The 144,179-nt window shown below is 44.5% G+C and overlaps 2 protein-coding genes across 2 annotated transcripts; both read left to right on the top strand.

The window, feature by feature from the left end:
* Positions 1-18,597: 18,597 nt before the first annotated feature.
* On the top strand, positions 18,598-20,487 carry LOC308526418 (baculoviral IAP repeat-containing protein 5-like; the record flags this gene model as incomplete). The annotated part of the gene is made up of 3 exons (XM_081101534.1): positions 18,598-18,633; positions 19,663-19,808; positions 20,415-20,487. The coding sequence occupies 3 exons, from the start codon at positions 18,598-18,600 to the stop codon at positions 20,485-20,487; spliced, it is 255 nt and encodes an 84-aa protein (XP_080957660.1).
* A 38,149-nt stretch (positions 20,488-58,636) lies between these two features.
* KCMF1 (potassium channel modulatory factor 1) lies at positions 58,637-130,079 on the top strand. The gene is made up of 7 exons (XM_081101146.1): positions 58,637-58,736; positions 99,471-99,638; positions 103,452-103,591; positions 117,999-118,114; positions 120,894-121,072; positions 122,908-123,190; positions 128,015-130,079. The coding sequence occupies exons 1-7, from the start codon at positions 58,721-58,723 to the stop codon at positions 128,274-128,276; spliced, it is 1,164 nt and encodes a 387-aa protein (XP_080957272.1). The 5' UTR covers positions 58,637-58,720; the 3' UTR covers positions 128,277-130,079.
* The last annotated feature ends 14,100 nt before the right edge of the window (positions 130,080-144,179 follow it).

Below are 144,179 nucleotides of genomic sequence, written 5' to 3'. Positions count from 1 at the left end.
TATGCCACAGGCTCAGGGTGCTGAAGGGGTCTTTCCAGAACCTCCTGGCCACACCCTGTGAAGGCTGTCAGCCTGGCCCACCCGGATGCCAGGCCTCGAGCATGACCTCCCCATGCCAGGAGGGCACAGGCGGATCTAGGGCAGGTCTTGGCAAGTGGGATGTACAGGACTGTACTGACAGCTTATGCATCATGAAAGGGTCTGATGACTCAGGTAGCAATTTCTTGAGCCAACATAGTCCATGTGGGAAGGATTTGTGGCTGAGGGTGGTCAGGGTCAGCTGTGGGCAGAATGGGAGAGAATGCATCTCAAGGCTGGCCTCTGGGCTCAGGCATGTGGAATAAAGAGACGCTTGAGATCCATGATCCGAGAGTGCCACAGCCAGCCCACCTGTGGATGGGGATCCCCAGAAGGGTGGAGGAGCGCCATCTGGTGGCCCCCCGTACGGATGTCCACAGAGAAGAGTGACCCGAGTAACATCACTTTCAGTGCCCACTCCGTGCCCTGGCGACAAGGTTCCACAACTCCCAGGACCACAGGGGGCGCCATTCTCACGGAATCCAAAGTGAAGCTGCCCCTTGGACTTAAGCGGTGTGTTGTTCCTGACTGTGTCAGCTTTTGAGGTACCCGCACCAGTGCAGGGGAGGGCCACGCTTGAAGGATGTGGGGGAGGGAGAAAGGGCCTCTGGACAAAGGTTGTGGAGGGGCCTGGCATGTAGGGAGGGCAGGAGTACTTGGAGGGAGGTGGGAGATGGGGATGAAAAAGGGGGGGCTGGAATAGCTGCGAAGGGGCCCCATGCCAGGAACTTTGGGCTTCACCCTGGACCAGGCATTTTAAATGTACGCAGCTGGCAGATGGGCACTGTTAGGCCAGCACAATGTTTTAAGAAACCCTGAGTTGGGACGCCTTCAAGAAGAGACTGGCTCACCAGACCTCACCACTGTCTGTGGTCTGCAATTACCCCAGCTTCGCCCATCGGCATCACTCCCCCAGCCCCTGACGCTATGACCCTGCAAGGTCATGGGGTGCTGTTCCAGATAGGGCACCAAGGACCTGGCAGAAAATAGAGGCACGCCTGCCAGCGGCAGGAGGCATGTGACATCGGCCTCCGTTCCTTCTCCCTGAAAGTGAGATTCCCCACCCCCCATAATCATCACCTATATCATGATATGAGGTGCCCAGGCGCCCAGGGAAACGCTCCTTCCATGGCCCTGGACATAGCACCGCAGGGTCCGCTTTCTTCTTCTTGCTTCTGATCAACACTGTCTGGGCTGCTCCTGTTTCAAGGATTGCCTTTTCCTCCCGAGCCCAGGACTCTGTTCTCTGAACGTCTGTCCTCTCTCAGAGAAGCACTGGATGTTTTAGAGAGAGAGCGGTATTTTCTCATGCGGCGTTACAGGCACACCAGGAAACTCAAACCACCAGCCTGCAGCCAGCCATAAGCAGGTTCTAGTAAACCAGGGCGCAGGTGGTGCCTACTGTGCCAAAGGCCAGACCTCAGGAAGCAGGAAAGCGCCATCTAGTGGCCATTTGGGAGTGGCAGCAGAGACCTGGAACACATTTTGCTAGTCTATTTGGCTCTGACTACATGGTCCGTTACATGACCTTAGTAGTGTAGTGCCTAAGGTCCACGCCAGACCGGGAACAAATTCAAGATATTTCCTCTTCTCTGGCCACAACCGCATCCCCCTGGCTCCCCAAACAGGGGGCACACTGCCCTCGAATGTTAGTCCTCTGTCTGACTTCCCCTCCCACCCTCCCTGCAGATGCTCATCCTTGAAGACAGGCTCAAAGGCAATCTCTTCTGTGTTCAATAGAGCTAATGCCTTCTTCCTGTGCTCTCCCTGCCTGAGCCCAACTAGTCCTGCAGTCCTGGCTACGTAGAGCATGCTTTATTTCCGTGACTATGCCCCACACCAGGTGTGTGCTGTTTGAGGAATTACTTCCTTCCTTCATTTGATATTGGAGTGACCCCTATGGGTCAAGTGCCACGAAAGACAATAGGAGGAATGAGATGCCAAGTTTTCATGGGTGTGCCCTTCTTGATTTAACCACTAGGGGACAGAGTGGGCCCAGGAATGCTGGGATCTGGTCTTACTCCTGAGTCCTGCAACCCCACCAGCGCTTTGAGGCCTGGGAGTGGAGGATCTTTTAAGAATTCTTGACGATGATACATTCACAGCTCTCGCAAAGCTTCTTCCTGCTTTGACTCCACTTCAGAGTTAGGTTTCGGGCTCTCAGAAGGGTCTTTGCTTTCCAGAGAGCTTCCCTACCAGCAGATCCCTGCACTCTGTTCTAATCATTCCAGTTCAGGGCTCCACAGCTTGCTTACAAAAGAACTGCCCTGGAAGCTTGAGGAGATACGATGTTCCGAGACAAGATGTTAAAAGGACTCTCAAAGGAGGCTGTCAGAGAAGCCCCAGGGCTTCAGCTCGGTCTCCTATGGGTCTGTTGTTCTCCTTTCCAAACTGCCTTCCCACCCACCCTCACATGCGTCCATTGGGCACCTCAACACACGCCTGATTTGAGCCGGTCAAGACTTAGTATGTGTCCTAAGCACAGGCACGTGGGTCCATTCTATCACCTTTACTGCTGACCACCACCAGGAGGAAGACAGGAGGACGGGTCTGAAGGCATGTCGGAAAGCAAAGTCCAAGGTCTGGGTCCCGTGATCACTCTCATGCTGTTTTAAGAGGAAAGATGCCAGGGGTCTCAGACATTTTCTTAACTAAGGAATCCTGTTCAAGGAATATAAAGTTTGTCTGGAATCTTTGTGTTTGCTGGTCCCTGCAATTCTTCCCTGGCCAACATTCTTTTTCTTTCTTTCTTTTTTACCTTGTTGCATTGCAGATATTTTTAAAAGTCACCTTAAATCTCGTATGATACAAGGCGGGGTATATGCAAGCCTATGTATGTGTGCTCAGAGGCTGGCAAATAAGAGGTCTGTGTAATTCATGAATGAGTGATTAGTGAGGGAATGAAACAGGAGAGAGGGGTGGGTGAGCAAGGAGAGTAGTGTTCAGGCCACTGAGGTGAACAGACAGAATCAGCACCGTCAGGACACGAGGCAGGTGCAGAAGTTCAAAAGGCACTTCAGCCAGGAGCTAATGGCAAGGTAGACAGGCATTGAGGAGGCGACAGAGGAAAGGGGGATACTGAGTCAGCCAAGAATACAGAACCTTAAGGGGGCAGCAAACTGCTGTAAATAATAATAATAATAATAATAATAATAATAATAGGAAAGGAGAGAAAAAGAAAAGAAAATATGCTGGTTGGTGCAAAGTCCAGGGTCAAGCATCTCTTCAACTCACACATATTAAAAAGTCTAAGTGCTGAAGCAATTGCCAGTATAATAATAGTGTTTTATGAATAAACATTTTTATAAATATTGTTTTGTATAGAAACTTGGTTTAGGCCATGGACTCAGGTCCAATTTAAAAATCTGAGATTTCATCAAAAGATATAGACGCTTCGATACCTTACTACCACTTCACTGGGGATCCTGAATAATAACAGTGGATTACAACTCAGACGGGTGCAATAGACTCTATTTAAGAAGAAATTCTTGGCCTTGGCCAGTGTGGCTCAGTTGGTTGGAATGTCGCCTGGTGCACTGAAGGTCACAGGTTCAATTACAGGTCAGGGCACATACCTAAGTTGCCGGTTCCATCTCTGGTCGGGCTAGTACAGGAGGCAACCAATTGATGTATCTCTCTTACATCGATGTTTCTCTTGCTCTCTCTCTCTCTCTCCTTTCCTCCCTCTCTTAAAAAGAAATCAATAAAAATATTTTAGAAACAAAAATATTAACCTTGCGGATGTAATGTTAAATGAAATACTAAGCCCATCACAAAATGACAAATACTGTGTGATTTGACTTATATGCAGTATCTATGAGTCAAACTCATAGAAACACAAAGCGAAATGGTGGTTGCCAGGGACTGGAGGGAATGGGAGGAAGTTGTTCAGTGGATGTAGAGTTTCAGTCCGTCAGGATGGGAGGTTCTGGCATCAGTTGCACACAATGTGCACGTGGTTGACAATATTGTACTGTACACTTGCAAATTGTACTGAAACTTGCAAACTGTTGGGAGGGTGAATTTTACATTATGTGGTTTTGTGCCCAATTTTTTTAAAAAAGAATTTTCAGGGGCCTGAGGCTTCAATTGTTTCTAGTTTTCTCATTTCCACCTTGTGAGACACGAAATGGCAAGCTCGGATTCTCCGTGTAGGTTCTTGTCTCAGGAAGCTGGAAGGATAAATTTATGGCCTAAAAGATTTTTAAGCAAAAGCCTGGAAGTTTATTGCAAGCGTATACAAACTCCCCCTGGGGAGGGGTCCCCACATGGAGAAAAATGGGGAAAAGCTAGTCCTCTGGGTCTCTCTGTCTGCAGGTTTATAAATGCAGGAAGCTCTTTGTCTGTGCGCGACACTTTCTAATTGGACCTTTCCGTATTTATGTCCTCTGTGCTTTCCTAAGTGGCTGTTTTCCCTTTCATCCCTGTATGGTATCAGTTCCCAACTTTTAAAGCTCACCCAGTGCCGCCCCCCCCCTCCCCCCCACACCCCCTCACACCCCCCCCCCCCCGCCCCGCTTCTTCTTCCCTTATCTTGTAACATTCCACCCTCTGTGTGTGTAACATAAACAATCTGTCGGCTTGGAGCTGTCTCTGCCCCTCACGTAGGCATTATTCCTCTCCCATGGGTCCCCTCCCCTTCCCTAAAACTGCCTTTTCTGTCTCTAAAAATCCTTTCACTTGGAGAAGCCTAAAGACAAGAGAGAAGGGGGAAATGAGAAAACTAGAAACAATTGAAGCTTCAGGCCCCTGAAGCGATAGTATACATTAAACACAGCCCAGCCTGACTGGCATGGCTCAGTGGTTGAGCGTCGACTTATGAACCAGGAGGTCCACAGTTTGATTCCTGGTCGGGGCGGGTTGCAGGCTCGATCCCCAGCGGAGCTGTGCAGGAGGCAGCCAATCAATGATTCTCTCTCATCATTGATGTTTCTATCTCTCTCTCCCTTTCTCTCTGAAATAAATAAAAGTATATTTTAAAAACACACACAGCCCCGCTACATCCCAGAATAACATAAAACCTTTCACTCACAACTTAATTATATCACTTTCTATCACCAATACATCATGCCCAACTTTCAACAAAAAGTATAAGGCATTGTCATTTAAGAAATGTCCAAATGTGCAGGCAGTTAGACAGACAAGATCAGAGCAAGAATAACAGGCCAGGCACAGGAGGTCACCGGGCGGAAAGCCCCAGTTGCCTAGAAACAGGCAAAACTGGGAAAACGAGGACCTGGCCCCAGGGTCACCTTTCCTCCCCGCGTGTATCCCTGGTCGTGCGATTTAGACCCCTGAGCTTTCATATTGCTGGCCACGTGGTTTGGACCTTCCCCTGACCTTTCTTCACCTGAAATGTCACTGGTCATGTGGTAGACCCCCTTAGAGGAGGAACAGAGGGGCCGGAGGATAGCCCTTAGGCATTAAAGCCCCAGGACAAGGAAGTTCTGACTCCCATGAAACACAATCTAGGCCTCAGGTGTGTTTCAGCTCCAGGCCCAGAAAAGCAGCAAAACCAGACAAGTGACACCACGGGCAGGCGGGCCTCAGGACCAGCTGCATCAACTAATGACCCCCCTGGCACCGACCAATCAGTGGAGACCATGACCTTGAAAGGACACACCTGGGAAGCTGATGCATCTGCTACTGAGATCCTCCCCCTGGGACCTCTCCTAAAATCCCTGCCCTTAAAAGCCCTTTAAGGTAGAGGATCCAGTGCACTCTCCCCAGGATCACACCTGTGCCTGTCCCCTCCTCCTCCCCTTCCTCCCAGGCAGGTTACCTTGATCTTCCTCACTCCTAAACTCCAAGGATCCTTCTCTTGCCTCTGTAACTTGTTTCTTACACCCATTTCTTCTACCTCTGCGACTTTCACACTAACCGCACTCATACAGTTGAGTCTTGGCTCTGAATTCTTTCCTAGCCAGAATTCAAGTACTGAGGTGGCTGATCCAACTCCAGTCTATAACACCTTGTGCTGTTGTCATCGCTGCCAACACAAACCTGTAAGAGTGTTCATAAGTTTATCTGAGCCAAATTGCTCCTGCCAGACAATTGCCAGGAAGCAAAATCTCAACGGATTCAGAAAATGCTCCAGAGAATGACAGTTTTGCACCTTATTTTATACATTAGAATGAAAGGGGAAGTCATAAAGGGGTTACATAAAATCACTGGTGATAGGTTTGGGAGGCGGGAGAAAGCAAAGCAGCGAAATCTCTGGGATTGCATAAAACATACAGACACTTCTTTACATTGGTGGGTATAGGATAGTTCACAGTCAACAATTAACACAATAACAATGAGGGGTTCTGTGGTCTCTGCTCTGGTACAGTGAGTGTGCCCTGAGGGGTCTAGAAAAAGGAAATGACCCTGACATTCCAAAGGTTTGTTATTTTAGATACAAACAGACAATAAACAGGTTCAGTTCAGGTGAAGATTGCCCTTTGTCCAGGGAGCCGGGCATGTGACTGTCTGCCATGACTCGCTTTTAGAAGGTTTTCATTTCAGACCACCCTGTGTGGTCACTTTAGGTCTCAGAGCCTGTAAGGCCCACCAGGCAGGCCTTCCCTGAGTTTGTCAGGTCTAGTCTGTGACCCCTTTTTCATATAAAGCATGTTAAAATAAATTGTATATACAGTCTAAAGAGATAAAGCAAGAACCAGATCCAGATATGACAGATTTTTGAAATTATTAGATAGGGAATTTAAAATAACTATCAGTAATATGTTAAGGGTTCTAATGGAAAAAGTAGACAACAGGCAAGAACAGAGGGATAATGTAAGCAGAGAGATGGAAACCCTGAGAAAGAATAAAAAAGAAATGCTAGAAATCAAAAACACTGTAACAGAAATAAAGAATGCCTTTGAATCCTAGCCAGTTTGGCTCAGTGGATAGAGCTTCGGCCTGCAGACTCAAGGGTCCCAGGTTCGGTTCTGGTCAAGGGTACATGCCCAGGTTGCAGTTGATCCCCAGTGAGGAGCATGCAGGAGGCAGCTAATCAGTGATTCTATCTCATCATTGATGTTTCCATATATCTCTTTCACTCTCCCTCTCCTTCTCCATATGTGTATGTATATATATATATATATATATATGTATATATATATGTGTATATATATATATATATATATATATATATCCTATATAATAAAAGGCTAATATGCAAATCAACCAAATGGCAGAACTACTAGTCGCTATGACACACACTGACCACCAGGGGGCAGACACTCAATGCTGGAGCTGCCCCCTGGTGGTCAGTGCCCTCCCACAGGGGGCGCTCCTCTTAGCCAGAAGCTGGACTCATGGCTGCCGAGCGCGCAGCAGCGGTGGCAGGAGCCTCTCCCACCTCTGCGGCAGCACTAAGGATGTCCGACTGATGGCTTAGAGCAGCCGTGGGCAAACTACGGCCCACAGGCCAGATCCGGCCTGTTTGAAATGAATAAAACTAAAAAAAAAAAAAAAAAAGACTGTACCCTTTTATGTAATGATGTTTACTTTGAATTTATATTAGTTCACACAAACACTTCATCCATGCTTTTGTTCCGGCCCTCCGGTCCAGTTTAAGAACCCATTGTGGCCCTCGAGTCAAAAAGTTTGCCCACCCCTGGCTTAGACCCACTTTCCCTGTGTCTAAGCAGGCCTAAGCTGTCAGTCGGACATCCCCCAAGGGCTTCCAGACTGCAAGAGGGCTCAGGCAGGGCTGAGGGACCCCTCCACCCCCACCCAAGTGCATGAATTTCATGCACCTGGCCTCTAGTATATATCTAAAAGAATGCCTTTGATAGCCATATCAGTAGATTGGACATGGCCGAATCAATGAGCTTCAAGATATAACAATAGAGACTGATACCGGACAAAACAGGTCTGAGGCTGCCTGTCAATACTTGAGCCAAATCAAGCAGAGACAGGGTTGAATCACATATGAGTGTTTATTGCAATAATGCCAGCTGTGTGGGGATAGCAGGCGGTCACCCTGAAATTCTGAGCTCCCTTTTTTCTGTCGACTTGCTGATTATGCACAAGGGAGAAGATAACTGTGTGCAGCTGCGAGCTGCAAGTGTAACAGGGAAAGGCGCTCCGAGGCCGCTAACACGGTGGCTAATCTATGATGTTACAAATAGCTCAGCTGTTCCTGGGACTGGAGAATGGTCAGCATTTCCGAGGCAGAACTCCCGGAAGGGGGTCAGGGTCCAGGCACAGCAAAGAGAGAGTCCTGTTCTTGGTCTGCTTTTCAAATGTATGTTCTTCTTGCAGCACATTCTCACTTCCCAGGGTCTGCAAGAAAACCTCTTGTCTATAGTTAGTAAGTGTTAGGGTTGCTGGAGGAGGAGCACATGAAGCCGAAGTTGTAAGGCAACCACTGGTCTAAAGGTCAGTTCCCAGGGGTGGGGGGTATGATTCAATTATTTGATTAAACTTAACAGTAAGGTGAATAATCATTAAACAACTGTGGCTCTATTCTTTTTTTAATATATTTGTATTGGTTTCAGAGAAGAAGGGAGAGGGAGAGAGAGAGAGAAACATCAATGATGAGAGAGAATCATGGATTGGCTGCCTCCTGCATGCCCACACTGGGTATGGAGCCCACAACCTGGGCATGTGCCCTGATAGGGAATCGAACCTGGGCCCTTTCAGTCTGCAGGCTGATGCTCTATCCACTGAGCCAAACCAGCCATGCAGCTCTATTCTTATTAAGTGCTCTTCCCCACATCAACACTTCCCAAACTGAAATGTAAAGAAAAAAAGAATAAAAAACAAAAACAGAATATCTGAGTGAGTAAGCCAGGACAAGTGGAATAGGGAAACTGAGACAGGTGTTTGTTTGTTTGTTTGTTTGTTTGTTTTGGGGGGTTAATCTCCACCTGAGAACATTTTTCATTAATTGGTTTTGTTTTCTTTAGAGAGAGGAAAGGAGCGGGAGAGAGACAGAGAGAGAGAAACATGGATGTGAGAGACACACTGACTGGTTGCTTGACCAGGGCCAGGGAGAAGCCTGCAACCAAGGTACGTGCCCTTGACCAAAATCAAACCCGGGATCCTTCAGTCCACAGGCCTACGCTCTATCCACTGAGACAAACCAGCTAGGGCACCAAGACACTTCAGAGTAAATAGTTTACACTCTTCTCCAACCAGATGGTAAATAGCTTAAATCACTCTACTCAAGAAGATAAATAGCAGAAATTCAATTACTGCCATTTGTGCCAACCACACCCAAGGACACAGGAAGTTAAGGGACTAAATCTCATTTTGGCCCATAAGTGTAAAACTGATGAGTATTCTACTGCAATCCTCCCCTTAGAACTCCCCTAAATTAGCAGCCTTTACTTTTTAAAAAATATGTATTTGTATTGATTACAGAGAGGAAGGGAGAGGGAGAGATGGAAACATCACTGATAGAGAATCATTGACCGGCCGCCTCCTGCACACTCCATGCTGGGACTGAGCCCGCTATCCAGGCATGTGCCCTTGACTGGAATCGAACCCGGACCCTTCAGTCCCCAGGCTGATGCTCTATCCACTGAGCCACACCGGTTAGGCTTTAAAACCCACTGGACGAAGGACCCAGGGCTTGCTCTCCATCCCAGGAGCACATCTTTCCTTCACTTTTCTCTCCTCAACTCCAAGGGTCCCCATGAGACCTGCAACCTGGTAGCAGTGGGAAGCAACAGCTTGTCCTGGGTGGTCTCCAGGGCCCCCTTTTCTCTGACTTTTTATTGAGCTGACAGCAGCCCCGCCTTGGCTCGCTTCTCTCCTATAACGCCTCTACAGAGCCAAAGCACAGGACCACCTACGCTCGCCCCTGTTGCTTCCTCCATCCTCTGACTTTCCAGCGAGCCACAGTAGTCCCACCTGGGCACATTTCTCTCCCGTATGTTTCCAGGGAACCACAGCAGCTGCTCTAGCCTGAGCTGCTGCTTCTATCCTAAGCCCTCCCCCCTCTCACTGTCCCCAGCTTTAATGAATGTGCTCTCAAAATCACCTGGACTCATGTTGTGACATCTTTCCTGCAGGAAGTCAAGGACCCATTCTTTATGGCTGCCCGAGGCAGACCTGACCTGGATTTGGTCCCCTTTCTGGTAGCATGAGGACTGTAGGACCATTTTAACAGATAAAATGCACATAATGGTAACACCAGAAGAACGAGAACAGAGTCGAGAAATATCTAAAGAACTTTCCAAAATTAATGACAGCACAAAACCAAAGATCCAGGAAGTTTTGAGAACATCCATCATAATACAAAAAAAAAAAAAAAATCTACACTGAAGGGTCAAGGGTTTGATTCCTGGTCTAGAGCATGTACCTGGGTTGCAGGTTCAATCCTGGGCCCAGTCAGGGCGCATGCAGGAGAGAACTAATTGACTTGTCTCTCTCAACATCGATATTTCTCTCTCTCTCCCCTCCCTCGCTTCCACTCTCTTAAAAATCAATGGAAAAAAATATCCTGGGGTGAGGATTAACAAAACAAACAAACAAAAGCAGAAAACAAAAGGCAAAAAGAAAATCCTGAAAGAAGCCAGAGGAGAAAAAACACCTACCTATAGGAGAAAGGGTAAAAGTATGTCTAACTTCTCATCAGAAACCAAGTGAACAGGAAGAAAATGGAGTAAAATATTTAGTGTTGGAGGCCCTGTCTGGGTAGCTCAATTGGTTAGAACATCATCTCAATACACCAATGTTGCTGGTTCAATCCGTGGTCAGGGCACATACAAGAATCAACCAATGAATGCATAAATAAGTGGAACAACAAATAGATGTCTCTCTTTTTCCCTCTCTTCCCCCTCCCCCACCCCTTCTCTCCCTTTCTCTCTAAAATAAAAACATTTTTTAAAAAGGAAATATTTAGTGTTGGAAGGGGAAAATAACACCAATCCAGAAGTCTGTGTAATTAAGTGAAAACCTCAGGCCCAAAATGTTATTACTCCTGCAAAAAGCTTATAATACCAAACCTAGGTATTATACCTGATCTATCTGTAGTTTCAATTTCTCCCAGAAACATTATCAACCCGTCTGGAACTTCTGGTCAAGCACCAGCAATGTTCCTTGGGCCCTCTCCATCCCCCACAAGGAGAAGAGACGATCTGCATGATAAAAACCCTTGCCGGTCAGTCCCTTCCCTCCAAAGAAGGTGTCCTGACCCAGAAGTAATATAGTCAAACCTCGGTTCTCGAAAGTCTGCCATCTCAAATAGTTTGGTTCTTGACCAAGTTGTTCACGGAAAGAATGTCTTCAGTTGTTGAACAAGCTTTGGTTTTCGGCCTAACAACCCTTTCATGCTGATGCATCCGCATGACAAAAGTGTCTCTCAGGCCACAAACAAAGGAGATAATGCGCCAATATGAGTCAGTTTACCCCTAATGCTTCAGGAAATTGTGCTGTGAATATTTTTGTGGGCTTTTTGCTTTTATTGCTGGCAAAATGGACAATTAGCACAATTTTTAACATAAAGAGGCAGTCTTAAGAGTACTAATGTTGAGATCAACCAAAGGACTCGTATGCATGCATATTAGCATAACCAATGGACATGGACATTGGGGTGGTGGGGGCTTGTCCTGGCGGTGGAAGTGGCCGGAAAGAGGTCGATGGAGGAAAAAGAAGACATATGTAATACTTTAAACAATAATAAATAAATAAATACATAAATAAATGAGTACTAATATTGCCCTAGCTGGTTTGGCTCAGTGAATAGAGTGTGTGCCTGTGGGCTGAAGGGTCTCGGGTTCAATTATGGTCAAGGGCACACACCCAGGTTGTGGGCTAGATCCCCAGTAGGGGGCGATCTGGCAGGAGGCAGCCAATCAATGATTCTCTCTCATCATTAATGTTTCTATCTCTTCCTCTCTGAAATCAATATATATATTCTATATAACAAAAGCCTAAAATGCAAATAGGTCGACCGGCAGAACGTCTGGTCACTATGATGTGCACTAACCAGCAGGGGGCAGACGCTCAATGCAGGAGCTGCCCCCAACACTCAGGCCCCAGGACAGCCAAGGCAGGTGCCAGCAGGGATCCCCCGGATCACCCCACCGGTTGTCCCACAGATCGGCTCTGATCTCTAGCCAGGCCTAGGGACCCTACCTGTGCCCCAATTTCTGAGTGTCCAGATTATTATGATCACCTGACATTTGTAGGCAAATTAGCTATAATTTCACGCTGAAGTTGCTAGAGGGCCAGACCATTATAAATAGGGAAGCAGGTTGTTTACCATGACAGTAGAAGTGATTTTTTTTTTGGAAGATATGGGTAAACAATGTGATTTAACAGCCTTTAAATGTGGGATATACGGTGTGTGTGTATATATACATATATATATATGTACATATATATATATATATATATGTGTGTGTGTGTGTATATATGTATATGTATATTTAAAAGAGTGCTAATGTTGCCAATGGTGTGAAAGATACAATGGTCACAGGCAATTGAAGAGGTAGAAAACTGTTGTTGATTGGATACACGAAAAATAGTTAGCCAGTGACAGCAAGCAAAGATGCCGCACGCTGACCTCCTGACAGACACCCTGGAAGTGATTCGGTTAAGGTTAGGAGGGGGTCGTAGTACAAATTTAAGAAAAGAAGTGTTTGTTTATAGATTAAACGGTATATTGGACATGCACTGTATATAAGAAAGGTTAAAATGGAATCATTCGTGAGTCTGGAACAAATTAATTCAATTTACATTCTTTCTAATGGGGAAAAAGGATTCAGTTTTCAAGCAATTCGCTTCCAGAACGAATTAAGTTCGAGAACCGATGTTCCATTGTACTTTTCTTTTGTTAGTAGGTCCCTTGCCCCACCCTTCTCTCCTTCTTTCTTTTTGTTTATTAATCCTCAACCGAGGATATTTTTTCCATTTATTTTTTTTAGACAGAATGGGAGGGAGAGACAGAGAGAGAGACATCAGTGTGAGAGAGACTCATAGATTGGTTGACTCCCACACACACCCCGACCAGAGCCAAGGATTGAGCCTTGCAACCCAGATATGTGCCCTTGACCGGAATCAAAACTGGGACCCTTCAGTCTGAGGGCTGACGCTCCAACCACTGAGCAAACCGGCCAGGGCCACCCTTCTTTCTATAAAACCTTAGAGCACCCTTCTAGCTGCTAGCTGGGATTCATGAATCGCTTCATAAAACCAATTAGATCTTTTAATTTGCAGGGTTGAATTTTGTATTTCAACAGTATCCAATGAAATTATTCTTTAAAAGTAAAAGAGAAATACAGGTTTCTCAGATAAAACCTGAGAGAATCTGTTATTCATATACCTGTTCCTCCTTTTAACAAGAAATGGTAGAGAAAGTTCTTCGGAGAGAAGAAAAATGATATAAATCCGAAAATCAACCCTAGATAAAGGAAAGAAGAGTGTTAGAGAAGGAATAAATGAAGGTAAAACAAAATATTTTATTTGGGGTGGGGGGGATGGAAAGAGATTAACCAAAAGAAGACGTTGGGGGTGGGGATAGTCAGTTAGGGGAGGTTGCCAGGAAACGCATACTAAACAAAGGTGAGATTGTTGTGCAGATTTAAGTTGCTTTCTGCCTTCATAAGCATTTCTGGAAACAAGGCCATCACCCTCTTCCTGGTACAGCAAGGAAAACGGTTTCACAAATAGAGGCTGCCCTTCCCAATGTGTCTCTTACAAAGGGGTTCTTCTTGGTGTCTTAAAACTGACCAGTCTGAAATCATTCATATGCCGAAGAGACACAGTTTGGTGTGACAAGTTCTGTCCCTGCAGCTCCTAAGCTACAAGCCTGTACAGCATGCTGCCGCCCTGAATGTTGTAGGTAATAGCAGCCCAATGGTTACAGTGCGTCTGTGCGTGATGCTGTAACTGCAGAACCAGCTCAAGATGGTCCTGTCCTCTTTAAGAAGATCCTGAGTTGCTTTTCAGAGACAACAGGCCAAAATCAAGTCATGCAGCTGGAGCATGTGGCGAGGAGAGAACTTTGACCTCCACCTGCACCCGGAACCAGTCTCCACACACAGGACATAACCAGAACTTGAACACTGGATCCTTTCAGAAGTGAAGGATCCATTGTCCAGGGAGACCTGGTGCTATTGCCCCTTACAATACATGGCCAAGATCCAAGGTCCTCCAAGTAAAACTTGCCCCACCAGCTCTAGCCAGTTTGGCTCAGTGGATAGAGTGTAGCCCGTGGACTGAAGGGTCCCAGGTTCGATTCTGGTCAAGGGCATCTACCTTGATTGTAGGCTCCCCTGCCCTGGTTGGGGTGTGCAGGAGGCAACCAATCTATGTGTCTCTCTCACATCAATGTTTCTTTCTGTCTCTTCCCTCCACTCTCTAAAAATCAATGGAAAATATCCTCAGGTGAGGATTAAAAATAAAAAAAATCAAATAAAACTTTTTAAAAACTTGCCCCACCAGTGCTTCCATATGCCTGCTTCCCCTAGCCCCTTAAGAACCCTTAACCTAGTCCAGTGGGCAAGATGGATTTGAGGCACTATTATATCTCCCATAGTCTTGGTTCACACCTCCTGGATCAATAAACCTTTCCTTACTCCAAACTCTGATGTTTTCAGGGTTGGCCTTTTGAAGCATCAGGCACACAAACTCGGGTTTGGTAAAGATGTGTTGTGCTACGAAGTCACTAGGTGACATGTAATCTATCACATAGATTAAGAAGGAAAACTATATGATCGAATCATATGCAGAAAAATGCATTGGACAAAATTCAATGCCAATTCATAATAAATTAACACCCAACCAACAAACTAGGAATAGAGGAAAACTTCCTCAAGTAATAAAGAATATCTGCAAAAAATATGTATCTACAGCTAACATCATACATAATGGTGAGAAACCAGATGCCTTCCACCTAAAATCAACAGCCAGGAAAGAACATCTGTTCTCATTACTTCTAATGAACATCAAACTGGAAATCCTAGGTGATGCAAAGAAAAGGGGGCAAAGGGTATATGGATTGGAAGGAAAAATTTAAACTGTCTTTGCTCACAGATGACAGCAGTGCCCAAAGAATCAACAAAACAATTCCTGAAACTAATAAGCATTATAGCAAGATTGCAAGATAGCCCTGACCGGTTTGGCTCAGGGGATAGAGCGTCAGTCTGCGGACTCAAGGGTCCCAGGTTCGATTCCAGTCAAGGGCATGTGCCTTGGTTGTGGGCACGTCCCCAGTGGGGGGCGTGCAAGAGGCAGCTGATCGATGTTTCTCTCTCATCGATGTTTCTAACTCTCTATTCCTCTCCCTTCCTCTCTGTAAAAAAACCAATAAAATATATTGAAAAAAAAAAAAGGTTGCAAGATAGAAAGTTAATATATGAACGCCAATTGCTTTCCTATATACTACCACGAACCACTGGAATTTTAAAGTAAAAGCACAATACAGTTTACATTAGCAGCCCCCAAAAGATAAGTACTTAGGAATAAATATACCAAAATATGTGCAGGACTTATACTTAAAAAAAACTAATGAAATAAATCAAAGAAGATCTAAATAAATGGAGAAGTAAGAAGAGTCAATATGTTAAGATGTCACTGGAAAGGAATCAGGCCCAGGGCGGGTCTGCCTCAGGCTGGTCAGTAGTGTGTGGGTTTTTTTACTTCATACAGAAAAGATTTCCAGCATGAGTCCAGGTGACGTTGAGAGTACATTTATTAAAGCTGGGGACAGTGAAACAAGGAAGGGCTTAGGATAGAAGAAGCATCAGGAGAGAGCCTAGGTGGTGCTCTGCTTTGGTTCTCTAGAAATCTATATATATAAAAGGCTAATATGCTAAGTGTCTGACCATCCAACCCGTCGCTATGAGACGCACTGCCAAGGGGCAGACACACAATGCAGGAGCTGCTGAGCTGCAGTGACTTGGCAGCAGTGGTTCTAGGGTGATGCACCCCAAAACCAGAGAGGAGGGAACCCGATTCCTCACAAGGCCATGCAATTCCACCTTCGGCCGTGGGTTATGTTGTTGCTGGGGCACTGTTGGCCCCGAATCTGGTTTACTGCACCTTTGCATTTGCCTTCCACACCCTATACAACAGCAAACTTGCAGAGTGCCCTCTCACACTCCGGGACCCCTTGGGGTATGTCTGAGAGCCGGTTTTGGCCCGATCCCCGCAGGCTGGCCGAGGGACCCTACCTGTCAGAGGGACCCTGCTCACTCCACAGATGCTGGGAATGGACCGGGGGAGGTTGGCTCCAGGGTATGTCCAGCCCGTCTCACCCAGTCCCACCCCATCAGCCACCTTCTAATTAACTTTCCTTTCAGTGTGCACGAATCTGTGCACCTGGTCACTAGTGTTATAGGAAAGGAGTGAGCCAAGGCAGGGCTGCTTTGACTCACTGAAAAGTCAGAGGAAAGGGGGCCTTGGAGATAGGTTCAGGGGTTTAGCCTGGGATGAGCTGCTGCTACTCATTGCTCCCCTGGATGCAAGTCTTATAGGGACCCTTAGAGTTTAGCAGCCCCCAAAAGATAAGTACTTAGGAATGAAACCAGACAACCAATGGGTCCGGGCTGCCTGTCACTAGTTGAGCTAAGTAAGCAGAGGCAGGGTTGAATCATATATGAGCGTTTATTCCAATACTGCTGACAGTATGGGAGAGCAGCAAGTCATGCATGAGAATCTGCTCTACCCCTCCCCATAAGCCTGATGCTTATGTTGGGTAGAAGGACAAAGGTTACGTGGGAAAGCAGGAATTACAGGCATGGGGAAGAAGGCCAGGTATAATGGTTACAGGTTACAGGCAATGCCAGCTGCGGGTGAGGGCTGGGGGGTCGCAAAGGGCGGGGAGCCTCTGGGATTGTTTCAGCAAGGAGGTTGTTAATCTTTCCATGATGATGGCAGTTCTCAGAAAAGGAGGATGGACTGCATTCCGATGTTAGCTCCCATGTCCCAGGGCGTACAATTCTCACCCAGGTTAGAATGTGCTTTCTCTAGTCAGAGCAGAACAATCACGGTCACCAGAGCAGGATTCATATTTCTTATAATTATAGCTTGTCCCCAATATTCTATTTCTGCCCTAACAGGAATAAATAAAACAAAATATGTACAGGATCTATATTTAAAAAAAAAAAAAACCTACAGAACTAATGAAAGAAATTAAAAAATATATCTAAATAAATGGAGATATTGATTAATTAATTAATGAAATAGAATATGCATCCCTGAGGGGGAAGAAAGGCGGGAATAGGCTTCAGAGAGAGCCCGCACTGGGTCTTTGTCTGGAGGATTCTTATCTATTTTCTAAAGGCGGGAATTTTAGGGGAGGTTTTAGGGGAGGATCAGTAGAATTTTCATCAGCTTTACGCTGATGTGCCTAAAATGAGATTTATTTCCCTGACCTCATCCTTCCTTGAGTGTGGCTGGCACAAATGTTACTAATTGTATTTCTGTTATCTATCTCGCTGAGTAAGGTGAGTTAAGAAAATGGAGTTGAGGTATATAGAACATTCTGGTGGGTATTAAACAATCCCATGGACCCAAGAGGGTGCAAAGTTGCTACTACCTTCTTGCGCTAGTCCCCCCTAACAGTTAAAAGAAAGAATTGACAGCCTTAGTGTCCCAATTCCTCAATGAGATATAACTTCTACTTTCATAATGCAACCAAGTAAAATGCAATCAATTAGTTGACATACATTCTTTTTTTTTTTTTTTAGCGTAAAGGTTGTTTAAAAAATTTTCATAATCTTATCAATCCTTGCATTTCATCCTCTTTTACCAGTTCATGAATTTCCATATCAAGGACTTCTGGAAATTTCCCTTTTCTGTCGCCTGGTAATGTTCCCACTCAAGTGAAAAGGCTCTGGGTTCCCAGCAAGAGTTAAGCCAAGGACCCTGCCCTGTTACCAATCTGAGCTTGGTTTAACCAGCCTGACTGCTACCCCAAGGAGTGGCTAGTCAGGTTTCTCATTGTGATTTCTTCTTTCCAGCCTCTCATTTATTTTTATTTATTCTTTATTTTGAGAGTAGGTTTTTTCAAGCTGGGGACAGTGAGACCAGGAAGGGCTTAGGACAGAAGCAGCAACAGGAGAGAGCCTAGGCAGGGCTGCTTCGGCTCACTAAGAAGTCAGAGGAAAGGGGGCCTCAGAGACAGGCTCAGGGGTTGGGCCCAGGATGAGCTGACACTGCCCATTGCTCCCCTGGTTGCAAGTCTCGTGGGCTCCCTGAGGGGTTAGGAGATGCACGCCCGAGAGCCCAGAAAGGCGTGGGCTTGCTCCTGGGAGGGAGAACGCACCTCTGATCTTTTAAATTTCTCCATACTGAGGTAAATACAGCAGACTTGTGTGGGGCCCTTTAATTTTGGGGGGACAGACAGAGGCTCAATTTGGCCCATCCAGCCTTTGGTAGTGCTGTACTAATCCCTTGTTTTAACCCCATTGATGTCTTTTTATTTATCTCATTTTTTTTCTCTAAGTGGAACATTCCTCATAATTGCCATTATAATTTCAGATTAGAATGTCCTTGAGGGCTCACAGAGGTTAAGCCTTTCTAGACATACGGCGTTGCAAGGTGACCTTGGTAGTGATGGGGGGAGTAGCGATGATGGTAGTGAAGGCAATGATGGCAGTGGCGGTGGTAAGGGTGGAGATAGCGATGGCGTTGGTGGGGGTAGTGCTGGGGATGGTGGTGATGATGGCAGGGGTGGTAGTGATGGTGGTGGTTTGTAGAATGTGAACAGGGGCTGGGGAGTAAAGCTACAGAGGATGTAGAATGCTGATGAATGTGGGCTGTGTAGAAGGGAGCACTGAGCCTAGGAATTCCAGGTAATGAGCAGCGGCCGAGGGAGACGCACAAAGGTGACCTACCTCCTCTCCGAGGCAGCAGCTGCTGGAAGGGCCAGGATTCTCCTCAGGAGACAGTTCCACATGATGCCTGCAGGCGCCCCGGCAAAGGAGGCTTCACAGGGCTGGCCAAACCCAGAGAACTTTACTCCAAAGCTGCTGAAGCCTGACCACTGCCTGGGCCGGAAACCTTTGTTCCGTCACTCGAGGAACCACTGCAAGCCCAGCTTGGCCCAATGCTGCCTCCTGGTGTCCCTCTCCACCCTTGCTGTGTTTGCAAAATGGCTCCTGGAAGGAGTGAAAAATGACTTGATTGGTTAGGTCCGGGCTCAGCAACCTTTCTCTGTAACCGGACAGACAGCGAACGGGCTCTGCAGCCAGGCCACCTCTGTCACAGCTGCTCAGCTCTGCTGTCCTAGGGCAGAGCAGCCGCAGACAGCCCTAAACCAGCACATGCTGTGTTCCCATAAAACTTTATTCATGAATACTGGTATTCAAAATGCATATAATTTTCTCATGCCCTGTAACACTATTCTTTTGATGGTTTTTCCCAACCATTTAAAAATGTAAAAACCATGCTCTGGTTTGGCTCAATGGACAGAGCGTCGGCCTGCAGACTGAAGGGTCCCAGGTTCGATTCCAGCCAAGGGCGCATGCCTGGGTTTCGACCTCAACCCCCAGTAGGGGGTGTGCAGGAGGCAGCCGATCAATGATTCTCTCTCATCATTGACGTTTCTGTCTCTCTCTCTCCCTCTCCCATCCTCTCCGAAATTAATTTTAAAAAATATTTTTTTTTAATGTAAAAACTATTCTAACCTTGCAGGTCCTAAAAAAGCAAGTGGCAGGCTGGATGGCCACGGCCGGCTTCATCCAGTGCCCCACTGAGAACGAGCCCAACTTGGCCCAGCGTTTCCTCTGCCTCAAGGAGCCAGAAGGCTGGGAGCCAGATGATGACCCCATAGAGCAGCGGTTCTCAACCTGTGGGTCGCGACCCCTTTGGGGGTCGAACGACTCTTTCACAGGGGTCACCTAAGACCATCGGAAAACACATATATAATTACATATTGTTTTTGTAATTAATCACTATGCTTTAATTATGTTCAATTTGTAACAATGAAAATACATCCTGCATATCAGTTATTTACATTACGATTCATAACAGTAGCAACATTACAGTTATGAAGTAGCAACGAAAATAATTTTATGCTTGGGTCACAACATGAGGAACTGTATTAAAGGGTCGCGGCATTAGGAAGGTTGAGAGCCACTGCCTTAGAGGAACATAAAAAGTGTCCATCTGGTCCCGCTTGCCTTTCTGTCATGAAGCAGTCTGAGCCCTGGCAGGTGTGGCTCAGTTGCTTGAGTGTCGTTCCATGCACCGAGGGGTCACAGGTTTGATTCCCAGTCAGGGCCATTCCCGGGTTGCAGGTTCGAGCCCCTGTGAGGGGAGGGGAGCACGCAGGAGGCAGCCTACCAATATCAGTGTTTGTCTCTCATCATTGATGTTTCTATCTCTCTCCCTCTCCCTTCCTCTCTGAAATCAATAAAAATATATTTTCTAAAAAAAGCCAACAGTAAACAGAAAGAATTTGAAGAAACTGCAAAGAAGGTCCCCTGTGCCATCGAGCAGCTGGCAGCCATGGACTGACGCCTCCCGTCACACTCCCTGGTCCCAGAGTGGACTGCGGCATTGCCAAGGCAGGGTCCCCAGGGTTCCCTGCCTCCCCGTGGGGCCCGTAACAGTGCCTTCAAAAAGAAGAACATCAACATTTTGAAGTGAGAATATTTAAACTGTATTTTTGTTTTCTCTTGAAGGTGGTGCCACGGGCTACTTCTGTCTTTGCACCTGGTGTTGCCGGGGACAGCCACCGATTCTTTTTCCTTTCGTCGTTTTTGCTGTATTGATCCTAGATTTGCCAGGGTGGGATGCTGAGAGGTTTGGTCACGTGGGCAGAGCCCTTCCACAGCGCGGCGTCTGGGCTGCCTGCCGACTGGCTTGGAGCCTGGGATGTGATGTGAATGCAATCACAGGTCCATGGTTGCTGGATGAATTAAAGATACCATTTTAAATTTTATTTTCATGATCTAAATTTACGGTATGCATTTCATGTTCCCAATACTCTATGCATTATCTCACTTGGACAAGTCCTGCGATGGTCCTTTTACCTGCCAGACCTCCGACTGCGCTGTGTGTACCAGTAAGGGGTTTCCTCACCTGGTTCATCATTTTGTATTTTTTTTTTTATGGTTATGTTTGTACTTTAACGACTCCATTGATCTACCATTACATTTTCACTTATGCTAATTTTTCCATGTTTTTAGGTTTGGTTTTGGTTTTTTGTTGTTAATCCTCAATCGAGGACAATTTCCCATTGAATTTTAGAGAGAGTGGAAGGGAGGGTGAGAGACAGAGAGAGAAACATCGTTGTGAGAGAGACACATAGATTGGTTGCCTCCCACAGGCACCTGGACCAGGGCCAAGGATGGTGCCTGCAAACGAGGTACATGCCCTTGGGCAGAACTGAACCTGCGGTCCTTCGACCCTTCAGTCCGTGGCCAACACTCTACCCACGGAGCCAGCGGGCGAGGGCCATTTAGTAACCTTCAAGGCCGCAGTGGGAGAACTGGAAGCACTGGGCCAGGCTGCCTCGAACTGTAGGTGGAGCCCCTCCCCTGACTGAGCCCTGAGCGGAGGGGAGGGAGGGAGGACTGGTGTCTTGAGCAAAGCTGGCCTCTTGCTGTGAGGTCAGCTGAAGATCCTCCACCAACAGTGAGCACAAGGCAAGGCCACAGCATCCTCTAAAACAGACAAGGAGGAGGTCTTAGTGCCAGACACGCACTTCCCAGGGCCCGGCTCGGTGCTCCCTGCGGGTCGGGCTCAGTGCTCCGCCCTCTCTAGTTGGGAGAGTGCAGAGCGGATTCTTCTGGGCATCCTGCCCCCGACAGGCTGTCATCCACAGGGCGGACAGGGGTGGGAGGAAACCGTGAAAGGAGCTCCCAGTCCACCAATACGCTGCAGATAGCTATTTCCCATTCGTGGTGTGGGCAAGGCGGCTGACAATTCACCTTTCTCTCTAATACCAATCCTCCTAACGTAGGACATAGAATAAATAAATTAAAAATCATTTGGGGGAGGGGGGACGAGAGAAAGAAGGGAGGGCAGGATCCAGCTCCCACGGGCCACTCTGGAGGTTCTGACCGCTTTGTTCTCCTGCCTGCTGGCTGTCGGGTGGGGGCGGGGGGGGGGGGTGGTTACTATGTGGCCAGAGGCAGGAACCAGGTTCTAACTTCTGGGGGGCAAGGTTGGGGAAGGGACTTGTCAAGGGATGGCTGTGGGAGCCAGCTCATAAAAACGCCAGCCCTAGCTTTGAGTTCACATTCTCTCTCTCACGTCTTTCATCATATTCTTAACAACTGTCATTAGAAATATAATGAAAAGTCGCCACCACCGGAGATGGTGGGGAGCTTCCAGTTAGTGCCTTGCCTTCGCTTCTGTAGTTCCCACCAGAGACAAGGCAGAGGAAATCTCAATAAAAGCCTTAAATTGGGTGGTGGTTTAATGTCCAAGGTCTGGAGTCAGACAGGTCTGCTAGTTACTAGCTCTGGGATCTCAGCCAACTTACTTAAAGCTGCAGTCCATACTCCAGCACCAGGGCTGCTGAGAGTTGTCTCGATTCGTCTGCCATCTTTGGGTCAGGCCTGTAAGATCCCTGTTCCTGAGGGACACTCTGGATTGGCTGAGCCTGGTGACATGGCAGCACCCTGGCTGCCAGGGGCAAAGTGTCCAGCCACCTTTCCGCTTCTACCCTGCGTCCTATCAAAGAACATACATTGGGAGATGCTCCCCAAATGTGAAGGGACACAGCTTAAAGTAGCACTTCACAAAGTTTCATTGTAGAATCATTACAGAAAATACTCAAAGACATAGAAAATACCACCTAGTGGTAAGTCAAATAAAAAGATTATAAAACATGCATACAGCATGACTATATACAGTATATTACTGGGGACCCAGTGCATGAATTCGTGCACCTTGAAAGGAACTGTGGGCCACGAGGCTAACGTAGGCACAGGGGCGGGTCTTGGCTCATCCTCCACTCCCCTGCCTGACTCCTCCCGCCACAACCCTCAGTTCCCTGTCTGCCGGCAGCCCCACTCCCGCTGTTGCCGCTCCCACATGCTGACGGTGCCGGCCCTGCTAGCACCCGCTGAAGGTGCAGAGCAATTGGGGCCAACGCCATCAGCGGATGTGAGTGGCAGGTGCTGCCCTGATCGCCCCTCAGGAACAGGGGGAGGTGGAGAAGCCCTCAGGGGCTATTGGGGCCAGCAGGCTCTGCTCACATCCACTTCTAGTGCTGAGCGATTGGAACCGGCATTGGGGACCAGCAGCGGGTGTGAGCAGGGGCTCTGGCACCGGCTGCAGGTGCAAGTGGGGCCGGTGCTGGCAGCAGGTGCAAGGGCTGGGCAGGACCCTGGCGAGCAGGAGCAAAGAATTTTCAGTAACCACCAGAGGCTCACCCCAATGACAGCGACTGGTGCCCTGCCTTTGTCTGGTGCCCCGCTCACCTGCTCTACCATCATGCCACAGCCGATGCCTGCCATGTTCCGCGCACGCCCCCGGTGGTCAGTGCACATCATAGAGACTGGTTGTTCAGTTGTTCAGTTGTTCCAGTTGTTCCACCATTTGGTCTATTTGCATATTAGCCTTTTATTATATAGGATAGAGAGTAATGAAGAAAGTTAGGATCCAGAAGTAAAACGTGAGCACCTCTAGTAGGATGATAGGATTATGGGTAGCTTTTATTTTCTGTTTATGACTTTCTATTTATCCCAAATGTTTACAAAAGTAAATAGAATACCCACAAGGACAGCTATAATTAAAAAAACACACACACACACAGATAAGCCCTAGTCAGTTTGGCTCAGTGGGTAGAGCGTCAGCCTGCGGACCGAAGGGTCCAGGGTTCAATTCTGATCAAGGGCACATACTTCAGTTGCAGGATCCTCACCCGCCTGGGCCCTGGTCAGGGTGCATGTAGGAGGCAACCAATCAACGTGTTTCTCTCACATCGATGTTTCTCTCTGTCTTTCCCTCTCTCTTCTACTGTCCATAGAAACAAACAAATGAGACAGATAATAACAAGCATTGGCAAGGATGTGGACAAAGTGAAACCCTCATGCACTGCTAATGAGAATGTAAAAGTGCAACCACTTTGGAAAACAGTCTAGCAGTTTCTCAGATGGTTAAACATAGTTACCGTATGACCACTCCTAGCTATATCCCCAAGCAATTCCACTCCTAGGAATAACCCCAAGAGAAATAAAAACATATGTCCACATAAAAACTTGTACATAAATGATTATTTCTCATCACTGATGTTTCAATCTCTCTTCCCTATCCCTTCTTTTCTGAAATCAATAAAAATACACTTAAAAGAAATGGAAATAAAACAAAAACAGTTCTATAACTTCAATTAAATTATTTTATACATTTAATAAAATATTCTACTATAACCGTGGTCAGCAAACTGCGGCTCGTGAGCCACATGCGGCTCTTTGGCCCCTTGAGTGTGGCTCTTCCTAAGCCTTAGGAGTACCCTAATTAAGTTAATAACAATGTACCTACCTATATAGTTTAAGTTTAAAAAATTTGGCTCTCAAAAGAAATTTCAATCATTATACTGTTGATATTTGGCTCTGTTGACTAATGAGTTTGCTGACCACTGTACTATAATAAAAATATTTTAAAATAGCAAATTTTATGTTATGTATATTTTTACCACACTAAAAAAATTTTGTACCTGAATTTCACAGTAGCACTATTCACAATAGCCAAAAAGTAGAAACAATCCAAATGTCTGGCCACTGATCAATAAACAAAATGTAGTATATCCATACAATAAAATGTTATTCAGCAATAAAAATAAATAACATACCGATGCATGCTACAAAATAGATGAACCTTAAAAACTTTGTGCTGCTTCTCCAACATGGCTTAGTGGTTGAGCATCGACCTATGAACCAGGAGGTCATGGTTCAATTTCCAGTCAGTACCATGCCTGGTTGCGGGCTCGATCCACAATGAACAGCATGCGGGAGGCAGCCAATCAATGATTCTCTCTCATCATTGATGTTTCTATCTCTCTCTCCCTCTCCCTTCCTCTCTGAAAATAAATAAATAAATAGATGATAGCCCTAGCCGGTTTAGCTCAATGGATAGAGCATCGACCTGCGGACTCAAGGGTCCTGGGTTCGATTCTGGTCAAGGGCATGTATCTTGGTTTCGGGCACATCCCCAGTGGGGAGTGTGCAGGAGGCGACTGATCGACGTTTCTCTCTCATCGATGTTTCTAACTCTCTATCCCTCTCCCTTCCTCTCTGTAAAAAATCAATAAAATATTTTTTAAATAAATAAATAAATGATAGATAGATAAGTAAATAAAAATAAAAAAGTAAATCCTGCACACCAATAGGGGCTGGAGCAGCGTAGCAGCTGCTTCCTGTGCAAGGGGATGGACCATGCAGCCCATACACCATGCAGTCCTCACCACCAGCCCCTATTACCTTACTCCTGGGTGGCTCCTCTCATTTGCTTGATCTGCCTGGCCCCTGAGGCACACCCAACCCTCAAACTTCCTATCCGCCCTCTCACCAACCCCCACCCTCCACCCCCTGCTTAAAGTTTCTAAGGAAAATGAGAGAGTCAGTTCCTAAACCCTCCTCTTTAGTTTGATAAGAGAAAGAGAGGGAATTACCCTGTGGCTTCTTTTCACCTTTAAAAAAATGTCTGCAATTCTTGGCTAAATTTGAAATGGGAATCATAAGGGCAAAGACATGGTGGGAGGGAGAGGCCGGGGACAAAGATCCCTCCCTGGAGGGAAAACCAATGTAGGTTTAGAAAGTCCCAGGAGATGGGCTCCTCCAGCCCCCTTGGCTCTGAACTTCCTCAGAAGGACATCAGCGAAGATGTAGGAGGTCCCGGAGACCCCGCCCTTGTGGTGGCCAAGGCCCTTTAAGCTTTGGTTTCAGTTTTCAGTGCTGGCTTTAAAGGGGACTTTCCCCACCCAAACCAGGAAGAGCCCAGAACAGGAGACGCCCCAGAGCAAGGCACAAACTGCGTGAATATAACTCTGCAGCAATAAAGACCAGATGCCGGAGTGTCCATACAGCTGCCAGCAGCTGGAACCAGCCAGGTGACCATCGAGTGGGAGACCGAGGGCCTCACCCAGACAAAGCCCTAAGGTTTGTGAAAGCACCAATCCTGCCGTAGGGGGTAGAAAAAGGAAATGAAAGCTAATGCTTAGCTATGGGGAAGACGAAGAGTCTGTGCCAAGTCAGTGTGAAGACAGAAGTGGCCCAAGGTGGGCTTTCTGATGGAAGATAAAGGGATCGTTGAAACAAAATCAGCCAGGCACCCCTGCCCCCCAAAATGAGAAGTATATCCCCCTCCCAGCCTCCACCTGAGGAGAGTGAGGAGAGGGATGCTTTTATATATCCTATATAATAAAAGCCTAATATGCAAATAGACCAAATGGCGGAACAACCAGTGGAATGACAGGTCGCTATGATGCACACTGACCACCTGGGGGCAGATGCTCAACACAGGAGCTGCCTCCAGCCCGCAGGCCTCGGGCCAGCCAAGGGACCTATCACCCCACCAGTCGCCCCACAGATCAGCCCTGATTGCCGGCCAGACCTAGGGACCCTACCTGTGCACAAATGTCATGCACCAGGTCTCTGAGAAACATCAACAGGAGAGACACATGCACACGCCTGGAAAGGGGCCAGGTATCAAGCCTGTAACCGAGGTATGTGCCCTTGACCAGGGACGACCCAGGACCCTTCAGTCCACGGGCCAATGCTCTATCCACTGAGTCAAATTGGCTAGGGCTTTTAAATATATTTTTATTGATTTCAGAGAGGAAAGGAGAGGGAGAGAGAAAAAGAAACACCGATGATGAGAGTCATTGATCAGCTACCTCCTACATGCCCCTCACTGGGGGTCGAGCCTGCAACCGAGGCATTTGTCCTGACCGGGAATCAAACCGTGACCTCCTGACTCATAGGTCAATGCTCGACCACTGAGCCACACTGGCCAGGCCGAGAGGGATGCTTTTAAAAAATAGATAATACATTAAATATTTAAATGGTAGAAAGTACACAGTGAAGTTTTCCTCTCATCATCCCTCAAACACCCAGTTTCTCTCCCTAAAGCAACTATCCATTTCTTTTTTATCTTCCAAAGCTAGTTTACATGAGCTTATGTATATGTTTAGTTTATATATACAAGCAAGATGTTTTCTCCTTTTTCCTAAAAAAGGCAGCACATTGTAACACAGTTCAGGCACTTGCGTTTTCACTGCTCAGCATATCTTGGAGAAGGTTTCAGGGCAACACAAAGTTTCCTCTTTGATTTTATGTGATGAATCCTCATTTAACGTTGTGGGTAGGTTCTGTGACTTTAAGTGAAACAACGTATAATGAAACCAATTTTTCAATAGGCTAAAGGTATAAACAGGCGTCTATCCACATGGGTTAAGTTCCTACGGCACCTAGGCACCTGCTATCAGAAAATGACATTGACGGAAACATTAGCTGAGGACCTGCTGGAGGGCTGCATTTCTTTGTGTGGTGGCACCGTCTTTTTTAAAAATATATTTTTTTATTGATTTCAGAGAGGAAGGTAGAGAGAGATAGAAACATCAATGATGAGACTCATTGATCGGCTGCCTCCTGCTCGCCCCCCACTGGGGATTAAGCCTGCACCCAGAATCGAACCCAGGACCCTTCAGTCCGCAGGCCAACGCTCTATCCACTGAGCCAAACCAGCTAGGGCCATCTTTTGAATTAACGTTGAGCATTAAGGTTATTTCCAATGATTGTTATTACCAATAGCACTGCAGTGTACAACCCTGTTCACATGGGCTTTCTTACATGTGCAAATAAAGGTATGTTCCTGGAAGAGAAAATTTAGCTAGTTATTATTTCCTTTATAAAACTCATGCCAACTTTACCCTCCTGTTTGCAATATAGAGCAGTGCTCCAGGCGTGAATTTAGATGATTTCAACCCTACTGTGCTGAGTAACCACCCACAGAGAGCACAGGTGAAACAGCCCTGGGGCGGGGAGGGCTGCTCTTTCCTTCCAAAGCTCTCCCATCATACTTTAGTTATTCACAGTTATTCAATTCAGGATGGTCATTTGTTTATTAGTTTCCCCACACCTCAAGAGCTAAGACTGGGCCCTGTTCACCTTTGTACCTCTAGGATCTGGCCCAGCGTAGGTGATCAATACATGCTTATTAGATGGGAGAACAAATAAATTGAGCTCCTAGGTTCCATCTAGGCAACTATAGCATAAGGACTAGGGCTATAATAACCGTAAAAGATTGCTTGACTCTGCAGCTTTCCCATGTTTGGGGTTTTTGTCTTCTTGCCTGAGAGAGATTAGCAATTAAGTATCAAAAATAAAAAGGGCCTGTGCCTGGCAGGCTAGAGCAGGGGTGGGCAAACTTTTTGACTCGAGGGCCACAATGGGTTCTTAAACTGGACCGGAGGGCCGGAACAAAAGCATGGATGGAGTGTTTGTGTGAACTAATATAAATTCAAAGTAAACATCATTACATAAAAGGGTACGGTCTTTTTTTTTTTTTTTTTTAGTTTTATTCATTTCAAACGGGCCATAGTTTGCCCACAGCTGGGCTAGAGTATCCTGACTCAGCCAGCAGGCACCCTCACCCTTCCGGCCCACACTGAGCATGAAGCCAGGACGTAGCTTCTGTCCCAGAGTGCCAGGTAGTGGCTCGGCATTGCAAGTTTTCATGCAACATGGAAGTATTTCCTGAGAGCTGCACGAGCACCAGGCACTGTGCCAAGGTGTCTGAGCTCCACCGTGGCAGGGTTGCAGAGCATTGCCCCCCACCCTCATGGGGAACGTCTGTTGCTTCCACGCCCTTTGGGGACCCATCCCTCCTTATCTGCCACAAGACCCTGCCGCTGGCCCCTGACCTCAGACAGCTTCAGGGGCCAGCAAACAGCCATACTGGCCTCCTCAGAGTGACTCTGGGGCTGTTGCAGGTCCTTCTAGGTCTAAATAAGAAGCATTCTCCTTCTGGCTGGAACTGAGCTGGAGAGCAACGGGCAGGAACTACTGTAGTCATTTGTTGCCACCCCCCAGGGTCAACGTGCTGAGAATGGAGTTTAGAGATGGGAAGTGAGATGAAGCATCAGGGAGTGAAATCAACCCCTGACATTTGTATCCAGCCTTGGCTAAAGGTAGATGAAGCCCCCTGGAATGTTCAGATCTGTGAGCCAATAAATCCCTTTTTTGCTTAATCTATGCATGCCAGGTTTTCGGTTATATGCAACTAGAAGCCTGGTGCACGAAATTCGTGTGGGGGGCGGGGGATCCCCCTCAGCCCAGCCTGCACCCTCTCCAATCCAGCACCCCTCGGGGGATGTCCAACTGCCGGCATCCCTCTCACAATCCTGGACCGCTGGCTCCTAATCACTCACCTGCCTGCCTGCCTGGTCGCCCCCAGCTGCGCCCCTTCTGCCAGCCTTATCACCCCACGCAACCTGCTGTTCAGTCGTTTGGTTGTCCCTCACTAACCCGCCTGCTGGCTTGGTCATAGGCAGCCATCTTGTGAGGGTGTGAGGGTTACTTTGCATACTACCTCTTTATTACATAGGATGGGGTTCAAAGAGCTTCTGGGTTGGTAAACACATTGAGGTGCTAGGTGCCCGGAGGATGGCACACCCAGAGAAGGCATGGAAGCTCTGCCTCCGATACTTGGCCCCAGGCGTCTTCCATCTGGTCGTTCCTTTATAATAAAACGGTAAATGCAAGTAAGGTATTTCCTTAATTTCTGTGAGTGGTTCTAACAAATCACTGAAAACGGAAGAGAGGGTTGTAGAAACCCCCAATTCACAGCCAGTTGGTCAGAAGTATAGGTGGGAACCTCTGGCTTGCAATGGGCATCTGACGTAGAGGCTGTCTTGTGGAACTGAGCTCCTAACCTGTGGGACCTGACGCTACTTCCAGGTAGATAGAGTGCGAATTGAATTGAATTGTTGGACGCTCAGTTGGTGTCCAGAGAGCTGGAGAATTGGTTGGTGTGAGGGGGAAAAAATCACACACATTGGATGTCAGAAGTATTGTGAGTAAAAACAGTTCAGATCTTCCCTCCTCTCAAACCAGACAACATGGAGTCATCCCAAATGTCAGCCTCTCTGCCCACCCTGCCCACCAGCCCTGCTCAATCGCTGGACAAGTTATCCTGACTTAACCTCCCAAGTATCTCTCATTTTCCCTCTTTGTTTTTTATTTTTTTTCTTTCATCCTTACCTGAGGATATATTTTCGTTGATTTTTAGAGAGAGAGAGAGAAAAACATCAATAAGTTGCCTCAGCCTGAGATGGAAAGTGATGGAACGCCCCAAACAGGGAGGGAACCCCTCCACCTAGGTATGTGCCCTGACCTGGATCAAACCCACAACCTTTTGGTGCATGGGACGACATTTCAATCAACTGAGTCACCGGCCAGGGCTTCCCTCTTTACCTCTCATTCATCCATTTCCTCATTTAGTCACAGATATTTATCTACCTTCTCAGGTCAGGTTTTGTGCCAGGCATTGGAGACTCAAAGATGAATGAGACCTTGCCCGTGCCCTAGGAAAATTATGGTCTACTTCAGGAACCAACATGCAATCATAGAGCAATGGGATTCGTGCAGAGACAGAGAAATGCACGGAGCCTCATAGAGCCCAGATTAGGGGTTCCCGTGTTACCAGGAAGGGACTGGGCCCGGAGAGGGTCCGCCTCGGGCCTGTAGTGTGTGGACTCCTGACTTCCTGCAGGAAAGATTTCACAACACGAGTCCAGGTGACACTGAGAGTACGTTTATTAAAGCTGGGGACAGTGACACAAGGAAGGGCTCGGGATAGAAGAAGCAGCAGGAGAGAGACTGGGCAGGGCTGCTCCGGTTCTCTAGAAATGTTCTGGGAAAGAAGTGAGCCAGGGCGGGGCTGCTGTCAGCTCCCGGGAGAGTCGGAGAAAAGGGGGTGTTGGGGATGGGTTCAGTGGACTGGCTGGGGACAAGCTGCTGCTGCCCATGGCTCCCCCGGTTGTAAGTCTGGTGGGGACTCTTCGAGTTTAGGAGATGCCTGTGGGGGAAAAAGAGGGGAAAGGGAAAGGCCAGGGCATGCTTCCGGGAGGGAGAGCATACCCTGCATCCTTTGTCTTGAGGGTTTTAAGGGTTGGGGTTTTGGGGAGATCTTAGGGGAGGCTCTCAATAGAATATTCATCAGCTTTATGCTAATGAACCAAAATGAGATTTACTCCTTAAAAAAAAATTTTTTTAATATGTTTTTATTGATTTCAGAGGAAGGAAGGGAAAGGGAGAGAAGGATAGAAACATCAGTCTTGAAAGAGAATCATTGATTGGCTGCCTCCTGCGTGCCCCCTACTAGGGATTGAGCCGGACACTCAACCACTGGGCCACACTGGCCAGGCTCCACTGATTTTTAGAGAGAGCGGAAAGGAGGGGGAGAGACAGAGAAAGAGAAACATCCATGTGTGAGAGATTCACTGATGGGTTGCCTCCCGCACACACCCTGACTGGGGCCAGGGATGGAGCCTGCAAGGGAGGTACATGCCTTTGACCAGGAATCTGACTCTTGACCCTTCAGTCCACTGAGCCAAACCAGATAGAGGGTGACTTACTCCCTTAACTTCATCTGTCCTTGGATGTGCATGCCAAATGGAACTTTTATTTTTTAATATATTTTTATTGATTTTAGAGAGGAAGGAAGAGGGAGAGAGAGAGAGAGAAACATCAATGATGAGAGAGAATCATTGATCAGCTGCCTCCTGCAAGCCCCCAACTGGAGATCAAGCCCACAACCCGGGCATGTGCTCTTGACTGGAATCAAACCTGGGACCTTTCAGTTTGCAGGCCGGCGCTCTACCCACTGAGCCAAACCAGCTAGGGCAGAACTTTTTTAAAAGTTGGATTTCTGTTATGTATCTCCCTGAGTAGCGTGATTAAGCTAGTAATACTTTGATTAGGGAGGAGAAGTGCAAACCATTTACTCTTAAGTGTCCTTGGTTAGTGAAGATAGGATTTTGCGATTTATTAGATGGCTGTAAACCTCTTGGCCCTTTAACCAGCTGTCTCAGTTTCCCTGTTCCACTTGTCCCGGCTGGCTAGCCCAGTGATGGCGAACCTATGACATGCGTGTCAGAGGTGACACGCGAACTCATTTTTTTGGTTGACTTTTCTTTGTTAAATGGCATTTAAATATATAAAATAAATATCAAAAATGTAGGTCTTTGTTTTACTATGGTTGCAAATATCAAAAAATTTCTACATGTGACACGGCACCAGAGTTAAGTTAGGGTTTTTCAAAATGCTGACACACGGAGCTCAAAAGGTTCGCCATCACTGGGCTAGCCTCTCTCTCCTCACCCAGCTGGGAGTGGTGGGGGACAGGGAGAGGAAGTCAGTGAACTTCTTTTCCTGAAAGTGATACCTGAGTTTTAGAAGTTTAAAGACAGAAAGAGAAGTGGCCGTGCCAAGAGGAGAGGCAAGGACACCGCAAGCAGAACGGGCAGCTTCGAGAATGGCCCAGAGGTGAGGGCTGCGTGGTCTGACTCCATCACTTATCACCTGGGCGAGAGATCAGCACCCGCTCCCTCCACTAGCACCAGGACAACTGCTTTAAAGCTCACATTTGACTTCCTGTCTCTCCTGCTCGTAACCCTCTCTAGTTTCCCTTCCGGATCGGTGGCCTCTCAGCCTCTTCTGTCTTCCTGGAACTTCCTGCCTGCCTTAGTGGATGTGACGGGCTCCTGCTCATACTTGGAGTGACTGAGTGACTGATTGCGCAAAGATCCCTCCCACTTTCACAGGCCTCTGTGGTGCACGCATTGCATTCCAGGGCGGTGAACTTCATCTGTTCACAAGTCTCCCTCCTGCTTCCTGGTAAGGGGCTGAGGGCACAGACCTCCCCCACCAGCCCAGGACTGGCCTGCAGCGGAGCGTCCGCAAAAGAGGAAACAAGGGTGAAAATGCAGCCAATGACCCGGAAGGTCGAAGCTGCTGTGACATTCCTGAGGCCCTTTAGACCCAGAAGGAGCGGGATGTGAGGGGGTTCCTGACTGGAGGCTGGTGCCTCTGTCCCCAGCTCTGCCTCAGACCTTTCCCAGCCTAGGCCCTGCCCTGGCTTCTCAATCCAACCTGCCTCCCCTTCGTCCATGGAAACAACTAGATACCCATTTACAACCCAGGGTGGATGCTTGGGGCCCTGTGTAAGGGTGATTGTGTGGTTATTATTATTGTGAAGTTGTTAATTATGCAAAGTAAAGCTTCTGTACATTATGATCAACTAGTAAACTCTTTTGAATTAAAAAAAAAAAAATGCCCAGTGGCTCAGTGGTTGAGCGATGACCTATGAACCAAGAGGTCACAGTTCAATTCCCAGTCAGGGCACATTCCCCAGGTTACAGGCTCTGTCCCCAGGGTGGGGTGTGCAGGAGGAAGTTGATCAATGATTCTCTCTCATTGATGTTTCTATCTCTCGCTTCCTCTCTGAAATCAATAAAAAATAAATCGTTTTTTAAATCCCAATTGAATTTTTAAATTTTTTTATTTATTGATTTTAGAGAGAGGAAGGGAGGGAGAGAGAAATTTTGATTTGTTGTCCCACTTATTTATGCACTCATTGGTTGATTCTTGTACTATGTGCTCTGACCGGGGATCAAACCCCAAACCTTGGTGTATCAGATGATGTTCTAACCAACTGAACTACCCGGCTAAAGCCAGGTGAATTTTATTTCATTACGAAGCAAGGCTCTGTCAGTGCAGAACATTTAAACAATAAGTTAAGAAAGAGTACCCATCTGCCCCCACCTCCCACTTCCCCAGTTCTAATCACTTGGTGTGACCACTGTTAACAGTTAGGTGTGTGTTATTTCAGACTCTTTTTCATGGCTATACAAATGCATGTGTAATTTTGACCCTTCCTCCTAAAATATTTGTTTGTTTGTTTAACAGCTTGATGGACGTCTTTGTCAGTGTTCATAATTTTACTTTATTTCTTTTAATAGCCAAATTGTAAGAGTTCATTATGTCAGAGGTCAGCAAATTATGGCCTGCAGCTCGAAGGTGACCTAGCCCCTACATCAATGTTCCTGGAACACAGACAAGCCCGTTCATTTGCATATTGTCTCCACTGCTTCTGCATCACAACAGCTGAGATGAATAGTTGCATCAGAGACTCTGTGGCCCACAACCCTAAAACATTATTCTCTGGCCCTTTACAGAAAAAGTGTGGCAACTCTGCAGCATAGGGCTGTACCATGCTTTATTTAACCCTGTTAATAGTATTTAAATTATTTCAATTTGTTCAGCATTACAAACAACAATTAACACTTTTTCCCCCACTTATACCAGTCAATGGTCACCTGCATGTCAGTGAGTGAGAATACAACTGAATGTGAACCCAGTGTATCCACACAGAAAGATTACCTTTAAAAAGGTTCTTCAAGCCTGGCCAGTGTGGCTCAGTGGTTGAGCTTGACCCATGAACCAGGAGGTCATGGTTCAATTCAGTCAGGGCACATGCCTGGGTTTCAGGCTCAGTCCCCAGCAGGGGGCATGCAGGAGGCAGCTGATGGCTGTTTCTCTGTTATCATTGACTAGAGGCCCTGTGCACGAAATTCGTGCATGGGTAGGGTCCCTAGGCCTGGCTGGTGATCAGGGCCAATATGTGGGGAGACCAGTGGGGCAATCGGGGTCCCCTGCTGGTACGGCCTTGGCTGGCTTGGGGCCTGTGGGCTGGGGGCAACTCCTGCTTTGAGCATCAGCCCCCTGGTGGTCAGTGCACATCATAGCAACTGGTCGTTTTGCCGTTCGGTTGATTTGCATATTAGGCTTTTATTATATAGGACTTGAGGCCCGGTGCACAAAACTTTGTGCACTTGGGGCTGGGGGGGATAGGTTCCTCAGCCCAGCCTGTGCCCTCTCACAGTCTGGGACCCCTCGGGGGATGACCACCTGTTGGCTTAGGCCTACTCCATGGGGGATTGGGCCTAAGATGGCAGTCAGACATCCCTCTGGCAGCCCGGCAGCCCTCAGGGGATGTCCATTTGCCAGCGGGGAGCAGACCTAATCTGCAGTCAGACATCCTTAGCGCTGCTGAGGAGGCAGGAGAGGCTCCCACCACCACCTCTGTACTGGCAGCCGTCAGCCTGGCTTGTGGCTGAGCAGAGCTCCCCCATGTGGGAGCGACTGATCACCAGAGGGCAGCTCCTGCATTGAGCGTCTGCCCCTTGGTGGTCAGTGTGTGTCATAGTGACCAGTCATTCCCAGTCTTTCTGCTGTTAGGGTCAGTTTGCATATTACCCTTGTACTATATATGATAGAGGCCTGGAGCATGGGTGGGGGCTGGCTGGTTTGCCTTGAAGGGTGTCCCGGATCAGGGCGGGGGTCCCGCTGGGGTGCCTGGCCAGCCTGGGTGAGGGGCTGATGGCTGTTTGCAGCTGGTCACACCCCCTTCAGGGTGGGGGTCCCCACTGGGGTGCCTGGCCAGCCTGGATGAGGGGCTGATGGCTGTTTTCAGGCTGCCTGCACCCCCTTTAGGGTGGGAGGGTCCCCACTGGGGTGCCTGGCCAGTCTGGGTGAGGGGCTGAGGGCCATTTTCAGGCTGGCCAGGACTGAAGCTCCCAGCCTCTCCTTTTTTTCTTTTCTTTTTTTTTATTCTGGGATTTATTTACCTTCTATAATTGAAACTCTGTTGCTGTCACTGGCACTCTCAGCTCTGAGGCCTAGGCTGGCTGAAAGCAGATATCTGGGGTTTGTTTGCTTCTATAATTGAAACATTGTTGCTTGCAGAGCTCAGAGCCGGGCCGCAGCAGGCAGGGAACCTTGGCTTCCTCCATCACTGTAGCAAGCAAGCCTCCTGCTCGCTTCAGCTGCATGGCTTCCGGCCGCCATCTTGGTTGGCAGTTAATTTGCATATCGTCCTGATTAGCCCATGGGAAGCGTAGTGGAGGTACGGTCAATTACCCTTTTGTCTTTTATTAGATAGGCTGTTTCTATCCCTCTCTCCCTATCCCTTCCTCTCTCTGAAATCAATAAAAACATATTTTAAAAAGGTTCTTCAGAGGCTCAATGAGGGACTCTGGGATTATAAGCAAGGCTAAGGTCATTGTGGCAAAGGGTTGTATAGAAATATCTTATTTTCATGATAAATAACCAGAACACCCACCAAAAAGCACCAAAGCACACTCCAGGGTCCAGCTGAGGTAACAATTCAGGGATGTAAAACAATACAAATATACACTAGCAACCAATGGCCTCCACTCAAGAATGGCAAGATATAAAAGAGCCCAACAGAGAAGGAAAGGAAAGGAAATTAACAATTACCCACTGTATGCCAGGTGAGTGAGCCAGATGATCAAAGTACAGGAATGTTAAACAGCCATTGTAGAGGAACTCACTGAGATGCAATGGGGCTCCAGCAGCAAAGGCAGCTGGGAAATGTTGGACTCAACCCTCTGTAGCCTCCAGCTTGGCTGAGTACCCAGAAAACCAGATCCTCTCTCATCACTGATGTTTCTCTCTCTCCCTCTCCCTTTCTTTCTTTGAAATACATTTAAAAAAATATTTTTTTAAACGGAATGAAGTATTGATACATGCCACAACGTGGGTCAGCAATGAAAGCGTTATGCTAAGTGCAAGAGCAGACACAAAAGGCCAGATGCATATGTATGATTCCATTTACATGAAATGTTCAGAATATGCAAATTCATAGGGACTGAGAGTAGATTAGTGGTGGCCAGATGCTAGAAGGAGGGGGGAGGGGGAGTGATTCAGTGGCTACAGGGTGATGAAATGTTCTAGAATTAGATAGAACTCTGTGAATATGCTAAGAGCCCCTGTATTCGCCTTTCAGAAGGCTGGATTTTATGGCAAGTGAATAAAATTCTTTTAACAGGTGTACATTGTTACACCAGTGGACCCTATTCATTGGTGATTTGAAGTTTCATCCCAAAGGTCTCCCTTTACAAGCGAGAACATTCATTTTGGCATCCCACCTAAGCCCTGCCCCAGCTAATCCTGCTAGTTCCTCTTGAAACCAAGTCCTCTGTGGACCCTGCTACCAACAGGCCTGCTTCGGACGGTGGTCTTCCCTAGGCCTGCTGGCCCCAGCCCACGCTTCAGAGCCAGCCTGGGCTTTCTTCCTGAACATGGTGCCCTCCCTGCTCAGTCCACTGCCACCCTGATGGGGACAGGATTTCGTGCCTCTTCCAGGATGGGACATAGCCTCCTTAGGAGCAGAGATAGAGATGAGAGAGAGAAAGAGAGAAAAAGAGAGAGAGAGAGAGAGAGAGAGGGAGGAGGAGGAAGGAAAAGAAGTGCCTGATATTCTGCTTTCTTTTCTCTCTTTCCTTCATTCCTTGAATAAACTTACCCATTCATTCTTTCATTCACACATATTCTTATGTCCCAGGCACAGAACCAAGCCCTGAGGAAGACATGTTTTCTACTGAAGTTTTGCTCTTCCCTTTGGGGAAGCTCCCCCTCCTTTTATTTTTTTAAAAATATTTTTTTATTGATTTCAGAGAGGGAGGGAGAGAGAGAGAGAGAGAGAGAGAGAGAGAGAGAGAGAGAGAGAGAGAGAAACATCAATGATGAGGGAGACTCATTGATCGGCTGCCTCCTGCACACTTCACAATGGGGATCGAGCCCGCAACCCAGGCATATGCCCCAATCGGGAATCGAACCCCCTCCTCCTGATTCATAGGTCAATGTTCAACCACTGAGCATGCCGGCTGGCTCCTCCTCCTTTCTTATTACCGCCAGCTGACCTCCTGGCTGACTTTCCTCAGTGGCCGAGGGGCCCTGATGGCAGAAGTCCTCTGTTCCTGGAGCCCATCAGCAGCACCTCCACAGCTTCTGACAGCCTTGCATCTTCCTGTTTCAAAGCCCATGTCCACTGGAGTTCAGGTCCTGGACTAAGAGACGCCTCTTGCCCACGGTCTATTTATAATGCAAGGACAGTGGGTCCTGGGTGCTCTCCAAGCACCAAGCTCCTCACACTGGCATTGGTATTTAGGGAAGGACAACTAACAGCCCGGTCTTCATTCTGGTGGAGGGTCACTCGGAGCCAGGAGCAGGCGAGGTAACTCCAGAGGGGACCGGACTGGACGAAAGGGGCCGCCGGGTCACCAGCTGAGGGGGAAGCCACAGGAATAGACCCAGAGGGGAGTCTTGGCACAGGAAAGGTCAAGGTGAGACCTATGTGCCAGGTACATGGAACACGGTTTGAGGCAATGTGGCAGGAGTGAGGGCATGCACAGCAACCTTTCAAATATTATGATAATTTTTAATTTTTTTGTTAATGCTCACCTGAGGATATTTTTTCCATTGCTTTTCAGAGACAGTGGAGTGGAAGGGAGGGAGGAAGAGGGAGGAAGGGAGAGAGAGAGAGAGTGAGAGAGAGAGAGAGAAATAGTGATATGAGAGACACATCGACTGGCTGTCTCCTGCACATGCCCCAACTGGGGGCGGGGAGTGAACCCACAACCCAGGTATTTGCCCTTGACCATGAATCAAACCCACAACCCTTTCGTCCACCAACTAATGCTCTAACCACTGAGCACACTGGCCAGGACTGGCTTATTTATTTATTTATTTTTAAAATATATTTTATTGATTTTTTTACAGAGAAGAAGGGAGAAGAATAGAGAGTTAGAAACATCAATGAGAGAGAAACATCGATCAGCTGCCTCCTGCACACCTCCTACTGGGAATGTGCCCTCAGCCAAGGTACATGCCCTTAACTGGCATCGAACCGGGGACCTCTCAGTCCACAGGCTGACACTCTATCCACTGAGCCAAACCAGTTAGGGCTGGCTTATTATTTTTAACTGCTGTTCCTCTTTGGGGACCACACCTTGCCTACTTTAATCATAGGGTGATAGCAACAACAGCAACAGTAAGTAACACTCACCTAGGCTGACCCTAGGCCAGACACTACACTGAGTGCTTCACCAGAGTGAACAGCTTTATTGGGTGGGAGGAGCCAGTGGTCCCTGAGGTCTCCCCATTAGAGTTCTGAAGAGGTGGCCTCCACATCAGGATGGTGGGCAGCACTGGTGCAAAGAGAGCCCAGGGCACTGTGTTCAAAAGAATCAAAAGGAAACGCAGAACCCTGGCAGAGGATAGCCTGGGACAGTGCCCAGCAACACAGGAACAAGGTGAAGCTCAAAATCAGGAACCAGGCTGCAGCCTGAGATTGGAAAAGAAATCAGAGTGGGAGGTGGGCTCCTAAGGGGACAACCCTCAGCACCCCGTGAATGGGCCGGGGCTGTAACACCTAACCCCAAATCCAGGTCTCCATCAAGAGCTCTCGGGGCTCCTCGGGAAAAGATTGGGGCGCAGATCTGGACATGACGTGCAGGGGCAATGCCGGTATAGATTCACAAGCCTGGTTTCCCCATGGGTTCTGTCAGGGCAGTGCCTGGGAGAACAAGGGCAGGCTGAAATGTTCTGGGAGGTGTTCAAAGATCCACTCCATAGGGAGGGCAAGAAAGAGAGCAAGACAGAACAGCAGGACCCCGAACCAAAGGCCAAGCCCAGGGCTAGTGGGGATGATGGGCAGGGCAAGCAGTGATTGCAGAAACAAGATGTAGGCTCAGCGGGTGTCCCTGGGCTGTAGGCTCCAGTAGCCAGCGCATAAAGCAAAGGCGTGGGAAGCAAAACGCCGCTCAGGCCTATAGCACAGTGCGGTCAGGGCTGACTCTGTTCCCCTGGAATGAAGGTGGGCTGATGGGCTGCGAATCAGGATGCTAATGGAGACGACGGGACAGCATTGTAAACCAAAATTAATTCTAGACTGTAATCAGGAATAAAAAGCATTTACTTGAGCAAAAGGAGCTGCAGCCCAGGAGACACAGATTCGGGCAGCAACCTACATTGTGTCCCACTGAGACAAAGGGCAGGCTGCCTTTTATGTTGCAAGCTCCCAACCACTTCGGTCCCATTTATGTAAATGAAAATCCAAATTGTGCAGTTCTCACTGGCTAGTATAGATGCACACACGGATACAATTTGTGCAGTTCGGATTGGATGGGGCCGGTCTCAGTCAGTTGGTAGAAGGATGGAGCCAGGGTTCCCAGGAAGTTCAGTTGTTGACTCAGAAGGTGTAACCGAGCCAGGTGTTGTGAATTCAGGCTAAGGTTCTTCCTGGCATATAGAGTACCTGAGGAGCCTTCATCAGCAAATGGCCACTAGACTCTTATTATTTACTAGAGTCCCAATGCATGAAATTCATAAGAGTAGGCCTTCCTTTCCCCGGCTGCCGGCACAAGCTTCCCTCCGGCACCCTGGACCCAGGCTTCCCTTGAAGCCCTGGCTTCATCCAGAAGGTCGTCCAGAAGGACGTCTTGTCTAATTAGCATATTACATTTTTATTATTCTATATAATAAAAGGCTAATATGCAAATTGACCAAACAGTGGAATGACCGGTCACTAGATGTGCACTGACCACCAGGGGGTAGATGATCAGTGCAGCAGCTGTCCCCTGGTGGTCAGTGCGCTCCCACAGGGGGAGCACCGCTCAGCCAGAAGCCGGACTCACAGCTGGCAAAAGCCGCGGCGGTGGCAGGAGGCTCTCCCGCCTCCACAGCAGCACTAAGGATGTCTGAGGGCTCCCAGACTGCGAGAGGGTGCAGGCTGGGCTGAGGGACCTACCCCCTCAAGTGCATGAATTTCATGCACCAGGCCTCTAGCTATAAATAAAATTTGGTCTCTAGGCTGGCCTTAGAGAGTCCATCTCAGCAGAAAAATTCCTTCTCTGGGTTCATATTAAATGAATCTTCTCAGGGTCCACAGAGTCCCAGGGAAAAGCTAAGGGTGAGCCTAGCAGACTCTTTCCAAAATGTCAGTCTTAAGGGGCTGGACAGAAACGAAGTACCAGGAGGCAAGACAAGGACTAGACATCTCTGGGATGAGATGCACAGGGTTGAGAAAGTGTGATTAGAATGGGGACAGGAAACGGTCCTGGGAAAGCTCCCCAGAGTTACTTGGAGTGTGGTCAAATGTGGCTCTATGCCCCCAGGAGGAGGGTGCTGATGAAAGCACCAGGCTGGTTCAGACAGAAGCTGGGTCCTTCTTCTCTCCTCGCTCAACTGCACCACCACGGCTCAGGGGGCTCCCACACTCGTATCCCAGGAAGAACAGGCTCTACAACTTATTAGAGAAAGTAGCAGTGGCCCAGCTGTGAGCCAGTGTTTCCTTTTTTTTCTTTTCTTCTCTTTCCTTTTTTAATCCTTGTAGGAAATGGGCCTCTGTGACCCATCTCCAGCACAGTTGGCTTTTGATGGAATCAGTTGCTGAATTTCCTCAGGACAAACAGAATGTAGGGAGGAGGGAAGAGGATGTAAGAAGGAACAGTGGACATGGGCCAGCATCATAGTGGAAACCACGCCCCCTACAGGCGCCTGCCTCAGCTAGACAGAGGGAGATGGAGGCAACTAAAAAAGGCCTCAGCCCAATTTTTTTATTTTTAAAAAAATGTTTATATATATTTTTTATTGATTTGAGAGAAAGAGAGAGGGAGAGAAAGGTAGAAACATCAATGATGAGAGAGAATCATTGATTGGCTGCCTCCTGCACAGATTGTTGGAGACTGAGCCCACAACCAGGGCATGTGCCCTTGATCGGCATCGAACCCAGGACCCTTCAGTCTACAGGCTGACGCTCTATCCACTGAGCCAAACCAGCTAGTCAGCCCAATTTTTTTAAATGGCCCAATGGGAGACAGGAGGACCTAGGTGACTTATGAGGAAACCAGTGATCCCATGGTATTCAGCCAATGAGGAACCAGAGAAGGGACTGGATAAATGGGCTGTGTTCGCTGCCCCAGTTGTGCCTGTACAACCAAATGGACACCCGCTCTCGAGAACATATCAACAGTCTCGTTTCACCATCCTTCTGTCTCCAAGTCCGTTATTTGAATTTGGACAGGTGAGCATTTCTCACAATCCTCACCCAAGGATATTTTTCCATTGATTTTAGAAAGAGTGGAGGAGAGAGGGAAAGACAGTGTTAACATAAAAATATTGAAACCTGTAAAGAATTTTTGTGAGTTTATTTGAGCCAAACTGTCGCCAATTGCCAGGAAGCAGAATCTCAACAGATTGGGATAATGCTCCGGAGAATGGCGGGTTATATCTATATTTATACATTGCAGTCAAAGGAAGGGACATAGGTGGGTTACATGAAATCCACTGGTGACAGACCAGAGAGGTGGGAGAAAGCAAAGTGTGTGTTGGGAGGTGAGGGGATCCCTGGGATTGGATAAAAAGCAAAATGATAGACACATACTTAGGTGGGTGCAGGAACAATTAACATGATAACAATGAAGGATTTTGTGGTATCTGTCCTGGATCTCAGGCACATTAGTTTGTGCCCCAAGGGGTCCGGAAAAAGGGAAGTTACAAGTTACCCAGACATTTCAAGGGTATGTTATTATAGATGCAAAAAGACAGATCGGCTCAGTTAAGATAAAGGTTGACCTTGTCAGGGAAGATACAGGCCTAGGAGGTGACTACCCACCATAACTGCTTTTTGTTAAAGTGTAATTTCAGACCATCCTTTGTGGTTACTTTAGGTCTCCGAGTTTGCAAGACGGCCATGCAGGCCTCCCCTGAGTTGGTCAGGTTAGCATGTGGCCCCTTTCGTCCAGACACCTATCATGCCATGAATTCATAGGGAATGTGTTCCGGCAGCTCAGCTCCTTTCCATTGGTTCTCACAGAGTGAGCTGCTCTGGATGGAGCAGGCTGAACCCAGGTACCTTTCCTGTGGCTTCCTTCTTTTTCCTTCACACGTTTCAGGAAGCTATGTCAGCTCTTAGCTTAATATGCTCAAGATATACATTAATTCTCTTGGCAAGAATCTTGCCCTTAACTTGCTTGTTCACAGCAATGCCCACTGCATGCTGGGTGGCATAGACTCCTCCAGTTTTGCCCTGGTGATATTTGTGGGCATTCCTTTTTGAACAGTGCTGCCGGAAGCCGGTCCATCCTTGCTGCTTGACACAGTCGCTGCAGGAAAGAAACATCTGCACAGCATATGTTTCAAGGGACCTGGCGTATATAGCATACTATTCTTAATATGTTTGCTCCCCTTAGTGCTATGTGTTTTAACGAAGGTCACTTCTCAGAGAAAGGTTGTTTCCCCAGGTAGGGATTTTTCCCTGAAGTTAGGGAGGGGATAAAACCCCTTAACTAAGTGCCGGGCGGGTAATTAATCACTTTAACTACAAACAATCACGCTTAAGCTACATAATGTTTACTCCCTGGAATGGAGATAAGAAACGCCCTAACCTTTGCAATAGAAATTGACAGGATTAAAATCAACTGTTATAAATACAGATGTAACAAGACAATAACACCAGAACTTCGCTGGAGATCCTGAACAGAACTTGGCTGGAGGTCCAGACCAGAACTTGGCTGGAGATCCTGGCTAGAGATCCTGGCCAGGCTGCTGATCAACTGAACGCTGTCTCCATGTCATTCCTTCTTCGCCGACTCTGTCCACACTTTTGGGGATCCCTGGACCTGCTGGGGTTGGACCCCAGCATTGTGCCCATTCCCTTGATGTCCACAATCTCACCTTTCTGGTAGGTTCGCATGTATGTGGCCAAAGGAACAACTCCATGTTTCCTAAAAGGCCTAGAGAACATATAACGGGGCCTCTCCTCTTTCCCTTTGTGTTGTCATTTTGGCAAATTACTGGAAGATGGCGGTTCCAGCCAAAAGGCAATAAATGTTCTCTTATAAAAAAAAAAAAAAAAAAAAAAGAGGCCCGATAGTCAGTAACTTGCTCAAGGTCACGCTGATGGTGTATGACAAAGTTGGGAGTCAGACTCGGGTCTGATTCTAGAGCTCATGTCCTTTTGTTATTCTAATGCCACCTCAGAAAGCAGTCAGGAAGGAAGAGAGAGGGGTTGTCAGTCTCAGTGCCTGAGATCATTCACTCATCCATCCATTCATTCAAGGAATATCTTGCTTATGCTATGTGTGAAATGCAGGGGATTTGAAGATGAATGAGATAAGATTTTTGTCCCTGAGTAGCTCACAGTCTAGCATTTAAACCTATTGTTGGATGGGGGGGGGGAGGGGGAGTGAAGAAAAGGAAGTATGATTTATTAAGAAGATCAAGGAAGTAAAACATTGAAGTTGCTCTCATCCTTCTCCTTTCCTCTAAACGTCCAGAGTCCTCTGACCCTTTTGGATCACAGACACCCATGTTTTTACCCTCTAGCATTGAACACATGGGGCAGGAGGCGGGGCGGGGGGAGGGCTGATTTACTGTGAAACCACTGAAGCTTAAACTTCAGGGTCCCTTGTTTCCTGAAACAAAGCCTTCTGAGGCCCTGTGATTTCTGCTGCCTCAAGCTCTTTGGAATTCGAGACACCCAGGGATTCAATGCTCCAAGAATCCTCGCAACAATCTCTCAGTGGGCAGGAAAGGACACACGTGAAGCATCTGTCTTATATAAAAACTGCTGTTTGAAATTTTAATGCTGCTATTTTGGCTTCTGTAAATGCTTGCTTGCTTAAATAATAAGGAAAATAAAACTACTCCCACTTCAGAGAGGCCTTTAAACCTTTCCCAGATGAAGTTATCAGTGCTGGCACCAGGCCAAGCTTTTGGTCGAGATCTTAAAGCCCCAGCACCTAGGGCAGCAGTTCTCAACCTGTGGGTCAAGACCCCTTTGGGGGTCGAACGACCCTTTCACAGGGGTCGCCTAAGACCATCGGAAAACACATATATAATTACATATTGTTTTTGTGATGAATCACAATGCTTTAATTATGTTCAATTTGTAACAATGAAAATATATCCTGCATATCAGATATTTACATTACGATTCATAACAGTAGCAAAATTGCAGTTATGAAGAAGCAACAAAAATAATTTTATGGTTGGGGATCACCACAACATGAGGAACTGTATTAAAGGGTCACGGCATTAGGAAGGTTGAGAACCACTGACCTAGGGGCTCTTTAAGAACTTGCAAAGCAGACTGGAAAACCCCATATTTGGGAGACAAAGAGGGTAAAAAGGTATAAATACAGGAAACTTCCTGTGTGACTTCACCCAGAATTCCAGAGACATTTTTCTCTGGGCCTGCGTGTAAGAATAATAATAAATGTAACTCCATCTCTCTAAGCGTTGCTTGGTTCTTTTCTGGTCTTCTGTAACACGCAAAATCTAAGGGGCTAGAAGTAGGACTGAGGCAGTGCAGTAACTGAGCAATGAAGGCAGGTCACTTGTGGTCAGAAGGACTTCCCCATGTGGGAAGCTTTATATCCATCTGTCCAGAGCAAATCAAACCCTGATGAATTTGACTGTTAAAAACAAACAACAGAAGAAAAAAAAACAAAACCCAGGCCCAAAATGGAGTCACTTATGCTGAGCCCCACACCAACAAATTGAAACTTAATTCGTTTGGGCTCTCCCAGAAACGGAATCTTAAACCAGTCGATCAAGAACCACCTCATCAGCCCTAGGTAGGTGATCTGCCTGATTGACCCCTGCCATCCTCTGAAGGAAAAAGTGCCTTTGCAAGAACCAGTCACTTTTTTGTCCAGTAGAACTTCCTTGTTCCCTCTTCCTTCTGCCTATAAAAGTATTTCATTTTCACAGCTCCTCCGAGCTCCTTTCTAACTGCTAGTGTGGATACTGCCTGATTCGTGAATTGTCGAATAAAGCCAACAAGATCTTCAAAATGTATTCAGTTGAATTTTGTTTAACAACTGTTCTACACCCACCCAAGCCATAAGTGACTCAAGACTAGAAAGTTATTAGTGTGAGAGCAGGAGGCCTTGCAGGCAAAATAACTGGCTCTGGTCATTTGCTCAGAGTCCTCTGCCCAGCCAGGCGAATCCACAACGCATGCCAAGCCCCAGGCTGGGAATTGGGTGAGGGAGTGCGAACAATACTGTGACTCCTTAGGGCAGGTACTGTACCTGTTGTGCCTACTGTCACATCTCTAGCTGCTGGTACAGCCCTTGACCCATGGGAGAGGCTCAATAAAGAGCTTGATTAAAAGATGAGTTGTTCTTATGAGAGATACCTATTTCTCCCAAGATGAACCGGCAGTCTTTTGGACTAGTTCTCTCTAAATTAATAGCACTAGCCAATACCATCAGAGCATCTTTATCCTTGGATAGTGTGGGAGAGACACTATAATTTCTCCAAACCACACACAAGCCTTCTGTTAGGTGACTCATTACCTGCGAGCACCCACCTTATTGTATCATCCCAGGGCTCTTGCCCAGAGTATGTTTTAACTCCTTGCTGGGTTTGGGGGAGACGGATGACACACTTAGAATCAATGCAGGCTGCAGGGGCTTGCTTGCTCCCCCATCTTGTGGTGATTCTACTCACTTCATGATCAGGAGGCCTCCTTTTCAGACTTTCCTTAGAGCAATCAATCCTCCATAAATCCCATTCTTCCCAGAACCTTTCTATGTGGATTTGTGCGGTTTGGAGGTTTCTTTTTATCTTTTTAAAAAATATATTTTTGTATTGATTTCAGAGAGGAAGGGAAAGAGAGAGAAACATCAATGGTGAGAGGTAATCATTAATCGGCTGCCTCCCGCACACCCCACACCGGGCATTGAGCCCGAAACCCAGGCACGTGCCCTGACCGGGAATGGAACCGTGACCTTCTGGTTCATAAATGAACTCCCAACCACCGAGCCAGGCCAGCAGGGCTGTTTTTGGTTGGTTTATTTTTTTGGCAGAATTTAATGGTTGTATTAACACAAATACAATGTGTACACAATCTGTCTATTCATCTCCTTCGCTGCGCAGTCTGGCATTGGGGTTGGTGACTTATGGCCAGCTGGCTGCCCTCCCCACAACGGCTTTGAGGTTCTTTGAGGAGACGTGTGAGCACTCTCAGCACAGTAACATGTGTTGCACACCAGCAGCACTTCAAGCTCGTTGACGGTGTGGACCGGGAACTTCCGAGAGCCACGGGGCAGCGCGTGCTTTGTTTCAGTGCTGCTCCCATAGCCGATGTTGGGCATCAGGACCTGGCCTTGAATCTTCGGCACACTCTATTGTCAGCAACTCTGGATACATTGACATCTGCGTTTGGCTGGTGCAGCCGTGGGCAAACTACAGCCTGTGGGCCGGATCCGGCCCGTTTGAAATGAATAAAACTATTGAAAAAAAAGACCGTACCCTTTTATGTAATGATGTTTACTTTGAATTTATATTAGTTCACACAAACACTCCATCCATGCTTTTGTTCCGGCCCTCCGGTCCAGTTTAAGAACCCATTGTGGCCCTCGAGTCAAAAAGTTTGCCCACCCCTGTCTAGATGAACTTCTTGGTCCTCTTTCTGACAATCTGAGGGCAGCCATGGTGCCGAGACGGCTGCCACGTCCACAGGCAGCACGAGGAAGAGAGTGATTTGTGAGGTTTTTAAGTTGGCGCGTGATGTTGAGGCATAGTCGGAGCAGGAAGTGCTTTCACAAAGAATTCGGCGGCTTATGGAGATCAACATGTGACGGCAAAAACAGTAGATCTGGGGATCAGGACACCTGGGCTCCGTTTGGGGCACATCACTCATTTCACAAATAAGCACCCAGAGTCCACTGTGATAGCCAAGAGCAGGGTGTTAGGTCACCAGAGGAGGAACGCAGGAGGCCAGAATGGTGAGGGATGATGAAATCATTAGATCTTCCGCACAGCAGGGGGCTGAGCCTGGATGGCTCCAGCCCCCAGTGATGAGAGTCAGCAGCTTCTAAAGGACTTTTGGCGGGCTTTTTCTGGGCAGAGAACTCTCTGTGCATACCCGGAGGGGAGATAATGGAATGTGGTCACAGCAAGTGAAATGTGGTCTCAGCAAAGAGAATGTCCATTGTGAAATGGTCCGAGAAGCCAGTTCCCAGAAGCGGGGTATCGATTAAATTATTTGATCAGACCTAACGCAGGGCTGTGTGGAAGTATGTAAATGAGGAGACACTCCCTCCCAAGAGCAGCATGGTGGGCAAAGGAAATAGTTTAATTGCAATCATGGAGAATTGTAAAATGAATTGGGGACACTTAGTAGGGTAGTTTCCCAACTGTATTGCATCATCAGGATCCCTGTGGGTGTTCTTTCAAACACAGATCCTTGGGCCCCACCCTTCAGAAAGTCTGGTCCAATGAGTCTGAAAGTGTTCAAGGACTCTGAGGCCTTAACAGGCGCCCCTCTCCCCAGGCCCCCACAAAGGTGATGCTACTGGAAGTGGCCCCAGCACACGCCAAGAAAAGGGCCAGGAAATGGTTCTCAAAGGCAGGGGTCTACTGTTGATTTTTTGTTCTTTTATTGTGTTTGTTTTTAACCTCACCCAAAGATATTTTTTTCCATAGACTTTTATAGAGAGGAAGGGAAAGGGAGAGATGGGGAGAAGCATTGATGTGAGAGAAACACATCGATTGGTTGCCTCCACAGACACCTCGACCAGGGCCTGGGATTGAGCTAGCAACCTAGGCACGTGCCCTGACAAAAATTGAACCAGTGACCTCCTGGTTCCTGGGTCGATGCTCAACCACTGAGCCACACCAGCCTGACAAAATGTCCATATTGAACACTAAAGAGTCTGCCATCCATCCAGTCTTTATGTATTTGCTTTAATAAAAAATAAAATGGCATCATGCTGTATATCACTTAGAAAAGGATCAGTATATGTTTGAAACTTGCTTTTTCTTTTTTTTACTGATAATATACCACAAATATATTTGTAGCTCCTTTGGGTTTGAACAAACTATAACTTATTTAGGTTGTCTTCAATTTTAAATATTAAAAAGAACATTGTGGTAAGCATCTTGTATCTAAAATCTTTGCATATTATCAATCATGAATTAAAAAGACTAAATGGTTGAAGCTGGATTGCTATCTCAAAGAATGGGCAAGTCTATGGCTTTTGAAGTTCTGTTTTGGAATGGTTGTAATAATTTATGTGAGTAAATATGAAGAAAAAAACAAGACTAAAAAATATAGTGTGGGGGGGGTCTCAGTTGGTTGGAGTGACATCCCATACATCAATAGGTTGTGGGTTCAATCCTTGAGGGGCCCATACAGGAGGCAACCAGTCAATTTTTCTCTCTCACATTGAATTTTCTCTCTCTCTCTCCCTTCCTCCCCCTCAACAAATCAATGAAAACATATCCTGCGATGAGGATTTTTTTAAAAAATATATTTTATTGATTTTTTACAGAGAGGAAGGGAGAGGGATAGAGAGTTAGGAACATCGATGAGAGAGAAACATTGATCAGCTGCCTCATGCACACCCCCTACTGGGGATGTGCCCGCAACCAAGGTACATGCCCTTGACTGGAATCGAAGCTGGGACCCTTCAGTCCACAGGCCGACGCTCTATCCACTGAGCCAAACTGGTTAGGGCGGGATGAGGATTTTTTTTTTTTTTTTTTAAACAAGAAACTTCAGGCCCTGGCTGGATAGCTCAGTTGGTTAGAGCATCATCCCTGTACACCAAGGCTGCGGGTTCAGATCCCTAGTCAGGGTACATATAAGAATCAACCAATGGTCCTAGCTGGTTTGGCTCAGTGGATAGAACGTCAGCCTGCGGAGTGAAGAGTCCTGGGTTCAATTCCGGTCAAGGGCACATGTCCGGGTTACGGACTGGATCCCCAGTGCGGGGCGTGCAAGAGGCAGCCTATCAATGATTCTCTCTTATCATTGATGTTTCTATCTCTCTCCCTCTCCCTCCCTCTCTGAAATCAATAAAAATATATTTTTTTAAAAAGAGTCAACCAGTGAATGTATAAATAAGTGGAGCAACAAATCAATCCTCTCCCTGTGTCTAAAATCAATTAATCCATCCATCCATCCATCCATCCATCCATTCAGTGGGGAGAGGACGCTATTAGGTAAAGTGTTCAGTAATGGCTTCTCCAAGATGATTTTAAATTATGACAAATCAGGTACAAACATTCCAGAGGCTCCAAGGCAGGAAAGAAAGGAGACCACCCTGCAGCCAGGGCGACCCACCTAAGACTGGCCACATGGCGGGCAGTAAGAGACAAGCTGGAGTAGAGGCAGAGCCACAGGACTTTAGACTCTGGTAGGAATTTGAGGTAAGTCTGTAAGAGATGGGGAGCAGGGAGAGTGAGCCACTGAAGGGCTCCAAGCAGTGGAATATAATCTGATTTATGATTCTGAACAATAACTCTAACAAGAAAACATAAAAATATAATAATATTTATCTCTGGGTGGTAAGGTTATGAGTGATTTCTAATATCTTTATCCTTTTCTGTATCTTTCAAATTTTCTCTAGTGAGCATGTATTACTTTATGGTTTAAAAAATTTAGTCAAAAAGGCCCTAGCTGGTTTGGCTCAGTGGATAGAGCACTGGCCTGCAGACTGAAGGGTCCCAGGTTTGATTCCGGTCAAGGGCACATGCCTGGGTTGCAGCTCAATCCCCAGTAGGGGGCATACAGGAGCCAGCCAATCAATGATTACCTCTAATCATTGATGTTTCTCTCTCTCTCTTTCCCTCTCCCTCTCTGAAATAAAAATATATTTTTTTAAAAAAGGAAAAAAGGCTAACCAGAAAGCGGTACAAAGGACAACGGAAGGAAGTATGATTGATGGTGAAGTACCAAGATGAGTCTCGAGGAGACTAGAATGGATTGGTGGGCAGGGAAATGGAAAGGAGTGAACCTGACCAATGTTTCACGGGTAAAATCCACCAGTGACTGACTGGAGTGGGAGATAAGTCTAGGATGAGAGCTGGGTTCCATCTTGGGTCACTGGCTCACGGTGACCCCTCTCAACCCAACAGGGGAGACAGGAAGAGCACAAACGCGGGAGGACAGGTAAACGTGGTATCACAGACAATGCGTGGCCCACAGCATCGAAAGCCAAGCAATCAGATGACTCGGGTTACAGAGCTGAGAAAGAGGAGTGACAATTCTTTTCAGAAGCCGGCTCTAGAGAGAAACAATAGGGCAGTAGGCAGAGTGCGGGGTTGAAGGAGTGTTGTCTCAGCCACGGGAAATGAACCCGTGGAGGCTGGGTGGTTGCAAGTGCAGATGCTGAGGGGGTGGCTGAAGGAGCACGGTCATGAAGTGAGGTCACAGCAGAGGTGGGATTTTACTAGAAAAAGGGCATCTCAGTTCTCCTGGGAGTGGGGGCAGAGGCAGCAAGGCGCCCATACACAGGCTCTTTCGGAGGCTCATGGTGGGAAGGGGAAGTTCTTGCTTTTGGAATTTTACTCCCTCTGGGCATTAGAAGGCGGTTATCTACTGGGGATGTGGATGAGTAAGAAGTTGAAGCTAAGTGGTAAAGGTTTATAATAATCTGAGAAGAATGGTAGAGGGTGCTGATCAAAGATCAGGACTGAAGTTGACTTACTAGATTTTGTAACCACCCTCTCCCCATCATCTGTACATTCCATCTTTAAAAAAAAAAAATCTTTATTTTTTAAAGTATTACAGATGTCCCCTTTTCTCCCCATGACCCTCTCCCCCCCCCCCCCCCTACCGGTTCCCCTCCCTCCCCCCCCCAGGCCTTCACCACACTGTTTTTTATTTTTACACTGTGTTGTGCAACCTAAGAAGACCTAGGTGGGAAGAAATTAAATCATGCAATTGATTCAGGATTGGGAGTTTGCAGAGCAGGCAAACCTTGAGAATAAGGGCTCTAAAGAGTGGAGTGCTGTGAATGAGAATAGCTTGAGATACCACGCACTGCAAAAGCACAAGTGACTGCCTCTGCTTTGGACCTCTGGCCTCACCTCTGCTCCAAATGGACTCCGACTGCTCCTGTGTCACTGCTGGCTCCTGCACCTGTGCCGGCTCCTGCAATGCAAAGCCTGCAAATGACCTCCTGCAGAAGCTGCTGCTCCTGCTGCCCATGGGCTGCGCCCAGAGCCATGCCTCAGGAGCCTGGGCAACGTGCATGTTGGGGAGAGCCTGCTCCCAGCTGGAAACAGAGCGTGTTCAAACCTTCATTTTCTTTTCATCCCACCCTGAACCGTTTGCCACATTCCCCTTTCTATTAAATATGTGATAATAAAAGTTGTTGACTTAAAAAAAAAAAACAGTTTGAGTTAACCATAGGGTACCCACTGGGTCAGGCAGAGAATGGAGTTAAAAGGGGAAAAAAAAAAAAAGTCAAGTAGAAATATCAAGAGATTGGGACCCAAAACAAGTAAAAGAATAGATTTAGTGGCAAAGTAAGAAAACTGGAAAAACAAATAGTTAATGAAAGACAGGAAGTCATATATGAGCGCACGGAGCTGGTCAGGATAGAATGGCTGGTTTAAGTGTAAGGGCACATGGACATGGAATCAAGGCGTCGCAAGGACTTGTTTGAAAATACTCAGGGTGGCAGGATTTGAAATTGAAACTGGAGAGCAAGTTCAAGGCAAGTTGGGGATGTGATTCTTGCAGTGACTGTGAGGTTGATGGAGCGCATACAGGTAACCGGATATCGAGTCTTTCTGACCCTCTCCAGGCCCCCGGCTAAGGGGGGTGGAAGGGGGCGGGCAGGGTGCAGAAAACAAGTCAGCAGCAGGGCCTCTAGAACACAGGGCCTCAAATCCTGGCTCTCCTATTGGTTGTGGCCAAGTCAATTGCCTCCTCTGTGCCTCACTTGCCTTAGGAGTAAAATGAAGATATAATACTGGATACTAAGCCGGTCTGAGGCCACCTGCCACTACTTGAGCCATATTAAGCAGAGACAGGGTTGAATCACATATGAGCGTTTATGCCAACACTGCTGGCAGTGTGGGAGAACAGTCAGTCATCCTGGAAATCCTGCTGACCCCTTGCCAGTCGGCTGGTTAAGTGAGTGAGGGAGAACTGCATGCAGCTGCGGGCCCACATGGGTAACAGGGAAAGGGGAGGGGAGGGGTGGGGTAGGTCTGCAGTCCGGCCTTCAGGAGCAGTCTGATAACAAGGTGGCTAATCTTCTATGATGTTACAAACAGCTCAGCCCATTCCTGGGACCAGAGAATGGTCAGCGTTCCTGAGGCAAACTCCCCAAGAGGGGCAGGGTCTGGGCACAGCAACCAGATCAAAGCGTGTCCTGTCCTTGGTCTGTTCTCCACATGTATTTCTCTTCTGAGTAACTGACTCACCGAGGCATCTTATCTTTTTGTTGTTGTAGGTAAGTCTCACTCTAGGATATTTTTTCCATTGGTATTTTATTTTATTTTAAATATATTCCATTGATTTTCTACAGAGAGGAAGGGAGAGAGAGAGTTAGAAACATCGATGAGAAACATCGATCAGCTGCCTCCTGCACATCTCCCACTGGGGATATGCCCGCAACCCAGGTACACGCCCCCGACCGGAATCGAACCCGGGACCCTTCAGTCCGCAGGCCGATGCTCTATCCACTGAGCCAAACCGGTTTCGGAGGTATTTTATTTTTTAAACAAATTCCTCGCCTTTTTTTAAAAATATATTTTTTTTAATTGATTTTTTACAGAGAGGAAGGGAGAGGGATAGAGAGTTAGAAACATCGATGAGAGAGAAACATCGATCAGCTGTCTCCTGCACACCTCCTACTGGGGATGTGCCCACAACCAAGGTACATGCCCTTGACCGGAATCGAACCCAGGACCCTTGAGTCCGCAGACTGACGCTCTATCCACTGAGCCAAATTGGTCAGGGCCATTGGTATTTTATTTTATTATTGATTTCAGAGAGGGAGGGAAGATAGAAACATTAATGATGAGAATCATTGATTGGCTGCTTCCTGCATGCCCCGCACTGGGAATCAAGCCCACAACCCAGGCATGTGCGCTGACTAGGAATCGAACCGTGAGTTCCTAGTTCATAGGTCCATACACAACCACTGAGCCACGTCAGCCGGGCTCCATTGATTTTCTAGAGAGAATGGAAGGGGAGGGGAAGAGAAAGAAACGTACATGTGAGACACATCTGACTGGTGGTGCCTCCTGCACGTGCCCTGACCAAGGCCAAGGATTGAGCCTGAAATCAAGGTACATGCTCTTGACCAGAATCGAACCCGCAACCCTTCAGTCCACAGGCCGACACTCTATCCACTGAGCAAAACGGGCTAGGGCATGGCATTTTATCTTTTTACAGCCTCGTTTCATCCTCCAGTTTCCCAGGGTCTGTAAGAAAACCTCTGCCTGGCCAGCATGTCTCAGTGGTTGAGCATTGACCTATGAACCAGGAGTCATGGTTTGATTTCTAGACAGGGCACATGCCTAGGTTTTGGGCTTGATCCCCAGTAGGGGGCGCAGAGGCAGCCGATCAGTGATTCTCATCATTGAGGTTTCTATTTCTCCCTTCCTCTCTGAAATCAGTAAAAATAAAATTAAAATATATTTAGAAAGAAAACCTCTTACCTATAGTAAGGTGAATAATTAGTAAGTAACTGTGGCTCTATTCTTAGTATGTGCCTTTACCCCTATCAGATATAATAGTACCTGCACGTAAAGTGCTTGTAACAAGGTCTGCCACATGGACCACAGCACCACTTAAATGTCAGCATCATTATCATTTCTCATTTGAACAGTGAGGGGGCCTGTAAGTCTCTAAAGCAGATTCTCAAACGTCCTGGTCTATGAACACCTTTACACGCTTAAAATGATTAAAGATGCCAAAGAACTTTTAAAAATGTGAATTTTACCTACTGATTTTTAAATCTCTTAAAACTATTTCTTAGTAACATAAGTATTTTTAAGAAACGTAACTTTTTCAAAAGAAGAAATATTTAGAAGTGTGACACATTCTGCGAATACCTTTAATGTTTGGCTTAATTGAAGACAGCTGGATTCTCTTCTCTGCTTCTACATGCAATCTACTGAGGTGTGCTGTTTGAGGTATACAAGAAAACCCAAGCACCTCCCTGACCCTCCAAAAGGGTCTGCCTGAACACTTGGAGAACTTTTTCTAAAGCTTTCTTCCAGCTTTAAATCACTCATTCATTCATCCATTCAGCACCACTTTATCCCAGAGATAGAAACGAATCATGTGGCTGCCTGTCCTGGAAGAATTTAGTTGAGAGAAGAGATGAAAACTAATGAAAATGACAGCACAGCCTAAGCGAACACAGGAGGAAGTTATTGGGAAGGTTGAACAGAGTATGTACAAGAAATTTGAATTTGGGCTGTTATTTCTTGCGCACCCTCTCTTAGTGGGGGGAAGAGCATATGCGAAGGCCCAGAGGCAGGAATCGATCTAGGACAAGAAAGCACAGGGTACACTGGCAGAGAAAGGAACAGTTCCTTCCAGAGGATGGGAAAGATCGTTGGGCCTTAGATGATACGTTAAATCTCACCTTCAAGAGGCTGGGGTAGCGAACTTGCTTTCCCTTTTTCTGCCAGGTTCATTGAGGTATAATTTACATAGAAGAAAAATTTACCTTTTTAGGTGTATAGTTCTGTAAGTCATGACAAAGGTACAGTAAACAATGACACAATCAAGACATAATATAGTTTCATCACCTCAAAAAGTTCTCTCTGTGGTCAATCCCCAACCTCCACTCCTTCGGCTGCAGGCAACAATTGGCCTGATTTCTGTCCCAACAGTTTTAATTTTTACTTTGAAATAATTATACTCTCTTGGAAGTTGCAGAGAAGGGCCATGCACATAAGCTCCAGCTCCTTCCAATACTAACAACTTCAGATTCCATCAGTGTTTACATGCATCAGCTCATTTTAAGGAACATAATCGGGCCATAGTATGTAAGACGGGTTGATGAAACAAGGACATGGAAGGACTCAAGGAGGTGCAGGGAGGGGAGAGGACTGAAGGAAACATTCCTGGAGAACAGGTATTATTTGATGAACAATTTGTAGGAGTATTTAAATTAATCCTTTTTTTCGGAAAAGAACTCTCCTATATGGCAGGACAGCGAGCAGGTTGTTATAAATTGAAGGGCCCAACCTTTGATTGAATTGAGGAAATGTTTCTTCCAGTCATGATATCCCCAAATAACCATGATATTCCTGCTTAGTCTTAAATAGGGAAAAAAAATTTTTTTAGTCACTCTCTTCATTTTCTTACTTTTGCATGATAGGAAACAATGAAATAACTGTCAAAGACCTGATATTGCCTTGAGATTTAGACACTCACCTTTTGGCTCTCATGAACAGAATTAACTAACTCCCCAAAACCAAACAAACTAAATCTTGATACTTTTCGTGCTTCCTGGAGTTCTGGTGCTTTTGTTGGTTGTCCTACCTGCTTCAGCCTTGCATCTGACTGTAGTATTAATAATACCTGTAAGTTAACATATTTATAAATATCATTTGCTCATCACAAGACTGGGTGTTAGCTTCACTTTTACAGGCCAAGAAACTCCGTCTCGTGCTTGGTACCCAGGACCACACACACCAGTACCGTGACCTCAGGAAGGCGCCGTGGCCGGGTGCGCACGCCGTGGCCGGGTACGCACGCTGTGACCGGCTATGCACGCTGTGACCGGGTACGCACGCTGTGACCGGCTATGCACGCTGTGACCGGGTGCGCACGCTGTGACCGGGTGCGCACGCTGTGACCGGGTGCGCACGCTGTGACCGGGTGCGCACGCTGTGACCTGGTGCGCACGCTGTGACCGGGTGCGCACGCTGTGACCGGCTGCGCACGCTGTGACCGGGTACGCACGCTGTGACCGGGTATGCACGCTGTGACCTGGTGCGCACGCTGTGACCGGCTATGCACGCTGTGACCGGGTGCGCACGCTGTGACCGGGTACGCACGCTGTGACCGGCTATGCACGCTGTGACCGGGTGCGCACGCTGTGACCGGGTGCGCACGCTGTGACCGGGTGCGCACGCTGTGACCGGGTGCGCACGCTGTGACCGGCTGCGCACGCTGTGACCGGGTACGCACGCTGTGACCGGGTATGCACGCTGTGACCTGGTGCGCACGCTGTGACCGGCTATGCACGCTGTGACCGGGTGCGCACGCTGTGACCGGGTACGCACGCTGTGACCGGGTGCGCACGCTGTGACCGGGTGCGCACGCTGTGACCGGGTGCGCACGCTGTGACCGGGTGCGCACGCTGTGACGCCGGCTGCCCGTGTTTGAAGCCTGTTTCTCCCGACCCCAAGTGTGGCCCGCCCGGACCTCTTTCTTCAACAGCTGCGAGGTACTAAATTTAGGCAAAAGCTCCACACATGCAATGGCCGTATTTCTGGTGACAAAATCTGCACTTAAATCCCGGTTCGTTTAAGACCTTACTCCGGCTGCTACCGAGTTTACCACTAGTTACCACCCAATACAGCCCGCGGGTCCATCTGAGTGATCCTGTACCTATTCACGACGAGCTTTCAAATACCTTTAAAATCAGGAAGAATCTTAACACCAGATTTAATGAAATATGGTAACAAAGTGTTTTTGTTTTCTAACTGTGCCCCGGACTAGATAGTTTACATACACTTAGTATCCAATCCTCCAAATACCTACCTATCAAGAGTCTCATTATTAATAAGGCGAACTGGACCTTCTGACCCCATTTCAGTAAACTCAGCCCCGAGTCACAGTTGTATTTGACGCAAACAGACGGAACGGAGTTCCAGACATAAGAGGGTAGATTACAGTGACCACCACAAGCAAACAAAACAGAAAGGCTCCGAGGCTCACTCAGCACGGCACCGAGAGCATGGGCGCCAGAACGCAGAGCACCATCGCCGTCCGCCGAGCGCACCGCGCTGCCACGTGGCGGGGCGGCGGCGATAGGTACTCGTGGGAGCCGTGCCTGGAAGCAGAGTTGACAAGGCGGAGGGTAAAAATAGATGGAAACAGAGCCAAACGGGCAGGAGGGAAGGAGCGCACCCCCACCCCACCCCCTAGAGTTTCCAAAGCGGAGCCTTCGGGATGAGCCGGGTGCGGGACACGCTTCGCGCGGGTCCCGCCCGACCCCGGGCGGCGGCGTCTTCAGGGAAGATGGTTCCCGAACCGGCGACCAGGGGGCCCCGCTGCCGCCCCGCCGCCTCCGGCCGCCTCCCGCGATCGCGATCGCCCGGCCGGGCCACGCCCGAGGCCCGCCGCCTGCTCGCTCGGGGGCGCTGCTCAAAGAGACACGCGCACGTGTCCCGGCGGCCCCGCTCGCGCCCCCCGCAGTCGCTGCCGGGAAGCGCCGGCCGTCGCGGTCCAGCCGCCCCCGGCAGCGAGGGCGCCCCCCGCCCGGCCCCGGAGGGGCTCAGGGCGGCCCGGCAGGCCGTGGCCCGGGCCACGCGGGCGCCTCACTTCCTCTTCCTCCCTCAGCGCGGCGCGGCGCGGCGGCCGGAGCGAGGCCGGGCTCGAGGCCCCACCGCGAGCTGCCGGCCAGCGCGGGCCCGCGCCCCCGCCGCTGCCGCCGCCGCCGCCCCCGCCCCCGCCGCGCCCTCGGGCCGCGCGGCCTCCGGGTGGCTGGGCCCCGCGCGGGCAGCGAGAGGCGGGGCCGCCGTGCGGGCGGCGGAAGGAGGCGGAGGAGGAGGAAGAGGAGGCGGAGGCGGCGGCCGGGAGCGGGGAGAGGGCGGGGGGCGGGCCGGGGAAGGGGAGGAGCGGGATTTCAGGAGCGCGGCGCCGCAGCCGGGAGCCGGCGGCCCGAGAGTGACCGAGTCACGGCGGGCGCCGGGGGAGTCGCGGCGTCGGACCCGCCTCCTGGAGCGCAGCCCCGGCCAGGCCCGGCCCCGTTCCCGCCCCGCGCCGCCTCCCCGCCGCCGCCGCCGGAGCGCTCCTGCCCACCCCGCCCCCGCGGCCGAGCCCGGGAGACGAGTGGGAGTCGGCCGCCGGCGCGGGCACCGGGACCCCGCGGGGGACACTGCAGCCGGAGCCCGGAGGCCGCGCCGCCGCCGTCTCAACTAGGATGTCCCGACATGAAGGTGAGCGCCCCCCCTCCCCCGCCGGGCCTCGGCCTACCCTCCCGGGCCGCGCGCCGCGGGGGGCGGCCGGAGGCGGCGGGGACGTCGGCCGGGCCGAACCGGCCCCGAAACGCCGGGCCCGGGAGCGAGCGAGGCCGGCGGAGAGCCCGGCGCCGCCGCGGTGGCCGCCGCGGCCCGGCCCCGAGCTGGGCCCGGAGCCGGAGGCGGGGCGGCGGGCCGGCGGAGGCTTTGCACTGTCATGGGGAGGGGGAGGGGAGGCGGCGGGGCCCGTTACCGGCGGGGGCCCGGCGCCGGGGACGGATACCGGACGCCGCGGGCCGCCCGGCCGATCCCGGAGCCGTGGGCCCCGCCGCGGCCTAGTGCGCCCGCCACCCCGGAAGGGCCCGGCGCGGCCGCCGAGCAGGCCACCGGCGGAGGCGGGAGCCGGAGGAGCCGGCCCGGGATCGGCGGGCGCGTCCGGTCGCCGGGAGACGACGGCGGAGGGCCCTGCCTGCGGGAGGCCGCGGGGCGGCGGGAAGAAGCCGCGGCCGGGGACGGGGAGCCCCGCCGCCCGCCTCGCGGCTAGGCCTCGGCGCGGCCCGGAGCTCGGGTAACCCCGTTCCCCGGGCGGGTCTGGCCCGGCCGCGGCGAGCAAACTCCCTGCCCCGTCACCAGGTCCGACGGACCGGCTCCCGCGGCCGGGCCCGCGGCCGGCGTGCACCACCCCCCGGACCCGGGTTTTGGTAAATGACCCGGTGCGGGCGCTTCCTGGCCGGGGGGCCTTGGGGGCTTGGTTTTGAGACTTAAAAACAGGATCCCGGCGCAGTTGTAAGTAAGTCGACGGCTTTCGCCCAGGCCCAGGGCACAAAGAGCAACATGCCCAGGGCACATGGATAGGCGTTGTGCTGGTAAAAAAAAAAAAAATAAGTTAACTTCAGTTTACTGCCATATGGTTTAGCACAGGGGGAGGGGGTCGCGTTCTCTTTGTTTCCCTGCCACAGGTCTTGAAATAAAAAGTATTGAGAGGCTTGGCGGATACTGGGTCCTGGTCAGGCCAGTGCAACATTGTAGAAGTGGCTGGAAAGTACAGGTCCTCCTGGGTCTAAACCCTGGGCGGGCAGGTGACGGCGGTGGGAGCCGAGGAAGTTCGGGGAGTCAGGTCAGTGACGGCGGTGGGAGCCGAGGAAGTTCGGGGAGTCAGGTCAGTGTGCGCTTCGCACCCGTTGGAAGGGTATTCGCGGGGGAAATGCAGGCCTTAGAATTTTGAGGTTGAAAAAACTCAACTGATGAAAATGATATTGAGAGCCGAAATCGCATTACTAATTGCAGTGTTGAGATTGACTCGAAGAATGTGTTCAAGGATTCTGTATTTTTGAATGTCCAAGGTGAATTGGAAATATAATGCACTTATTTTGCACTTACTGTGTACAGCCGTGGACATTTTGAAATAATAATGCACTTAGGCTCATAGAAATACTTTGGAACAATACCTGATTCCCCCCCCCCCCCCTCACACACACTTATTGGAAATAGATGCCCTGTCTGCAACTTACAGGAAATTGTAATTAAAGTTCTAATCAGATTTTAATTTGGGATATTAAAGTTTACATTAGACTCTACTTGTGTGTACGTTGACCACCTTCAAGACAAAAGTACTTTGAGCAATAGCTCCAGGCCCCTCTTACGGGTAAGAACTGGGAGAGTTAACATTATGGTATCAAAGCAGTGGGAGAACTGGAGGTTGCGACCTTCTCCTCGCGTCAGGAGGACACGCAGGTAGTTCCAGGCAGCCCTTCAAACTGAGGAGCATCCTGGGAGGATTCCTTTATCCACAGTAATCTTGTAGAGCACTGATCTTCAACCGGTGTGCTGCAAGAATGTTTGGAACATGCGGTATCTGACTAGTCAGGGGGCACTGGTCTCTTTCCCCTTAGATTATCAAATACAAAACTGACCGTACCCAGCACAACAGTAGCTGTCTGGTGTGAATGAATCAAAAATTATACCCTTATTTTTTTTTTGGTCGTCAGAGTGGCAAAAATATTTTTTAGTGTTCCCCACATTTTAGTAATTAGTTTGTGTGTGCCATGAGTTGAAAAAGGTTAAAAATCTCTGTTTTAGCGTAATTAAAATCCCACAGTGCCAGTATTCCTGAGGGTAACAAATCTGTAATCTAAGCCCATCTTCCCCTACTTGGCCCTATGGAAAAGCCTGTGGCTTTGAAACTTAGAATACTTTTTAGTTGTTGAATATTACTGAACCTTAGGACATTAATAGCACACCTTTTCTGGTAACTTACATAACACCAGATACTTCTGAAAAAGGAACATTCTTATACATCAGTTGAAGACTGTAGTACAATATTTAACAAGTTATTATCTTTTAAGGGTCTAGTTCAGTGATGGCGAACCTTTTGAGCTCGGCGTGTCAGCATTTTGAAAAACCCTAACTTAACTCTGGTGCCGTGTCACCTATAGAAATTTTTTGATATTTGCAACCATAGTAAAACAAAGACTTATATTTTTGATATTTATTTTATATATTTAAATGCCATTTAACAAAGAAAAATCAACCAAAAAAATGAGTTCGTGTGTCACCTCTGACACACGTGTCACAGGTTTGCCATCACTGGTCTAGTTTATGTTTAAGGGGCTAAGGCAGGAATGACAGTCTGATGAAGAATCACATTTAATTCATTTAGATGTTTTGTGGAATATTAGTTCAGGTTGCCATTACTTTCATCATTAGGAATTTAACCTAACAATGAATACAGTTTGACACCTTACTATTCTAGCTTTTTTTACCTTTCTCTTTGGACCTACTAATCCCATTTCTTTTAAATATATTTTTACTAATTTCAGAGAGGAAAGAAGAGGGAGAGAGAGATAGAAACATCAGTGATGATAGAGAATTATTGATCGGCTGTTTCCTGAAAGTCCCACACTGGGATCGAGCCTGCAACTGCAGCCCAGGCATGTGCCCTGACGGGGAATCAAACCGTGACCTCCTGGTTCATAGATTGAAGCTCAGCCACTGAGCCACGCCAGCCGGGCAAATCCCATTTCTTTTAGCATTTTAGTGGTACTCATCTGTCCACCTTCAGATTCTCTGTAGTTCTTGTTTCCTTTCACTAGTGTATCCCAGAACTGGATGTAGTAGTCTGAAAGATCTGAACTGTGCTGCCGTAATGTACTTGCATTGTTTCCTTTTCAGTACCTTCTGTATGCATGTAATTTGTTACTTTGTCTTTGTGTCCACCTTAATGAGTTGCACTAATATAGTATCTATATGTAAGATGTAACTTTGGACAACACAGCTCCAAGATGAACGTCTGTCAAGCTTAGACTCTCCACCTTGTGAAGCAGTGAACTGACTACCTCTGAGAAAGGAGAAGCAGCCAGGAGCATAGAACGTGTTAGCCGATAGCTCAGGGGTCAGCATACGTCTTCTGAAAAGGGGCAGGTAGTAAATATTGTAGTTTGGTAAGCCATGAGGTCAGCTCTGCCATTGTAGTGTTAATGCAGCTATAGACAACATGTAAATGAATGAGCACGACCATGTCCTAATTAAAACTTTTATTTATAGACTGACATTTGAATTTCATATACTTTTCATGTGTCATGGAATAAGACTCTTAGGTTTACCATTTAAAAATGTAAAAACCATTCTTGGCTTGTAGACCTTACAAACATAGAAGGTGGCTGAATTTGGCCCAGTTTGGCCCAGGGCTATAATTTGCCTTCTTTTGCTCTAGACTACAGTAAAGCTTTAAAGAGTTTATGGAAATGGAATTTTGTATTCCATCATTTCCTTTGGGATAATGGGGACTGCATCTATGGGCCAAACCCGTTCTGTACCTCAGTTTCCAGCGGCACTATGCAGATTGGGATAGAAGTAATGGTTCCCAGGTGTGAAAACAGACTCCTCACCTTTCCAGAACCTGAATGGGGCTGGCAGGACTCTACATTGTCCCCTGCTTGCCCATTATGACTAACCCAAACTAGAAGCCCAGGGTCTGTTTTAATTCATTTTTTAATGTTGTTAACATTTTACAACGTAAGTGCCCAATTACTTAATGTTCACTATACAAATACCATGTTACACCTGGTGAAAACAATTATTTTCTATTTTATTTGTAAGTATCATTTAATATTTCTCCACGTACAACACATCTAAGTACTTATTAGCTAAAATGAAGTTATGAACTTGCATGAATTGGAACCTAATTGATTACCCAGAGTTAGGAATACACTTATTGTCTTAAGTCATTCAACCTTTTTTCAGTTGCTACTATGTATTGGGCACTTTGCTAGATACCAAGGAATGTGAGGACAAATGAGACACAGCTCCTTACCTTAACTGTAGCACAGTGTGAGACATGCCATAAGAAAAGGACAAGTTGATGACAATAATTACCGTTTTTCTTCATAATTTTGTCCAATTTCAGAGGCAATCTATTGTAATTTCTAACACTTTTTCTTTAAAACTTTTTATGATTTGAGAGAGAAAGAGAGGAAGGGAAAGTGGGAGAGAGAAACATTGATTGCCTGCCTCCTTTCCATGCCCTAACCAGGAATTGAACTTGCCAACTTGTGGTGCATAGGACGATGCTCAACTAACTGGGCCACATTGGCCAGAGCTAATGTTTTTTTTTTTCTTGAGTGCTTTCTTAACTTTTTGTGGATTACTCTTGGATTTGGATAAAATTGATATTTCAAATACAGTCCTTGTCTTTACTTGATTTATGCTTTCCCTAGCTTTGAAGATTTCCACATGTAAAAATGATAGTGGATAAATGGACAGGTGATCATATTGTTTTGTTCTCAGAAGCATTTGTGATACTGTTTATTTTTTAAATGTAAAGTATAAGAGTGGGCAGGCCATTAGTCTAATTTCTGAAAGTTGTACCATTTTTTTTTTAAATTGTACCATTCTTCTGTTAGTAGATTCAGATTTTCTCTTTTCTAAAAATTGTCTGACACTAAAAACACATATATAAACAATTCCAGAGTGAATTGCAATAATTTTGTTTTCAGAATTTGGGGATTACAAAGACAAGATTGGTAATTAACATGTGATTTTAATGTGGTGACTTTTGCCTTCCTGTAGCAAAGTAAAATTAACTCCCAGTGAAAAGATCTTTATCATGTCAGTCAGTTTATTTTACTTTAACTGTGATCTATAAAGGATTATGACATTCTTATACTTTTTCAATTTCAATACATCATGAATTATATTTACCTTGACTTTCAATAAAAGAAAGAGAAGAATGTAAATATTTTAATTTCTGGAGTTTTGATTCTTGATTTCATATAAAGTAGATTTTGAAGCCCATTTTTCCTGTATTGACATTTGTGTTTTATTGCAATAAAATATAACTTTACTCTCCTTTAAATTGGAGATTTAATTTGGAAGAAATTCCTTTTAGTTTTAGAATCTTAAGCTGTATTAACAGCAAACTTGTTTAAAGAGTCAATATTTTTTCACAGTAGAAACTTAGGAAACTTCTGATATGAAATGACCAAACAAGTTCCTTCATATTAGCCTTGCAGTGTTTTAAAAAAAATCCATGCATTTATGAGTCATCAGCTCTATAGCATCTATATACATTTGCTGAAGTTTGGTGGGTTTTGTTTTTAATCCTGACCTAAGGATATGTGGCGTTTTTTTGTTTTTGTTTTTTTAATTTTAGGGGGAGAGGAAGAGGGATGAGAGAGAAAAACGTTAATCCGTTGCCTCCCATACTTGCCTTGACCTGGGATCGAACCAGCAACCTTTTTGGTGTACCGGACTACGCTCCAACCAATTACGCCATCCAGCCGGGGCTGTTTGCGTTTTTTAAATGGAGGTTCCAAAAGTTGTTTTTAGTGAAAGTTAAGGCATCGTTGGATTATTCTAGAAATAGTGTTTTTTTAATTACATTATAAATACTGCTTTTGGCATAAATATAGACTCAAAAGGAAACATTTCCTACAATTCATATTCATAAAAGTTAAAACTAGAGTGCTGTTCATAATTAAAATATTTATTTATAAAAGATTAATTTCAGTGTTGTGCCAGGAGCCATGATGTTTTTCATTTCCTTAAAATAATATATTTTTTTCACTCACTGAAGTTATTCATTAAAATTAAGCCAAGAGCCCCTTAATTATACAGATCAGAGCATTTAAAAAAATATGCTCTGATCTGTATAAATACTTTAATTTTTAAAATAAGCCATGTCCTGATTCATGTGAAAGATAAAGGGATAAGGCAGACAGTTTCCTAAGGGAACATATTATTACCTTGATTCTATGGTAAGGAAGGAAGTGGTGAAGAAAAGAGGGTGTTCTTGGGGTGGTAAACGACAAGAGGCCTGGAGGGTGATGGTAGAGGAAAGGCAAGGTGGACATGAAGCTTGGAAATGATCTGTAGCCACAGTCAGAAACAAACCAATTCATGCCTCATGAAACGTCCTGAGTGTTGGTGCCAGGAGATGAAAACTCAGTGTCCTGTGAAACCAGGAGAAGATGAATTGCCTTGTGAGGCGATTTCCATGGTGCCATCCCTTCTACCTTTCTCATGCGTTCCCATGGTGTTTGTGAATCATGTTTTTGTTGTCTTTTTGAATAGTAACACAGCAGAGTGTGGGTCCATCAGTTTATCTCTTCCATGACCACCGTTCCAACCAGCAGTCCAGCAGCGGGGCCAGTGGCCACAGGGGTGTCAGGGAGAACGAATGGATGGATCCTGCAAATCCAGCAGTGCTGCTAGAAAAACCAACACTCACAAGAGTGGGTCAGTCTAGTCACCTTCAGCCAGGAGGGACGACAAGGAGTGGGTAAAGGCTCTTGATATGACTGATTTGGTTTGCATTATCTTCTGCTGAATTGTGTAGGGGGTTTTCCTCTCTTGGTAGTACTCAGTGCCAGTGTCAGGAACTTCAACTCTTTCCAGAATAAGAGGATTTTCATTAGAAGAGTCACTTTAGAGTGCTAACTTGATGCTTTGACTATCACAACAGTCAGGCATTTCGATGATAATTTATTTTTTAGTTTTGATTTCTTTTTTAATTGTTCCTCTAAGCCTATCACCCTCCCCTCCCAACTAGCAAAGTTAAGGGTCCATCCAGTGGCGCTCCTGCCTTATTCTCCAGGCATTTTTTTTTTTTAAACTAGCATTGTTTACTTGTCTGTCTGCCTCCGCACAGGCTACTGAGGGGTAGGTATAGTGTTACATACCTTTTACCTTACCCCTTAGCATGGTGTCTGACCTTTGGGAGGTCCACTGCACATTTGTGGGTGATTGTTAGAGATGGTAATACTTGTCTAAAAAATGATGAGACTGGAAAATGCTCTCCTCTGTTTTTATCTGGGGAAGCTGGTTAAAAGGAAGGGATATTGTGGGAAAGAAGGCTTACAATAAAAGTAAGATGAGATGAATAAACTACATAGAGCAAAAATAACTTAAGAGAGCTGGCTTGTGGGGGAATGGCCAGGGACTAGACTCAGGGTATGCTTTGTTCTAGCTACTCCTGGCTCTGGTTTCAGATTAACTGGCTGTGGGTTCTGCATAGTAATTGTACCGTGTGCCTGAGTTTTCTGGTTCATTCGGTCATTCATCCAGTGAATATTTATGGACTACCTACTTGAGTAGCACTCAAGAGTCATCTCCAGAGCTGGCCACAAGTTGTTGACCCTGTGCAGGATGATAACATTCAGTGGTTTGAAACACATGTTTGGGATTTACATGCTTTCCTGTTGTATGGGCTGTGGTCTTTTCCAGTGTGCTGGAATTAGTCCTTAAAGTTTATACTTTGTGACAAGGTAACTAAATCATATAAGTTATACACACACACACACACACACACACACACACACACACATATATATATGTATGTATATATATATATTATTGATTTCTTACAGAGAGGAAGGGAGATACAGAGTTAGAAACATCGATCAGCTGCCTCCTGCACATCTCCTACTGGGGATGTGCCCGCAACCAAGGTACATGCCCTTGACTGGAATCGAACCTGGGACCCTTCAGTCCGCAGGCCAATGCTCTGTCCACTGAGCCAAACCAGCCAGGGGAATCATATAAGTATTTTAATCTTTTGGCATTATTTGCAACCCCCTCCTTTTTTTTAAAGCTTATTTTTATTTAACAGTTATTTCTAATTCCACCCAGCAGTGCATTTCTCTCCATAACAGTATTGCCCTTAGACTATGGAAGTCTCAAAACACATCTGTCTGCATATGTTAAAAATATGTTCAAATAGATTATTCCTTATAGGTTTGTATCTTTTTTATACTTGGAGAGAAGAGAACTCGGGGTGAAATGTTTAATTTTTCTATTCAGTGTAGTTTTTTGCAGTGGTTATTTAGCAGCTTGGGTAACTAGACCCTACTTCTGCTATTCTTTTTTAACCTGTGTCAGTGTCCTCCTTTGGGGGCCTTCCTCTGTGGCTGTAGAAGTGAGGCAGTACAAGCCAGTGCAAAGCTTTCTAAAGTCAGAGTTAAGGGTATTGAAGTACTAGTAAAACGGAGGGATTACAGGAATTGTTACAGATGTGTCTCTTTCAGTAAGAAGGAAATAACATGCTGGGTGCTGGGGGTGGTAGGGTGCTGGGAACCAGGTAATTTTTATAGTCAGAGATGTTATGTTCAGCTTTATGAACACTACTAGTGATTCTGATACATTCAGTTGCAATTCAAAATGAATGTAAACTGCAGTATGTTTGTATAGCTATTGACATGGATATACAGAATGGTGGGTAGTGGGGGAGGACTAATCTTCCCTAGGAAATACTAGTATGGTGATTGAACATCAAGTGACAATGGATGAGCACTTGACCTGTGGTGTTCCTACATTAGGCCAAGGTCAAAGATCTTCAGTCCATGTTAGACATGCTCATATCTTCATGTTCATTCATTGCTCCATAACAGTTTCTACAAGCTTTATAGAAATCACCCAAAGGGGGAGGAGATAGCAAAGCTATTTGCAGAATTGGGGTACACTATGTCACCTTCCAATGGAAATCTAGTGCAAGTCACATGTAATTTTAACTCTCTAGTAGCCACAGTAACAACTGAGAAGGTACAATTAATTTTAATAATTTAATACTTTAGCCCAGTATATCCAAAATAACATTTTCATGTGTAATCAACATAAACTTTGTTAATGAGATATTTTTACAGTCTTTTCTTTACAAAGTTGATGCATATTTTACGCTTAGCACAGTTTAATTCAGATGCTAAATTTTTACCAAAATACTTTTCTTTTTCAATTACAGTTGACATTCAATATTATATCAGTTTTAGTTGTACAGCATAGTGGTTAGCCATATATATAACTTACAAAATGATCCGTGGGATAAGTCTAGTACCCATCTGGTACCATGTTACTAAAATATTATTTACTATATTCCCTGTGCTATACTTAACATCCCCATGACTTTTGTAACTGCCAATTTGTACTTCTTAGTCCCTTCACTTTTTTCACCCAGCCCCTCAATAATCCCCCTCCACTCCGGCAACCATCCGTTTGTTCTCTATATCTGTGAGTCTGTTTCTGTTCTGCTTATTTGTTTATTACATTTCACATATATGAAGTGAAACCATATATTATTGGTCTTTCTCTGTCTGATTTATTCACTTAGCATAATACCCTCTAGGTCCATCCATGTTGTTGCAAATTATAAGATACCATTTTTATGGCCAAGTAATATTCTATTGTGTATATGTACCACATCATCTTTATTTAATCTCTCACCAAAAATATTTGATCTTAGCTGAAAATCGTCTTTAGACTTGTGCATTGGGAATCTGCTAATTCATGGTTGATTATATGGTGTATTTTCTGTAGGTACATTTAAAAAATAAATCTTTATTGATTTCAGACAGGAAGGGAGAGAGATAGAAACATCAATGATGAGAGATAATCATTGATCAGCTGCCTCCTGCACGCGCCACACTGGGGATCGAGCTCGCAATCTGGACATGTACCCTTACTGGGAATTAAACTGTGACCTCCTGGGTCATAGGTTGGTGCTCAACCACTGAGCCACGCTGGCCAGGCTGTATGTACATTTTTTTAAAATATACATTTTTTTAATTGATTTCAGAGAGGAAGGGAAAGGTCAGAGAGAGATAGGAACATCAATGATGAGAGAGAATCATTGATCGACTGCCTCCTGCATGTCCTCTACTGGGGATTAAACCCACAACCTGGGCATATGCCCTTGACCGGAATCAAACCCGGGACCCTTCAGTCCACAGGCCGACACTCTGTCCACCGAGCCAAACCAGCAAGGCTGTATGTACATTTTGATGCAGTATTGCCATATCCTTACTGGTCTATTCATTAACATTCTGGATTTCTGCTTCTTAAATTTCTCTTCTAGGAACCTAGATTTTTCCTTACTTTTTCACCTTAAAATTATTTTTTAATCTACTTTAGTTACCATTACAATAGAATCCCACTTTATAGACATCTATAAATGTATATAAGTTCTGATCACTTTGTAGGCTGTTCAGATTGAAGAGCATTTATATCAATTAAGATTTACATGTAAGTCATATGAAAATAAAGGGATTTGTAACCAACAACAACAAAAACAGTATAAAAATGTTAGTACTCTAGTATTTAGGTACTCTCATCCGGTGGTTCTCAAAGTGTGACTCAGGACCAGCAGTATCAGCATCATCTGGGCACTTGTTGGAAAGACGGATTCTTGGACAGTACCCTAAACATACTGAATTGGCACTTCTGTGAGTGAAGCCCAGCAGTCTGTTTTAACATGTTCTCAGGTCCCAGTTGTGACCAAAGGCATTTGTGTGTGAGACGGTCACTGCTGTTGACGAGCACACTGAGTGTACAACCGTCTTTCATGATGTGCTACTACTAAATGGAAATGAAGCTGCTGACCTTGTCCTCATTCTTCTTGAACAGCATGTTATTTGGAGGTAGAAGAAGATTGTAACTCCGGACTCCAGACTAGTGCTATCTATTTACTCAACAGACATTTATCAAAAGTGTACTTGGGGCCAGAGAAGATCCTTGTCCTTGTGACAGTCACTTTTTATTAGAAGGAGTGTAGCCAAATCCAGCTGGCTACCTGTTTTGTTGTTTTTTAGTTTGTTTTAATGCTCACCCAAGGATATGTTTGTGTGTTTTTTTATTGATTTTAGAGAGGAAAGGAGAGTGAGAAACGTTGATGTGATAGAGAAACATTGATCTGTTGCCTCCTGTGTGCACCCTGACTAGGAACTGGACCCCACAACCTTTTGGTGTACTGAATGACTCCAACCAACTGAGACACCTGGCCAGGGCTACCTGTTTTTGTAAATAAAGTTTTATTGGAGCACAGCCACATCTGCTCATTTACATATTGTCAAAGCTGGTTTTGCACTAGAGTGGCAGAGTTGAGTAACTGTGACAGAGAAAGCTGAAAATATGTATTATCTGGCTCTTTACAGAAAAAGTTTGTGGATCCTGGGGATAGCCCATCTATATAATAAAGAGCCAGGGGTTCGTTACAACCGAAGGCTCGACCAGACCCAGCACTGACTGCCTAGGGCAGTGGTTCTCAACCTTCTGGCCCTTTAAATACAGTTCCTCATGTTGTGACCCAGCCATAAAATTATTTTCGTTGCTACTTCATAACTGTAATGTTACTACTGTTATGAATCGTAATGTAAATATCTGATAAGCAGGATGGTCTTAGGCGACCCCTGTAAAAGGGTCGTTCGACTGCCAAAGGGGTCGCGACCCACAGGTTGAGAACCGCTGGCCTAGGGTGCTGCGGATCAGGCCCAGAGATAGAGGCAGGGTCTGATCCGTAGCCTCTGTGGCAGCCGTTGATCAGAACTAGCCTCTCTTTCTCTTCCAGCCTGGCCAACAGCCGCGCCTCCATTTCTCTCCAGGCCTCCATGGGGGCTGCTGATCAGCCCCACCTTTCTGGTCAGGCCCCGTTGATAGGCCCAGAGACGCTGACTGGCATAGAAACTGACCAATCAGAACCAAATCTGGGTCAGCTGTGAGGAGCCAATGGCTGCCTAGGAGGTGGAGCTTTTGACACTGACTGGCATAGAAATTGACCAGTCAGAACCAAATTGGCCGGCAGAGGAGGGCAGTTGGGAGTGAGATCAGGCCAGCAAGGGAGAGCAGTTAGGGATGAGAGATCAGGCCGGCAGGGGAGGGCAGTCGGGGACAACCAGGCTGGCAGGCAGGCAGGCAGAGAGGTTAGGGGCTACCAGGCAGGCAGGCAGGCAGGCAGAAGGGTTAGGGGCAAGCAGGCAGGCAGGCAGGTGAGAGTGGTTAGGAGCCAGCGGTTTCAGATAGTGAGAGGGGTCCCTGATTGGAGTGGGTACAGGCTGGGCTGAGGGAACACCCCCTCCCCCCCCCCCCCCCACGCACAAATTTTGTGCAATGGGCCTCTAGTGGAGGAATAAATATGCAGTAGAGTGTTAAGAGGTGGCAAGTGTTATGAAAAACCATACAGCAGGTTCAGGGACTAGGGAAGGGGGGCCTACTTTATATATGGTGGACATGGAGGGCCTTTCTGAAGATGGGACATTAACAGAGAAGGATATTTAAAGGAGGAAGGTAGGATATGTCTGAATGTACAGCAAGTGCAGAGGCCCTGAAACTTGGAATGTCTGGGAATAGCAATGAGGCCAAGGAAGAAAGTGATTGAGGGGGAAAGGAGGTAGGAACTGAGGCTGGGATAGTGGGGGCCAGATCCTGCATCCTCTTATATTGTAGGCAGCGGTGAGCACTAGGCTTAAGTGTCAGTGCTTTGAGAAAATTTTGGAAACCCTTCTATATAGTGGTCTTTTTGGCTAAATAAATGGTAGAGTCTGGAAACTAAATACCTTGTAGCATATTTCAACATCTCTAAGAAACATTTTTTTTAAAAAAATATATTTGTTGATTTCAGAGAGGAAGGGAGAGGGAGAGAGAGATAGAAACATCAATGATGAGAGAGAATCTGGCTGCCTCCTGCATGCTCCCTACTGGGGATCGAGCCTGCAATCCCGGGTGTATGCCCTGACCAGAATTGAACCATGACCTTCTGGTTCATAGGTCGACACTCAACCACACTGGCCCAGCTCTAAGAAACATTTTTTACAAACTTCCCCCTACACTCATCACTCTTAAGCTTTGTCTCCCTCAGCCCCTATGTACTATCTATGTATTCTATTTCACTGAATTTTTTTGGAGGGTATACAGTTTGGTTGAGAAAAAATATCTCCCTGGTTTGAATGTAAAATCCTGGAGCCTAGAAATTGGGTCATCTACATTAGCAGCTTTCAAACTTAAAAAAAATATATGAGTCAGTAGTTACATACATATGTAATGAAATAAGAGTTTTACAAAACAATACTAATCTTCACTATGAAAAAATATTCTAACAAAAAATGAAAAATATATTTTAACAAAAACTATTTGATATTATGTCAGTAGTTATATACATATGTAATGAAATAAGTTTCACAAAACAGTACTCATCTTTATTATGAGTGATGCATTCCATTTCCTGTTCTGTTTTATTAAAAACAAAAATACTAGTTGTGACCTTGATGAGATTGATTTCTCATTCTACTCATGAATTGTGCCTGGCTATTTGAAGACACTGTCCTAGGCTGTCTAATCCAGAACTTTGAGTCCTTATGGACAAGGTATTGTCATAGGTACTGTGAGGAAAATAGAAAACTCTAATACTTTTTCCTCCTGGAGTAGATGTGGTAGGTCAAGCATATAAAATAAACTAGCTATAGTATGACTGGGGCAATAAGTGTCAAATCAGTTACACGTTCCATAGTGTTGGCAAGTGGAATAGAATGCTTTTTGGGTGTCAGAGAAGTCATTCCCAAAAAGTTGGCATTTAACCTCAGGACTTGAAGACGTTTTCTGTTTTTATAACAAGAGTTGGGGACAGAGGTGTCTACCAAGTGGGAGAATAGTGGGAGATAAAGTGCAGAGCTAAGAAAACATGAGGTGGGTTGGAGATAGGTGGATGAGACAAGGAGACCAGAGTTTCTGGAACAGAAGACTCCTATATATTAGTGGTAGGAGTGAGGTATTAGAAAGATTGACTGATTGTGTACAATTCCGAGGGGAAAGTGGAACAGGGACCCTTTGTTTTGACTTTAGTTCAGTGCTAGAAGTCTGTTTTTTCTTCTGTAAAAGAAGGATACTAATGCTTGTTTTGCCTCACTCTAAAGGTGTGTGGTGATGAAGTGCCAGCACTTGTAAAAATGTTTTCTAAGTTAAAGAAAGCACTGCATAAATGTAAGGTGATGGTATTTTTTTAAAAAATCTCTTTCTATTGATTTTTTAGAGAGAGAAAGAAACATTGATAGGTTGCCTCTCATACTCACCCCAACCTGGGGCCGAACCCACAACCCAGCATGTGCTCTGACCTGGAATCGAACTGGCAACATTTTGGTGTATGGGACAATGCTCAACCAAATGAGCCACACCAGCCAGGGCAAAGTGATGGTATGTGTAACGTGGGAGATCAGATTAGAAAGGAGGATTGGAGCAAGATAGATAGGAAAGGATTTTGGTTGCCACACGAAAGTGAATCTTTTCCTTTTTCCATACCGATTATAGGATAGAAAAGAGAGGGCAGTGCATCTCAAGTTTTAAGCAAAGAAAGGTCATGATGAAAAATGGTATGTTTTAGGAAGATTAGAGTGTTCAGAAGAGATTATTGCCTATGGCAGGGAGTCCAGTTAGAGGTTTTTTGGTGAAATAAACTTGAAGTTAAAAGGGCCTGAATTAGTCCATGGCAGTGGTAACAAAACAAAAAAAAATGACTTGAAATAAGGTCTCCATGTGAGAGAGCAAGGACTAAAGTATAATTTCAGGACAAACTACCCAGAGGAGAGATGGGGTAAAGCAATTTTCAGCTTTTAACATTTTGAATTTAAAGTGAGGGTAGGCCATTAGGTAGAAATCAAGAGTTACAAAATGCTGTAGTGCCACTCAAGGGAGAGAGATCTTAGCTAGAGTTAAGAATTTTATAGTCCCTACATTGAATTCTGGGATTGGCTAGATTTCTAAGGAAGAAAGTGTCTGGAGAAGGAAGGATCATCAGATTGCTAAGAGAAGAACATGATTGTGAAGTGACTTGGAAGCCACAAAGACACTAACAGCACTTATCATGCAGATATTGGCTTACTCCTTTAGATGAAGGCTTTTTTTTCTTTTTTTTACAACTGTTTAGTTTTTATTTCATAATCACAAACTTAACTCTACAATCCAGCTAGACTAGGAAGGAAGGGGAAAGGAAATGATGGAACCCAGTGAGCTGTGGCAAGAGCACAAAGATTATAGAACACTAAAGGCCCGGTGCATGGATTTGTGCATCAGTGGGGTCCCTCGGCCTGGCCTGCGGGGATCGGTCCGAAACCAGCTCTCCGACATTCCCCGAGGGGTCCTGGATTGCGAGAGGGCACAGGCCAGGCCAAGGGACCCCCCACCAATGCACGGATCCGTGCACCAGGCCAGTTTTGGCCTGATCCCCGCAGGCCAGGATGAGGGACCCCAGATTTGTGCACTGGGCCTGTAGTATGCATATAAGATCTTTGGTTAATCTCTTCCCGTCCTCCCTGCTCCTCCCTTCCCTCTGAGATTCATCAGTTTGTTCCATGTTTCCATGCGTGTGGTTTCCGCTCCTGCATTGAACTTCTTCCCCTAGTGGTCAGTGCGTGTCATAGCTATCAGCCGGTCGCTTAGGCTTTTATATATATTTTCCAAGCAAATCTGGCTGAAAGGGTGCTCTCCAGAGCTACAGAAGAAATGGTCTGGTGGTTAAGATAAAACACAAGTCAAATTTATTAGAGTTGTCCACAGTCAGCAGTGTGATCTTCTTGCTGGTCTTGCCATTCCTGGACCCAAAGTGCACCATGGCTGTCACAGTATCCATGCCGTCTTTCACCTGGCCGAAGACCACATGCTCGCCATCCAACCACTCAGTCTTGGCAGCGCAGATGAGAAACTGGGAACTGTTTGTGTCGGGTCCAGCATTTGCCATGGACAAGATGCCTGGACCTGTATGTTTCAGGATGAAGTTCTCAACCTCAAATTTCTCCCCATAGATGAACTTGCCGCCTGTGCCATGATGGCGTGTGAAGTCACCACCCTGGCACACAGATCCCGGAATAATTCTGTGAAAGCAGGAACCTTTATTTCTCCCCAGTGCTCAGAGCACGGAAGTTTTCTGCTATCTTTGGAACTTTGTTACAAACAGTTTTGAAGGAGATGTAGCCCAAGGACTGGTCATGGGCGGCTCTGGGGCGGCGGCATCTGCCTAGATGAAGCCTTCTTTGAATAGAGATGGAAGGTAGAGGAGATGAAGACGTGAGAAGGGGAGAAACTAATATTAATCAAGTGTCTGCTATATTGACCTACATTGAGTGGCCAGATTATTATGACCACCTAACGTTTGTAGGCAAATTAGCTATAATTTCATGCTGAAGTTGCTAGAGGGCCAGACCATTATAAATAGGGAAGCAGGTTGTTTACCACGACAGTAAAAGTGACTTTTTTCCCTGAAGATATAGGTAAACAACGCAATTTAACAACCTTTGAACGTGGGATATATTTGAACGTAAGTGGCCAGATTATTATGACCACTTGACGTTTGTAGGCAAATTAGCCATACACTGCATCGTATGGGATATGGAAGCCGAAGGCCTGTTCGAACGCCTTTGCTGTCTGCAGTTACCAAGATAAAACGTCTCCAATTTGCACTGGAACACAAGGATTGGACAGTCGAGCATTGGAAAAAAAGTCATGTGGTCCGATGAATCACGTTTCCAGTTGCATCATGCAGATGGCAGAGTGAGAATTTGGCGGAAACAGCATGAAAAGCAAGCACCCCACATGCATGAGTACAACTCTTCAAGCTGGTGGGGGCAGTGTTATGGTTTGGGGCATGTTTTCCTGGCATGATGTGGGCCCTTTAATTCGTGTGGAACAACATCTGAATAGTACAACATACCTAAGTATCGTTGCTGATCAAGTTCATCCTATCATGTTGATGGCATATCCCAATGGAGATGGCGTCTTCCAACAAGACAATGCGCCATGCCACGGTGCTCGTATTGTGCAGGAGTAGTTTCAGGAACATGAGGGAGACTTTACCTTGCTTAGGTGGCCTCCACAATCACCAGATCTCAATCCAACTGAGCATTTGTGGGATGAAGTTAAAAGAGCCATCAGGCAGCTGGTTCCACAACCATCAAATCTCACAGAACTGGACAGTGCTATTCATCAGGCATGGTGTCAGATTCCTCACATCACCTTTCCACATCTCATGGAGTCAATGCCAAGAAGAATCGCCGTAATATTGAAGGCAAAAGGTGGCCCAATGAAGTACTGATAGGGTGGTCATTACTAATTTGGCCATTCAATGTGTATATGTATGTGTGTGTGTGTGTGTGTGTGTGTGTGTGTGTGTATCTCCCACATTCAAAGGCTGTTAAATCGCGTTGTTTACCCATATCTTCAGAAAAATATCACTTCTACTGTTGTGGTAAACAACCTGCTTCCCTGTTTATAATGGTCTGACCCTCTAGCAACTTCAGTGCAAAATTATAGCTAATTTGCCTACAAACATCAGGTGATCATAATCTGGCCACTCAGTGTGTGTGTGCGCGCGCGCGCGCGCTATCTAATAAAAGACAAATAGGGTAATTAACTGTACCTCCGATACGCTTACCATTGGCTAATCAGGGCGATATATAAATTAACCGCCAACAAAGATGGTGGTTAATTTGCATATGTAGGCGCCAAGCGATGGAGTGAAGCCAGCTATCCCGGGACAGGAGCAGCGAGTGAAGGCAGGCGAGGCGAGCAAAGGAGGGGGAGGGGGTTCTTAGCTAAGCTCCCCGGCCCGCAAGGCCCGCCTCCTGAAGCCCCAGCAGTAGGTCTTGCCTTGCTGCCCGGGAACCACCCATCAGCAGATCCAGGGTGCAAGGCAAGGCCCGCCCCCAGAAGCCCCAGCAGCAGGTCTTGCCTTGCGGCCCGGGAACCGCCCATCAGCAGGTCTGGGGCTGCAAGGCAAGGCCCGCCCCCAAAAGCCCCAGCAGTGGGTCTTGCCTTACAGCCTGGGAACCTCCCATCAGCAGGTCCAGCGCTGCAAGGCAAGGCCCCACCCCTGAAGCCCCAGCTTCTTTAAAAATAGAAGGATCTCCTTTTGAACCAATCTGTTTAGATTCAGGATTAGTAAAACAGTATGAAACTAATGAAATACAGTGATAGGAATTAGGAAGAAAGATGCTGATGGTTCTGAGCATGTGAAGGGTGAGGGACAGAAGGGGACACATGGTCTTCCCTTCAGTTCTGCTGGAGAGATGAGCTCTGAGGGCAGGAGCTGCTCCATTCTCAGAGAAGGTGGGTGTGGTCAGTGGCTCTGCTTCAGAACTTCCTGCCAAGCAGAGACGTTACCCCACCCACAGGAACCTTTTTACTCCAGAAAACAGAAACAGCCAAGTTCCCAATGTGCATGGGAAAACCAGTGTCCCCTCCTGTGCACGGTGTCCTGATGGGGTGACGGGGGAGGTTGGCGAGGGGAGCAGTGCAGAGTTGTTAAGCAACTGGAGTGGGAGTGGAAAGGCCATGAAATGTCCGCAGTCCTGGCTGTGCCCACGGCCTGGGCTGTTCCTCCAGGCCCTGGCTGAGGGATTAGGGCTGATTCTCTCGGGAAGGGAATATTCCATGGGTGAAACATTTACAGGCTCAGAGTGGGCCGTGTGTTAGTTTGGGGCAGATCCCTCAGCATTCCTGCTGCCAAGCCCTCAAAGAAATGAGGCAGAGGCACCCCTCACCCCCAAGACATTTTAACATCTACGTGATTTTAATCCCTTCACGGAGACTTTCTATCCTTCAGTCCCATCCCACCCCACTGTTGTTGTTTGTCTGCCAGCTGGGTCGAGCATCAAGGGGAAGGAGGGTTAATACTCACTGAAAGACTACGGATCCTACCGGGAAACCAACCTATTTACTGTACTGTTGTAAATATCATACCCTTTATATCCTGTATATTGGCTTCTTTTAAATAAATTGAAATGTCTTAAAAAAAAAAGAGGAAAAAAAGGCAAGGCAGGGTGGGACCCAGAAGACCCAGAAGCCGCCTCATATGGTAGTAATTCTATCAGTAAGCACTCTGAAAGTCAGTGGCATAAATGCACCAATTAAAGGACAGATTATGAGGGTGAATCAAAAACAAAACCCACTTTAAATATAAAGACACATATAGATTAAAAGTAAATGAATTAAGCTGCAGCCTGTTTTTCTCAGTGGATAAAGCATTAGCCCGTGGACTGAAGGGTCCCAGGTTCGATTCCAGTCAAGGGCATGTACCTCAGTTGCTGGCTTGATCCCCAGTCCCTATCAAAGCATGTGCAGGAGGCAACCAATCAATGTGTCTCTCCCTTTGCCTTCACTCTCTCTAAAATTCAATGGAAAAATATCCTTGGGTGAAGAGTAACAAAAACAAAGTAAATGGACTAAGTAACATTAAAGAGATTATAAGAAAAATATATTCCAAATTCTGTTAGTTGTATAATGGTTATGTTTAAATTATTAACACCTAAAAATTGGGTGAAGGGTACATATAATATGCTGTAGTATTTTATAGTGTTTTTACATGTATGATGATATTTCAAATTAAAATATTAAAAAATTAAAAATTAATAAAATAATAATTGAAATGTATCTGCATTACATGAAAAATCTCCTAATTGCTTCTAGCATAATTTATTAAATTGTGCTAAAATTTACAAGGGTTCAATTAAAAAATATCTTAATTCTAAATGATATAATAGAAAATATATAATAGTGCAGTTATGAGCTCTTATCTGAAAATAAAAATTTAAAGAAGTGAATTTAAAGAAGGGATTAGCCAAAGAAAATATATGCACAACCCATGGACACAGACAACAGTATGGTGATGTCCAGAGAGAAGTGGGGGGCAAAAGGGGGGAAATAGGGACATCCTATATAATAATAATAAAAGGCTAATATGCACATTGACTGAATGGCAGAATGACTGGTTGCTATGATGTGCACTGGCCACCAGGGGGCAGATGCTCAGTGCAGGAGCTGCCCCCTGGTGGTCAGTGCACTTCCATATGGGGAGTGCCACTCAGCCAGAAGCTGGCTCATGGCTGGCCAGCGCAGTGGTGGTGGCAGGAGCCTCTCCCACCTCTGTGGCAGCACTAAGAATGTCCAACTAACAGTTTAGACCTGATCCCTTGGGGGCCTAAGCCTTTAGTCGGACATCCCCAAGGGTTCCCTGGCTGCTAGAAGGATGTCTGACTGCAAGCTTAGGCCTGATCCCCTGGGGAGTGGGCTTAAGTCGACATGTGGACATCCCCAAGGAGTCCTGGACTGTGAATGGGCGCAGGCTGGGCTGAGGGCACCCCCCCGCCAAGCGCACAAATTTTTGTGCACCAGGCCTCTAGTAGTACTATATATTGAGTGCTTACTACCTGACAGGCATTAAATGTTCAGCATTTCACATGTGCCAACTCATTTCATTCTTGCAGCTGTCCTTTGAGATACATATTATTATCCCAGTTTTACAAATGAGGAAGTTGATGCACTGAGAAATTAAGTACCTTGCCAAAAGTCACATGATCTATGATACAGCGGTGATTCAGACCCTGGCCATACTCTGTACCTGGCCCTTTATAGACTGGTTTCTACAGCAAGGGTCCTCAAAGGGCTTAGTAAAATTTTAAAACAACACAGCAAGATGTTTTCCCATTTTACAAAATCAAAAATTGGGTCTCAGAGGTTAGGTTATTTGTCCTAGGTCATAAAAATAGTAAATGGTAAAACCAGGAATTGAATTAATTCAATCAAAAACCAAAGCCCATGTTCACTTATATTTCATGCACAGGTCAGCACATTTCTTCTGTGCAGAGCTAGATAGCACTCACGGTTTTGTGGGCCATATGGTCTCTGTTGCAACTCTCCCACTCTGCTGTTGTGGCATGAAAGCTGCCATAAGACTAAACATACACAGGTGAGTATGGATGGCTATGATCCAATAAACCTTTGTTTATGGGCACTGAAATTTGAATTACATGTAATTTTCAGGCCTTACCGAATATTATTCTTTAGAATTTCCTTTTCTAAAAAGTATTCTTAGCTAGTAGCCTGTACAAAAACAGGTGGTGGGCCATGGTTTGTTGACCCCTGCTTTAATCTTTCACTTACTATATAGTGAATACCTTTTCTGTGTGGAGACATTGTGTTGGAGACTGGAGACAAAAAAACAAAGAGGGTTCCAACCCTCTGAGATGAGACAGGTGATTATAATACAGTGAAATAAGAACTATAAGAAGTTTATACTTAAAAGGTATAGTGAAAGAATAGATGTGGGAGGCTTCTCAGTTTCATGGGTGAATTCATGAAGGCATCCTAAAAGAAGTCATGCATTTGAGCTTGGAGTTGATAGATTGCTGGCTAGGTGGTGTCGGGGGGTGGGTATTCCATGAACAGAAAGAGTGTCCTTTGAGTGGAGGCCATGGGAAATTTGGCATCTGAAGGATGGACTTACAAGGAGGAGGGGGGACAGGTAAATGAGCATAAGATAAGACAGTTGCTGTAGTGGGTACAAATAGGAGATATATTTGGTGACTGATTAGGCATAGGGATTGAGGAAAACAATGTCTAGGAAAACTTAGGGTTTTGGCTTGATTGCTTGGTCATTGCCATTTATCAAGATGTTTATCTAGGGCAGAGAAGCATGTATTAAGGGTAGGAAGCAGGGAAAAGAGAAGTGACTTTCCATTTTCAACATGTTGGATTTGAGGTATCTATGGGACATCCAGGTAGAGATGTCCAGTGGCAGTTGAATATGTGGGTCTGGAATTTAGGAGGAAGATGTCTGAGCTCAGAAGATGAATCTATAGTAGTAGAGTTGATTGCTCAGTGATGGTGAGAACATGTGGATTGAGAAGAGGAGACTGATCTTTAAACCCTTGGGAACACAACATTAAAGGAGCAGGGCACTGACTGAATGGGGACAGCCTGGAGAGTAGGAGGAGAACCAGGAGAGAGTATTGCTTTGAAGTTTAGGAAGGTGATTTGCCGGAAGGAGGATATTGTCAGTTTTTCTGCAGAAAGGTCAAGAAGATAAGGAATGAAGTGTTCATTGGCCTGGGGCTGTTGAAATCAGGAAGGTTGTGGAACCTAATGAGCACTTTCAAAGGAGTGGACTAGAGCCCAGATTTCAGTGTGTTAAGTCCTGAATGAACATGAGAGATTGGAAACACTACCTAAAGATTTAGCTGGGAAGGGAAGGAGATATCCATAGCTAAGGCATCTCTAGCAGTTATTTCATGTAGGGTTGGGCAGATAACTAGAGGATAGGAAAATTTATTCATTCAACAAACACTGTGCCAGGCACTATTGTTGAAACTGGGGATAGAGTAATGAAAAAGAGTAAGAGGAAGTTCTTACTGTAGAACTTACATTTTAATGGGGGAGGGGAGAACAGAAAAGAAACATAATATAATGTTGGCTAGTGGTAAAATTCTGAAGAAAATAAAGCAAGGAATAAGGATTGAATAGATAGAAGGAGAAGGAATGGTCTGTGTGGCTTTTTAAGAGGATGGTCAGGAAGATCTTGCAGAGAAGGTGACTACTCTCAAGCAGAGACTTCATCAAGTATACAAGGCCTGGGTGAGAAAAAAGGTTCTTTGAGGAATGAAGTGGTTGGAGCTGATGAGGCAAAGAGAAGTAGGGAAGATGAGGTAGGAAAAGACTGGGTCCAGATTAAATGGGCCAATACAGGCCATGGTGAGAGGCGTTTTAATTTAATTCTTTGAATGTAGAGCTAGCAGGACTTGATATTATAGTGTAGGTGAAAGTAAGTAGGTGACAAGAAGACCACTTACTGAGATGGGGAAGGCAGGAGGAGGGGCAGAGCATTTGGGGGGCGTGGAGATCAAGAGTTCTGTTTCAGACTAACAGGTTAGGGATGTCAGATGTTCAAGTGGAGATGTATACGCCATATGGATGAATAAACTAGAATTTGGTTGGTTGAATATCAGGGATCTAGACTTGATGTGATTATGTTGCTCTTTCTCTAGTTGATTGTGCTTGAGTTCCCCAAATAATTTAGTAGGTAAATGTCTTTTGGGGGGTTCTTGTCTTTTTACCAAAATAGCAGAAAAGAGAGCTCACAGATGTAGAAAGCCCAGTGTGGCTCCTGTGCCAGTGCTGCCGGGATAGAGGTACCGACCAGCAGAGCTCACTGAGAATTAGGCCATTCTGGCAGCCTGATAATGAATCAGCTCATTTTAGTTTTATTCTCACCAATAAAATCAAGAGGAAGATAGGATAATAGACCTTTTGGTCTAGAAGAAAATCAGCCTTCTTCCTTTTTTTCCAAATAAAATTGTGGTCTGGAAAGGCTGCTCAGTCATATTACTTGAGATCAGTGTCAGGACTAGAATTCAATCCAATGGCTTTTTAAAAAATACATATTTTTTTTTATTGATTTCAGAGAGGAAGGGATATAGGGAGATAGAAACATCAATGATGAGAGAGTATCATTGGTTGGCTGTCTCCTGTACCCCTCTACTAGGGGGAATCGAGCCCATAACCCGAGCATATGCCCCTGGCTGGAATCAAACCTGGGACCCTTTAGTCCGCAGGCCAATGCTGTATCCACTGAGCCAAACCAGCTAGGGCCCAATGGCTTTTTTTTTTTTTAATATATTTTTTTAAATATGGAAAGGGAGAGAAAGAGAGACAGAAACGTCAATGATGAGAGAGAATCCTCTCCTGTAACCCCCTACTGGTGATGTAGCCCACACCTGGGTATGTGCCCTGACTGGGAATTGAAATGTGACCTCTCCTGGTTCATAGGTTGATGCTCAACCACTGAGCTATGCTGGCCAGGCCAAATCCCATGGCTTTTACTCCAGCCTATTTTCTACTGTGTATACTTTTGGGCTGAAGTGACCCAACACTGCAGGCTCAGGGAGAGTTTATTAGTTTATAGATACTCTAAGGCTAGACTTTTGCAGCAGGTAAAATTTGCCTGTTTGCTCAACTTTTTTCTGAGTTGCTTCGTTCCGGCCGCAGTAAGCCCTATTCTTGCAGGAATCTTCCTGCAACAGGCCTCTAGTATATAAAATGTTTAGAATAATGCCTGGCATATAGTTTGAGCCAACTTTATTATTCTCATCTTGGATATAGAAAAACAGCTGTTTACTGTACTTCCAAATACTTTGCATATAATTTACATGCTAACAATTACAAGCTATATTTCCTTACATAAGATATGATCCTTAACCTCAAGGAATTTGTATTCTAATGGGGAAGGAATTATAAAAATACAGGAGATACTAAAAGGCTTACCTACTTAAAATTATTGGACACTGAAAGCTATGCATAGTCTCTTCCTTGTCTGATCTGCCAAGCATCTAAGTGTTCAGATGAAGGCAAGGGCACTGAGGAAAAGGCGTCTGTGGAAAAGGGACTTGCCTGGATAGAACAGAAGTAGATAGACATTCCAGACCAACGGAGTGGGCAGAAACCAGTATGTAATAAGGTGGCCAAGCTAGGAAAACATATGGGAGAATTTGAGAGTAGTGGGGGGAAAAACAACATTTTTGCTAAGGAGAAAGGCCCATGAAAGGTAACAGTGAATTAGGATCCATAGATGATATACTAAAACCAAGCATACCAATCTTAACTTTTTTTTATTGGGCTCCTAATTTGGTATATCAACATGTATCTTTCTTTTATTAGGGTATATCAGACAGAGATTATTAATGTCCTGTGGACAGGATAAATGTATTGGATGGTGATGTAAGAGAAATTCATCACTGATTGGATAGTTCAGAGAGATTGTTGATCCACAAGTTAGTGGTAACCTAGAGTAAAGAGAGGCGTGAGGAGATGATTCTGTATCTCTTTATTAACCTGTTCTAAGATTTTCTTTTAAAAATTAACTGAGATTGCCCAGCCAATGTGGTTTAGTGGGTGAGTGTCGGTCCATGAACCAGGAAGTCACAACTAGATCTCCAATAGGGGAGTGCAGAAGGCAGCTGATCAATGCTGCTCTCTCATTGATGTTTCTATCTCTGTTTCTCTCCCTTCCTCTCTCTGAAATCAACAAAAATACGTTTTTAAAAAATTAACTGAGATTAAAACAGTTATTAATATTCTCCCTGTTCTATTACCTATTTTCAGTACATCAACATTTATCATTTTAATATCAATTATATGCCGCCTTCCTGTTAGGGGTTTGAATATTTTAAAGCAAATCTCAGACCTGCATATTATTTTACCCTGTGTGTGTGTGTGTAGCCACAATATCATTATCACACCTCACAAAATTAACATTAATTTTTTATTATCTAATGTCTAGTTCAATTTCCTAATTATCTCAAAAAATGTCTTCTTAAAGTTAGTTTGTTAAAATCAGGATCCAAACAAGGTCTACACATTCCATTTGGTTGGCATGTCCTTTAAAATACATTAATTTGTAACAGCCCTCCCACTTTTAAAAGTTAATTTATTTGTTGAAGAAACTGGATTATTTCTTTGATACTATTTCCACCATTCTGGCCTGCATTTTTATGATGCCATTTTAACATGCCCTTTCATTCCCCATATATCTTTTAAGTTCTACTCAGTTCTAGAAGCTTGATTCAGATGTTTGTATTGGTAAGAATTTTTTATAATCTTCTTTACCATATCACATTGAGAGGCCCATAATGTCTGGTTGTCTCAGTCGGTTCTAATGTCAGCCTGTTCCTCCAGTCACTGATGTAAGCTGCCTAGATCTGTTGTTTCATGGTGGTTACAAGATGTTGATTTCCCAACTGTTATAATTTTTTCTGTGTTTATTCATTGGAATTTTTTTGTAAATAACTCTTATTCATATATTTTAAAGAAATCGCTATATGCTTTAACATAAAGGAAAAGGAAACATAAAAATGAAACAATCCTATATAATAAAAGGGTAATATGCAAACTGACCCTAACAGCAGAACGACTGGGAATGACTGGTCACTATGACACACACTGACCACCAGGGGGCAGACGCTCAATGCAGGAGCTGCCCCCTGGTGGTCAGTATGCTCCCACAGGGGGAGCTCTGCTCAGCCACAAGCCAGGCTGACAGCTGCTAGTACAGCAGTGGTGGTGGGAACCTCTCCCGCCTCCTCAGTAGCGCTAACGATGTCAGACTGCAGCTTAGGCCTGCTCCCCACTGGTAAGTGGACATCCCCCGAGGGCCCCCCGGGCTCCCAGAGTGATATCTGACTGCCAGCTTAGGCCCCATTCCCCAGGGAGCAGGCCTAAACCAGCAGGTGGTCATCCCCCAAGGGGTCCCAGACTGTGAGAGGGCACAGGCCCGGCTGAGGGACCCCCCTGAGTGCACCGAGTGCACAAATGTTTGTGCACCGGGCCTATAGTATAGAATATAACAACATGTCTTTAGATGTGAATGTTCAGGCATAATTATATTAGAAGAAATAATGAAGATACTTGTGCCTATATACAGAATCACTATGAGTGTGACAGGTCCAAATGCAAATCCATAACAGACAAGTTGTGTTGGCAGTTCAGATACCTTAAACATTGTTGCCATCCATGCTGTTTTTTTCTAAACAATGGTGTCAAGTTCTAAACAATTTACCCAGACAAATGTATTATTGGTGATTTCAGTGTGTGTTAAAATCATGCAAAAGTACTTAGTACCTCTATGTAAAATTGAGTTAGCTTCTAAGTTCAAATAACTACAAACAGGTTTTTCTGTTGGGACATTTGGAAGTCATGGAAAAGGTGGGAGACAGTTCTTCATTGTGTAATATTTTTAATCACACTGCATATTTCTAGAGTCCCTGGCATTGACCTCCCAAATGTCAAGGTGACAGCCAGTCATTGTGACAACAAATTTTCAAAAGGCCTTCTCAGAAGTAATGTCACCCTTTTTAGGAAATCAAATAGTCACTATAAATAGATATTTGAAAATAGGAGCTAAAAACATATCTTTTTGCTAACAATACTTTATACCTGGAAAACCTAAGAGACTCTAAAATTTATTTAAATTCATGAAATAATTTATATCTGGAAATGAGATTTGCTGGGTCATAAGTATGTGGCTTCATTTTTATGTAATTTTTTTGTTGCACTCACTTTTTGCCTCATAGAATTGCATGTTTCCTGCCGAAACTGGTTTGGCTCAGTGGATAGAGCGTCGGCCTGCGGACTGAAGGGTCCCAGGTTCGATTCCGGTCAAGGGCATGTACCTGGGTTGCGGGCACATCCCCAGTAGGAGATGTGCAGGAGGCAGCTGATCTATGTTTCTCTCTCATCGATGTTTCTCTCTCTCTCTCTCTCTCTCTCTCTCTCTCTCTCTCTCCCTCCCTCCCTTCCTCTCTGTAAAAAATCAATAAAATATATTTAAAAGAAAAAAAAGAATTGCATGTTTCCTCCTGATTGTTTCCCGTCTTAACCTTTTTTTTATATTGTAGGAGTTTTTTCCCCAGTCCCATTTGCTTTGTATATGGTGTCTTGGCTTCTCCAAAAGATTTTTGTGGTATTGTCAGCATATCTCTGCCTTTCCTTTATGCATTCTGGATTTCATCATGCCTTAACAGACCACGTTTTTGGGGTTAAGTGCCATGCTCATAGCTTTTTGCTTATTTGCTTGCTTTTAAGACAGAAAAGGTAAAATTCAGGGAATGTCTTGAAGGCATACATATGTGGGAAGTGGGTGGTGAAAGCATATGCTTTAAAGAGAAGAAGAGGACATGAGTGTGGGAAATAGATCACAGGGTAAGACTGTGAGAGCCCAGGAGAGAAGGAGAAGAGAGTAGGAGGGACCTTGTAGGAGAATTGTTGACCAATGGTATGTCTAGTTATTGGGGGAGCACTTTAACAGTGGCTTGCAAATTTATTTGGCGTTGACTTAAAGCAAGAAATACACTTTATAGCATCTAGAAAAGACACATAATGGGGACAGAAGTTTGGTGAAGCAGTATCCTAATGATTTGCCATCTACTCTGATAATTTTCAATTCTGTTCTGTTTTCAAGAAATGCTGATAAAGATCCACTAAATTAGTGATTCTCAACCTGATCAGATCCAGTGCCTCGTTTATTTTTGTAACAAATTTTTTTTGTAACAAATATTTTAACACACTGTTGATTATCCTGAAATAAAGTTAATACATAAGACATAACTACCGTAGATATTACAGTGAAGTGCCTGTACCTACTTACAGTAAATACTCTAGGAAAATGTCCCCTTCCCTTTCCATTCACTTCGTTCATTCATTCATTCGTATAATTCTTTTTTTTTTTTTTTCTTCCATGGTGTTTTTTTGTTTTTTTTTTTATTGATTTTTCACAGAGAGGAAGAGAGAGAGATAGAGAGTTAGAAACATCGATGAGAGAGAAACATCGACCAGCTGCCTCCTGCACATCTCCCACTGGGGATGTGCCCACAACCAAGGTACATGCCCCTGACTGGAATCGAACCCGGGACCTTTCAGTCCGCAGGCCGATGCTCTATCCACTGAGCCAAACCAGTTTCGGCTCGTTTAATTCTTATTTTGTTCCAGGCACTCCTTACATACCTCCTCTTCCTTCATTTTATGTGTTAGTCAGATCAACTCTAATCATGGCTGATTATTAGATTGAGTAATATAGAAGCTTCTCTATTTCCAGATAAGAGGCTCTGAAAAGCTGTTGCTAAGCTTGCTAATGAGCAAGTCCATTGTTACTAAGACAGGTTCTGTTTCCAGGTCAGAGATGCATTTCTACAAAATAAGAGCGTAGACCAGTTCTTCACAACCAAGCAAACCAGTTCTGAAATGCACCAACTTTCTTTACACTGAAAACTTTTAGAGATTAATTAAACTTCCCTCTTTGACAAAATGCATAAGGAACTCACTAAATATAATGGCCAACCCTGCCTTTTTATGTATTTTGTTGGGCAGATTTAAACTGACTTTGGATCATCCATATCCAGGAAAAAAGTTTTATCACACTTTCCAAACTACCTCATGACTTGTTGCCAAGGTTAATAAAGTAATATATATATAACCTATCTGGCACACAATGAATACTGATGGAAGTTGTTATTAATATAGCTAAAGTATTAGATCTATGTAGCAAAGATTTTCACTCATTGCTTTATCCCCAGAAAACAATTTTGTACACTGCTATATCCTGGCACATAGTATAGATATTTAATAAGTAATGAAAGGATAGATCAGGGGTGGGCAAACTTTTTGACTTGAGGGCCACAATGGGTTCTTAAACTGGACCGGAGGGCCGGAACAAAAGCATGGATGGAGTGTTTGTGTGAACTAATATAAATTCAAAGTAAACATCATTACATAAAAGGGTACGGTCTTTTTTTTTTTTTTTTTTAGTTTTATTCATTTCAAACGGGCCGTAGTTTGCCCACGGCTGGGATAGATGGATGCTCTGTATTGATACATATCACAAAACTTGTAGAATTCCACCTGAAAACAATAAAGTAAGAGTGAAAAAGCTGAGATCCAGTACAGAGAAATTAGTTTTAAATTGCCAGGTAAATGTGTAAGAGTTTCGGGCAAGTCGATCTGCTAATTGTAAAGAGCACACATACCACAAAACCTGCTTACCAAGTGTCTCCAGGCTTTCCCCTACTCTGATGTTCCTCTCGGCTACTCAGTTCTCTTTCTTCTGGGTTTTGTCCTCCCCTAGCTATTGCATACCCTTTTTCTCATTTTCCTTTCTCTCCCTGAATTTCTTAAATTATAGGCCTTTTCTTGAATAATATGTTTGTATAGATATCTCTACCGAATTTAATTTTCTCTCATCTTGGGGGTCTCTCTTAACCACATGGCATAGATTTTAAAATATAAACATGTATAGCCCTACCTGATTTGGTGCAGTGGATAGAGTGTCAACCCGATTCTGATCAAGGGCATGTACTTCATTTGCAGGCTTGATCCCCGGCCCTGGTCAGGGCTCCTGCAGGAGGCAATCAATTGATGTCTCTCTCTCTCTCAGTGATGTTTCTTTCTCTTTGTCTCTCCCCCTCCCTTCCACTGTCCCTTAAAAATTAGTGGAGAAATATTCTCAGGTGAGGGTTAACAAAAAAAAAACCCAAAATGTGTAGAGTTACATGTACATTTAATACATGTGTATGTATTTCAATTCTAAAAATAATTAAGTAGAGTCTTTTAAAAAAAATAGCTTGTTGAGTTACTTTACCTTTGCAAGGCATGATTGTATTTCCCTGTGATTCTTTAACAGAGCTGGGGAAGGGGCTCTCTACTGCTATTGATCTAAGCTCCCATCTTGTGAAACATTATAAAATTTGTCCTAGATTTCTTATTCCAGCAATTTTGCTTCTAGAAATATCCTTTGACCATCATTTATTTCTGGCTACTTATGCTTTTTATTGAGTTATAATAGATAATAGTTCCTTTTTTTAAAAGAAGTATTTTTTAAAAAACAATATATATATATTTTGTTGTTGTTGTTGTTAATTCTCACCTGAGGATATTTTCCATTGATTTTTAGAGAGAGTGGAAGGGAGAGGGAGAGACAGAGAGAGAGAAACATTGATGTAAGAGAGACACATCGATTGGTTGCCTCCTGCAAGCACCCCAACCAGGGCAGCTGGTGGAACCTGCAACCAAGATACATACATGCCCTTGACCAGAATCGAACCTGGTACCCTTCAGTCTGCAGACCAGGTTAGGGCTTAAAATATATTTTTATTGATTTTAGAGAGGAAGTGAGAGGGAGAGAGAAATAGAAACATCAGAGATGAAAGAGATTGATCAGTTGCCTCCTGCACACCCCCTAATGGTTATCAAACCCGCAACCCAGGCATATGCCCTTGGCCAGAATTGAACCCAGGATCCTTCAGTCCGAAGTTCTATCCATTGAGCCAAATTGACTAGAATTATAATAGTTCCTTTAATTGCTTCTCTGTTCATCTAAGATCCTTTTCAAAGGGTTGCATGATTTTTCAACCACCTAAATGCAAAGAGCCTCTTTTTCGGAATTATCCTTTATTATTGTAAAGTTATTTTTGTGGCATAATTCTCTGTGTAGTTCTCAATATTAAATTACTGTATAGCACAGAGTATAATATATGTACACACAATTTTTTAAAGTCACAATTATTAGAGGTGCATAGCCCTTAAAAAGATAATACTTAGATATTTCACAAAACAGGGCCTTCTCCCCAAATTACAGGCATCTAGAAGTCAAAATAAATTGTCAGTGGCAAATACCATATAATCCCAGGCCTTCAAATTCCAGGTGGGATTGACTTCCAGTTCTTTTTTGGGGTTTTTTGACAGCTTGCCCTTTATTCCATATCTAAAAAAATCTTTTAAATCAAAAGAAAAAGCTACAGTAACCTTTGGGTTTTTCCTCTTTTAAAAATGATAAATAAGTAAATCTTTTAGTTTCATTTTAGAAAATTAAGAAAGAAAAATCACTTAATGTATTATTTCAGTGACTTTTTAAACATTTGTTTCCACTAGAGGGCATTCTTTTATTTTATTCTAGTTCATAGCACTTATATACTTACTAGAGGCCGGGTGCATGAATTCATGAACACGTGGGGTCTGGATCGGGCTGGGCTGACCAGGGGGTGGGGCTGCAGGTGGTTGGCTGGCCCTGTCCCCTGCTTGAACTCCCCAGTTGAACTCCCGGTCGAGGGGACAATTTGCATATTAGCCTTTTATTATATAGGATTTTTCAGAACTGCTAAATAGAAAGGTAAATGTTGAGAATATGAATGTGTTCACATACACTTTTTATAGGTGGGAGTTGTCAGATATGCACCATTCTTTTCACTTAAGTTTCATCTGTACCAGTGTCAAACCTGAGGTTAAACTGTATTTCCTTGCATTTTGTTTATATTGTTAAGTGAACTTGATCAGATGGGGAAACAAATATCCCACCATAACTTTATGATGCAGCTTGTGCTAGTTACCATTTTACAAACCAGTAGTGATTGTCTGAATTTATTTATGACACAGTATGGCTACAGCTAGAGTATTCAAAAGATGAGTTGCGTGGTTTATTATTTATGTAATTCAGCTTTTGCAATTGTCAGTATCCTTCTACCAGGGAATTGATAGTTTTTCATATGCCACATATATGTTCTGTTAAGATTTTCCTGAGCCTCCTGGTACCAGATCGAACCACTATTGTTAACCAAGGGACTGTGCAGCAAAAAACTAACTTATTTTTTCTAATACGTACTGTAGATTACCTCGGGAGGAAATTTGTTAGTCTCCTAAGATAAATTCTAATTTATATACTTAGAAAGGACCCTGTTTTGAGTTGGAAATCTGGGTCCTTATTTATAATACACTAATTATACAAAAATCCTCTGTAGCATACTTGCCACCATAGATTTTTTATTGATTTCAGAGAAGAAGGGAGAGAGAGAGATAGAAATATCGATGATGAGAGAGAATCATCAATGGGCTGACTCCTGCACGCTCCATACTGGGAATTGAGCCCGCAACCCAGGCATGTGCCCCAATAGGCAATCGAATCATGACTTTCCTGATTCTTAGGCCGATGCTCAACCACTGAGCCACGCCGGTTGGGGCATAGATTATTTTTTAAAATATATTTTTATTGATTTCAGAGAAGAAGAAGGAGGGAGAGAGAGATAGAAACAGCAGTGATGAGAGAGAATCATTGATTGTGGCTGCCTCCTGCACACCTCCTACTAGGACCGAATCCTGACCTCCTGATTCATAGGTCGATGCTGGACCACTGAACCACACTGGCCGGGCACCACCAAAGATTATCATAAAGTGACTCTTATGTTGTAAGAAACCCTGCTGAGAAAGTACTTAACTTATATGTTTAATGGTGTGACTGAAATACATATTTGTGTTTGAAATAATGACCTTGAATCGTAAAAATGGTTAAATGTCTTTCAGTGCTACAAAACATACATTTTAGAAACAGTTCCATCAAAAATCTTTAAAGAAACAACAACACGATTTCCAGTTGATTGTAGGTGAAGTCTGACACTACCCCCCACCTTCACCCTTAGGAGAGCAAGGGAGAGTAAGAGATAAGCCACCATCATTATCTTCCTACTGAAAAGGATTCAGTATTTGGCAATATCACCATCCACAGTCACCTTAAGCTTTGTTCACACATACTTGTCAGTGGCCATTCCCACCACAAAAAGAAAAGTCAGGCCTACAGAGGAATGTCAGATAGGACACACTGAGGAGTTAGTGTTCAGAGCTTTCTGGCACCGTTTTAGTATAGTTCATACTATATTTGCTTGGCAAAATAATTGTACCCAGTTATTTATATTAAATTTTTATTTGTGAGTCTAAGTAGATATCTCTTTTTAATATTTTCAGTGTTATGCTTAAAGTGTTGTCATGCTTAGAAACTATTTTGAATAAGCAAATTTTGAAATATCCCATCTTTTTGCTGGAATATCTTTTAGTGAAGCTTTCTTTGTCCACAGGATATTCTTTTCTGCTTTATTTTTCTCTAGAGCATTTATCTTCTAGTTGCTTTATAACTTGATTTTTGTGCCTGTTTTCACCCACTAAAATATTAGCTTTATGGGGACATAGTTTTGCCTGTTTTGTTCATTGCTTTGTCTGTTTTGTATCCCCACCACCTAGAACACAGTAGGTAACATACTCATTTATATATGTTTTTCAATTTGCTGAAAAACTGCAGGCTTGATGCCATCATTTGGTTCTCAGTGTGATTTGTTGGGCTCTTAGTACAACTTTAGAAGTCTCAACAATCTTGAAGGATATTTTGAGGACTGATTTTAAAGATTAGGTAATCTCCACGAACTTAATGAGAAATACAAGTAACTTAGTGGGAACTACAACACCCTGAAAAATGACGTAGAAACTCTGAATAAGAACCAGTTGGATATGCAGAAAACCTTATATGACATGAAGAATACACTAGAAGAAATTAAAAGTAGGTTACATGAAGCAGAGGATCAAATTAGTCATTTGGAAGACAATGTAGAAAGATACCCAATTAGAGCAGCAAAAAGAAAAGACTTATAGGGGTGTACCAGAGGAGAAGAAAGTGAGCAAGGGTTAAAGAGCCTATTTGAGGAATGTGAGGAATCTAATGAACAAAATAAGCTAATGGACAAAGTAGAACCAGAGGCATGTATACATTAAACAGACTGACAGAGGCCAGAGGAGAGGGGTGGAAAGGGACTGAGTAAAAGAAGGTTTAGACAATAGCCAGAGAACATATATACATAGCCCCTAGACACACAGCAGAGTGGTGAAGGCAAGGGGGAGAGGTGATGAGTCTGGGTGGAGGTGCACAAAGAGGAAGGAGAATGGGGGCTATCTGTAATAGTGTCAAAAAAAAACACAGGCATATAGATTAGTGGAATAGAATGTAACCCAGAAATAAACCCATGCCTTTATAGGCAATTAATATTTGATAAAGGAGGCAAAGACATACAATGGGGAAAGGCAGTCTTTTCATTAAATGGTGTTGGAAAACTGGACAGATACATGCAAAAAAATGAAACTAAGACCACCTTCTTACACCATACACAAGAATAAATTTAACATGAATTAAAGACTTAAAGTGTTAGACCAGGGGTCCTCAAACTACGGCCCGTGGGCCACATGCAAATACAAATATTGTATTTGTTCCCCTTTTGTTTTTTTACTTCAAAATAAGATATGTGCAGTGTGCATAGGAATTTGTTCATAGTTTTTTTTTTACCTATAGTCCGGCCTTCCAACGGTCTGAGGGACAGTGAACTGGCCCCCTGTTTAAAAAGTTTGAGAACCCCTGTGTTAGACACTATAAAAATCCTAGAAGAAAATAAAGGCAGTAAAATCTTGGACATTACTTTTTTTTTTTAGCATCTTTATTTTTTTGTGTGTGATTTAAAATTTATTTTTTCATTTGTCCCATTGGCCTGATTTATTGTTTCCATTGTTTTGTTTTTATTGTTTATTTTTAAAAATCTTTATTGTTGAGAGTATTACAGATGTCCCCCTTTTTTCCACCCGTTGTCTCTCTCCACCCAGTTCCCACCCGAGGCCTTCACACCCTATTGTCTGTGTTGACAGTGCATATTTTTATATATATAAAAGGCTAATATGCTAAATGTCTGACTGGTCGCTATGATGCGCACTGACCACCAGGGGGCAAACGCACAACGCAGGAGCTGCTGAGCTGCAGGGACTTGGCAGAGATGGTTCTCGGGTGACGCAGCCTGAAACCAGAGAGGAGGAAGCCCAATTCCTTGCGGGGCCACGTGATTCCACCGTCGACTGTGGGTTATGTTGTTGCTGGGGCACTGATGGCCCCGAATCTGGTTTACTGCACACTTGCATTTGTGTCCCACACCCTGTATGACAGCAACTTTGCAGAGTGCCCTCTCGCACAGGACCCTTCTGGGGATGTCAGAGAGCTGTTTTTGGCCCGATCCCGGCAAGCCAGGTCGAAGGGCCCCACCTGCCAGAGGGACCCTGCTCACTCTGCAGACTCTGGGGAGGGACCGTAGGAGGTTGGCTCCAGAGCATGTCCAGCCCATCTCGCCCAGTCCCGCTCCACTGGCCACCTTCTAAGTAATTTCCTTTTCAATGTGCACGAATCTGTGCACCGGGTCACTAGTATGTATATAAGATCTTTGGTTAAACTCTTCCCGTCCCCTTCTCCCTTCCTTCTGAGATTCTTCAGTGTGTTCCATGTTTCCATGCCTCTGGATACTATTTTATTCACCAGCTTATTTTGTTCATTAGATTTCTTGTTTATTTTGGTTTTTAGATTCAGTTGTTGATATGTATTTATTGCCATTTTGTTGTTCATATTTTTTATCATTTTTCTTCTTCCTCTTCTTAAAGAATACCCTTCAACATTTCATGTAATACTTGTTCGGTGGTGATGAACTCCTTTACCTTTTTCTTGTCTGTGAAGCTCTTTATCTGACCTTTAATCATAAATGATAGCTTTGCTGGGTAATCTTGGTTGTAGGTGCTTGCTTTTCATCAGTTTGATGAATATTTCTTGTCATTCCTTCTGGCCTACAAAGTTTCTGTTGAGAAATCAGCTGACAGTCGTATGAGCGCTCCCTTGTAGGTAACTAACTGCTTTTTTCTTGCTGCTCTGAAGATCTCCCTTTAACACTTGGCATTATAATTATGATGTGTGTTAGTGTGGGCCTCTTTGGTTCCTCCTGTTTGTGACTCTCTCTGCTTCCTGGACTTGTAAGTCTATTTCACCAGGTAGAGGAACTTTTCTGTCATTATTTTTTCAAACATGTTTTTCAATATCTTGCTCTCCTCCTTCTGGCACCCCCATAATGCAATGTTGGTACACTTGAAGTTGTCCCAGAGGCTCCTTACACCATCTTAATATTTTTGGATTATTTTTTCTTTTTGCTCTTCTGACTGGGTGTTTTTTGCTTCCTTGTATTCCAAGTCGTTGATTTTAATCTCAGAATTCTCTACAGTTGAATTTCTATAAATCGTTCTTTATTTCAGTTAGTGTGTGCTTAATTTCTGACTGGTCTTTATATATGTCTTTGGCATTCTCACTAACATCCTTGAAAGTCTCACTAAGTCCCTTGAACCTCTCATTAAGATTCCTGAGTAATCTTAACAACCATTGGTTTGTACTCTGGATCCAGTAGTTTGCACACACGTTTCTTTGTCTCCTCATTTTGGCTGCTTTTCTGTATTTGTTTCTATGTACTAGATAGAGCTGTTATGTCTCCTGGAATTGGTCAACTGGCCTTGTGTAATAAGTGTCCTGTAAGGCTCAGTGGCTCACCCTCCCCAGTCGCCTGAGCTGGGCATTCTAGGTGCACCCTGTGTGGGCTGTGTGCACAGTCTTGTTATAGTTGAGCCTTGATTGGCATCACTGGGAGGAATTGGCCTTCAGGCCACTTGGCTGTGAGGACCAGCTGAATCTACAATGGAAGAGGTGCTAGCAGGACTTGCTTCAGTGGGCCTTTGGTGCTCACTAAGTCTGCCCCATGAATGTTGCTTGTGGATGTGTAGCGTTGTAATCTGGTATGGTCTGAAGCTGTCCACCGTGTCACTGGCTTTGGGGCCTCCAGGGTGGTGCAAAGTTAGCTACTGCCTAGGGCCACCCGACAGGAGCTATAGAGGGATCTGCAGATGGCTATTTGTATTGAGCTTGGGAGTGCCTGGGTGAAGCCCAGCTGTGACACAAGGCAGGCTGGTGCTAGTGCTGAGTCTTGGGCCTTTTATTGGTAGGTTTGGGGCATGCTAGCACCAGCTGCAGCTTGTTCGAGAGATTTTAGCAAAGCCTGAAGCCTGAGGCAGGACAGCTATTTTCATATGGAAAAGCTGCTGCAAACAGCTAGGGGGTGGGCTCAGGGAATCACCAGGGCAGAGAAAAGAGTATGGGCCATGCTGATGGAAACTCAGATATGGCTGCCAGTCAGCCCTGCAACAGGGGAGGTCCCAGAACAGAAACAGTGACCCCTGCAAGCACCCCTGTCTGGAAGAAAGCCGAATTCCTGCCCCAATGCCAGACAATCCAGTTCCTCCCCATATGTGTCTGGGTTCGAGTTTGAGTAACTTTGTGACCGGCTCTTTAAGAGGAACACCTGGGTCTCCAGCAGCCTCTGTGTCACTCAGCCACAATCCCCACTAGTTTTTACAGCCTGTAGTTACAGGGACTGTTCTTCTCAGTTTTAGAACCCTGGGCTAGGGTTCTGGTGTGGGGCTGGGACCCCCTCCCTTGCTCCTCACAGGCAGCCTCCACAGAGACGATCTCCCTACCAATTAAAAAAACAGGCATATGTGGGTGTCCGAACAGCCCGTTCCATGCCTCCACCCTTCCTACCAGTCTCAGTCTGCTTTCTTCTTTACTTCTCTAGTTGTAGGACTTCCATTCAGCCAGCTTTCAGGCAGTTCTGAATGATGGTTTTTCTGTATTTTAGTTGTAATTTTGATGTGGTTGTGGGAGGCAACGAGTACAGTTGTTTACCCATGCTCCCATCCTTGAACATTTCTTGTAGCAGTATTGTTTTTCCTGATATATCACCCAGGCAAGGGAAACAAAAGAAAAGTAAACAAATAGAACTACATGAAACTAAAAAAGTTTGCAGAGCAAAGGAAACCATCAATAAAATGAAAAACAACCCACCAAATGGGAGACTATATTCGCCAATGATACATATGATAAGGGGTTAATTTCCAAAATTTATAAAGATCTTAATAAAACTCAACACCAAAATAACAAGTAGTCCAATTAAAAAATGGGCAAAATACCTGAGTAGACACTTTCCCAAAGAGGACATACAGATGGGCAATTGACATAAAAAGATGCTCAATGTTACTAACCATCAGAGAAATGCAAATTAAAACCACCTCATACCTGTCAGAATGGCTATCATCGATAAATCAACAAACAGCCCTAGCCAGTTTGGCTCAGTGGATGGAGCATCAGTCTGTGGACCAAAGGTTCCCAGGTTTGATTCCAGTCAAGGGCACATACTTTGGTTGCAGGCTCTTCCTGGGACTGGGCCCTGGTTAGGGCATGTGTAGGAGGCAACCAATTGATGTGTTTCTCTCACATCAGTGTTTCTATCTTTCCCCCCCTCTTTTCTACTCACCCTAAAAAAAAAAAAAATCAGTGGAAAAATATCCTTGGGTGAGGATTAAAAAATGCAAAAATAAATAAAAAATAAATCAACAAACAATTGTTGGTGAGGATATAGAGAAAAAGGAACCCTCGTGCACTTTTGGTGGGAATGCAGATTGGTACAGCCACTGTGGAAAGCATTATGGAAATACCTCAAAAAATAACAAATAGCCTCGCCAGTGTGGTTCAGTGGTTGAGCATCAACCCATGCACCAAGAGGTCGCTGGTTTGATTCCCAGTCAGAACACATGTCCAGGTTACTGACTGGATTCCCAGTAGGGGTTACGCAGGAGGCAGTTGATCAATGTCTCACCCTCACATCCATGTTTCTTTCTCCCTCCTTTCCTCTCACTCAAAAATCGATAAAAAACATGTTTTATAAAAAATAAAAATGAAACTGCATAATGAGCTAGCAGGTTCACCCTGGGAATATATCCAAAGAAAGCTGAAACCCTAATTCAGAAAAATAAATGCCCACCCTTATGTTCACTGCTTCATTATTTACAATAGCCAAGATTTGGAATCAGCCAAGTGTCCATCAGTGGATGAGTAGATAAAAAGCTGTGGACACAATGGAATACTACTCAGTTGTAAAAAAAAAGGGAATCTTACCCATAGCAACAGCATGGATAGACCTAGAGAGCATTTTGCTAAGTTTAAGTAAGTCAGAGAAAGACAAGTACCATATGTTTCATTTTTATATGAAATCTAGTGAACAAATAAACTAACAAACAAGATAGAAACAGACTCAGAGAAGAGACTGAGAGATCAGAAGGAGGAGTGTTGTGCAGCTGGGTGAATAAGGTGAAGGGATTAAGCAAAAACATAAACTCAGATACAGGCAATAGTATGGTGATTATGAGGGAAAAGGGGGTGGGAGAAGGAAGAAGGTGGTATAGGGGGATATGGTGAACAAACAATATACAGATGATATAGAATTATACACCTGAAACCTATGTAATTTTATTAACCAGTGTTACCCCAATACATTCATTAAAAAAGAATAAATAAAATAAAAACACATCGCAGCCAAAAAAAAAAGGTGTTAAACTACTAAAGTATATATCTGGTAAAGGAAAATCACCAAACTTCTAAATAATTAGACCCAAAATATTTCTGGTATTAAAACATTGAAATAAATTGAGTTGTACATACATTTAAGAACGATGAATAAAAACAAGTAGTATCATCTTTTCCAACCCACTGATTCCAGTTCAGGTTGGTCGGTGGTTGGAATCTCTCCTAGCAGCTCGGGGTACAAGGTGGGACCCGCTTCATCACAGGGCCACTCACATGAGATAGTGTAGACACTGCCAATTTACCTCACATGTACATCTTTGGGAGGTGGGAGGGAATAGAGTCCCCAGAGAAAAGCCACACACACATGGGGAGACAGTGGTGACCCTGACACGGAATTGATTTTCTTTTTCTCATCAGCATTATAATGAAAAAGAATTATTTGAGAACTTGCTATATTAGGGTCTCAGCTTTATGAAAAATTACCTGTTAGACACTCCACCTTAATAGACCTTGGGCTTTGCTTCCTATTTTTTGTCTTACAATGCTATGAAAATCTATGCTCGGATATTTTTAGTGGTTCCAGTTACCTTTCCTCTTTCACTTGTTTTTTAACCTCTTGCTAGCTCATCAAGGCATAATTTTTTAATTAAAGGTAACAGTGGTTTATAATATTATGTAAATTTTTAGTGTGCAACATTATAATTTGGTATCTGTCTACACTATTGCATTCTCAACACCAAAAATCTGGTTTCCATCTGTCACAATACATTTGACCCCCTTTACCCATTTCACCCACACACACCTATCACCTCCTTCCTTTTTGGTAATCATCCATCTGTTGCTGTATCTGTGAGTTTGGTTTTGTAACATTTTATTAAACATTTTAAGTTGTTTTCATTAAGTGTACATCAGAGTAACATATTCAACATATTTTTGGATATTCCTATATTATTTTCCTATGTTGTTTCTAGTCATTTTGGAAAGGAAATACAGGTTAAATGAGAACCTTAACAATTTATAGATGTGAAATGGAGAGTAGCCTTTTACAATTGCTAATGATCTTTTTATTTTTTTTGTAGGTGTCAGCTGTGATGCATGTTTAAAAGGAAATTTTCGAGGTCGCAGATATAAGTGTTTAATTTGCTACGATTACGATCTTTGTGCGTCTTGTTATGAAAGTGGTGCAACAACAACAAGGCATACAACTGACCACCCAATGCAGTGCATATTAACAAGGGTAGATTTTGGTACGTATTTAATAATATTTTAGTGGATTATCATTTAGAATTTTATGTGTATGTGTGTGAAGAAATAAAGGCAAAATGTTCCAAGAAATATACCCCCAACAGCATACATGAGGCTCCAAACTTATTAAAAATAAGATGAATCTTTTATAAATTCTGTGTAATTCTTTTTCCTAATCAGAAACATATGTAACTGACAAAATATGATACAGAAGAGTGCTTTAGTAAAGAAGGAATAAAGTTAAACTGCCTGTTCTGCTAATAATACACACATACTCTTATTCTAGTTATCAGAAAACAGATTATTCCTACAATTGATTAGAAGACATTGTCAATCCATAAGGAAAGCTATAAATGTTTCATTGCTATAATTTCTTACATAGTCAGCTCTTGTTATTATCTGTCTTCTTTTTTTTTTAATTGATTTTTTACAGAGAGGAAGGGAGAGAGATAGAGAGTTAGAAACATCGATGAGAGAGAAACATCGATCAGCCGCCTCCTGCACATCTCCCACTGGGGATATGCCCGCAACCCAGGTACATGCCCTTGACCGGAATCAAACCCGGGACCTTTCAGTCCGCAGGCCGACGCTCTATCCACTGAGCCAAACCGGTTTCGGCTGTCTTTTTTAATTATAATCAAAAAAGACTAGTGGGTGTCTCAGGTGGTTTTAATTTGCATTTCTTTGATGGCTAATGTGTTGACCATCTTTTCTTGTACTTATTGGCCATTTGTGTGTGTGTGTGTGTATACACACACACATACTTTGGAGAAATGTCTATACAGATCCTTTGCAAATTTTTTAAATGGGGGATACATCTTTTGTCAATGAGTTTTAATAGTTCATTGTCTATTTATATACAAGTTCCTTATCAGAAATTTTGGTTTGCAGAAATTTTCTTCCGTTCCATGGGTTGTCTTCACTTTCTTGATGATGTGTTTTGAAGCACAAAAGTTTTAATTTTGTTGATGTCCAGTTTATCTGTTGTTGTTTTTTCCCTTACATTATGCTTTTGGTGTCATAGCTAGGAAACCTATTGCCTAATTCAAGATCACAAAAATTTAAAACTGTTTTCTTCTAAGTTTTGTAGTTTTAGCTTTTATATTTAGATCTTTGATCCACTTTGATTTAATTTTTATAAATGGAATGAGAAAGAGGTTTAACTTTATTCTTTGGCATATGGATATTCAGTTGTCCCAGCATCATTTGTTGAAAAGACAATTCTTTACCCAATGAAATATGTCTTGGCATTCTTGTTGAAAATCAGTTGGCAGGGATAGGGGGAAATAGAGTGATGTTGGTCAAAGGGTACAAAGTTTTGTTATGCAAGATGAATAAGTTCTAGAGATGAATAAATTCTAATGCATAGCATGATGACCATAGTTAGCAATATTGTATTCTGTATCAACAAACACACACATACACAATGGTAACTATGTAGAGGTGGAGGATATGTTAATTAGGTTGATGGTGGTGATCTTTCCATAGTATAAATAATCAAAACATCAAGTTGTAACCATTAATATATATAATTTTATATGTCAAAGATATCTCGATAATGCTGTTTAAAAAGTTGATCATAAATGTGTTTATTTCTAGACTCTCAAGCAATTTCATTGATTTATATGTCTTTCTTTACACCAGTACCACGCTGTCTTGATAACTAGCTTTGTAGTATGCTTTGAAATCAAGAAGTGTGAGTCACCTTTGTTGTTCTTAAAGATTATTTTAGGTATTCTAGATCCCTTGAGTTTCCGTGTAAGTTTTGGATCAGTTTGTCAAATTTCTGCAAGGAAGCCAACAGGAATTTTCATAGAGATTGTTTTGAATCTGTAGATCAGTTGGGAGAGTAATGATATTAAATCTCTCAGTCCATGAACATGGAATCTCTTTCCATTTACTTAGTTATCAAAGAATAAGTTTTATGCTTTCATTAAGTATATTTCTAAGTATTATTTTTGCTATTGTACATAGAATTTTTAAATTTTTATTTATACACACACATACACACTAGAGGCCCATTGCACGAAATTCGTGCACAGGTAGGGTCCCTAGATCTAACCAGCGATCAGGGTCCATCGGGGCCTTCCTTCTTTCCGTGCTGCCCCCTGGTGGTCAGCGCATGTCATAGCAAGCATTCAAACTCCTGAGGGGACAATTTGGTTATTAGCCTTTTATTATATAGGATTTTTACTGCAAGTATATAGAACAACACTTGGTTTTTGTATATAGAACTTGTGTCCTGTGATGTTACTGAACTCATTTATTACTTGTAATAGTTTTATAGTGGATTCCTTAGGGTTTGGGAGGAATTCATCTGCTGTTAGAGGTAGTTTTACTTCTTCCTTTCCATCTGGATGGCTTTCATGTCACTTTTCTTGCCTAGATTTTTAGTAAAGTATTAAATAGAAATGGCAAGAGTGGACCATTCTTATCGTTTCTGGTCTTGGTTGGAGGGGGGGCGGGTGTGGGAAGGGATATCCAGTCTTTCACCAGTCTGATGTTAACTGTGTCTTTTTTGTAGATGCCCTTTAACAGGTGAGGAAGTCTTTTATAGATTTATTCTCACTATCCCATATTTACCTGACAAGTCTTATGCACATAATAAATGGTCAGTGTATATGTAGTGGATACATCCTTTTAAGATAGTCTAAATCTCCCTAAAAATTAATGATTAACAAATTAATCATGTAGTGCACACTTCCTTCCATTTTCTAGTCTCACAAAAATGGTCCTGTCCTCTTAAATTAGGCATTTGTTTCATGTTAAAAATGAGATAGTTCTTTGTAATGAAGTGGCATAACCTATTAAATATACTTTCAATTACATTTTGTGTACTGCTTATGGAGGAAAATAGACATATTCCTTGAGATGTATTAATGAGGCAAACAGATTATTCCCACAGATTCTCACTGAGTGGTTGGTTCTTCACTAACTGAGTTGAGCAGAGTCTGTTACGATAGTGTCCAAGTTAGCATTACAAGAACTGAATGCCGAGGATCCTTCCTGTTTGTAAGAATGGTATATGATGAAACTGCCTCTGGGAGTTGGCATATTGATCATGGTCATCTGCTCCTTTCCTCTGAGCATTTGTGTTCTTGTATATAATACACCCTGATGATTTCTTTGTGGTGACATTGGTACTGCCACAGTATATACAGAAAAAAAGTAATTGCAATAAAATTAGAACCAAATCCTGGCCAGGTAGCTCAGTTGGTTATCATGTCATCCTGATATGCCAAGGTTGTGAGTTTGATCCCTGATCCCAGGGCACTTATAAGAATCAACCAATAGATACATAGATAAGTGGAACAACAAACCTACTTCTCTCTCTCTCTCTCTCTCTCTCTCTCTCTCTCTCTCTCTCCCCCTTTCTGTCTCAGTAATTAAAATTTAAAATAAAATTAGAACCAGATGTGAAATGAGAGATGTTTTAACATTAATGAAGGGATTGAAAAGCTCTTTGCTTTATTTTTGTCTTATGGCTGTACTATCTATATGGAGAAGGAATTGGAGGGCTGTCATGGAATCCTTGAGAGAATAAGGATATTGGGATATTGCAAATATAAACAGGGAAGCACCTAAGCACACATTGACAGTGAATTTATTGGTGAAGATTTTAGGCACACCTTTTTGTTTTGTTTTTTTTGTTTTTTGTTAATATCATTGCAAATGCTTTTTCACATTCAGTCGATTGCCATCTTTTTAAGGCACACTTCAAAAAAAAAAAAAACTTTTGTACCATATGATTGCGTTCTTATATTTTTAAAAAAACTAATAATTCTTTCTCAGTGCAATTCCACTTTATTTTTCAGATTTGTACTATGGTGGGGAAGCTTTCTCTGTAGAACAGCCACAGTCTTTTACTTGTCCCTATTGTGGAAAAATGGGCTATACGGAGACATCTCTTCAAGAACATGTTACGTCTGAACACGCAGAAACATCAACAGAAGTGGTAAGTAGAACAGCCTCGTGTCTAAAATTATGGGGTTAAGTAAGTTATTTCTAATATAAATAAAGCTAGGTCACTATCATGTACCTTCTCCTAAGTTTGCATAGTGATTATTAAAATTATATATATGTATATTTTTTTTTAAAGTTGTCTTTTTTTAAAATATATTTTTATTGATTTCAGAGGAAGAGGGAGGGAGAGAGAGTTAGAAACATCAGTGATGAGAGAGAACCATTGATCAGTTGCCTCCTGCACACGCCCCCTACTGGGGATCGAGCCCACAACCCGGGCATGTGCCCTGACCAGGAATCAAACCCAGGATCCTTCAGTCCACAGGCCGACACTCTACCCACTGAGCCAAACCAGCAAGGGCTAAAATTATATTTTAATAGCAAATTTTATACAGCTTAGGAAGCAGCATATGTTCAAAATAATGCCCCTCATTTGTCCACACTCTTCATTCACATTTGCTGGAAGCAAAGTGTAGATTTTTCACCAAATTTAGGAGCCTTCAGGAAATAAATGCATTGTGAAAAAATTAAAAGCATGTCAACCTGCCACACAGCTCTTTTTATAGTATTCTTGCTACCTGTCTCATTTTTCTTCTGTAAGGAAATCTTCACAAGGAAATTTAAAAATCTTTGGTCATGTATTAAGTAGTAATCCATTATCACATCTCAATGACTTTATTGTACTTGGTTTTCTTCCGATTAAATCTCTTGCTTCATAGCACAAAGCTCTGAGGTCCCTAGAAGTTCCTTGCACTCTGATCTTTTCCAGTACCTAAAAGCCAGAGACCCAGAATAATACACAAAGCAAGTCTTGCCTCGAAAGCTTTTTAGGTATTTTACTTGATGTGATTCAACATATATCCAACTTCAAGAGACAGTAAAGTGCACCCAGAAGAGTCCTCTTCCCCCCTTTACTGTTGGTAATAATAAAGAGGTGAGAGATGGAACTGTAGGTGTGTGATTTGGAGGATTTTGGCACAAGCAGTTACACACTGCATCAGCTAATAATCCCCTAAATGCACTCAAAACAGGTTAACTAAAACTGAAGAGAAATAAAGAAGTGTCCAAGGACATGCAGCTAGTAAGGGGCAGAGGCAGGTGTTTGGACTCACCCAGAGTCCCTCTGGGTTATAGAGTCTCTACTTAACCAATGTCCTCTATCTCCACTACAGCTCTGCTGTTATAACTGCGAACAATACAGGTTCACTTTCATTCCCATTTACATTGCTGGTTTGATGCCCAAAGTTGTTAAAGTTTTATCATTCAAACAGTTGGTAGTCTTCAAGCCCACTTTTACTATCTGATGACTCAGAAATGCTCTTATTTTGCATGTTGGGAAGCCTGAGAACACAGTTGTCACATTTCACTACTGTTCTTAATTCATTCTTTTTATTCTGTCAGGGTGACTTTGCTTCCTTTTGTACAGTCCCAGACACCAGGGTGAAGAATGGGGACTGGGTTGCATCTTCATTCTGGTTGCTGTGGAAAACTTGAAATAAGTTCTCCTTGATTTAATTTCTGTCAAGTGTGGTCCTTTATTTACCTAGATATAGTTATGGAGAGATTTCCCTTATTATAAACTAGGCATTCTTAAAATCAGTATAGCCCATAGGCCCTGATACACTCTCACCACCCCACAGATGGGGTGCTCAGTTTTTCATATCCAAAATTGGAGACTACGGTGGAAATTTAAGTCCTGTCTATAAGGGAAAGGTAATTACTCATTTGTTTAAAATAAGAGTTAGCCCTCGCTGGTTTGGCTCCGTGGATAGAGTGTTGGCCTGCAGACTGAAGGGTTCGATTCCAGTCAAGGGCACATGCCTGGGTTGTGGGTTTGGTCCAACGTGCAGAAGGCGGCCAGTCAATGATTCCCTCTCATCATTGATGTTTCTATCTCTTCCTTCCTCTCCCTTCCTCTCTGAAATCAATAAAAATATATTTAAAAAAATAAAATAAGAGTTAGTTCCTGAAAGTAAATACAATTTTATACTCCTCTATACCGGATACGGTTTGAAAGTTAATTACTGACCATGTACCAGTGGTCTTGTGGCCTGGCTCACATAATGTGTCCAGTTACATGCCTTCATTAACCACATGTTTGGAACACAGCTCCAGGTAGTGTCTATCCTGTTTTTCATATTGATATTTGTGGAATATTTTAAGGATTTACCCTCCCACCCCCCCCCCCCTTCTTATCAGCTCTTAGTCTGCATGAGCACTGGCTGCATCTACCTCTATTCCCACGCATAACAAACCCAGACATTTGAAAGTGGAAAGTGGTAAGCAGCCCTGCTGGTGTGGCTTATTTGGTTGCCCATCGTCCCCTGCACCAAAAGGCTTCCAGTTCGATTCCAGTCAGGACACATGCCCAGGTTGTGAGCTCAATCTCTGGTGGGGGGTGTGCAGGAGGCAGCTGATCTATGTTTCTTTCTCATATCAGTGCTTCTCTCTCTCTCTCTTCTCTCTCTAAAATATAAATATATTTTAGCCCTTGCTGGTGTGACTCTGTGGTTAGAGCATTGGTCCATGCACCAAAGGGTCGTGGGTTTGATTCCTGGCCAAGGGCACTTACTTGGGTTGCAGGTTTGATCCCCAGCCCCAACTGGGGCATATACAGGAGACAACCAATCGATCTTTCTCTCTCTCCCTCTCCCCCGTCTCCTTCCCCTCTTCCTCTCTTCTCCTTCCCTCCTTTCCACTCTCTTTAAAAAATCTATGGAAAAAATATTTATCATTGGGTGAGGATTAAAAATATGTATTTTTAAAATGATAAGCAGACATGAATCTTTGAAATGAAGGTGCAAGGATTTTCTTTGAGACATGTGGGTCATTTCCTAGGTCCAGGCTGGCATTGAGCAGCTACACTGCGTAACAACTTACTGACTAGCGTCCATTCTGAAGGACTGGTGCCTATGCCACACCAGTTAAATCTTTATTTATGTGTGTGTATGTGTGTGTGTGTGTATACACACACACACATACACACATTATTGATTTCAGAGAGAGGAAGGGAGAGAGAGAGAAACATCAATAATGAGAGAGAACCATTAATTGGCTGCCTTCTTCACGCCCCCTTCTGGGGATTGAGCCCAAAACCCAGGCTTGAGCCCTTGACCAGAATCGAACCCAGGACCCTTTAGTCCGCAGTCTGACGCTATATCCACTAAGCCAAACCAGCTAGGGCAGTTGTTAAGTATTTTGAATGCCTTTCTGTATATATGTGAAGCATATTATCAGCTCTAATATGTTAGTTATATGTAAGTGTCCAGGTGATACTACGCATTGGCCAGTTTGGCTCAGTGGATAGAGTGTTGGTCTGCAGACTGAAGGGTCCCGGGTTCGATTCCAGTCAAGGGCACATGCCGGATTGTGGGCTTGATCCCCAGTAAGGGGCCTGCAGAAGTCAGCCGATCAGTGATATTTCTGTCTCTCTCATCATTGATGTTTCTGTCTCTCTTCCTTTCTCTCTAACACCAATAAAAATATATTTAAATAAATAAATAAATAAATAAATGTCCCGGTGGTATTACTATGGGTCCCCTCTCACCCCACCTCCAATATTTGGCAAAGTCAGGGTTAATCAGACATTTTGAGTTCTGGAGTTTGAGTGACTCATGTCATTTTGGTGACTCTTATGTCCTTTTCTGTTCTTATTTACATTTTTGTTTGTAAATGCTCAATTTGTTACTTTGCTTTGTCCCTGTGTTTCCCGCCTACATCCTCTAGAGTCTATAGACCATCACTTTGTACCTATCTACAGGATTTAAGGATCTCATTCCTCTAACCATTTAAAACCATTTGGAACACCTAGGGGCAAGAGGATATACTACAGATATTGCTGTCAGCATTAGTAAGAATTTACTGGTACCTGACATAGCTAGTAAGAAAGCCTACTGAAGGTTAATTTTGAAACCAATTTTGTTGTCCTTGTCTTATTTCTCTGTTTCCCTTTTCAGCGAGGGACTCTAAGACCCAACTTGAATATTTTCCTTTCTTCTTAGGATTATTGTAAGATTACTCAAGAGGTTTTTGATTTTGATAGTATGACATCTGACATAGAATGCATAGTGAAGGTGATTACCAGTTAAAAATTTAAAAAGCAGATTGGGTATAGTCTCAGGAGTCTTTATATAAATACCAAATATAAACAATGGGATTTTGAAATTAAGTACAAGTTCTTAAAAACCCTCATAGTTATGAGATTTGGTAGATCGGGACAACTAACTGGATTTTGATTGTGGAAAGAATTAAAGGAAGTAGCACTGTGTGTAATTATCGAAATCCATTAACCTGGTAGTAGAAGTGAACAATAGAGGTCAAACTGGATTGCAGATAGGAGGGATTTAGTTTGGGTTGTGAAAGAAACATGGTGGGAAAACTTTTGTTTAAGCATAAAGGACATTAAGAGTGACTCCTACAAGTTTTCTTAGATCTTGCATTTGAGCTGATTTGTCCTTTAGCTAATTAGAAAGCCTTCAGAGTTTTTTGTTTTTAAATGGAACGTGCCTTTACCTTTAATTATGTGTAATTAATCTTCTTTCAATTCTTTGTTTATTAAATCTCTTGCAATTTATGTGAAGAACATTATGCTTATAAAGTAAAAGCACGTTTTGGTTTACCAACATTTTTTTCTCACTTCTAGAAGTCTATGTTATATTATTTTGTCCATAATTAATAACAGTCTTCTAATAGTTCACTACTGGGAACTCTTGCTTTCTGTTTTTTATTTAATTTATTTGCTCTTTGTTTTCATTACTCTCCAGAAAAGGGTGAGAGGAGGGGTGGCTCCTACTTTTACAGGTGCTTCATATATGTTAGTGAGACATTCCCCCCTTTTTAATGAAGACCAAGATGTGTTTTTAACAAATTGAGTTTAATTTTTAAATAGCATGGTAGTCTTTTGTTCCAATTACAGTAATTTGATAAGAAATAAAAATCAAGGAGAACAATTATTTTGAAATTTTCCACAATCTGAATTGAGACAATTTTATTTTGAATGATAAATTTTATGGAGAAAAATGTTGGCATAAAAGGACATACAAATATTTTTTAATGATTTATTATAATCAGTTTTAGCAGATAATGTGTTTAATTTTTTTATTGACCTGAGAGAGAGAAACATTGATTTGTTCTACTTATTTATGCATTAACTGGTTCTTATATGTGCCTTGGCTGGTGATCGAACCCATAACCTTGGCGTATTGACCCGGCCAGGGCACATGTGTTTAATATTTAAACAGTTGTTTGAGTGTCAAGTAAAAGGAGCCATGGGGACAGAATAGAAATTATCATCACCGTTATGACATTTTGTTTATAAACAATTAGATGCATTTGATCTATTTTCTCAACACATATGTTTCCTTATTAGGTGCAATTATAGTGGAGTGAACCACAATTTTTCTAAATATTATAATTACCTATTTACCCATATAATCAGGTTATCAGGAAAGGTAACATTTAAAACCAAAGACACATTAAAAGAAAAAAAAAATAGGCTTTGATTGTTATTGCTTATATTTTTTTTAATCAAAGAATGCAGTTGGATGCTGTCTGCTCTTCTGTGAACAAAGGTACTTTATTTAATAATATGGAGAAACAGGATTTAAAAAATACAGTTGCGACAGGCAATCATATTGCCACTAAACTGTACGTATTCAGCTAGAAAGATTATAGATCATCAGGATGTGTTGCCTTTACTATTTGTGCTTTTCATTACTTTTTAAAAAAATATATTATTACTGATTTCAGAGAGGAAGGAAGAGGGAGAGAAAGAAACATCGATGATGAGAGAGAATCATTGATCGGCTGCCTCCTGCACCACCCCCAACTGGTGATTGAGCTGGACCTCCTGGTTCAGAGGTCAACACTCAACCAGTGAGCCACACCGGCCAGGCCTTTTCATTACTTTACACTCAAAACACTCTCTATTTTATAGCTCACTTTTTTCTATCTTTAGAATTTGGCTATCTTTGCATAGTTTTTTAATAGTAGTTATTTTGAGCCCATTTACTTATTTAAAATCAGATAGTTGTACTTTGGATTTTAAGGGTGATAGCCATTAGTATACCAGCAGATTGCTTAGTTGATAGCAGAGAAGGAAATGATAAGAGGCGCTTTGGATAGTTCAGATTTGTTCTGGGATAATCCTATGTATATGTGTCGTGATACTTGTAGAGATGCTTCTATAAGAAATCAGTTTCCGCCAGAACCGGTTTGGCTCAGTGGATAGATCGTCGGCTTGCGACGATCCCGGGTTCGATTCCGGTCAAGGGCATGTACCTTGGTTGTGGGCACATCCCCAGTGGGGGGTGTGCAGGAGGCAGCTGATCGATGTTTCTCTCTCATCAATGTTTCTGGCTCTCTATCCCTCTCCCTTCCTCTCTGTAAAAAATCAATAAAATATATTTTTTAAAAAAAGAAATCAGTTTCTTAAGATGCTATGAAAATCAAAAGGGGAATCACTGAGATTATCATGAAAATGAGGTAATAGTAGCTCTTTCAGAAAGGTGTCTGTACCAACTGTTGAAAGTATGTTGTTATCTCTGGGTAGGGTTTTCATTACTCCTACTTTCCTCGTGTTGAATTGAAATCCTGCAGGGGAAGGTGAGCAGGCAGTTTTCAGAATGGGAAGAGCACGTGAAGTGAAAGGAAGTGCTATGGAGAGAGCAGTAGGTGGTAGAGACATTGATTTTGAATTCCTTTTTCTTTGGCCACTGGCCTGGTTTCTTCTTTCTCCTATGAAATACTGGTTTGTATAGTTCCATGTCCAGATAGTTAATTTCAAGTTGGTGCATAGAATGTTTGCAGGGCCTGCAGGAAGATTTGTCGGGAGGGTAGGATAAAGTAAAGAAGGAAGCTCTCTGGCAATTGTTGGCAAATTATAAGGTAGCACAGAGTTCTTTATGTACTTTCGAGCCTTCCCTCCTCTTACCACCCCTTTCCCCACTGTGCCCCTCGCATTTAAAAATAAAAAAATAAACTGGTTAGGAAAATTATTTTCAGATGCCAATCTTGTATTCAAAGTGAAGTCATTCTTTCTAAGAAGCCCTACTGCACGCCACCTCACTGAACAAGCTCCCTGGAGGAGAGGCGCATGCACCCTCTGTCCTCACCAGGCTCTCATTTCTAACGACCGTGTAAACAGCATAGCGCCACCAGCTTAGGGGGAGCTCATCTCTGGTTCTTCACTAAAATTGTTGCTGGCCCTTGGGCACTGCCCCCATTCCTGTTCCCCTGCCACATGCTGTTCTAATTGACACCATTAAGCAATAAGCGGTTCCCATTTCCCTTAAGTCCACAGATAGAATACCCAGCTTACCCCAGGGAAGACAGAAGAGGAAAGCCTTACATTGGGGTTTTCTTCTAGGAGAGCACGGTGCTCACAACTAGAGAATTGTGGGAAGTCAAGCTCCGGCTCTTTTGGAGTTACTTATTTATTTTTAAAAATATTTTTAATTGATTTTAGAGATAAGGTGGGGAGGGGGAGAGAGAGAGAAAGAAACATCAGTGATGAGAGAGGATCATAGATTGGCTGTCTCCTGCATGCCCCATACTAGGGATCGAGCCCACAACCAGGCATGTTCCCTGACCGGGAATCATTGAACCATAGCTTCCTGGTTCACAGGTCAGCACTCAACCACTAAGCCATGTGGCCGGGCTAGAGTTATTTTTTATTGTGGCTAAATATGTTACTTCAAGGTTTGTGAATCCCAGAACATCAACATACACATATAATTTATATTTCTGTCCACAAAACATGTTTAAAAGCAAATCTTAATTACTTAGGACTTTTAAATCAAGCATAACATGTAAGGAAAATTAAAAACTTTTGTATATAACAAAGACCACTGAATTTCTAAATGCTAACTCTCTAAAAGCAGATGACAGATCCAACCTCAGCATTATATGGGGAAAATGGAACTGAGGAAAAAAACAAAACTTGATATGAATTAATTCATATTTAATCATAAGTAAATTTCAGTGTTCCACTGCAACAACAGAAAATTAGAATACTATCGAGTTGAACAGTGTTCTTACTCAAATCTTGTAAGGACCTGTATCTGTTTTGGCAAAATGGAGGGTTACAGTGGCAGTAGATGGAGAGATGGTTGTTATGGGAAATAAATTGAGTCTGCCAAGTGAGACCAGACAATAGAGAACGTTTAAAATCAGAATATTTTTCCACTTGGTTTGGTGAACAATAAAGAGACATTTGACACCTGTACAGAGGAATGGCATGACTTTCTTCACCATCATGCCCCCTAGGCTATCAGTGGGAAGGGACGCATGGCAGGGTTCCAGGGATGCTGTGGTCCTTTTGAAACAGGATGAACCTAATCATAATGATTATGTGAAAGAACATGGATCAAAAAAGGATAGAAACTGCAAAGAAGCTGTGCTGCCTGTTATAAGGTCATGGTTGCCAGAAAAATGATACATCAAACACTTGGTGTTTCCGGAAAGTAACAATATAAGGTGATGTAGTGAAATCACAACTTTTGTGTGCTGTTGTTTTTAATTCCAGTTTCTAGTTATCTTTTTTAATATATTTTTATTGATTTCAGAGAGGAAGAGAGAGAGAGAGAACCATTGATTGGTTGCCTCCTGCACACCCCTTACTGGGGATGGAGCCTGCAACACCGGCATGTGGCCTTGACCAGAATTGAACCCGAGACCCCCTCAGTCTTCAGGCCAACACTCCATCCACTGGGCCAAACCAGCTAGGGCTGAAATCACAACTTTTTTTAAAAAAAAAAACAAAACATTTTTATTGCGATATAATTGACAAATAACATTATATTTGTTTCAGATGTACAACATGATTCAATTATTTCTGTACATTGCAAAATGATCACCACCATAAGTCCAGTTAACATCCAACACCACACAGAGTTACAAATTTGTTTTTCTTTTTTTATATATAGTGTCCCTCATTTTTCCCTCTTACCCTCCTCCACCCAGACCCTGTCACCCCTAGGCCCAAATTTAGGAAACACCACCCTATTGTCTGTGTCCACGGCTATGCATATAAGTATCTAAGTTTGAAATCACAACTTTTGAACAGATATTCTCTAAAGGAAAATGTTTCTCATAAACCTAAAACTAGTCGCTTAAAAGAAAGGAGTTTATCAAGTTTGTGCTCCCAAAACTGAGTCAAGAACTGCCAATTGCCAAGACAGGTATTTCATTTAAGGTGTTTGTTGTTAACACAGAGCATGACGTCCCAGAGTTGAAGGGCAGTTCATATGGTCTGAGAGGACGATTCATCAAAATGAATTGGCATGCTTTTGGTGAAAGGACAGTCTCTACATAATGCTGCAGGCTAGTTTCCGTTCAAGCCAGGCAGTAGGGACAGGCTTGATAGGCCTGATTGGCAGTTTTAAAAAATGTATTTTTTTTTTTTTTAGTAGTGGAGGGCAAGAAACGTGTTATGAAGCCTATCCAAAAAGAAAAGGAAAGAGAAAAGAACTCATCACATGGAACTTAACTCTTCCTCTGTTGTTTTTAAAGCTCTAAACAGTACCTAGAGCAGGGGTCCTCAAACTAGGGCCTGCGGGCCACATGCAAATACAAATATTGTATTTGTTCCCATTTTGTTTTTTTACTTCAAAATAAGATATGTGCAGTGTGCATAGGAATTTGTTCATAGTTTTTTTTTTTAAACTATAGTCCGGCCCTCCAACGGTCTGAGGGACAGTGAACTGGCCCCCTGTTTAAAAAGTTTGAGAACCCCTGACTAGAGCAAGGATGCTGTCTGGTGGGGAGTGTGAGTTCAAGAAAGGCTGGAGGAAATCTCACCTGGCTTTAGACTGGTTAATGAAATGATGCTTAAAAACAAAAGCAATGCATGCTGACTTTAGATTATTTTTGTGTTTGTGTGGACATGGCTTGTCTCAAAGGAAAAGTTTTGCAAGTTAAGTAGAAACTTAGCATTTATATGTGGACTTTAAGAGGTTTGTTCTAGACATTGGTAACCACCTGTATGAAGAATCTGCACTGACTGGTTGCTGGCTGTGAATCATAAACTGGGACCACATGGGAAAGTGAAACTCCATTATGTTCTAAGCATGGGATCTCAGTACATTGGTAAAGGCTTCCAAATGGGTTGCAGATGAAAAGCAGGACCGATGCTGCTCTTCGGTGGCAAGGTGGAGCGAAGGGGAAGACGAATAGTAGCAAAGACAGTGTGTGAGGATGGGGGTAATAACCGTAACATCTGGTGTTTCATACACAGGGTAAATATTTAGTTTTCAGGTCCATTGTTTTCAGTTATAAGATAACTGGGACCCTTGTCAAAAATACAGAATCTTGAAACTCCTAAACTCAGTTTCCAGGAAGGAGCCTGGGAAACTATATTTTTTAAAATCTGCAGTCAAATTTAGGAAACACTGACTTAAGCCAATTCAGTAAGCCTTAATGTTGACAAGTTGTTATAATTTTATTTGTTATATAAAATTTTCTTGTTCGAGAAATAGGCATTACTATATCATATGGCAGAAGTATAATAAATATTGATGTTGACAAACTCATAATTTTAGAGTCAGTAGCTTATCCTTTGTGTGGAATTGTGCTGTCCTGTATAAGGATTAGGTACCATCATGTGAACGTAAGACACACTCAAGACTAAGCAGTATTTGTGATCCTGAATGTCAGGGGTGGTGTTCGGTCTGCCCCTCTCTCCCCCACCTCTTCCCTGTTTCTCCTGCCCTGTTTTGTTCTTGTTTTTCTTTCTTCTTCTTCCCTCCATTACTTCTCAGAGAGTACAACCTGCCCTGACCGGTTTTGCTCAGTGGTTAGAGTGTCAACCCAAGGACCGTCGGGTCTTGGGTTCGATTCCTGGTCAACAGCAATATGCTTGGTTGTAGGCTCCATCTCAGGCTCCAGTCAGGGTGTGGGGTATGTGCGGGAGACAATCAGTCAATGTTTATTCTCTCTCTCTCTCTCTCTCTCTCTCTCTCTCTCTCTCTCTCTCTCTCTCTCTCTCTCTCTCTCATATCGATGTTTTTCTCTCTCCTCCTCTCCCTCCACTTTCTCTATAAAAGTCAATGGAAAAAATATCCTCTGGTGAGAATTTTTAAAAAGAAAAAGAAAGTACTTAAGTTACCCAAATTCTTATGCTAGAACATGAATTAGCTTGCTAAGTATATAAAACATAAAAGATGACCAGGCACCTGGTCCCATCAGCAGTTCCAAATCCTCATCTGAGTTACCTTCATCTGGCCCGAGTGCGACAACATCTTCCACTTGGTTCTAGTCTAGTCTCTTAATTTTTCTACACCAGCTGCTAAGCCAGGTGATCCTCCTGCTCTAGTAATTCCTTCCTTTGGTAGTTCATTCTTTATCGCTAGTTACTATATAAGTTTGAGTACTTGTTTTATCTCTCTCTGAATAAAGCAGTTCTGAATACCTTCATCCTGTCATCTTAGCACACTTAGCACACTTAGCACACTTAATACAACAAAATCTTAGCACTTAATACAACAAAATCTAAAAGACTGAGTTACAGAACTGAAACTAATATACTTTGTTAAAGATCTTGATTGTCTTTTTATTTTACATTCTCACCTCCGAGTGCTTTTCTAGTTTGTAGGAGATTATCCGTCTTATTAGAATATCCTTAGTGCATCTGGTATCTGTCCTTTCCCACTCTGCCTTCCTTCCAGGAATGTGTATTCCTGAGGAGACTTCTCATCCAGGAGCGTTACATGCATCCTCAGCACTGAAACTTCTGGAGCTGTCTCTGTGCAAGTCAAGATGCACATAGATTTTATCCAAAGGCCAATCTAAAAAGATGCCTTTTCCTTTAGTGGTTATTTTCTCTTTAGATAAAAGTCTTAAACTGTGCAGTCTTATGATACTACTAGAGGCCCGATGCACGAAAATTCGTGCAAGAGTAGGCCTTCTTTCCCCAGGCTGCCAGCGCCGGCTTCCCTCCGGCGCCGGCAGGCACCCGGGACCCCGGTTGGCTTTCTGGCTTCGTCAGGACGGATGACTGGAATGACATCTGGTCTAATTAGCATATTACCCTTTTATTATTATAGATAGAAATAATACTTCACATAGTCCAGCACCATGCAATTGTTGCAATATGCAGAGTCTCAAAAATATTTAAGCTGGCTTCTTGTTTTTAAACAACTAGAGGATTTTTTTCTCCAAACGTTGTTGGTCTTTTACTGTCCTGCATTCCTCAAAGGGCTTACGATCTATCTAAGCAAGGTAGAAATAGGTGAAAAGGAAAATAAGTGTATCAGACACTATCACCTGATATCACAGGCTGGAATGGTACAGACAGTAAAATCTAAATTCCTAGTAAAAGAGTTGATACTGTGTAAACTTGTGAGCAGATACAATTGCTTTTCTCTGTTACAGAAAAAAAATGACCACCTTTCTGGCATCTTCTAAGACATGCACACTCACAGCTCCTATCTCCTTCTCTCTATTTGCCTCACAGGCACATCCCATTGTGACCACCCTACTTTTTTTGCACAATGTCATGCTTCAACATTATTTCTCATGACCATCTTAAGGTGTTCTTTTTAAAACTATATATGTTTTTATTGATTTCAGAGAGGAAGGGAGAAGGAGAGAGATAGAAACATCAATGATGAGAGAGAATCATTGATTGGCTGCCTCCTGTATGCCCACAACCCGGGCATGTGCCCTTGGCCGGAATTGAACCCGGGATCCTTCAGTCCCCAGGCTAATGCTCTATCCACTGAGCCAAACCGGCTAGGGCTTACGGTGTTCTTGAGGGTATTTCTCAGTCTTCTGGCAGACAATCAGGACAGCTGGCTGCTAGGGCACAAGGAGATCTGGGATCACAGCAGAGTCATATTCTCAGGGGACTTCTGCTTTCTAGTCTCTTGAAGACGGCTGTGTTGACTTAGGCTCTAGAAGTCAGAGTAGTTTGTTTTTCCCTGTGTCCAGTGTTGTCCTCCCAAGTCTCACTTTTCCCTGCCCCCTCACCTCCAGTGCCACTCTGCTCCCACGCTGCTGGGAGAGGCAGTGAGGTCACCAGTTGCCCAAATTTTCTCCAGGTGAAAGAATTTAAGCACATGACACATGTATTGGCAAGATGAATCACATATCTCCTTAACTCTCTTAGTCCTAGAGAGGCACAAGCCTAAAACTTGGACTGTTACAGTTCCCCAGGGCTTCCTTTGCAGCAGGCCTGTTTGCATGGCTGTGTTCGTTAAGATTGAAGTTCTTCCTACTTCATGGCTTAGCTACCACTCTTAGATCATCATCTGCCCTTTGGGCTTCTGGAAGAGTAAGCATCTCCCCTGAAAGGTCCTCGTTCTTTCTAGCCTTCCCCTCTCCTGCCTCCTTTCACCACTTCTGTTGAAACTGCTGTTTCAGAAGCCACATTTCTAACCTCTCCAGCTTTCTCTTCCTCCCTATATGCCATTTTATTCCTACTTCCTCCTTCTATCCCTTGCCCTATAGCCCAAAGGAAGTTGGTCTTCTAATCCTTGAACTTTCCCTGATCCCAAGCTTTTGTCCCACCTCCCATTCCTCTGGGAAACAAGGATCTAAAAATGGGCTTCCACTCCACCCACCCATTTCCCCCTGGAAGTTATAGAGCACATTTGCATATGATCAGTGATCATTGTCTGTCTTATATCACATTGAAAGTATATAAAGTTGTACAGTTGCTCCGTAATAAGAGTTTTGCTGTCTTATTTAGAGATTGACCCTCAAGTCTAGCTTATGGGGAAGCTTATGTTCCAGTTTTGACCATTCAAGACTGGACTTAGGCATGATGTACACTAAATAGCACATTTTAAATATTTTTTATGGAACCATTTTGCTAGACCATGTAAATGAATCAGCCAAGCTGTTGGGAGGCTCACCAGAGCTCAAGTGTGAACTGTCTGGAACTGTTGTGTCTGACCCGAGGGACTGTCTGTTTTCGCTCTGAGTGACAGCATGATGTGCTGCAGTTTTTTCAGGCCTCCATGTGTTCACCGGTTCAGGATCCATCTGTGTTTTGCCTAATTAAAACTTGGTAACAATAGACTTTATAGTAAAACTAGAAGCTCAGTGCACAACATTCATGCGGGGGGGGGGGGGGGTCCCGGCCTGCGCCCTCTCGCAGTCCAGGACCCCTCAGGGGATGTCTGACTGGCCTAAGCTGGCAATTGGACATCCCCCGAGGGGTCCTTAATGCTGCTGCAGAGGCAGGAGAGCCTCCCACCACTGCCGCTGCACTTGCCAGCTGTGAGCCCGGCTTCTGGCTGAGTGTCTACCCCCTGGTGGTCAGTGCGTGTCATAGTGACTGGTCATTCTGCTGTTTGGTCAATTTGCATATTAGCCTTTTATTATATAGGATAGGATAGTCATCTAGAAAGATGTCTGATCAGTGTTCATTAATTACATCTGCTTTCTTTTCATTTCAGATTTGTCCTATATGTGCAGCATTACCTGGAGGCGATCCTAATCATGTCACGGACGACTTTGCAGCTCATCTGACACTTGAACACAGAGCCCCTAGAGATTTAATATCCTTTGTTTTGTTTGGGTTTTTGTTGTTGTTAATTTTCACTGGAGGATTTTTTTCCATTGCTTTTCAGAGAGTGGAAGGGAAGGGGGGGTGGGGGAGAACGAACCACCCATGTGAGAGAAACATATCTATTGGCTGCCTCCTTCACCCACTCTGACCAGGAGTGAACCTGCAACCCAGGTGTTTGCCCTTGACCAGGAATCAAACGTGCCACCCTTCAGTGCACAGGCCAACACTCTATCCACTGAGCAACACTGGCCAGGGCTCATTTTGATTGGTTTTAAGGACAGTATTCTCAAAGAGAAAAACTAACCTTTGATTTATTTTATTTAGTTTATTAGGTGTTTTCCTAAAAGTGATTCAGTGTTGAGATGCAGTTTCATATTTCTCTTTTTATTTGCTGACTTTTATATGAACCATGCTCATTAATTGAAAGTTGACTTGCTCATCATTGTTAGTTTATTACAAACAATATTTAAGACAGTATTTTCATACAAAAAAGGAAAATGCGAATCCAAATGGAAATCTGTGTGCTGTTGTCTTCTCCTATGGTAGGTGGGGTGGTGGGCAGATGTGCCCTTGGGGCTGTTACCCTTTGGAGTCCCTTTCTCCAGGGAAAGCCACTTCCTGTGCAGACTCTAGGAGAGCACACGGTCAGTCCAGCTCTGAGCTCCCTTCCCACTCTCATTTCTGCTTCCCCTTCCAAGCCCAGCCCATGGCAGTTTCTAGCAGTTCCCTGTGACCTCCCTGAAGTTTACCAGCCCACCAGTGATTAATTTTGTAGTCTCCGTGCTGGGGTTTCATGTTATGAATTGTTTTTCTAAAACTGTCACTGATTAATTTAGAGTTCAGTTTGTATGTAAAGGTGTCAGTGTTCATTCCATTTTGAAGTGATTCGAGCACTAATCACAAGACTTTATGCTTATAAAGTCTTTATTTTAAAAATATATATTTTATTTCAGAGAGGAAGGGAGAGGGAGATAGAAACATCAATGATGAGAGGGAATGTTTGATTGACTGCCTTCTTCACGCCCCCTACTGGTGATCGAGCCCCCAACTTGAATATGTGGTGCCCTTGACCGGAATCGAGCCTGGGACCCTTCAGTCTGCAGGCCAACATTCTAGCCATTGAGCCATACCAGCTAGGGCTAAAGTCTTTATTCTTATTCTTTTGAATGCCTCTTGGCAATCATAATTTAACCTTAGATCTATTGAGAAAGAAATAGGTTTCCTGGTTTTCTTTCTCCCATCCTTTGCTCACTGTTCCTAACTTTCTAACTGGAAATATGGCCCTTTAGAGTTATGGGGAGATACGTGGAAGCCAATGGAAAGTAAAGATGTGGACCCAGCCTGAGATATTAGCATGTCAGCCTGAGCTGAGCCAGTATCAGTGAACAGAGGAAACCTTTTTTCTCCTAAGAGCAGGGACCCTGAAGGCAACATGAAAAGAGCAGTGATTCCTTTTTTTAAGAGCATAAGAAAACCCAAATGAGCCAAAAATATTTAAGCCTTTGAGTCACTTGCATTTTATGTAGAAGAATCTTATAATAGTACCCAGAATGACTGTGCTTGGTCCATGCTCACTCCATCTCCATGAAGAAGCTAGGCAAGGAATTTAAAACCAAGCTGTTATCCTGAACTTTCCCGCAAGTTCAAGGGGGTCTAGTGAAGTTGGTGTCCATTCACTAGAATGTCCCACATCATTTGCATCCATTTCTGTGAGATTTTTTTAAAAATATATTTTATTGATTTTTTACAGAGAGGAGGGGAGAGGGATAGAGAGTTAGAAACATCGATGAGAGAGAAACATCAATTCAGCTGCCTCCTGCACACCCCCCACTGGGCATGTGCCCGCAACCAAGGCACATGCCCTTGACTGGAATCGAACCCGGGACCCCCGAGTCCGCAGGCCAGTGCTCCATCCATTGAGCCAAACCAGCCAGGGCTCTGTGAGATTTTTATAAGAGTCTCTGGTTACCAAGAAAAGATTAAACTATGTAAAATGAAAGAGTAGCAGAAGGCATTTGTTACATTTTAGATTCCAAATGAGCATTACCAGGAAGTTCTAGAAACAAAATGTTGGCATAGCAGGGATCCTGGAAGCATTCTAATTTTTCAGGGACTTCAGGTGCTACCTGGTAACTTTGACATGAGGGAGTGGCATCTCACTAAGCCTCCTAAGCTCCAGAACCCTTTTTTTTTTTTTTTAGCAGCAGCAGCATTGAAGAACTTAAAGACAACGCTTTAAAACTAGTCATCCAGAGGACTCTCACTCCTCAATGTAAATTATTCATGCTATTCCTTTCTCATTACAGACAATGAGATTTGGTTAGCTTATATCTTAGCACGGATCTAAAAACTGATGCTTATTAGTTGTGGTCACCTCATTGTGAACAGGTAAGAAGTTCAGTACGGAGAGCATGGTTAGGGAATGTCTCAGCTGGGCTATCTGACCGGGCAATGCCTTTCACTTTGTCCGGCGGTGTAACTCTGGTTATTGTAGCTGGAACCAGGAAGAAATTTCTTCTTCCTGGAGAAGCTTTTCCCTTTGAACACACACACACAATATACACACACTCTCACATTGCAATGTATTTGAGTTTTTGGGTTTTTTTAGAGTTAATAGCCCTTATATAGTTATAGATATAGTTGTGATATTTTGTACTCTAAATTAAATGTGCTATTTTGAAATGCTTACAGTTTAGGAAATCTCTATTTATCTAGCAAGGGCTCAAGTGATTTTTTTCTTTTCTGTCTGTAAAACACTTGGTTTTTCCCCTTAACTTTGGAGTTATGATGAATCGAGTGGTGTTCGACACGTACGTAGAATGTTTCACCCTGGCCGGGGACTAGGAGGTCCTCGTGCTCGTAGATCAAACATGCACTTTACTAGCAGTTCTACTGGTGGACTTTCTTCTTCTCAGAGTTCATATTCTCCAAGCAATAGGGAAGCCATGGATCCTATAGCTGGTAAGTTAGTTCCACATTAATAAATGGAATGGCCGGGAAGGAGGCTCCCTATAAAGTTTTTTGGTGGGATTTGTGCTCCTAATCTCTTAACACACTCATTCTTTCACAAAATTCCCCAAATTTTTATAGTATAAAGTATTTTTAAAATAGACAACATAATGTTCGTATTATTCTGGCATTATTTAAGTAGTTAGAGGCATTAGATAGTAAGGCATGGCTCTATGTTTTGTTTGTGGCCTGCATTGAAACCCAAGAAAATCATAAGAGGTTCAGTTAAAAGACCATCAGAATCATGGTTCAGCCTCCACAAATACACGGATAAGAAAACTAATTGACAAGACTAAAGAATTCAGGTCTTCTCATACATGAAAGTAAAGTAAGAATTTCTCTGTTCTTGCTTTGATTTGGGAGTTATGGTATCAAACATACCGAAAAGAATATGTCTTAATAGCTTGGGAAAGTCTTACTAAAAAACATTTGAACATGGAGTTTATAGCAAGTTGCAGGGTTTAGTGGATGGCCAACCTAGAAGCCAGCCACACAACACAGGAGTTGAGCGTCAAAATAAAATGTCAGAAATCACTGTAGGTAATGGGAGGAAATTAGACTTTGGGTGGATGTGCACACAATAGAGTATACAGATTCCGAATTATGTTGTACACCTGGAATTTCTATCATGTTATTAACCAATGTTATCTCAATAAATTTAGTTTTTTTTAATGAGTGTACCCTAAAATTGACAGGCACAGGCAGGCAGTGAGACTGGGAGGCCTGGGGCAGGTCGGAGTGTACACACAGTGCCGGGAGCCATGGTGTGGCTTGCAGAGCGTGCTCACACACTGATAGGCGTAAATCTGTAACGGAAACTAGGACCCCTTTTACTCATAACTGTTCTTTAAAATGTGATATGCATGTAAAATCTTCATTCCAGATGTGCTTTAGGCATTGGATGTGCAATGCACTCAATAAACTGAGTTTTGGATTTTAAAAAATATCCAAAGGGAATCCAGTATTTACTTTCTATCTTTGGTAGCGAGGTTCTAAAATTAAAACTTAAAGTAGTTCCTCAGCTGAGTTTTAATGGTGAAGAGCATTTACTAGCCTGGGAATGTCTACAAGGCAATTGTCAACTCCAGGTGACCCTCTGGGTGGGAGAAGGCATGACTGCACCTTCTTAGATGAAGATGCAGGGACAGCGGTCACCTCACTCTTAATGAGGGCTGATCAGAATAGACCAAGGAGGCTGCACAGGCCCGTCACCTTACTGTGCATCTTCAGTGGTGCTCTGCCTTCTCATGTGACAGTGTCAGAGAGAAGGCGAGGCAAGTGGGCAAGGTCAGAGTTAGCAATGGTTCAGGTCTCTTGGATTTCATTCTGATCATTCATTCAGTCAGTCACTGAGTACATGCTTGAGTGCCTGCTATGTATCCGGCACTATTGTAAGAACTGGGAAGTGCCTTGCTTTGGTGGAACTCATGCTGAGAGGGTTTCTATTCTGATTGGATTAGAGGATGAACCACTTGAATCTACTAAAAAGTAGAGAAAGTATAACTAAATTAGCTCATTAAGCAAATAACTTCAACAATCTGTTATGTTTTGCCTAAAACAAAAATAATTGCATGTGGGTTAATACTCATATGTGCATTCCCCACACCTAACACCTCCAGCCTCCAAGAGGTATTCTAAAAAGTGTTGATTTCCAAACTGAAACTAAATGTTGCCATGGGTACCTGCCTGTGGGCCCTTCATTTTAATGTTCCTTGGGTAGAAGAGTGCACCATTCTGTTTTCTGCAATATTTAAGTAGACATTAATCATCTTCATTTCCATTGGCAGAGCTTTTATCTCAGTTGTCAGGAGTGAGACGTTCTGCAGGAGGACAGCTTAATTCTTCTGGCCCTTCCGCTTCGCAGTTACAACAACTGCAGATGCAGCTGCAGCTAGAACGGCAGCACGCCCAGGCGGCGCGGCAGCAACTGGAGACCGCACGCAATGCAAGCCGGCGCACTAACACAAGCAGTGTCACCACTACAATCACACAATCCACAGCAACACCCAACCCAGCTAACACGGAAAGCAGTCAGCAGACTCTCCAGAATTCCCAATTTCTTTTAACAAGGTAGCTCATTTATTAACATTTCTTTCAGAAGCAGTGTTTCATTAGCTCTACTCAGTTTGAAATGATCTTTTCTCTTTTGTGCTCATGTATGTTCTTAAACACTCTGCCTTTAATCAAACCATTAAAGCCCATGGGTTTGTGATCAAAATTGCACATTCAGCCTAGCCAGTGTGGCTCAGTGGTTGAGCCTCGACCTATGAACCAGGAGGTCACAGTTCTATTTCTGGTCAGGGCACATGCCCAGATTGCCGGCTTTATCTCCAATAGAGGACATGCAGGAGATAGCCGATCAATGATTCTCATCATTGATGTTTCTCTCTCTCTCTCTCTCTCTCTCTCTCTCTCTCTCTCTCTAAAAAAAAATATTTTTAAAAACACACACAAAGCTGCACATTTAATATTTCCCTAAGAATATGAAAAATAATTACTATTTCAGATAAAGTAGGAATGCTGGTGGTCCTGTTCTAACAGCATATCATTACCAAATAAGAATTTCTTTTCCCGGGTTGCCCATAAAACTTAAACACCATATCATTACATATATGGGATGTATTATGTATATTTGTTATCATAATTAATTTCTTTTTATTACCATTTTCAATCTGTTATGAAATATTAAAAGATACAAGAGATGATTTCATAACATGGTTTTCTCCTGTGACTATTAAGAAGCAGTATTTAAATTCTTATGGTCAGCACACAAAAGTACTAAAAATGGGTTTATCACAGTGTAAAAAATATTCAGTATCACAGTAAGTGGCTCTACTAGATGAAGTAGATTTTGTATTTGCTTCTAAAAACTACCATTAGCAACTGAATATGTTCCTGTGTCCAAAACCTCATAGGCATTTGCTGTGACTTTTAAGAATATAAAGGAATTTAGAAAGAGCAATGATGAGTAGACTTTGGCCCAACAGAGAGTGAATCTGGACTAATTTGGGCTTTTCATGGAACAAAGAGGAAAATAAAGTAAAACTAAAATGAAGAAGAAAACTGTAGCCCTAGCCAGCTTGGCTCAATGAATAGAGCATCAGACTGAAGGGTCCCAGGTTCAACTCCTGTCAAGGGCACATGCTCAGGTTGCAGGCTTGATCCCCAGTAGGGGGCATGCAGGAGGCAGCTGATCGATGATGCTCTCTGATCATCGATGTTTCTATCTCTCCCTTTCCCTTCCTCTCTGAAATCAATGAAAATATTTTTTAAAAAAAGATAACTGTAATACGTTAGTTGTCTCTAAAATGCAATGTGTGTGACAGATGTTAGAAGAAAATATTTCTATGTAAATGTTTTTTATCTCATACTTTTAAATATCTCTGGCACATTTACCGAGTTGTAAATAATGTACTGTGGATGCAGAATAGAAAGTGTTGTGGACCCTGACTAGAACCCCAGCTTTGGCATTTACTAGTTTGGACATTAGGCAAGTCACTAACTTCTCCAAACCTCGATGTTATCATCAATATTCTATGAGTTTGGGGGGAGAATTGTTTTCAGGATGAATTGAAATACTGGTATGTATAGGGTCTGGTTCAGCATCTGGCATAGAGTAAAGGCTCAATTAATGGGGCCCATTATTATCATTTGTTATGGATCTAAGGAGTAAGTTTCAAGTAGGGGATTTACCTTTAGATTGTCAGAAAATGCTGCTTCACCATAAATCACAGAGCCACAGATAGCTCCCGCCTACTGCCATGTAACCTTACCTATAGGGAATGACCAGCAGCAACCCTATAAGTTGCCAGATCTAGGTTCCTACCTCAGAAAGGAGACCTACCAATGCGTGTATCCTCTGAGAGCCCACTGACCTGTGGGTGGAATGAATGTCTTGCCTGTGCCCTTTAGAAAAGACATCTTCCTACCCTGGCCCCATTATTTGTTTTTCGTTGTTGTTTTGTTAGCCCCAGACTCCATGGGCTTGATATGGGATTTCTCTCTGCAGTTTTTCTACACTAGACATCTAGCTCCCAGGGAATGCTGTGGGTGCCTGAGTCCCTCGGTTCTTGAAGGCCCCTGCTGTCACCTGATGCTGAACATTGCACAGTACCTTGCAGTTTGTAGACCATTTTCCACATCTTTCATTGTATCATTTGTTCCTGACTCACTATTTACCTAAGGTAGTATTTCCCAAAAAATATTCCCTGGAACTTTATATATTCTAAGGAATATATGTAGTTAATCACGTTCATTTTTTTCCTAATGAAGAAGTTTGGGCAAAACTAAGAAACAGAAATGATTTATTTACTGTTGGACTTCTCAGAACTTCAAATAGTATATTAACATGCATTGTGTTGTTCAAGGCCAGGAGAGTGAGTGGCTGCAGTGTCTCCAGGGGAAAACCTGGTCTCTGCTCACACAGCTATTCTGCGATATGTGTGGGCTCAAGCCTGACCTTTGATCTCTTTGGCCAGAGACAGTTTCTGTTCATGTTGCCCTGAAACTTATGGTGAGAACACAGTTTTTTGGGATTCAAAATGGTTGACTTTTTAGAAATGATTAAGTGCCTGTGTCAGGTTTCAGTCTTGGAGGTGGAACCAGCTAGTTTGGCTACTTCTCCATCCCAGGTGCAGTCTGGCCCATCAGAAACCTAGCCCTAGTACCAGATTTTAGCTACCTCTCAGGAATGAAACTTTTTTCAGTTATTTCCTAAAATATCAAAACAGTAATATTAGAATTACATGATCTCCAAAGAATTAGAGCCTCAGCCTATATGCTTCTGGTTTTTCCACTTTCTATATAGTTATTCCTCTATACGTACTTTATTTTTCCACAGGGGCTTTGACTTAAGGGTTCCCCCCCTCCCCTTTTCTGGAGGCCTTTTCCAAAACGAAGGGTGTGGAATGTATTTCAATTCTTAACACTTTTATAGTTTTTGATAGAGAATATGTAGTCTAATGCTCAGTCTTCTTCTGTTCCATTTGATATTTATGATATTCTTTTAAAAAAAAGTTTTTATTGATTTTAGAGGGGGGGGGGGGTGGAGAAGGAGAGAGAAACATCAATCGGCTGCCTCCTGCACGCCTCCACTGGGGGATCAAGCCCGCCACCCTGGCATGTGCCCTGACTGGGAAGCAAACCAGCATCCTCTTATTGGTGCATGGGATGGCACTCAACCAGCTAAACCACATGGGCCAGGACTCTATGACAGTCCTATTTGTTTTTTGCCATAAATGTCCCCAGTCATTTTCTTTCAATGTTGATTTAATGGCTTTTTATGTAATTACTTTCCACATCCTTTTGCTTTCTTTAAGTTCTGAAATTCAGATATTTTCCTTTGTTTTCTGTGCAAGAGATCTAATCATTCAGTGGTTTTGAACTTGACAGCCATGAGATTTTGAGCGTCACTTAAGCTCTGCTTCAGTTTCCTCTTCCTTTAAAATGTTGATAATAACAGGACTTAACTCATAGGAGTGAAAAGAGATACTACATATGAAAAGCACTTAAAACAGAGCCTGACCCCTAGGAAGTGCCCAGTATGTATCCTTCATTGTTACTTTGGGAAGCCCCTGTCCCGTTCCTCTCAGCATCAGTGTGACAGCACAGAGCAGGTGCCGCTATAGCGGAGCGTGGAGCAGCCCTGTGTGCCCCAGGTGCACCCGGCTCTCAGGGAGCAGCTCTGCCCTGGAGTAGCCCCTGTGTGCCCCAGGTGCACCCAGCTCTCAGGGAGCAGCTCTACCCCGGAGTAGCTCTCCTGTGCCCCAGGTGCACCCGGCTCACAGAGAGAAGCTCTGCCCTGCGTGCCTGCTGCACCTCCTGTCACTGTCGCCCTCTTCTCCCTGTATGGTTACTTTTCCTGACTCCAGTGCCCCAGCTAGTTTTCCTTTCTCCCCTCCCGTCCCCTCTCCTCTTTGATTCCTTTCTCTACTAAAAATGTAGAGAAATAAAATCAGTACTGAAATTAAGCAGAATTTTGCTTAAGTTATTTAAGAGGTTACAAAAATTCAACTCTTAACATCTGTCCTGTCTCTAGGCAGATAAGCATTCTGGGCCATTAAACCTCAGGTCAGCCCTCCTTCCTAGGTCCTCTGTAGGAAGAATGGGGAATGGGGGTGGGGGGTGGTTCTTGTCCTCTCGGGCTTCTGTATATAACAGTGGTTCTCAACCTTCCTAATGCCGCGGCCCTTTAATACAGTTCCTCATGTTGTGGTAACCCCCAATTTCGTTGTTACAAATTGAACATAATTAAAGCATAGTGACTAATCACAAAAACAATATGTAATTATATATGTATTTTCCGATGGTCTTAGGCGACCCCTGTGAAAAGGTTGTTTGACCCCCAAAGGGGTCTCGACCCACAGGTTGAGAACCACTGGTATATAACTTCATCTCAGGAAGAATTACATGGAATCAGAGAAAAGTCAAGGAAACTTCTAGGAAATTTTTCAGTCAAATACTCTAATCACTAGAGCTTTTGTTTTTTTGTGACCAGGGTTGCTATACCAGTATTTCCCATTTTTACTACCCATGGGTGAAATCCTGGTTAAGGAAATCACTATGTCCCCAAGCATCTGATCTGTTAGAAAGTTTGTTTTGCTCAGAACAATTTTCACTGCAGTTTTCTCTGAAGGAAGTGTGAGAAATCTAAATATATTTGTTTTACTGAATCTAATTAAAGCATAGACTGCACCTCAGGTAACAGTATTGCTACAAATGTGTGGAATTTCAGCAAAATTACGGTGATAAATTAGAGCAAGGTATTCCAACAATGTGTCTCAGATTCTGAGTTTTGCCACCGGGAAAGCCCGCAGTGTAGGACATTGCAGAAGTTGGCCATGTCTTTGTCCGTTGATGTTGTCCAATAAGATCTTTTCTCTTTGACTTGCACAGGTTGAACGATCCTAAAATGTCCGAAGCAGAGCGCCAGTCCATGGAAAGTGAGCGCGCAGACCGCAGCCTGTTTGTTCAAGAGCTCCTTCTGTCCACCTTAGTGCGCGAGGAGAGCTCCTCCTCGGACGAGGATGAACGGGGGGAGATGGCAGATTTTGGTGCTATGGGCTGTGTAGATATTATGCCTTTAGATGTTGCGTTAGAAAACCTAAATTTAAAAGAGAGTAATAAAGGAAATGAGCCTCCACCACCTCCTCTTTGATGACATCCCAATTCGCAGACAATGTCCTCTGTGCTGTATTTGCCAATGAAAGTGGACAACAACTATCTTGGGTTTGTTTGGTGATTGTAATTTCAGGTCTGTCACTCTTGTTACATTGTGTACATTCAAAAGGAAGAGAGAAAATATATATGATAATCATTTCCACTTAACTAATTTTTACTTCTAGCAGGTAAATGTAGGTAGCAGTGCAGGGGCGACCTCTGCTTCCTGTACCTTGACATGCAAAAAGGCTCTCCTAATACTCCACATTCAAACTGAAGAGGAAAATTGAAATCTCTAATGAAGCTGCTGTGTGTATTTATGAATATTAATGAATAAAAACTGCTTGGATGGTTTACCTTAACTACTGCATGAGGTTTTTTGCAGCGTGCATGAGTTTTAGTGCCCTTGTTATTTAAAATATTAAATACAAGGAGTAAAACTTAAACAAAAATAAAAGCCCAAAGCTTTCCCAAACATTATTCAGTGGTTACCAGGCAAAAGAGTTACATGATGAAGTAGCTTTTGAATAATGTCTGCCTGAATCACCTTTCTTTGTGTGCCTCCTACGCATAAAGCCAGCTCTGCAGTGGAACCTGGGAGTTGTAGCGGGTGTCGGCTCCGCCCTGTGTGACTGTCCTATCGCCTGTTCGTTATCTTTCCCGCGTGGAGCTCAGCCTGTCTCTGTAACTCATCTGTAGAAGACACGCCAGTAAAGCCACTGTCGGGATCTGCTGCAGGGCGTTCGTGTGCCCTAAAACAAATCTGCTCATGTTTGTTTCAAGTTTTCACTTTTTGTGGTTGTTTAAAGTTTTTTTCAATTGTTAAATATGTTTTATTCAGGTGTAGATGAATTTCATTTGTCCGCTGTTCAACAAAATTAACCTGAATTATGTCGTCTTTGTTTTTGAAAATCTCACATTCTCAATCATATCTGCGTTGTTTATGTATGTGCTTCATAGTTGCTGAGACAGATCAGTATCAGGGGAGCTTGGAGGATTTGCCTTTCCAGATTTTGTCGATATATTACAACCAAATTCTTAATGCTAACTTCAGCACCTTTTATTTATTGGGTTTTTTCAGGCATAAAAAGTAAAGCCTTTTAATTGAATCATGCCACCTATATGCCTATATTATTGATCCTATGTGTAAAAAAGAAAATGTACAGCTTTTTGGGGTTTGGAGGGGCCGGGATATTTTTTTATTTTCTGTTGCAGTTTTTGTGCATAGACTTTCACAATAGCTCCAAGGCAGGAACAGCGGGTTTGGGGTTTGGGGGGCAGTTTTTGGAATGTAAATGTAGGACTTTTAAAAAAAGGTGCGCACAGCTTCTGATAAATTTATAACCTAATCATGTCTTGTTCCAGTTCTCATCTCTGAACCCTTCTCGCAGTCTCCTCTCCCTAGCCCTCTTCCTTCCTGTGTATTTCTCTGTGTCTGCAACACGACGAGCATACAGACTTGAACACCCTCTGGTGTTCTTCCGAGAACTGTGAAGTCCATGTCCATCCAGATGTAACCAAAAAAGAAGTCACCCCACCTGTCTAGAAAACTCGCTCTCCTCCGCACCTCAGACTCCAACCGTTTCCAAATATAACGGCTTTGTTTCCTTGAGTTTCTGTGACGGAAGTGTTTTGAAGGAGAATTTTACAGCAGGCTTCCGGTTATCCTGGAAGTCCAGTCCAGTAGCGATTTTCTTTTTCTCAGTTGTTGAAACGTTTCCAAACCCAGTTTTCAAGCTGTGGTCTTTTCAAACCCATCTTCTGCACATAAGTCACACATTTCAATAAAGCATTTTCAAGACTGTTGACCACTTGAATTTCTTTGCTGTTGGTGAATTAGCCTAACTAACCATTACTCAGAGATTTTATATCTCTAACCAAGTATTTTTTTTTTCCTTTTATGCTAAACTGAGAGGTCCTGATTTTGTGTGAATGCATTACTTTGTATGTAAGGCATAGAAATTGCCAATTATATGCCTTCCCTTTTCTGCACAAATTCTGGGGAAATGTAAGATCCTTCCTTTTTTTTAACATGGTTTGAGGAGACAACTGTAAGTTTGTTTAGGGCAGTTTAATTTAGGTGATGAATTGAACACTTAAGAAGACTTAAGATTCCATCTCATGTAGAATACTGTATATTAATTATTTTTTACCAGCTATTTTACAAATACCTCACCTCATCCTGTATGTAATCAATAATGATGTATTAGGGTAGAAAGACACAGACTATCAATATAAAAAAATATATTTTAAGTCCTTCAAATTCTTGTGTCCTTTTTCTTTAGTTTCTGAATTAACATACTTTTGGAATTATTGGATGATAATTGCAAAGACTCTGATGTAGAGGAGAAAGTCAATACACTATTGTTTGTTTTGGTTGCACCCTCCCATTTCTTAGGAGCAGATGCTGAGTTTTGAGAGGTTTTGTTTAGCTTTGAGAGGGGGTGTGCATTTGTCAGTGTTCTATGGAGCTTGTTTTCATGTCCGGGTTAGTAACAAGTCTTTCTGTCCAGTGTTCTGGAAGAAGTTTAATGTCGTGACTCAGAGGACCCAAAAAAGTTTACAGTGAAGAGGAAGAGCTACAGAGAATGTGTACTTCTGTATGTGTAATTTATGGAATAGAGTATGCTGTGTGTTTAAGACTCCCAGAGTAATTCCTGCTAAATTATAATTGTATGTAGGATTTCCATGGGCATCACATTCCTGGACATTTCATCACAGAGAACGATGGAATTTGAAATTTGACTGAAATAGTAGAATCTACCTCATGACTTTCTCAGATTGTCATTCATTTAGCTTCCTAAAATATTTTAACTCTGAGCAAAAAGATATTCCTATGATTTTATGGCTATAATCATAAAAGATAATTTCTGTTAATGGCTACAGTGAAATGTTTGGATTTGGATTTAGATTAACCCACAGAATTGGAGCCTGGGATTTTACTAACAGTAGTGGATTCTTAGAATTACTGATGCAGGTAATTTAACAGAAAGCCCATCTCCCTGCGGCCCCCCAAGGAAATACAGTTTAGGATAGCAGATTACATTATTAGAATAACAGAAGGGACACAAAAACCCATCCCATTATTATCTCCCCCCCCCCCCAATGTTTTTCCCTGTCAATACTTGATTTTTCAATAATGCACAGTGGTCACTAAGCCTATTGTGTTTTTTTCTGATCCATAGGCCACAATAAAACAAAACAGGGAGAGTTCCTAAGAGTTCTTTTGATGGTCCCTCATAGCAGGTAGTCTACTTACCTGTGTATTTTTTTTAATATATTTTTTATTGATTTTTCACAGAGAGGGATAGTTAGAAACATCAGTGAGAGAGAAACATCCATCAGCTGCCTCCTGCATACCCCCGACTGGGGATGTGCCCGCAACCAAGGCACATGTCCTTGGCTGGAATCAAACCCGGAACCCTTCAGCCCGCAGGGTGACGATCTATCCACAGAGCCAAACCGGCCAGGGCTTACCTGTGTATTTTACTCTGTGGCTTTCCGGATCCACACAAACCTCAGTAGTTCATAGCTCTATTTAAGGGCAAATGGGAAAGGGAGGTGATGAAGAGGAAAGGAGGTGGTTGGAGAAGGGGGAGCTTTGAATGGGATCCCTGCCACTGAAAAGTATTCAGAAAAAAAATCTGTCATTGGAGTGTAATATGGTTAGCACAGCCCTGTGAAACAAGTATAAAAGCTGCAGATAACAGAGAAGTGGGTGCTAAAAGCGCTTAACTAATTAACAGTTTTGTAAGGAAAAGCCCCATAGCTCCATTTATATAAAGTCTATTGTTTCTAAATTACTGGCATGTACAGCTTTGGAGGCACATGCAAAACTTATTTCATTCAACAGTAGGTGTGACATTTTCCCAGAATTATACACAAGTTGGTGTTAGTGCTGGCAACACGGCATGCTTTTCTGTGCTTTCTAAAGCTCCACTAGGCACTTGAAAACCAAAACAGTTCTCCCCCCTCCGCCTGGTAACAGGCCCCGTCTCCAGGTTGCAGTGGGGAGAGGTTAAGCTGGGATGCACGATGGAGCAACAGTGCAGATTTTCTGGTCATTTGGGACAATGTTGTGAAATTCTGTGGCTTTAAACATGGCCTTATCTGAATAATTTCATAACTATATTCCAAAGAGAATTCTTCAGAAACAGTTTTCTAAAGACCTTTCTCCCTCACCTAGTTGGGAGTGTTGGAGCTGGTGGATGAATCTGGTGACAAATCTGAGCTGGAGAGAACTCCTCCTTTAACTCTTGCTTCCAGATTTTGGTGAGCGTGTTCAGAATTCTACTTCCATATGAAACAGCCCGCACTTAATAGCCACGCTGCATGAAGACTGTTGGGACATCCTATTCTGTAAACTGGATGAAGTCCCAGCTCGCTCCTTTGTGATTCTGACCACACCGCGTATAAAGGTTTACCCGAGGTGGAAGCACCACTGTCCCCAGTTAAGCCATGTAATACTCCTGAGTCAGCAAGTGGACCTGGCCAACGAGGAAGCATCAGCCCATCTAGGGGATGAAGATTTCATGGGTTCCTACCCCCTAGTCACATCAACTATTCTGGCCAAGCCTGAATGCTTTTCATTTTGTCTAGGAGAGCTGCTGACAATTAACAAGACACTAGTTTCACCAATAAAACCCACTCTTTGATACGCAGTGTGCGAATGAAAGTCGGTTGAATTGCAAAAGAGCTTGTCAGGCTGCCCCTGGAGCCCAGCCCAATTGGACAGCAGCCACCTTGTTAGCGGACCATTCTTAGATTGAGAGCTTACCTTGGAAAATATCACACTGACTATACAGTAGTATTTTTTATTTTTAACATTTTTTTATTGATTTCAGAGAGGAAGGGAGAGGGAGAGATAGAAACATCAATGATGAGAAAGAATCATCGATCGGCTGCCTCCTGCACTCCTCACACTGGGGATAGAGCCCACAACCCTGGCATGTGCCCTGACCTGGAATTGAACTATGATGTCCTGGTTTATAGCTCAATGCTCAACCACTGAGCCACACCAGCTGGCCTACAGTATTTTAAAATAAATTACAGACACTGTAGCAGGCTCCCAGCCTAGTTTACTGAGCCCTTAGATGGATTACCTTTGATAGTGTCACTTGGCCAGCAGCCTGTGTTTTCTTATTTGAATATATTCTTGGTGACATATGTAAACAAACTTTGTGTTACACATATCCCTTTACATTTCATTCATGTGACTATCCTTGAATTCAGTGTCTGTGTTGTATCATCTATAATAATAAAAGCATAATATGCTAATTAGACAGGACAACCAAACAACCTTCCAGACATCATTCCAGATGTCCTTCCAGACAAACCCACCATGGTGAGGCCAAGGCAGAGGCAGTTAGGGATGATCAGGCAGGCAGGCGAGAGGTTGGGGCAATGAGGCAGGCAGGCAGAGGCGGTTAGGGGTGATTAGGCAAGTAGGTGAGTGGTTAGGGGTGATGAGGCAGGCAGGCAGCATGGTTAGGGGCAATCAGGCTGGCAGGCAGGTGAGCCGTTAGGAGCCAGCGGTCCCAGGTTGTGAGAGTGTGTGGGATTGGGCCTAAACCAGCAGTAGGACATCCCCTGAGGGGTCCTGGATTGTGAGAGGGTGCAGGCCAGGCTGAGGTTCCCCCCCCCCCCCCGTGCACAAATTTCATGCACTGGGCCTCTAGTCTATATATATAAAAGGCTAAGTGACCAGCTGACCGGCTGGCAAGTATGATGCTTACTGACCACCAGGGGGCAGACGCTCAACACAACAGCAACTTTGCAGAGTGCCCTCTTGCACTCTGGGGCACCCCCTCGGGGGATATCAAACTGCTGGTATCAGCCTGATCTTCATAGGCCAGGGTGAGGGACCCCACCTGCCGGAGGGACCCCACTCACTCTGCAGATGCCCTTTAAGCCCCAGTGCTGCCCCAGGTGCAGCCAGCCAGACAGGGACCACAGGAGGATGGCTCCAGGGTGTGTCTGGCCTGTCTCGCCCAGTCTTGCCCCACCGGCCACCTTCTAGTTAATTTCCTTTCAATGTGCACAAATCCGTGCACTGGGCCTCTAGTATGATATAAGTAATGCTTAACAGGCCGACACCTGTGGTGCTGAGGTCTGTGGTACCAGTGCCTTAGTTGTCCTCCAGGGGATTTCTATAGTTTAAATGCCCCATGAATATCTTGTTTTCTTCCGTCTGTGTGCATGTTTCACCAGTACTTCCAGCGACACCCCAAGCTTCAGCTCCATTTGCCTACAGAGTTGCCAGGACCCACCCAGGTGCCCCGAAGACTGATGGCATTTGGGATGCAGAGCCTGAGAGGTGAGGGTGTGGCCTCTGTCCTCTGTCCAGAAAATAACTTTCGAAAACATCCTCTGCTCAGGCTTCCCAGGACGAGGGAGACTAGAAAGAAGGAACTGGGAGGCCCCTCCAGCACTTCACCCGCATGGACGGGGGTGCACCCACCCAGGGCCGGAGAAGGAACCAGGCTGCTCCTGACCTACATCCTCTTCCTCCTCAGAGTCCCTGTTGGCCCCTTGGTTGTGGTTGGTTTCCCATTTTCGACACCCGACTGCCTTCCAGGAATTAGGGGTTAAAGGTGATGGTGGAAACCACAAGGTGCTGACATCCTGAACCAGAGTCATTTAGTTCAGCCGAGGGCTCCAGGGCTGAGACGATGAAGCAGGTCTCTGAGAAGCAAGGTGGGGTGTATCCTTTTAAGGAGACTTTGAGCACATTTCAATGTCTTCATTATTTGCAGTGTTTTTCCCCAAGTATTCACCGTTCCATGGTTGCAGAGCAACAAACAGGTCCAGCTGGTTAAACCAAACCCGCAGGTAGACCCTCAGGTGCTCCTCCAGTGGCCCTGGTGCCCGACGTTCTTCTCCCAACATTCTATCTCAAATCGCCTGTGGCGCGGCCAGGGATGGGCCAAGGCTTCTTAAAGGCTGCAATAAGTATTACTTCCTTGTTATACTGTTGTAAGGGAGGCATTCAAGTACAATTTAGGGCAGCATTTTGCAAAGTATTTGGAAAAATGCCCAGCTTTTAGATGTTTGTAAATTCTAGAACCAGACATAACAGAAGATGGTCAGGAGAAAGAGTGGAATAAGATGGGTGGACAGGAGAAGTCGCTGGAAAGATTGCCATGAATAATAATGGATATGAGTTTTCAGTATTAGAAATTAGGGTTCAGCTCATCATGTTGAGGTTCCCTCTCCCACCTCAAACGTGCCCAGATCACGCCTGGGCGAGGAGGCAAGTACTGGGCGATAATGGGTCCGTTGATTCTGGACAGGAGTGTGACGTCCGCAGAATTCCCCGGATTCCCGGGAAGAGGGGAGGGGATGGTGATCCTTGGCCAAAGGATAGCATTTGACCAGCATGGTGAGGGCGAGGAGCGGCACCTGCGGCAGATGAGGCTGGAGGTCACGGGTGGGGAGACCAGGAGAATGGCCGTCCGGAATGAAAGCTTTGCATTGGGAAAGCCCAGCCTCCTCCGAATGCAGTTCCCGCGGAAACGCTCCTGATGAGTGGACGTCCTCCCCAGGACAGAGAAGACAGAGAGAGGGCAGTGGTTAGAGCAGGGACAGGGGTTTCAGTCCCGGATTACCCCTTCCCAGCTGGGCCATCTTGGTCAAGGTAACGCACCTTAATTAAACAGGGTGCCTGTTTTCCCACCATTAGATGAAACGAACAGTATTAAATAATGTGCGACCATGGCGCCTGGTGCGGAGCAGCGGTTCAGTAAGTGGAAGGTGGGGCTCAGAAGGCAGAGAGACCAACGCAGGATTCACGTGGGAGCATCTCGGGGGGACAGACCGCACGCCTCCGCGCACAGGCCGCCCTCCGCGCACGCTGCTGAGCTCTTCCCGCAACATCTCCTCGAGGCCCAGCGGCCTGGTAAAAACCGCGAAAACCAGAGGTTCTTTAGAGGAAAGGTTTGCGGTCAAGGGGAGAGCGGTATCGCCCAGGTCCGGTGGCCACAGGAATGAACGTATTAACACAGAGGCCCCGGAGCTCCGCCCCTTCCATGGACCGGGTTTGGGGGCCTGCTGAGCGCCGGCACGTGGGGTTCTGCCTGCACAGCTTTCCTCCCGTGCAGTTGCAGAGGCCAAAACTGTGGGATCGTTTTCCCTTTTTCCCTCGCACGTCACATCCATTTAATCAGCAAATCCTGTTGTGCTATTACCACAACTTATCCAGGCCTGACTCACCCTCCCGCGGTCTCCCCTGCGCCCCGGGCCCGGCCACCATCCTCCCCAGGACCGTGGCCAGCATCCCCCACCAGCACGCCTGTCTCCTCCCCGTCTCCTGTCCGATCCCGTGAGACCGCGTGAGGTCCCGTGAGACCCCGTGAGATCCCGTGAGATCCCGTGAGACCGCGTGAGACCCCGTGAGATACCGTGAGATCCCGTGAGACCCCGTGAGATCCCGTGAGACCCCGTGAGATCCCGTGAGACCCCGTGAGATCCCGTGAGACCGCGTGAGACCCCGTGAGATCCCGTGAAACCGCGTGAGACCCCCCATTACACCGCGTGAGGCCTCGTGAGATCCCGTGAGACCCCGTGAAATTCCGTGAGACCCCGTGAGACCCCGTGAGATTCCGTGAGACCCCATGAGACCGCGTGAGGCCCCGTGAGATCCCGTGAGACCCCGTGAAATTCCGTGAGACCCCATGAGACCGCGTGAGGCCCCGTGAGACCCCGTGAGACCCCGTGAAATTCCGTGAGATCCCGTGAGGCCCCGTGAGACCCCGTGAGACCCCGCACTGGCACCTCAGATCCCTGCCCGGGTGGCCTGGGGCCTGGGGGAGGGTTCCTGTTACTGTCTGTGCTCCCCTCCTGCCCTCCCTGCGCTCCCCTCGCCCCGCCTCAGTGGCCGCGGTGCTGCTCGGGCAGCTGCAGCCCCAGACGTTTGCCTTCACAGTTCCCTTCGCGGAAGGTCCATGGCCCCAGCCTCCTCTTTCTCAAGGAGGCCGTCCCCACCACCCAACGAAGAGCAGCGATCCCATGCCCAGCCAGGCTTCCCAGAGTTCCCTAGCCCCCTTTCCCCTCTATTCTTTCCCCATAACTCACGTTATCATCTGCCTCCCCTCCCCGCGTGCACACACACACGTAAACATATCCACACACACTCAAGCATGCACACATACATATACAGTCACACACACACACGCACACACGCACGAGTGCTAGCTTTGTCCACAGCAATGTTTGGCACTTAGTAGGTGCTCTGTAAATACTTATGAGAGAGTGAATATTGTGGGCCGGCTGCTCCGGGTGATTTTAAAAGCGCACACCAGTGTAAAACACTCAGCCACTGCGGAATCGATGTTGGCAGCGCCTCAAAAAATTAAACAGAGCTCCCATATGACCCAGCAATTCCACTCCTAGGTATATACCCAAGAGAATTAAAAAACATACGTTCGCACACAAATCCACACATGAATAGTCAAGTCAGCATTACTCAGAAGAGGCAAAAAGTGGAAACAGCTCCAATGTCCTTCAACTGATGGGTAAGCAGAACATGACACATCCGTGCAATGGACCCGCATTTGTCCTAGAGAGGAATGCGGCTCTACAACCTGGGTGGGGTGGGCTTGAAAACATGCCAGTGAAAGAAGCCGGAAGCAAAGGCCACAGGTTGTATGATTTCATTTAAATGAAATGACCAGAATAGACAAACCCATAGAGACAGAAAGTGGGTTCGTGGACGCCGGGGGTGGGTGGAAGGGGCGTGGAGGGCAACTGCTAATGGTGCGGGGTTTCTTTCTGGAGTCATAAAATGTTCTGGAATTAGGTGGTGGGATGGTTGTACAATTCTGTGAACATATTAGAAACCACTGAATTGCACACTTTAAAATGGTGAATTTTATGTGAACTTTATCTCAAGTGAAAAAACACACCTGTGTTAGATACTCTTCATATTCCCATCCTGCAGATGATAAAGCCAAGGTTAGGGGAGCAGCTCTGCTCTGGTGCCCAGCAGCCTTGCAGGTTTGGCGGCCGTGGAGGTAAGCAGCCTTGTGAGTTGCTTGGCTGGAGTTGAGGCTTGGCTTCTGCACAGCAAAGCGACCCACTGCCCAGGCCACCTGCTATCTGGACCTCCAGCTCGGCGTCATCCTGTGGGACTAGGGACGCAAGGACACCACGCTGATCCTGCTTTTGCTGCCTGTGCAGGCAGCATCCTGTCTGCATCCGCGTGGGCCCGATGTCGCCTTACAGCCAGTCTGTGGAAGTGTGGCCACCCTCCCAGCAGCTGAAGGGTGATCCTCTCGGCCCCGTTGGCCACCACGCTGCTGCCCTGGGGATGCTGAACAGTAAGATGCAGAGACGAAATAAATCTTTCCAGTCCCACCACTGCCAGAGCCAAGATCCTAACGCAGGGGGGTCTGACTCAGCCACACAAAGTAAAATCCATCGGGCACGGTCTCTGATAGGAGAGCAAATTAAAATTGGGGCATTTCTAGAAAACACAAGAAATCTGTTCTACTAAAGTTCTCTGATCTCTTCAGAACATCTGCCTTCTCTTTGCTACAGCAAATTCAGAGGAGTCGAGAATTCAGAAAAGTCTCCCTAGAGCAGTGGTTCTCAACCTTCCTGATGCCGCGACCCTTTAATACAGTTCCTCATGTTGTGGTTACCCCCAACCATAAAATTATTTTCGTTGCTACTTCATAACTGTAATGTTGCTACCGTTATGAATCGTAATGTAAATATCTGCTATGCAGGATGTAGTTTCAGGGGTCGCGACCCACAGGTTGAGAATCGCTGCTAGAGCATTCAGTCAGTCGTCCTTGGGAAAATGTGGGGGTAGAAGCACCGGCCTCGGAATACCCCCAAATTTCTTTCTCAGGATTAGAATCAAACTGGCGGCCTTTGGACTGCATTTGAACACTGCCTCCCAATGGCCACTGCCCTTTCCACAGCTTGGAGGTCCTCACTCACGAGGAACACTTGCATCGCGGCCTCACCTGGGCCTCTGTCACCACCTGATCTTCCAGCTGCCTCCATCCTGGAGATGGACAAGCTCGGCTGGTTCCTGGGAGCCAGAGGCAGCAGACCCTGCAGAGTTGCTGCTGTGCTTGCTGTCGAAGGGATGGCTTCGGCAGCGATGGGGGTACCTAGGCTGTGCCAGAGCTCCCCATCTTGGTCTGCGAGGCTGGTGGCCAGCCATCCTGAATGGGTTCCATGTTGACAAAGAGGCAGGGAGGCCCAGCTCTGGTTCCACGGGGCAAACCTGGGGAGGGCCAGATCCGAGACCTCCTGCTCTGTGAGCTTCCTCGCAGGCTGGCTGTGCTGCTGGGCAGAGGGCGTGTCCGGAAGGCACCTGGCGTCTCACACCTAGAAAGCTCCAGCCACTGGTCCCAGGAGGAGAGGGGTGGGGAAAACCACACTTGCAGGACCCCAACCATGGGGCAGTAGGTCCTCCAGCCTGAAGGACAGTGGGGCGCTGTCCGCTGAGGGGTTTCTGAGTCTCAAAATCAGGGATCTGAGCCCCACCTCCCATCATCTCAGCAACGTCTCCTCAACTGGGAGCTCCGGCGAGCCAGCGAGGGCCAGGCCAGGCCAGCAGAGCGCGTGCCGAGGAGCCGTAAGGAGCGGCGGCCTCGTGCACAGCACCCATTCCCAACATTTGCAGCTGACTTTGCAGCTCGCTCATGGCAGCAAAGGCGTGCGGGTGACTGTCCTCACCCTCATTTCAGAGAGAAAGGAGCTGAGCATGGCTGCGCCGTTGCTGATGCTTGTTTGGGCCCTCGGTGTGACCCAGGAGTTTTGTTGTATCATTTCAGTTCATTTGCTGTCATTTCCCCATTTTAGCAAAAACAGAACTGAGGCAGGGGCGTTAGGCGGCCTGCCCAGTGCCGTCCCGGCCGCCGGCTGTCTCCCAGCAGGTGAGCCGGGAGGGTCTTTCCCGCGGGGAGAGACGTGGCCACGAGGGGGCAGTGGATCAACACAAACGGAAAAGCCACCCCTTGCCCAGCCCTCAGCCCGTGGAGGCCGCCAAGGGGTGGGTTTTAACATTTGTTTTACTGGTTTCCCAGGCGGTGGAGGGAATTGGGTGGAAGTGTGGTATGTGGGCCCGGCTGCCGGGGTGGAAGCGGCCTTCGCGTCCCAGCTGTGCGATCTCAGGGGCGTTATCCCTCTGCAAAGGCCCGCTCAGCCGCAGGGAGGGCAGGCGGCAGCCCTGCACTGCGCGGAGCCAGGGGTGGCAGTCACCACGGGAGCGCGCGGTTGGGTTCCAAGCAGAAGAATTTTAGCGACGACTGCGAGACCTTAGAATAACCACAGGCAAAAGAGTTGCTTAGCCAATAAACTGAACCACCGAAGAAATCAAGGATAATAATGATGAAGGTGAGGGCAGTTGCTACAATAAAATGTCACACCCCAGCTCAGCCCGTGTGGCTCAGTGGTTGAGCACCTACCTATGAACCAGGAGGTCACGGTTTGACTCCCGCTCAGGGCACATGCCTGGGTTGCAGGCTTGATCCCCAGTAGGGGGCGTGCAAGAGGCAGCCGATCAATGATTCATTGATGTTTCTATCTCTCTCCCTCTCCCTCTCTCTTCCTCTCTGGAATCAATAAAAATATATATATATTTTTCCAAAGTCACACCCCTTGTTCAGTTTCTAAACCTGAGCCAATTTTCAAACCCAGAACCCACTGATTGAAGAAAAGGCTAGACCTCCAGGATGAAGGACCCTCCTACACATGGCAATTGAACATGATAGTGTTTCTTCTGATCGTCTTCTACCAAAGGGAACTGCTTTCTTGGGTGACTGAGCATTGGGAAAAGGGAAATATCTAAACATGTGAGGACAGGTGGTCATAGACCACCAGTTGATTAACTGTATCATGGGCTCTTGATAGACTAGGAGCATGCAGGGGTTACATAATAAGTGGCCAGAGTCTAGTTCAGAGTAAGTCCGTTAAAGTTTGTATTACCATCGGTTATTTTCCCAGTCACTCAATGTATATTAGGCATAAACATCTTGATAGTTGCCTAATCCCTACAGTACTTTTACATACAGCCATTTGAGTGGGTATGTAATGGTATCTCAATGTGCTTTAAATTTTTTTGATTGCTCAATTACCGTTGATACTCAGTATTATATTAATTTCAGGTGTGCCGCATAATGGTTAGACATATATATAACTTACAAGGTGATCCCCCTAGTAATCTATACTCACCTGACACCATACTTAGTCATTACAATTTTACGGACCATATTTTCTACGCTGTACTTCACATGCCCATGACTACTTTGTAACTGCCAATTTGTACTTCTGAGTCCCTCATCTTTCCACCCAGCCCCCCAAACCCTCTCACATCTGGCAACCGTCAGTTTGTTCTCTGTATCTATGAGTTTGTTTCTGTTTTGTGTGTTCATTTGTTTTGTTCTTTAGATTTCACATATAAGTGAAACCACATGGCATTTGTCTTTCTCTGATTTATTTCACTTAGCAGAACACCTTCAAGATCCTTCCATGTTGTTGGAAATGGCAAGACTTCCTTCTTTTTTATGGCTGAGTCATATTTCATTGTACATATATACCACATCTTTGTTCATTTGTCTATCAGTGGACACTTAGGTTGCTTCCATATCTTGGCTATTGTAAATAATGCTGCAATGAACATAGAGGGGCATATATCTCTTCAAATTAGTGTTCTGGGTTTCTTCAGATAAATATCCAGAAGTGAGATTGCTGGATTATATGGTAGTTCTATTTTTAAGTTTTTGAGCAAACTGCATACTGTTTTCCATAGTGGCTGCACCAGTCTGCCTTCCCACCAACAGTGCACGAGGGTTCCCTTTTCTCCACATCCTCACCAGCATTTGTTGTTTGTCGATTTGCTGATGATAGCCATTCTGACAGGTGTGAGGTGTTATTTCATTGTGGTTTTAATTTGCATATTTCTGATGATTAGTGATGTCGAGCACCTTTTCATAAGTCTATTGGCCATCTGTATGTCCTCTTAAAAATTTTTTTTCAGGTTCTCGGCCCATTTTTAATTGGATTGTTTGTTTTTCATTGTTAAGTTGTATGAGTTCTTGATCAACTTTGGATATTAACCCCATATTTGATGTATTACTGGCAAATATCTTCTTCTTTCAGTAAGTTGTCTTTTTGTTTTATTGATGATTTCCTTTGCTGTGCAAAATCTTTTCAGTTTGATGGAGTCCCTTTTTTTTATTTTTTCTTTTGTTTCCCTTGCCCAAGGAGACATATCAAAAAATATATTATTAAGAGCTATGTCAAATAGTTTACTGCCTAGCCCTGGCTGGGTGGCTGCATCAGCTGGTTGGAACATCATCCCATATACCAAAAGGCTGGGAGTTTGATACCTGGTCAGGGCACATACGTAGGCTGGGAGGCAACCTATCCATGTTTCTCTCTCATATTGATGTTTCTCTCTCTCTCTCTCTCTCTCTCTCTCTCTCTCTCTCTCTCTCCCTCTCTCTCTCTCTCTAAAAATCAATTCATGAAAACATATTCTTGGGTGAGGATTAAAAAAGAAAGAAAGAAAAGAGTTTACTGCCTATGTTTTCTTTTAGGAGTTTTATGGTTTCTAGTCTTACATTTAAGTCCTTAATCTATTTTGAGTTTATTCTTGTATATGGTGTAAGAAGGTGGTCTAGTTTCTTTCTTTCTTTTTCTTTTTTTTTTTTTGGCATGTATCTGTCCAATTTTCTCACCACCACTTATTGAAGAGACTGTCTTTACCCTTTGTCATAGGTTAATTGGCCATATAGCCATGGATGTGTTTCTTGGCTCTCTGCTCTGTCTTGTTGCTCTATGTATCTACTTTTGTGCCGTACCGTGCTGATTTGATTACTATAGCCTTGTGCACCAGGTAGCATGATACTTCTTTCTTAAGCGTGCTTTGGCTATTCAGGATCTTTAGTGGTTCCACATAAATTTTAGGATTATTATTATTATTTTTAGTTCTCAAAAATACCATTGCTATTTTAAATATGTTTTTAAATTGATTTTAGAGAAAGAGAGGAAAGGGAGGGAGAAAGAGAGAGAGAAACATTAATGTGAGAGAGACGCTGTCCCCTGATCACCCCCTACCAGGTGTCAAGCCTACAACCAAGTCATGTGCCTGGATTAGGAATCGAACTGGTGACTTTTTGGTGCATGAGATTATTTTTTATTAATTTCAGAGAGGAAGGGAGAGGAAGAGAGAGAGATAGAAACACCAATGATGAGAGAGAATCATTGATTGGCTGGCTGCCCCTCATAGGGATTGAGCCTGATACCCAGGCATGTGCCCTGACCAGAATCAAACTGAGACCTCCTGGTTCACAGACCAATGCTCAACCACTGCACCACCCCAGCCACGCCCTAGATAAATGGAATTGCTTTCTTAATTTCTTTGATTGTTCATTATCTATAATAATAAAAGCAGAATATGCTAATTAGATTGGACATCCTTCCAGACGTCCTTCCTGATGACCTTCCTGACAAAGCCGGGTCTGCGAGGGAAGCCCAGGTCCCGGGTGCCTGCCAGCAGCCAAAGGAGGGAAGCCCGGATCCCGGGTGCCAGAGGAAGCCGGTGCCAGCAGCCAGAGGAAGGAAGGCCTACTCTTGCACGATTTTTTGTGCATCAGGCCTCTAGTTGATGTATAAAAATTCAACCAATTTCTGAATATTAATTTTGTATCCTGCTGCTTCACTGAATTCATTTATCAGTTCTAATAGTTTTCTTGGTGGATTCTTTAGGGCTCTCTATATACTATCATGTCATCTGCAAATAATCACAGTTTTAGTTCTTTCCAATTTGGATGCCATTGTTGTGGCTAGGACTTCCAATACAATGTTTAATAAAAATGGCAAGAGTGGATATCCTTGTCTTGTTCTTAATCTTTAAAAAACTATTTTAGGTTATCACTGTGGA

This window comes from Myotis nattereri (assembly GCF_964212035.1).
Source record: "Myotis nattereri genome assembly, chromosome: 10".
Taxonomy (NCBI): Eukaryota; Metazoa; Chordata; class Mammalia; order Chiroptera; family Vespertilionidae; genus Myotis; species Myotis nattereri.
The sequence above is the reverse complement of the archived record's forward strand: the minus strand, read 5'-3'. Positions and strand labels throughout refer to the sequence as shown.

What these genes read in the sequence shown, in the direction of transcription:
- KCMF1 (XM_081101146.1), top strand. An exon ending in AGCCATGGATCCTATAGCTG is followed by an intron (nt 121,073 to 122,907) that starts GTAAGTTAGTTC and finishes TTCCATTGGCAG; the next exon opens with AGCTTTTATCTCAGTTGTCA. An exon ending in TCCCAATTTCTTTTAACAAG is followed by an intron (nt 123,191 to 128,014) that starts GTAGCTCATTTA and finishes TGACTTGCACAG; the next exon opens with GTTGAACGATCCTAAAATGT.